The following is a 137,800-nucleotide window of genomic DNA, read 5'->3' as shown; positions in this document are numbered from 1 at the left end:
CATATATAACAGCAGGATGACATTTAGAATTAACAATTATTTTTCTTTAACCAAACTGGTTTCTTTTTCACTCTCAGAAATTTCTGAGTGCTGTTTTCACTGTAGAGGAAGATTCGTCAGATTTGCTAAGGGTTTATCAATCTTGTTTATCCTTTCAAAGAACCAACTCTTTGTTTCATTAATTCTTTGGATTTTTTTTTTTTTTTTTTTTGGTTTCTATTTCATTAATTTCTGCCCTAATCTTTATTATTTCTTCCTGCCTACTGATTTTTGGTTTGCCTTGTTCTTCTTTTTCCAAGGCTTTAAGGTGAAGCATTAGGTCGTTTACTTGCAAGCTTTCTAATTTCATAATATAGGCACTTAGGCTATAAATTTACCTCTTAGAACTGCCTTCACTGTGTCTCAGAGATTTTGATATGTTGTGTTCTCATTATCGTTTGAGTCTATAAATTTTCTGATTTCCTTCTTGATTTCTTCATTGATCCATTCATCATTTAGTAGTATATTGTTTAGTTTCCATGATTTTGTGTATGCTCTATAGCCTTTCTTGCTACTGATTTGTAGTTTAATTCCATTGTGGTCAGATAGAATGCAAGGAATTATTTCAATTTTCCTGAATTTTTTAAGACTTGCTTTGTGTCCTAATATATGGTCTATTTTAGAGAATGTTCCATGTGCTGCTGAAAAGAATGTATATTCTGCAGCCTTTGGATGAAATGTCCTGTATATATCTGTTAGGTCCATTCCTTCTATGACCTCATTTAGTCCAGATGCCTCTCTGTGTATTCTTTCCCGGGATGACCTGTCAATTAATGAGAGTGGGGTGTTAAAGTCACCAACCACCACTGTGTTTGGTGTTATCTGTGACCTTAGTTCTAATAGTGTGTGTTTGATGAATTTGGGAGCCCTCATGTTAGATGCATATATGTTTAGGATTGTAAAGTCCTCCTGTTGGAGTGTGCCCTTAATCAATATAAAGTGACCTTCCTCATCTTTCTTGACTAACGTTGGACTAAAGTCTACCTTGTCAGATATTAGGATAGCAACCCCTGCTTGTTTTCTAGGCCCATTTGCTTGAAACACCGTCTTCCAAACTTTCACCTTAAGATAATGTCTATCCTTTGTAGAAAGGTGAGTTTCTTGGAGACAACAAATTGTAGGATCCTGCTTTTTAACCCAGTCTGCAAACCTATGTCTTTTCGTTGGGGCATTGAGGCCGTTGATATTAAGAGATATTATTGAAAGGTGTGTATTTATGTTTGCCATTTTTTGTGTGTGTGGTTCCAGTTCTACCTGTGCTCTCTTGCATTAACTAGTATTTGAGGATTGCTTGTTTTTTCTAGGTTCCTTATATGTGTGCTTTTCCTTTTCTTCAGCATGGAGGATTCTATCAAGTATTTTCTGTAGAGCTGGTTTTGTCTTCAAATACTCCTTTAACCTGCCTTTGTCATGGAATGTCCTTATTTCTCCATCTATTTGAATGGATAACTTTGCAGGATGAAGTAACCTTGGTTGACAGTTGTTATCTTTCAGAACTTGGAATATATCACTCCAAGCCCTTCTGGCTTTAAAAGTTTGTGTTGAATAATCTGCTGTATTCCTGATGGGCTTGCTTTTGTAGATAACTTGATTTTTCTCTCTAACTGCTTTCAGTATTTTTTCCTTGGTTTGTGGGTTTGGTAGCTTGATTATAATATGGCAAGGAGAGGTTCTTTCCAGGTTTTGTCTGGCTGGGGTTCTAAAGGCTTCCTGTATCTGCATTGGCACCTCTTTCCCAATTTGGGGGAAATTTTCTTCTATGATTTTGTTGAAGACACCTACTATGCCTTTGGTGTGGAATTCTTCTCCTTCTACTATGCCCTGAATTCTTATATTTGATCTTTTCATAGTGTCCCGAATATCTTGTAATTCCCACTCATACTTTTCTATAAGTTTGTCTTTCTCTTTGTTGCGCTGTATTAGATGTGCCACCTGGTCTTCTAGCTTAGATATTCTGTGCTCTCCTTCATCCATCCTACTGGTGAGATTTTCTACAGAGTTTTTAATTTCATTAACTGTGTTCTTCATTGCTAGTAATTCTGACTGGTTTTTCTTTATTATTTCTATTTCCTTATTTATGTCTTTATTGCCTTCTTTATTTCATGAAATTGGTGTTCTGCATCTTCTTTGATTCCTTTGATTTCCTCTTTAAGTTCTTCTTTGACTCCTTTGGTTTGTTCTCTGACTTCTTTGAACATATTTATAATCATTCTTTTGAACTCTTTCTCAGGCATTTCCTCTAACTTGTTCTCACTGGAGGACATTTCTGATGCATTAATACTTTTAGGTGTATTTATATCGTCTTGCTTTTTAGTGTTTCTTGTGTTATAATATATATATTTTTGCATCTTGGATTAAGTTAATGCTTGGATTTTCTAGCTAGCTGGGTATTCTTAGCTATATCAGTTGATTTGATGTTATATATTTTCAGGGTAGGAGCTTAAGGTGTTAGGTGTGGCTCTTAATGCTCACAGAGTATCTACAAACGTGCTCCTAGGGGTTTAGTTTCCTTGCTATGGGAGTATTCAAGTAGGCTGAGTGGAATAAAGTAGAGGTAGATTCTAAAAGTTAACTAAACACTGTACACATTCAATCAAAAACAGCCCCAAGTATATATGCCAGAGTAGTTATTATTATAACCAGATCCTCTATCAACATAGAGGTTAAGATTTCTGGTCTGTTGAGGGATCCAAGTCAGCTTGTGACCAAGTGAGACCCTTCCCTGGTGCAATCCCAGTTACCTTGGATGATTTTGGTTTCAGTCAAGTTGCTGCCTGATCATCGGGCTGCTGTTCTGATTTCTGGAGCTGGGCACTGGCTTTTCCTGTGGGGCAAACCGAGCCTGGCAACTGTGGCCCTGCAGATCAGCACTCCCGCTGCTGGAACTGCTGCTGCTAATGCTGCCTCTGATGGGTCTGTCAGCAGCTGAAGCTGCTGCTGCTGGGCCCACCGCTGCTGCTGACTCTGTTGCTGCTGCTGCTGTAGCTGCCACTTCTGGAGCCACTGCTGCTGCTGAAGCTGCTGTTGCTGCGTCTGCTGCTGGGTCTGCCGCTGTTGCCGCTCCTGGGTCTGCTGCTGCTGGGGTCTCTGTTACTGGTGCCGAAGCTGCTGGGTCCTGCTGTTGGCCCAAGTTGGTGTGGCTGGGTCCTGGGACTGCTGCTCTGATCGCTGGTGCTGGGCTCAGGTGGTGGGGGAGGGGAGGGAGCCACAGCTGCTCTGGAGCTCTTGCTGTTCCACGTGTTCTTCTACCTCGTGGTCTGCTCCTCCGTTGCTCACTGCCGCTCTCCCTTCACGTTTTCTGATTTGCGGAGAGGGCTGGTGTGAGTGGAAAATCCCCGCACCTGGCTTTTCCTGTGGCTGGAGCCGAGTTTGGCGGCTTTCTGGTGCGCTGCCTCTGCTGTTGGCAGAGTGCTGGGGCCGCTTTTGCCCACCTGTGCGGGCTCTGGATGCTCTGGATCTCTTCTACTTCTCCGCTGCTGCTTCAATTTCCTATACATCTTACTTTTTAGTAAAAGTGTGTATTTTGCTGTTTTTTTTTTTTTTTTGGTCTTTTTTCCCCCCAGGCTGCTTTGGTGTGGTACCTAAGCCGCCATCTTAACTGGAAGTCCTCAAGTAAAATATTTTTAACAATACAAGATATATTAGGAGAGTGATGGGCCAGTAAAAGGGAGGGATGAGTCTGGGCCTGGTGGCACATAGTTATAACCCCAGCACTTTGGAGACTGAGTTAGGAGGATCATGAGTTTGAAGCCAGGCTGGGATTCATAGCGAAGCACTGCCATCTCAAAATATAAAACAAAGTAATACATAGGAGGCATTTTCATGTCTTTCCTGGGAATAAACAGAGAATTTTCTGGAAATTCAGGAGACACTTGGTTTTGTTCTTTCTGTAGTTGCTTCTGGTTTGTCATGGCAGCATTTTGCCAACTGCCACAATCCTATGCATACAGATGGGTACTTAGAAGTTGTTTCATCCCTCTGACAGCCATTTTAGATTCAATCATAGGGTCAGCCCACCTAAGAGTAACTTCTGATCGTCAGGTATCCTGTCTTCAAAGATAAGGTTAGGTTGTGATAAAAACCCAGTGAGGTCATGTAGGTGGTACTCTGGGCAGCTCTAGTGTTTGTGAAACCCTCTACAGTAGCTCCTACCCACCATCCACAGGAGATAGATCTTAAGACTTGCACTGTATACCTTAAATCTTAGCCAGTACCAAACCCTTCATATGCCATGTTCTTTTTTTTGCCTGTATTTACTTATCTATGATGATTTTAGTGGATAAATTAGATACAACAATAACTAACAATAATCACTAATAAAAAAGAACATTCATGGAAACACATTGTAATAAAAGTTACAGGAGTATGGTTGTAGTGGTTTGAATCACGTGTCCCCCATGAACTTAGGTGTTCTGAATGCTAGGTTCCCAGATAATGAAGATTTGGGAATTAATGCCTCCAAGAAGGAGTGTATTGTTGGGGGCCGGCTTATAGGTGTTATATATGATGTGCTATGTCATATCATATATATATGATGTTATATATGATGGAGCATGGAGTTTCAAAGGGGAAAGTTGGGGGAGGGAGGGTATTACTATGGGATATTTTTTATAATCATGGAAGTTGTTAATAAAAATTTGGAAAAAAATTAAAAAAAATAAAACCCAACAATAAAAAATAAATAAAGGCAGGTTTGCACAGGGCAGTCAACTGCTGCAATGTTGCACACAGCCCTGGGATTTCTGCCCACATCTTGCTCTCATCACCAGGGTTAATATTTGATGGTACAATCTGCTCATGCACATTGGATAGGTGATATGTCTGCCTTTGAGTCACATGCTCCGGTAAGCAAGCCCTCACACTGCTCTGTTAAGTAACCCCCAAAGCCTCATTGGCTCATTAAAACTGGTTTTGGTGTAATCATACTTTGGTCTGTTGTCTGTGCCCCATTCAGAGGGAACTAGTCAGGATTGGGCCCAAAAGAGGGACAGAAAAAGGGAACACCATGATTACCTGTTTCAGCAGAGCCAGGGTTTGGCATCTGACTGAACTATCTATCAGCCTATCCAATCAGTTCTCTCCCCCCTACTCTACAGACAGCCCCTAGCCCAGACCAATCAGCTCTGCCTCAGACTCAAGGGCTTCAGTAGTCCTGCCGTTCCAGCACTCCCACCTGTAGCACCTGTAGTCTCTCTCTAAAGGAAACTCCTTCCCATGCTTGCAGATTTCTTTGGCAGATGTCCCATGGTTTTGGCATCTCCAACATCTTGGGCTCTCCACTGCAATTTAGTGTCCATAGTCATAGCCTCAGAGCCTCCTTGCAAGTCCTTTTACATTGCCATACATTCCTCAGTAGCTCTCTGGAACTGTGGTGCCCCACTGCTCAGTACCAGATTTCTGTATTTGTTATAGAGCTACCCTGCACAGGTGGATTATACTGCTCCTTATTTGGGCTCATCAAAGAAAAAATACAGTATGGGACACCTTCCTGTGTTGGTGAGAAAGCCTCAGAGACCCCCAAAACAATATAGATCATTGCCATGACTTGTGGCTGCTCACCAGAATGAAAAGGCTCTACTGCATAAGGCACCATAACTATTGGTTGCAGGATGCAGAGAAATCAATTTGGAGTTGAAACAGGAGCTTCCTTCCAGCTGATTTTCATTGCACTGGAAGATGTTATGCAGGCTGTCGGCAGAGACTATGTCACCTGACAGCAAATCCTGCTTCTACGACAAAACAGGGGAAGGGCTTGAGAAGCTTTACCCAATGAGCTAATAAAAGAGGGAGGCTGGAGGGATGGCTTCAAGGTTAAGGCACCTGCCTGCGAAGCCTTAGGATGCAGGCACCCCAGGACACACATAAGCCAAATGCACAAGGTGGCACATTCATCTGAAGTTCATTTGCAGTGACTAGAGACCCTGGTGTGCCCATTCTCTCTGTTTCTGCATGCTTCTCTCTCTCTCCTAAATAAATAAATATTTTTAAAACGATATAAGGAATAACAGTGGGACTGAGGGGGTTAGAGAGGGTATTGCAGGGCACATATGCTAAAAATTCAATGTATATGAGCATTTAATAAATAATTTAAAAAGTGGATGCTAGCCTCAGTTCTTCCTGAAAAAATGTCCTGTTGATAGTGAATATGTAAATGAAAGAAAAGAGAATGTGGGGAAAGGAAAAGAGCACTTGGGTAGGTAGATATTAGAACATGTTGCTATTAGTAAGTGAATAAGGAGGCGCAGGGACAAGACAGGGCAAAAACTAGCATGCATTAGATTTGTTAGTCTATTGTGATGGTTTATCAGCTTGTCAGTGTGATTGGACTGGGATGCCTAAATCAGTATGCATACCTCTGTCTCTATGAGGGTATTTCCAAAGATGGTAAGGTTATAAGAGCTCCAACTTAAACCACAGTTGGATTATTTGATGTGTTGTGTGGGGTACAGAGAGCCTAGTATGCAGGAGTATTTACCAGACCAGACTTGATATAAACACTTTAATAAATAATATACACTAGGGCTGGAGATGGCTCAGCAGTTAGAGGAGCTTTCTTACAAAGCCTGGCAGCCTAGGTTTGATTCTCTAGTACCCATATAAAGTCAGATACACAAAGTGGTGCCAGTGGGCTGGGGAGAGGGTTCAGTGGCAAAGGCACTTGCCTGCAAAACCTAAGATCTAGGTTCAATTCCCCAGTGCCCATGTAAATCCAGATGCACAAAGTGGCACATGTCTGGAGTTGTTTGCAGCAGCCGCAGGCTGTGGCCCACCCATTCTCTTTGCATGTCTCTCTAACTGCTTTCAATATTTTTTCTTTGGTTTGTGTGTTTGGAAGTTTGATTATAATATGGCGAGGAGAGGTTCTTTCTGGGTTTTGTCTGGCTGGGGTTCTAAAGGCTTCCTGTATCTGTATTGGCACCTCTTTCCCAATTTGGGGGAAATTTTCCTCTATGATTTTGTTGAAGATGCCTACTATGCCTCTGGAGTGGAGTTCTTCTCCTTCTACTATGCCCTGAATTCTTATATTGGATCTTTTCATAGTGTCCCGAATATCTTGAAATTCCCACTCATACTTTTCTATAAGTTTGTCTTTCTCTTTGTTGGACTGTATTAGATCTGCCACCTGGTCTTCTAGCTTAGATATTCTGTCCTCTCCCTCATCCATCCTACTGGTGAGATTTTCTACAGAGTTTTTTATTTCATTAACTGTGTTCTTCATTGCTAGTAATTCTGACTGGTTTTTCTTTATTATTTCTATTTCCCTATTTATGTCTTTATTGTCTTCTTTTTCTCATTAAATTGGTGTCCTGCCTCTTCTTTGATTCCTTTGATTTCCTCTTTGATTGTTTTCAGGTGTTCTTTGACCTCTTTGAACATATTTATAATTATTCTTTTGAACTCTTTCTCAGGCATTTCCTCTAACTCTTTCTCACTGGAGGACATTTCTGATGCATTAATACTTTTAGGTGGATTTATATCGTGTTGCTTTTTAGTGTTTCTTGTGTTATAATGTATATATTTTTGCATCTTGGATGAAGTTAATGCTTGGATTTTCTAGCTAGCTGTGTATTCTTAGCTGTATCAATTGATTTGATGTAATATATTTTCAGGGTAGGACCTTAAGGTATTAGGTGTGGCTCTTAAGACTCTCAGAGTATCTACAAAGATGTTCTTAGGGGTTGAGTTTCCCTGATATAGGAGTATTCAAGCAGGCTGAGTGGAATAAAATACAGGTAGATTCTAAAATTTAACTAAACACTGTACACATTCAATCAAAAACAGCCCCGAGTATGTATGCAAGAGTAGTTATTATAATGACCAGATCCTCTATCAACAAAGAGGTTTAGATTTCTGGTCTGTTGAGGGATCCAAGTCAGCTTGTGACCAAGTGAGACCCTTCCCTGGTGCAATCCCAGTTACCTTGGGTGATTTTGGTCTCAGTCAAGTTGCTGCCTGGGTCGTCGGGCTGCTGTTCTGATTTCTGGAGCTGGGCACTTGCTTTTCCTACGGGGCAAACCGAGCCTCTGCTGCTGCCTCTGCTGCTGCCGTAGCTGCCACCACCGGAGCCACCACCGCTGCTGAAGCTGCCGCTGCTGTGTCCACCGCCGCTGCTCCCCCCGAAGCCGCTGCTGCGGGATCTGCCACCGCTGCCGCTCCTGGGTCGGCTGCTGCTGGGGCCGCTGGTACCGGTGCTGGAGCTGCTGAAGTTGCTGCCTAACTCTGCTCCTGCTTGGGTCCCGCTGTCAGCCCAAGTTGGCAAGGCCCGGTCCCGGGCCGCTGCTGTGTTCGCTGGAGCTGGGTTCAGGCGGTGGGGGAGGGGAGGGAGCCGCGGCTGCTCTGGTTGTCTCGCTGCTCCACGTGTTCTTCTACCTCGCGGTCTTCTCCTCCGCTGCTCGCTGCCGCTGTCCCCTCACATTTCCCGAGTTGCGGAGAGCGCGGTGTGAGGGGAAGTGCCCGCACCTGGCTTTTCCTGCGGCTCGAGCCAAGAGTCTGGTGGCTTTCTGCTGCGCTGCGGCCGAGCTGCCAGAGCCGCTTTTCCCGCCTGTGCAGGCTCTGGATGCTCTATAACTCTTCTACTTCTCCGCTGCCGCCTCAATTTCCTATACACCTCACTTTTTAGTAAAAGTGTGTATTTTGCTGAGTTTTTTTGGTCTTTTTCCCCCCTAGGCTGCTTTGGCGTGGTACCTACGCCGCCATCTTAACCGGAAGTCCATGTCTCTCTTCTCCATATCCCTCTTTCTGTTTGCAAATAAGTAAATAAGCCATGGCATGCCCACAGCAACTCTGTGTGTCTCCTTGTCTCTTTCTCTCTGTTCCTTGCTCTTACAGAAACAAAAACATTTTAAAAAGAATATACACTGGGATTCAGAGAACTGGCAGTAAAGTGCTTGTCTCATAAGCGACTGTTTGATCCCCATAACCTGTGTAAAAATGCTGGGTGCAATAGCACATGCTTAGAATCACAACACTGGGAAGGTGAAGCAAGATGATTCCTGGGGTTCACTGGCCAGTAATCTAGCCTAAGTGGTGAACTCCAGAACAATGAGAATCCATCTCAAATTAGGTGGACAGAATCTGAAGGAATGAGACTTGAGTTTGAGGGAGAAGTGAGAACTATATTATTAACTAGGGACAGCTGGGGCTGTTCAACCAGAAACAGAATTTCTAATTAAAAAAAGCTATAGTCAGCTTCAGCTTGCTTCAGTTGTGGTTGGCTGCTTCTGTGTTGGCTTGCTTCATTCCTTCCCCAACACAGTAGTTTTGGTTGCTTCTGAGAAACTCCCAACTAGACAATCAATCTGCCTGTGACACCCTCCCCTGCAGACAGAATCAGTCTCAACATCCTTATGCTTCAGAACTTGCTCTTCAGAGGAGCCCCAGCTCTCCAGGGCTCCCTCCCATCCTTAAGGGAGCTTTCCTGCTTATAATAAACTCTGCTGTTTCTGCTTTCAGTATACTTCTGACTTCTTTCTCTTCCTTCCTTCTTTCTTTCCTCTTCTTTTTCTTTCAGGGAGGGGCAGATAGACACAGAGAGAGAATGAGTGCACCAGGGCTTCCTGCAACTGAACTCCAGATGCATGAGCCATTTTGTGCATCTGGCTTTACATGGGTACTGGGGAATTGTTGCGCCCCTCCCGCCAGCAGGAAGAACAACAACAACAGGATTCTTCTCAAGCACACTTTATTGGGAGCTCCAGACTGAAAGAGAGAAGGACCCTGACCCTACAGAGCCCCAAGCTTATATACTAGTGGTCAGATGATTGTGCAGTGTCGTCTGATTGGCTTAGGTCTCATCAGTTGACTATGCATCACCCAATCGGGATAGGTGAGCAGCCATGTTAGGATAACATCATGTGCTCATGCACAGACAATTAGGATACAAAAGCAGTAAACAAGCTGACACAGCAAAGCCTGATAAAGCCAGCAAGGCTTCCCACAGTAGCTGACACAGCAAAGCCTGATAAAGCCAGCATGGCTTCCCACAGTTCCCCCTTTTAAAATTGTTTTGAACCTCAGGATACCCGATCCAGGACCGGCCCTCATGATGGCCAGTCCGATCAAGGGTAGAGCCCAAGACCAAAAGCCTGCTTCAGCACCTTCCCGAGTGCAATGGAAAAATTCCTTCAGGGTGCAAAGGCTGCTCATGCAGGAATGTAAGCCTTCCAAGGTGCAATGACAACAAGGTCACTTGGTGTGCAAAGGCCTTACAGTAAGCAGGGTGGAACTAACCATTTTGCAGGCTTGCCAGCCACACTTGTGGAGATGCTCCTTGATCCAAGGCTATAAGTGCCTGAACAATCTTTATGTTATCCTGGTGACGTTGTCGTCTGATTCGACAGATAAGCCAGAGACAGAACACCATACCACACAAAAGGGCTGCTCCGAACATAGCCACCCCCACCCATTCCTTAAAGAAAGAAAATGCAGAAGATAACCAAGAAGTAAAATCTCCCAAAGAGATTGGCTCCAAATGAGTTCCATTCAGCTGTACAATCTGGAACAGTAACTTCCGAGATAGCTGCTCTCCTTCACGCGTCCAGTTTCCTGCCAAAAATTCAGCTAGCTTGCGACTCTGATTAAAAGAAGCAGTAAAATTAAATTGCAAAGGAGTAATACACAAATGTTGATACTGAGACACACATCCAAGTTGTATTATTTTATATAATTCCTCTACTTGATTCTGCACCAAATCTACTCTTTGATTGACTAGATGAATACCAGCAAGAAGGTGTGTATTAATTGCTTCTTGTGTTTCTAATGCTGTAGAAGTCTTTTCTACTATATTATTAACAACTTCCACAGTTTGGGCCTGAGATGTCATGGCAATAGCAGCAGTAGTTGCTGCTGCAGCTGAAATGACGATGGCGGAAATGATTGCTGCAGTAATACCAAAATCTCTTTTATGACGAATAAGTCCTACTAAAGGAAAGGTATTTGGATCCGCCTCTACTGGAATGGGGACAAAAGTAGGTAATTTTACTATTAAAGCTAGATTAACTCTAGCATTCCAGCACTCTGCAAGCCAACATGTGATATTTCTACAATCTATCAAAGAGATGTTAGTGCTAACATTTGTTGTCAGAAAAAAGAATGGAGCTTGTACACAAATTGAGGCTGGATTAAAGCTACTATTAATCCATTGGTGATTTTTATTTATGTCTTTAATATAAATTTTATCATTTATATTAACTCTAACTGCTGAAACATTCCATAATGCATGTTTAGTTCCCAATAATCCTGCTAAAGCTGACACATCTGCCATTGCACCGGCCTCATTGGACAGAAGCCATTTATACCAGGGCCAACCAGCACTATTACTAAGAGTATCATCTCCTTTACTTTTAAATTGGTAACGCCTTAATGGAGGGGTCATTTGAAATCCCTGTAAGATCTGTTTCTGGATTTTATCTGAACTCTGACATGGAGTAAAAATCGGAGGAAATGCATAATTAGGTTCACACCAGGGAGCACCTTTTACATTACTAGCATATATCTTAAGATTGGGCTGTCTAGAAGGGACAGTCACTTCACTCTGTATCAATAATGTGGTAATATTAACATTTGTAACATTACCTCCCTCTCCTGACCCATTTTGTTTTTTCTTAGTAATCTGAGTTAAAGTTGCAAGTATTATACTCATATCAACTTTAGACTTTTCTAATGGGTCCTGCCAAGCACTAAGATTTTGTTTTTGTAATACAATACATGGGGGAGCTAGGTTCTTATTACCCTGGAAAAAACACAAAGTGCCATTCAGATGAAAAGAAGTTTGATTATAAATTGTTGGTGTTTGCATAGGATCCCTGATGCAAGGCATTTCCCCTTGGCAAGATGTGGAAAATAGAGTAGGTAAGACACTAGAATATGAATGAACTGGCATAGGGACAGGCCATGTTCTGGCCACAGCCCAAAACTGCATCTTAATTCCCTTTATCATCATCGGCAGGAACAGGCTCAGGATCATCAGTAGTAATGCGGAGGTTGTCATTCCTTGTTGTCTCATGACGCACGATTCGAGTCAACCGCTCTGGCACCCAGATAGGATCAGCTTGGCCCTGTGGAAAAACACAAACAGCTCCCCTGGATCTGGCTATAACTGGATCCGGGCCTTTCCAGACATTTTCAAGTACATCCTTATATCCTATAGCTTCATGATATCTATTATTGGTATTAGGATCCTCAAAGACTGGATAAGCACTAGCCAGCTTTTTCCAAGTATCTGGTTTTATCAGACTACATCCGGACGAAGGACGTGCCCCAAACGGAAGTTGGCCATCTTGTTGTTTACACTTTTTACTCATAGAAGCATAAGCTGGAGGAGAAGCAAAGACGCCATCTTGTCTGGGTCTAGAACACTCCCGACCACATTCAGTCTCTACTTCCTCAAAATCCTGTTCTTCCTCTGGAGTTAATTCTTCTCCCTCAGATTCACTAGAACTTTCTATATATAAATTTGCAAGTTCCATTAAATCTGGATATAACTTAGGACCTGAATTTGGCCCTTCCTTTTGTGATTCATTTTTATTCTGTGCACTTTTATTCTGTTCTATTTGAAACCTAGGCTCTCCTTTTATTTTAACCTTTTTTTGTTTTCCCCTTTTACTTTCTTCAGACTCTGACATACTATCTTGATGATGTGCTAATATGCGTTGACCTTCCCTGATCACTTTTTCACAATGTTTGTCCTCCAAACAGGATCGCACCAAACGCCATAAGGGCTGTGTACCTGCGCGCAACTTTCGCGTTTCTGACTCACGGTCAATGTCTCTGTCTAATTTATCCCAGCAGGTCAAATTTAAACCTCCAGTCAGTTCAAACCAAGGCGCTATCATAGCCACTTCTTCCAAAAACCCTTTAAGAGTTTTATCTGAAATCTTAAGTCTACGTTGTGTTAGTACTTCCTGAAGTGGCTCCAAAAAGGTGGAGTGGTGTTGTCCCATTTTGCAACCTTATGTATGTTACTTAGAGATCAGTTACAGGCCAAAACTTATCATATAGCACCAGGGGAACTTACCGGTACCGCCGCTCCGTGTGTTGAGTTCTGAATCCTCCCTCGGAAGTATCCTCAGGGGTCCTCTCAATTGGCCGTTTGTTGACAAGTTCCCGGGTTTTCGGCACCACTTGTTGCGCCCCTCCCGCCAGCAGGAAGAACAACAACAACAGGATTCTTCTCAAGCACACTTTATTGGGAGCTCCAGACTGAAAGAGAGAAGGACCCTGACCCTACAGAGCCCCAAGCTTATATACTAGTGGTCAGATGATTGTGCAGTGTCGTCTGATTGGCTTAGGTCTCATCAGTTGACTATGCATCACCCAATCGGGATAGGTGAGCAGCCATGTTAGGATAACATCATGTGCTCATGCACAGACAATTAGGATACAAAAGCAGTAAACAAGCTGACACAGCAAAGCCTGATAAAGCCAGCAAGGCTTCCCACAGTAGCTGACACAGCAAAGCCTGATAAAGCCAGCATGGCTTCCCACAGGGAATCAAATCCAGACCATCAGGCTTTGCAAGCAAGCACCTTCACCTGCTGAATCAGCTCTCCAGCCCCTGAGTCCTGTTTCAATCAAGCTTGCTATGTTCCTCTCTCACCATACCTGTGAATTGTCTCATGGTCGGGGTGGTAATTCACTACCACTCCCAAAAGAGCACCACCCAGTGGAGCTTACAGCTCTCCAGCTTCAAGTTGTCCCCTGCCCTCCACACATGTGCACACATGTACACCCAAATACACATCTACACATGCGAGCATGGACACACACACACCCCCCTTGAGAAAAAGAATTCAGGGGTTAGAAAGATGACTCAGCTGTAAAAGGCACTTTCCTTTTTTTTTCTTTTTATTTGTTATTAGAGACACAGAGAGAGAAAGAATGGGGGTGCACCAGGGCCTCCTGCCACTGCAAACCAACTCCAGATGCATGCGCCACCATGTGCATCTGGTTTACGTGGAATCTGGAGAATCGAACCTGGGTCCTTAGGTTTCATAGGCATGTGCCTTAACCGCTAAACCATCTCTCCAATCCAAAGGCACTTTCTTGCAAAGCCTGCAGATCTGGGTTTGATTTCCCAGGACCTATGTAAAGCCAGATATGTCTGGAGTGCATTTGCAGAGGTTTTGGTGTGTTCATTCTGTCTCCTCTCTCTCTTTCCTTGCAAATAAATAAATATATATTTTAAATTTATGGGCCTGGAAGATGACTCAGTGGGTATGTGAGGAATTAAATGAGTCACTGAGAGTAATAAGGCAAAAATCCACTTCAGAGAGAGGGAGAGAGCTGTTATTCACACACATACCTCTGCTGGCTATGCCAGAATGACAGAGGCCCTGGACTCAGATTGTGCTGGACTTACATACCTTTTATGATCTTTTGTCTGAATCTGCCTGCACTTAGAGAGGGGAGAGATTTACAACCATGAGTGTAGGTTCTGTCAAATAAGATTAAGTACAGGCAGCTGTCTCTTGAGATAAGGTAATTATATATTGTCCAAAGGGGTCAGGCTCAGAGTTTCTGAATTTTTGTTAGCTACCATCAGAGGAATCTCCCTCGCTGCAGTTTCAGAGGGAAGTGCAATGTCTATTGCTTCACTGAAAGTCCAAAAAGCATATTTACATTTCTTTTTTTAATTTTAAATTTAAAAATACTTAAAATATATTTTTATTTATTTGCTATAAAGAGAGAGAGACAAAGAGAGAGGGAGAGAGAGAGAAAGAATGGGCACACCAGAGCATCCAGCCACTGCAAATGAACTTCAGATTCATGTGCTACCTGTGCATCTGGCTTACGTTGGTCCTGAGGGGAACCGGACCTAGGTCCTTTGGCTTTGCAGGCAAGTGCCTTAACCGCTAAGCCATCCTTCCAGCCCATATTTACATATCTTATAGATACACTGATTATATTCCATCTAAACTAATATAAGCTAGAAATATTAGATCTACATTTCTTCAATAGTTTATTTTTTATTTTCTTTTAAACTCCATTTTTGTTTATTTATTTGAGAGACAGAAAGAGGCAGAGAGAGAGGATGGGCACACCAGGGCCTCTAGCCACTGCAAACGAACTCCAGATGCATGCGCCCTCTTGAGCATCTGGCTTATGTGGGTCCTGGGGAATAGAACCTAGGTCTTTTGGCTTTGCAGGCAAACACCTTAACCACTAAGGCATCTCCCCAACCCCTCTCCAAGAGTTTAAGGTGCTTGCTTGTAAAGCCTGCCAGCCGGAGTTTGAATTCCCAATATCGATGGTAAAGGTAGATGCACAAAGTGCATGTGCCTGGAGTTCATTTGCAGTGTCAAGAGGTTCTGGCATGCCCATTCTCTCTTCCTCTCTCTCTCTCATTCACTCAAATAAATAAAAATATTTTTAAAATTTTACAAAAATAAGGATACATATCATGGACAGAAACATGGTGGGCAAATTCTCAGAGAGAATCACCCTGCTGGGGGAAATGAGGTCTTTTTACAGTGTATCTGGGATGTTTGTGTGGTAAGAGGATGGCATCCACCAGAACAAGAGGGAAAGATCCTATTACTGAAAACACTGAATACTTTGATCACTGAGATATCAAGCTGAACTGAGCTAGAAGCAACTTTCCTACTACCTGGCTGCTATAATGCTGAAAAATACTGGTCTTGACCTTTACCCCTTCCAGTTATCTCTACTTCCTGCCTGCCCCAAAGTAAGCTTTCCTCACCACTAGGCAGCAGTGATAGCCTGACTCCTCACAAGCCCAGAAATAAAGTGAGTGTGACAGGGCCTTAAGGAATTAAAATTTCTTCTGGCCTGGTGTTGCAGGTCTTTAATCTCAGCTACTCAGGACACTGTGGCAAGAGGCTCACAAGTCCAGGGTCAGCCTGAGCAACTTACAGAGACCCTATCCCAGCATTTAGAGAAAGTAAAAAGACAGAGAGGAATATAAGCTCGGTGGCAGAGCTTTTCCCAGCATGCATGGGGATGCATCTTTCCTGGCTTTTGTTTAACCATTTCCACGAATTTCAACATTGCTGCAAGACAAAGTACCAGAAAACTGAGATTCTCTATACTAATCTATGTTTCCAGTGTTTTGGGATATCAGCAATTCACCTCTGTTCAGGTAAAACCAGCCACCCTTGTACTGAAACCCTTGAAACCATGAGCAACACCAAGATTCCCTCCTTTTCAGAGGCTTGTTCAGGTATTTTGTCATAGCAATGAAAAACTGACTAACATATTTATGAAATCCAAAAGGAACAAGTTTACTATGTATAACAAATTATATAAACTCAGAGAATAAGTTTATCCATGAGTTAAAAGGAATAAACAAGCATATTTTTAGTTAAAAATATTAAAAGATCCAGGAAAGACACTGATGTTTACAAAACTATGGTGGAAGTTTGGTGGGGCATCTCCTGCGCATAGGATGAATGTTCTGGGGCAGAACATGTGGCGTGGACAGGACCTCCTGGATCTTGTCCAGGCAAGTTTTGTTTGCTGCTATCCCAGCTTCCAACTCTCGGCGTCTCTCCTCTTTCTCTGCTTCCCGGGCCTGCTGCTGATGGGCTATTTGCATCTGTAGTTGCTTCCTGTACTCCTGGACCAAGTCACAGCGCCTAAAATTTGCATAAAGTATTGAAGTACGTTAGAGGGGTTGGAGAGATGCCTTAGTGGTTAAGGTGCTTGACTGCAAAGCCAAAGGACCCCACGTTCGATTCCCCAGGACCCATGTAAGCCAGATGCACAAGGGGGTGCTCTCATGTAGAGTTCGTTTTCAGTGGCTGGAGGCCCTGGCGTGCCCATTCCCTCTCTTATTCTCTTTCTACCTGCCTATTTCTGTATCTCTCTCTCTCAAATAAATAAATAAAAATAATTTTAAAAAAAAAAAGTACGTTAGAGCCCAGGAGTAGGACTGCGGGATTATGTGGTTGCTCTGTCTTTAATATATCTTACTATTATTTATTTGAAAGACTGAGAGATGTGTGTGTGTGTGTGTGTGTGTGTGTGTAAGAGAAAGAGAATGGTTGTGTCTTGACCTCTAGCCTCTAGCCACTGCAAACAAACTCCAGACATATGTGCCACCTTGTGCATCTGGCTCATGTGTGTCCTATAAAACTAAATTTGGGTCCTTTGGCTTTGCAGGTAAGTGCCTTAACTGCCAAGCCATCTCTTTGGCCCTTAATACATTTTTAAAAGACATTCCAAACAGGTTTCCATAGTAGATGTACCCTTTCATAATTTGTAACTCATACTATTTTTTATTTATGAATTTACTTATTCTGTTTTGCTTTCTGAGACAGGGTATCATGTTGTGCAGGCTGGCCTTGAACTCAGTATATAGCCAAGAGAGAGAAGGGAAGACCTCTAGAGAGACAGTAGCAGGAAATCAGCAGGGTAGGGCAGAAATTACTTAAAAAAACGTGTGTATGTGTGTAAGTATGCATGGATGTGATCTGTCTATTTGTGTGTGCATGCCAGGGCCTCTTTACTTTATAGAAAAGAAAAAAACTTATTTGTATGTAGCAAGGGTTAGTGAGTCAGAGGAAAGGCCCCAGAAAGACAGAAGGTGACTAAATTACAGGAACAGAGCCCTCTTCCTCCACTACTCCTTAATTCCCATGGGAAGGCAGTGCTATGGTGTGAGGAATGCTGAAGACAGCCGCCTGTTTTCTCTACCTGAGCCATAATGGTGGATCAGAAGGAAACTATCCCAGCACTTAGAGAATGTTAGCATTATATCCCGGGGACATTTATCTGGTAATCTGTCCCTATAAGCCATTCCTGCTACTCTAGTTAATTAGGCCTCTCTGCATTTTAGAATTAATTTCATGGGGGAAGAATATTGTTATTATTTTTATTAAGATTTAGGCCTGGTGCCTGCTATGGTTAAATGTCTCCCAAAGGCCCCTGTGCTAAAGACTTCTTGGTCTTAGCTTGTAGTACTGTGGGGAGGTGGTAGAACCTTTAAGAAATGGAGCCTACTGGGATGTCTTCTGATTACTGGGATAGTATCCTTCAAGGGGATATGGGTCTCAGTCTCTTCTTCCTCTTTTGTGTCTCAGTCATGAGGTGAGATTTTTTTCCCTGACCTGTCACAGACCCAAAAGCAACAGGGCTAACTGATCATGGACTGAAATATCTACAACTGTAAGGAAAAATAATCTTTTACTTGATAGGTGAATGACCACATAAGACACAGGTAGACAACCACCTACAAGGTCTAGAGAGAAGCCTTAGGAGATATCAACTCTGCCAATATCAGGATCTCATTAGTGTCCAGAGCTATGAGGCAATAAAGAACTTAAAAAGAAAGAAAATTGTTTGTTCTAAGTTACACACTTCAGGTATTTATTACAGTAATAGTAAGCAGATTAACACAGTGCCTATCAAAAAAAAAAAAACTGTTTCAAACTTATATTCTTATTTAAGATGTCCTTCCAGTTTAATAAATATATATAGTCACAGTACCAACAAGTACAATGGAATTTACCTTTACCAAGACACTTGGTATTTACTTTTATATAAAATTTTATGAATTACTTTGAGCTCCTAGAAGGATAAACACAACAGTAATATAAGATAATGTCAACAATGCATGAATTAGTCGTACATTATCCTCTATGTTAAAATCTATTTTGGGCATAATAAATGATAATAAAGCAAACAAAATCATACCTTGAAAAATTCTCCTTCTCATCATAGTTAAGTTCCTTCAGACCTTCTTTTATACGTTCCTGTTCCATAGTACGTTCTTCCTGTTCTCTGGCTTTTCGTTGCACTAAGAAAGGCAAGAGAAATAATTTTTTTAAACAAGATTTGCTGGCATCTTTATGGGTTCCAAAGCCATACTGTTTTTTAGAATCATTAAGACTGAATTGAGAAAGCAGAAGTATAAGGCAGTCATGGGGGGGGGGGGTCACATCAATAGTCCCAGTAATTTAGGAGGCTAAGGTAGGCAGATCACTTGAGTCCAGTTTAAGGCCAGACAACATCATGAGACTCTGTCTCAAAAAAAGATGAGAAAAACAGTTCTCTCCAAGGCATAGAGGTTAATACATGTTATGTCTACACAGATTTCCACTGTTTTCATTGAAAAATCTATAAGCAGCCTTTTTCATACTAGATTAACAACGTTAAACATAATTTCGCCAGGCATGTTGGCACCCATCTGTAATCCCAGTAATCAGGAGGACTGTCATGAGTTCAAGACAGCCTGGGACTACAGAGTGAGTTCCAGGTCATCTTGGGCTACAGTGATATCCTGCCTTGAGGAAAAACAAACAAACAAAAACAAAACAAAACAAAACAAAGAAACAGAAGAAAAAGAAATGTTCCATAGGCAGTAGGTGTGGTGGCAGCACCCTGTAATCCCACCCAGCACTCAAGAGGCAGAGGTAGGAGGTAGTCTGGGCTATATTCAAGAACATTTCTCAAAAAACCAAGGGCTGGGCTGTGAAGATGACCAGGGTTAAAGGTGCTTGCTTGTACTCTCCTCTGTATCTATTTGAAGAAGAAAAAGTGGTACGTATGTTTGTGACCCAAGGCAGAGCCATGAGAATCTGAAGCTCATGGCTCAGCTGCTCTGGTATTTGTTTGCCGCAGCAAGAGACCCTGTGTCAAAGAAAGTGGAAGGCCACAGACACTCAAGGTTGAACTCTGACCTCCACATGTGTGCCAGGGAGTGTGCATGCCCATATACACACAAACACACACATGCATATAAGTAATTAAAAAAAACCTGGAAACAGAGGTTAGAGAGATGGCTTAGTAGTTAAGGCTCTTGCCTACAAAGCCTAATGACTCAGGTTTGATTCCCCAGTACCCACATAAAGCCAGATGTACAAAGTGGCACATGTGTCTGGAGTTTGTTTGCAGTGGCCAGAGGCCCTGGTATACCCATTTTGTTTCTCTTCTATCTTGCTCTGCTTGCAAATAAATAAAAAACAGAAAACTCAGCCGGGTGTGGTGGAATATGCTGTGAGTTTGAGGCCACCCTGAGACTCTATAGTGAATTACAGGTCAGCCTGGGCTACAGTAAGACTGTACCTCAAAAAACAAACAAAATAAAACAAAAAACAAAAACAAACAAACAAACAAACAGAAAGCTCACAAGGGCTAGGGGTCTAAGTTGTAGAATGGGTGCTTAGCATGCTCTCTGGGTATGAGGGCTTTAACCCCTCCTGCCTTTTCATGGGTAGGAGCCCTTCAAACCGTCTTCTCTTTCTTTCTCTTAAACTAATAAAGTTTCTCTAAATTTACAAAAAAAATTAATAGCTGAGCATGGTGGCCTTTAATCTCAGCACTCCAAGGCAGAGGTAGGAGTCTCTGCGAGTTTGAAGCCACCCTGAGACTCCATAGCGAATTCCAGGTGAGCCTGGGCTAGGGCAAGGCCCTACCTCAAAAACCAAACAGCAAAACATTAAAAATAAATAAATAAATAAATAAATAAACATCCTCTAGGTATGATTTTTTTTTCTCATTTACTGGAAATTCTACTTAATATTGGTAAACAATTTTGTGTGTGTACTCACATGTGCAGGTACATTTATGTGTTTGTGTGTGTGCTCACATGTGCATGCGTGTGTTTGGATGTTGTTCCTCAAGTACTGCCCATCTTTTTTGAGAAAGGGTCTCTGATTGGCCTAGAGCTCACCAAGTAGGCTAGACTGGTTGCCAGTGAGCACCGAGGATCCAGCTGCCCAGTGCTGGGTTCACTAGTGTAGGCTAGCACACCAGGATCAGGTACTCAGGCCTGCAAAGCTGAGCTGTCTCTTCAATCCTGGGCTAACAACTTTCGACCACTGTTATAGTTCCTGGAGTAACATTAATCAGTGGAACCACAAAAGCTTTCTCTTGCAAAGACCACCTGTGTGGAATCTAATGGTACACCCTAGGAGTACATCTGTTCATAATATGCCTAGGTTCTCAAACTGTGGATTGGAACCCCATATAGGGTTGCATAAGTCAGTGTGGGGTGGTGAAAAATTGGCAACAGTAAAATGTTTCTGAATATCCAACAGCCAAAAATTAATTAAAAATCAAGTATGTAAAGAACCTGAGGTGTTTCTGGCTGTGCTCAGCTGAGTTTCATCTCACAACGTCACTGCAGCCTGGGTTCTGACATACAACAACACTGTGCACTCTATCATGCCACACAGTACCAATGGGTGCTACCAGAAACACCTTAACACAGATTTGAGACCATCATATGTTGTGAATTGCAGTGTTTTTACTGTATATGCAGTATTTTCTGTTCTTATAGAAATGCACTGTTTAATTATAGAAAAAAGATTAAAAAATATTTTCTTACAGTCATTCCTCAGAATGAAAGTATTAAATTAGCTTATCTTTGAATTCTGTTAGAATGTTTGTTTTTTCCATGTGTGGGTGCATGCCATCCATGGCACACACGTGGAGGTCAGGGGACAGATAAGCTTGAGAGTTGGTCCTCACTTTATACCCTGTATTGAAGCAGGGTTTCTGGTTGCTCACTGCTGCTGTTCTCCAGGCTAGCTGGCTTTCCACCCTCAATTTTCTTGTAGGTGTGCTGGGTTTACAGACACCCTTGCTACCTTGCCCAGCTTTATGTGGGTTCTAAGGATCTAAACTCAAGTCCTCATGCTGACATGGCAAGTACTTCATCTACTGAGCCGTCTCCTCTGTCGCGAGTATTTGAGTTTTTAAAATTACTGTTTGAGTTGGTGACTTCAGTCTCATAAAATGAATTTTGACTTTGGATTAAGGACAGAATTTCCAAAAATTTCTGAAATGGCCTTAAGCGCACATTTGTCATTTTGTGTTATTTATTCATGTGAAATGGCATTCTCAGTATTGACAATTATAAAATAAAACATCAATCCTTTCTGAAAAATGATGAAGACACTCTAAGTCCTGCAGTATGAAATATTGAGCCAATATTTAATTCTTGATATAAAAGACAAGTATATCCATCTTATTAGTATGACAATTTCCTGTCATGTTTGAGAGAGGATTAAATTGTATGTATACAAAATAATTGTTTAAAAATATAGTTCTTGCCAGGCATGGTGGTGCATGCCATTAAACCCAGCACTTGGGAGGCAGAGGTAGGAGATTGCCATGAGTTCAAGGACACATTGAGACTACATAGTGAATTCCAGGTCAGCCTGGGCTAGAGTGATAGCCTATCTTGGAAAACAAAACAAAAATAATAATAATAAATTTTTTGAACTGGAGAGATAGCTTAGTGATTAAAAGCACTTGCTCACAAAGCTTGTACACCTATTCTCATTCTCTGCTTGCAAATAAATAAAAACATTAAAAATAATTTTAATATTTTTATATGTATGTGTTTTTAAAAATATGTTATTCATTTATTTATTTGAGAGAAAAAGAAGCAGATATACAGAGGAATGGATGCACCAAGGCCTATAGCCACTGCAAATGAACTTCAGACGCATGCGCCACTTTGTGCATCTGGCTTGCATAGGTACTGGGGAATCAAACCTGGGTCCTTAGGCTTTGTAAGCAAGCATCTTAACTGCTAAGCCATCTCCCTGGCCCTGTATGTGTTTTTGCATCCCTGTTTTTTTGAGGTATAGGGTCTTACTGTAGCCCAGGTGGACCTGGAACTCATTCTGTAGCACCGGGCTGGCTTTGAACTCATGGTGATTCTCCCACCTTGGCTTCTCTGAGTGCTGGGACTAAAGCCACCACCACACCAGGTTCTTATATACCTGTTTTATAAAACTATTAAAAAAAAAAAAAGCTATATAGCCAGGGCTGTGTAAAAAATTCTTGTTCACAAAAGGATTATGAGTAGAAAACATTTAAGAAGCTCTGGAGTAGTGCACTCTAAGAGACATACTGCAGCTATAAGATCAATGGTACCATAGGCCCACTTGAACATCTCACAGAATGGACATTGTCACTTAGTAGTAGGGGGCCACTTGGTCCAGAGATTTCCATGAGTCAAGGCCACTTCAGCAAGGATGTAACTTCCAGAAACCTTAGAACCATTTCTTTTTATGTTACTCAAAATTAATTTTAAAAAAGTAAAAGCAAAGATAAAATAACTGCAATTCAGTTCCTTACACTTTTCTTGAACCTGGAGTTTTCTTGTACACATGACCTCATTCATGAGTTGTTTCCTGGCCTCCTTTTCAAGTCTCAGCTCTTTCTCCTTCTCAGCCAACTTCTTCCCCTTCTCTTCCTCTAGTAATCTATCCAGCTCTCTCTCCTTAGCCTTTTCTTCCTTTTGTCGCTGTATCAAATACTCATTATATATCTTCTGTTCTCTTGCCAAGTCTTCCTACATAACATAAAAGCCAATTCATTATGTTAGAATACTGAGGTGTGATGATAAGGACAACTTTAAAAGAAACCTTTTAAAGGTATGATTCTCATCTTGTAGAATTTCAAAATGAAACATATATTGACTATATTACCACCAATTTACTTGAAAAGACACAGGAGTCATGTGAGTGAGTACAGATAAAACAAGAAGGGACATTAATGGTTGCTAAAACTGGATAATGGACTCAAGAAGGGTCATATTATTCTTTGTCTGTTTTTTTTCTTTCAACTGATTGTGAACTTTACTGTAAGAACATATTACATATTGGTCATATTCCCATTGGGTTTTATTCTGTATGTTCCTTCTCCCCCACCCCATTCCTCTGATGTCCCTCCTAAGTGGAGTTGTTGGTGTTCACGGTGAGGCCATGAATGCACCAGTCAGTATCTATGTGTGGGTGCAATGCCTCAGGACACTGCTTCCCACCCTGTGGCTCTTACAAACTAACCCCTCTTCAAGAATGTTCCCTGAAACTGCCCAGTAAGCACTTCTCTTAATATTTATACCTTTATATTAACACTACTCTCACTTTGGGTAGAGAATCTTCTCTTTTCAGATGGCAGTGATTTTGGGATGACTCAGAAGGTATCATAGTGCTGTAAAGAAATGACTGGAGTACTGAGTAACATGTCGATCACACCTTCCAAGGCTCAGGGTCTAATGTGGGAGAGGTGGCGGAAAAAATGTAAGAGCCAAAGGAAGGGTAGGACTCCGTACAACGTGCTCCCTCCAGATATAAAATGGCCTGGATATCCATGACCTCATAGTGCCTGACACTACCTACACAAGACCATCAAAGAGGAGGAGAAGACCATGACATCAAAATAAAAGAGAGACTGATTGAGATGGGGAGGGGATATAATGGAGAATGGAATTTCAAAGGGGAAAGTGTGTGTGTGGGGGAGGGTATCACCATGGGATACTTTTTATAATCGTGGAAAATGTTAATAAAATTTGAGAAAAAAATAAATAAATAGATGTGCTTTTAAACAAAGACAGATGACCCAGACCAAAATGTTAAGAAAACACATAAAACACGTAAGTTCAAAGACAAAAAAAAAAAAGAATGTTCCCTGAGCCTTGGTGGCCATATTATAAGTCTCCTTTAGTGTTGAGCTCACTGCATCCTCTGATTTTATACTTTTATAAATTAAAAAAATATTTATTTTATTGATTTGAGAGAAGAAGAATATGAGCATGGAGAAAATGTAGCATTTTCATAAAATGATGCTGGAGAAACTGGATAAATACATGTGGAAGAATGAATCTGGACCCTCTTCTTCACCTTGTACACAAATCAACTGCAAACAGAGCAAAGACCTCAATATAAGCCCTTAAACCATGAAATGCCTAGAGGAAAATGGAAGGAGAACATTCCAAGATATACTTGTAGGGAAATACCTAAGACTCTAGTAGCCCAGGGAATAAGATAAATACTCAACCTATGGGATCCTATGAAACTAGAAAGCTATTATATAGCTAAACAAAACATCAGCAGAATGGGAGAAAATCTTTGACAGCTATACATCTGAATATAGTATCTAGAATATACAAAGATCTAGAAAAAAAAACAAACTAAGCAACAAAACAAACCACTCAACCCAGTTATACAATGTGACAGGAAGTTGAACAGAGTTCTCAAAAAAAGAAATAAAAATGGACAATAAATGTCTAAAACAATGTTCAACATCTTTAGAAATGAAAAAAAAAAAGCAAATTAATACTACTTTGAGATTCTATCTCATGCCTGTCAGAAAGGCTATCATCAAAGTATACTGGCAAGGATGTGGGGAAAGTAACCTTTATTTACTGTTAGTTGGAGTGTAAACTTATACAGTCTTCATGGAAATCAGTATGGATATGGAAGTTTTTCCAACTAGATCTACCATTTGATCCAGCTATACCACTGCTGGGCATACACCCTGAAGACTGCTCATTACTACAGAGACACTTGCTCAACTATTTTTGTTGCTGCTATATTCACAATAGTTAGGATTTGGAATCATCTCAGATGCATCAACAAATGAATAATGATGATGTGGTTCATATACACAACTGAGTTCTATTCAGTGACTGCGGTGAATACTGGGAAGACCTAACACTGATCTAAATGACAAGAAGAGAAAGCCAGTTGCCTAGTATGAGATGAGTCATCTCTATCACACCCACCAAGGCCCAGGAAACATTAGAGAGGAAGTAACAGATTAAAAGTGAATGCCATTCCCATAGCTAGCCAGAGAATCTTCTCCACAGATACAGTGGTAGATACTGAGGAGACTAAAAACTCATGTAAGAAGAAAATCAGAGGCTGCTGGGAACTCAACATTAAAGGAGACTACTACCATGCCAATGCTCAGGAAGCATTATGAAAGAGGGGGCAGAAAGAATGTAAGAGCCATGGAGGGTTGGGGGAGGTGTATTGAGAAGCACTTCTCTCTTCACAGGAACTGACTGGTGCATTTATGACCCCACTGAGACTACCAATACACCAATGAAGGAGGCCCTCAGGGGAACTGGGCTGGGGGACAGGGGACATAAGAGGATAACCTGATGGGAGGATGACCAATCTGTAATATGATCATATACTAAAGTTTTCAATAAAAAAGGGGGGCTGAAGGTGGAGCTTATGGTAGAGAGTATTTTAGCATACTCAAACCCCTGGGTATGATCTCCAAGACCCCAAAAAGCAAGTGAAGCTAACAAAGGCAAAATGATACACAAAAAAAGTACCTTATAAGAAAAGCACAAAATTTTGTAGCTAATAAATATAGAATGATTTTCCCTAGTCTCTGTGACACTACATCATCACATATCCTTTAAGGTTAAGCTCATATGGCATGTTTTTACTGATGTCTTTCCCAAATTCCAACTCACAAGTTTCAGTGAGCATTGCTATCACCCAGGGAGCCTGATGAAACATGATTCTTGTCTCTGCCAAGATTCTGGTCAGAGATTCGGATCTGGAACCTGTGGATTTCTGTGTCTAACCTTGCTCAGATGCTGCAGCTGGCCCGTGGGCCGCCATGCTGCAAGGAGAAACAAAACTCAACAGAAGTCCTGCCCAGCACTTAGTAGGCACTAAGTATCTTACTCTTTTTTGCTTCTTGTTATCTGCCTCTTCCTGTAAATTTTTACGGGCATTTTGCACAAGTTTCATGTTCAAATCCTGTTCTTCTCTGTACTCCTGCTGGATATTTTCTATTTTCTTCTGTAAGGCTTCGTGCAAAATGTTCCTCATTGCTTCTTTTGACTTCTGTTTCTTTAGCTTCTCTTGCTCATTCTCGAATTTCACCTGTGCAATCTCCTGTTCCTAAGATAGAATAATGAAAGATGTGTCAGTGTAATAAGACAAAGCAAATAAGTAAACATATTGGCTGTAAGAAATAAGGCTAAGGGATTGCTTACAATAAGCACACACGCTTAGCTGGATTTAGAAGGGTGTACATAGAAACAAACTCACTTTTCTCATAGTTGAGTCAGCAGTAAAGCTGTGGAGGCATCTCTTACTCATTCCCCCACCCCTGTGTGTATGAAGAAAAAGTGCCTCTTATCCCAGGGCCCATCGTCCACCACTACGCTCAATGTGTTAGCCAGCTACCTTCTAGCCTTTATGTTTGGATACATATATGTACATACAGACTTGGCTACATTATGAAGAAGCCATAAGAGTTCAAAAATGGGAGCTGGGTGTGGTGGCGCACGTTTTTAATCCCAGCACTTGGAGGATCGCTGTGAGTTTGAGGCCACCCTGAGACGATATAGTGAATTCCAGGTCAGTCTGGGCTACAGTGAGAAGCTACCTCAAAAAAAAAAAAAAAAAAAAAGGAATATGTCTTGTGAACCAACACAGGCCCTCGTGCAAACTGTGCTACACCCCCTGGATTCCAATTATAGGATTTGAAAAGGCCCACCATGAGGCGTGCCTCCTCTTCCTTGAGCAGACGTGCAGCCTGCTTTTGAGCTATGATGCTGGTGACTTGGGCATTCAGTCCTAGGCGTGTGTTCTCCACCAGCTCTTTCTGTCTCCTCTTGTCTTGGGCGTCTCGCTCTTCCTTCGCTAATCTGTCTTCCTCCCAAAGCCTTGCGAACATCTGCTCTTCCACTAGCTTTTGCCTCTTGAGCTCCTCGTTGAATGCTATCTGGGCTTTCCGCTCTTCATGCACCTTCTTCTCATGGTTGCTAATCAATTTAACACGGAGCTCCTCACAGCGTTCCCTGGAAGGGAAATCAGAGGCAAACCCCAGTTTTTCATGAGGCACTGCCTTCTTTAAGCATGTATCTATACAGCCATCCACAGGAGTAAGAAAAGCCAAGGGCTTAGATATAAACCATCTGGGCAGATGAGGAAGCGGTAGGGAGGCAGGTTCCAGGAAGCCAGTGCTAAGAGACAGGCACTGGAGTCCGGCAGGGCAGGCTTTGAATCCTGGGCTCTGCCATTTCCTGTGTGACCTAAACTGTGTGATCAAAACTTAACTTATAACTTACCTTATCAGTAAGGTAACTGCTTTTCAAGATATGGGGAGGATGAGAAATAGTGGATCTACACCTGGTAGATCAAAGGTGTCTGATTTTGAACTCATCACCCTCTTAACAATGCATGAGTTTCTACTTCCCAGAAGTGGTTCAGGATACCTGTCTAAGTTGCAAAACAATGTATGAATTATTCTCTCCCTGAAATGGTCCAGACCACCTGTCTAATTGCTATTTCCCTGAAGTGGCCCAGGTCCTGAAGCAGAACACCCTGTGATGGAATAATTCTAATGACCCCACTGCCCCTGTAAGAACTCCCTAGTCTGTGACAAAACTGCTCTTGATCTGTATGCCCAGGGCCCTCCTCAGGCTTTCCCCAAAAAACCTTGACTCTGCTGTTAAACAGTCTTTTCTTTCGTTTCATGCTTTGCTCATTCCTGGCTTTATCCTAACACTAGTAACTATTCTACTGTGGAGGAGACAGAGGAGTGATGGGCACTGTAGTACTGTAAGTGCATGAAGAACTGTTTGGAAGAGGCCTTGCATGTGCTTCCAAAGAAAGTTCCAAGGGCGAAGCATCTCTGTTCCCACATTCTGCAACCATATACCCACAGAAGACCATATGCTGTCATTCTTCACAAGATACTTACTGCCCTTTCACACCCAAGCTGATGCCACCATTTATGAAGAAAGCATTCAGACCTTAGTTTTTCTTTCATATGGCTTCAAAAGCTTTTCACTGGAGCTGGTGAGGTGGTCCAGTGGTTAAAGGTGCTTACTCGCAGCTGGGCATGGTGGCTCACACCTTTAATCCCAACACTTGGGAGGCAGAGGTAGGAAGATTGCTGTGAGTTTAAGGCCACCCTGAGACTAATAGTGAATTCCAGGTCAGCCTAAGCTAAAGCAAGACCCTAACTTAAAACACCAAAAATAAAAAAATTAAAGAGTGCTTGTTTGCAAAGCCTGCCATCCCAGGTTCCATTCCTCAGTACCCACACAAAGTGGAGCATGTGTCTGGAGTTCACATGCAGTTGCAAGAGGTCCTGGTGTTCCCAGACTCTTTCATTCTCATTCATCCCCCCACCCCTCTCTCTCTCTCTCTCTCCAGTAAATAAGAATATTTCTTTAAAAAAGCTCTTTACTGAGCCTGCTATGGTTGGTATATGCATTATTATCCCACAAAGGTTCACATGTTGGTAGTATGGACCCTGGACCCTGCTGTGGTGAGCTGGGAGGTGATGCAAACTTTTAAGAGGTGGGGTCTACTGGAAGAAATTAGAGACCATGGGGGCCATTTTCATGAGTAGATAAATGTTGTCCTCTAGTCATTACAGAAGAATGAGCCTGCTCCTCCCCAATCTCCTGCTTCCTATTTGTACATGCTCTCCTTCTCTACAAAGCTGGTTCTATTTCCACTTCTCACCATGTTGTGAGGTCGCCTGCTAGAAGGTCTTTTCTAGGATGCTGGCACCTTACTGTTTGGACTTTCAATTCACCTAAACTGTAAGCCAAACAAACCCCTTTGTTTTATAAATTATCATGCCTCAGATATTTTGTTATAGTAACACAAACTAGACTAAGACAGAGTCCATTTTTACAGCACAGCTGTGCTCAGTACTGTCTGTATACTTTACAATTACTTGAGTGTATTTTCAAAATCCCAATCCCTTTCTCCTGTTCTCTCCTTATCCCAGTCAGGAGGTTCTGACATACAACTGAGTCTGAAAAGCTCTGAGTAAAGGCAATGCTGATAAATATTAGGTTATCTTAAAGTGTGGAAGATCAAATGTAGCACTGGGAAGCCTGGAATGATGGTATAGGCTAGTAACCTTGGTTACTCAGGAGGCTGAGGTAAGAGGTTTACAAGTGCAAGGCCTGCCAGAGGAAGTTGAAGGCTAGCCTGGACAACCTAGTGAGGCCATGTCTCAAAAAATAAAGAAAATGAAACAAAGGAAAAGTAAAAAGAGGGCTGGGAATATAGCTCAGTGGTAGAGTACTTGGCTAGCCTATAGGAGGGCCTAGGTTCAATCCCCAGTACTACCAAAAAAAAAAAAAAAAAAAATTCCAAAGAACAAAACACCATAATGTTGTCCCAGGAAGCTGCAGTTTGGGGAACAAATATATTGTACAACTTTTGAGATATTTCAGCTGCTAAGTCTAAAGGAAACAGTAAGCCCCAAACTCATGAGGGGACAAGAGCACACACATCAAATACTGATGAGTATTGTTCACCACTGAATGAGAACCAGGTGCCTTGTTTTTTCCTTTTTCTCAGCTAGAATCACTTTAACTGGGGAAAACACAGCTCTTTCTGTCTCTGTTTTCTGGTCTCTCCCCACATTGTTCTCTCTCTCCCCTCTCTTCTTCTCTCCCTTCTTTCTTTTCCTATTCTCCCCTCCTTCTTTCCTTTTTAAAATCAAATCTTGCCAGGTGACCTAGAACTTGTGATTCTCCTGCCTCTGTCTACCATGTGATTCTAGGTGTGCACCACCATGGTCAGACAGGAATATACTTCTTTAGTATGTCTTTCGCTATATACTTAGTGCCAAATAAATAATCGTTAGTGTGGCTAATGCATAATCATGTTCTTGACCACACAAATGATAACCAGCAGTTATCCATGTTCTACCAGAAGCTCAATAAAAACTGAAATTGCTAGGTTCCAAATCAAACAAGCAAACAGAAAAACTAGACAAACTTTCATACTAATGTCTCAAATTTATCAGTGAAGTTTTATCAGAATCAGCAGACCTATTAAAGCCTTTCCCAATCCTATGATCTATACCCTAGCAAAGTTATCTAATTAATGAAAATCCAGGGTCTAAGAAAAATATGTATGAGTTGTATTATCATTTCTACCTAAAAATATATATGTTAGTTGCAGAAAAACTGGAAAAGACAGATTTAAAGGCACTAAAAAAATACTTTAATCTCACTACCGAAGGATAACTATTAGTATCTTAGTATATTTCTTTCCTGTCATATGTCTGTATATTTCTACTAGAACTGGGATCTTCTCTATGTGTGTTTATATGTATGTATCCTTGTATCTTTAAATTTTTTCATGTATTGATACAGGATTGATACATTATATTGGGAACAGCAATTTTTTTTTCAAGGCAAGGTCTCACCCTAGCCCAGGCTTACCTGGCATTCACTCTGTAGACCCAGGCTTGCCAGGAATGCCAGTCAGCCTAGACTAGTGCACTTCAAAAATCAAACCAGGCCATTCATGACCTCACTACCTATACAGGACCCTCATAATAAGAGGAAAAGATGACGACATCAAAATAAAAGGCAGACTAATTGAGAGAGGGAAGGGATATGATAGAGAGTGGATTTGTGAAGGGGAAAGTGGGGGAGGAGGGATAATTAGCATGGTTTATTGTTTATAATTATGGAAGTTATCGATAAAAAAGTTAAGGGCTGGAGAGATGGATTAGTGGGTGTGAAGCCCAAGAACTCATGTTCAAATCTCCAGGTCTCATGCAGCCAGACACACAGTGACACAAGCACGCAAAGTCACACATGCGTCTGGAGTTCATTCACAGTGGCTTAAAAGTCCTGCCCATTCTCCCTGCCCCCATCTCTCCTCTCTCTCAAAATAATTTTTTTTTAAATTTTTAAATTTTTATTAGCATTTTCCATGATTATAAAAAAAATCCCATGTTAATTCCCTCCCCCCACACTTTCTCCTTTGAAATTCCATTCTCCATCATATTACCTCCCCATCACACACAATCATTGTACTTACATATATACAATATCAACCTATTAAGTACCCTCCTCCCTTCCTTTCTCTTCCCTTTATGCCTCCTTTTTAACTTACTGGCCTCTGCTACTAAGTATTTTCATTCTCACGCAGAAAAAAAAAACCCAAAAGTAAAAAAATTCCATAAAATTTTATTATAGTTTAATAAGCTGCATAATAAAGGGTATAGCATATAAATACCCTACAGTTTATTTTTTAAATTATCTTTTTATTTTTTATTTATTTGGTAAAGGAAAACAGATCTATTCACCACTTGCCCAAATGGGAGGGGTGTGGTCACTTCATTCACAGCAGGCTTGTGGCCATCTTAGAATTTATGGAAGCTATATGACCATGGCTAAAACAGATGTGAATTAGCTGTGAGCCAGGTTAACAGGTGCTTTCCTGGTGGGAAGGAGACCAAGGACACAGCTTGCATCCATTGTTTCTTTTCAGGTTCAGAGATGGTTTTTTGGGTTTGTTTGGGGGCTGCGGAGAGATTGCTCAGTGGTTAGAGGTGCCTGTTCGTTTGTTTGTAGGTTTTGTTTGTTACTTTTGGAGACAGAGTATCTCTTTGCAGCCCAGGACAGCCGGAACTCCCTATGTTGAGTTGTCCTCAAACTTGTAACAATCCTTCTCCCAAGTGCTGACATTACAAACATTAGCCAGTATGCCTGACTCTAGAGACCTTTTTTTATTCATGTCCATGACACAGCATTAAAACTTTATTTTTGCCAGGTATGGTGGCATACACCTTTAATCCCAGGATTTAGGAGGCAGAGGTAGGAGGATTGCTATGAGTTCAAGGCCAGTCTGGAATTACAGAGTGAATTTAAGGTCAGCCTGGGCTAGAGTGAGATCCTACCTCGAAAAAAAAAAATTATTTCTTGCAATACAAGGAATTTGGCCTAGAACCTCGTACATGCTAGACAAGCACTCTGCCACTGAACTGTAGCTTTAGCCCAAAGTCTCAGGAGAGTTGTGGGATGTAATATTCCCCTCACATTCCAGCCCTGGCAGAGTTCCTGTTCAAGGTCAATTCCTTTGATATAGGATGGAAGTCTTTTGTATCTTTTCCTTGGAGGTCAGCTTTAAGCCCCAACTACTGTATGCCTGTTGACACATAATTTTGCCAATGAAAAAATGTTACAGTTGGATAGCCAAAGGGAGGGACACAAATGCCTCTCTTTAGATATTTCCTGTCAGAATGAGATAATTGTGGTACAGGGCAGGAGAAACAAATAGAGGCACTTTTGCATTCTATATTATGAGCATACATTTGTATTCCATATTGTACAAAGGAATCTGCATGGTGTGCGTGCGCACACTCACACACACATATACACTGCAAATAAATCATTCAAGAAAGAGCAAACTGTTAATGACTGTTGAGGCTGACCCCTTGACCAGATGAATCCTACAGGAATTCAGGATTGATACTAGCAGACAATAACCAAACTCACTGTCCTCAGGTAAGTGTGTAAGTAAGTGTGTCTAAACCTAGCCTTTCTGAGAAGACAATGAGGAAGGACACACCCACATCATGAATGTCAAATAAGACTGGCCACTTGAACAGAGGAGCAAGACTGAGTTCTACAATAAATACCTGCCTTTATTTCCCCCTTTCCCACCCCCAATATAACCTGCTGGCTAGAGCTGAGATGTAAGGCAGTTTTCTAGTGTGTAAACCTGTTGCCTTCTCAGATCTCTAGCTTTCTAAATAAGGCATGCTTAAAGATTCAATTCCTAGCTGGGCATGGTGGCACACACCTTCAGTTATAGTACTGAAAGGCCCAAGAATTCAGATGCCCAGAAATACTATCACGCTCCAAAGGGAGCTTAAGCGGGCCCCTGCATACTCAAACTCCAGGCTAAAATTTACTCTCTGTTGGAACCAAGTAAAGAATCCCTCTTCTCATTATATCAGAGCCCACTCCTAATATAAAACTAGGTAAAAAGGGCATGAGATGGCCCTCAAGGATGGGAAATGAGTAATGAAGTGAACCACTTATTTGGTTTCTGTAAATAGCCTGCACCATAAGCCTTAATAGCCCACATCATAAGCCTTAGTAGCCCGCACCATAAGCCGTAGCAGCCTGCCTCAGACCACCAAGGTCATAGGAGACTGATACCACACTCTGCTACCCCCACCCAAGGACCTGCGCAAATGCTGACCACCAAGGTCATAGTAGACTGATTGGTCCATGAGGGGCTTGAACAAATTAAGCTAATTGGCTTAGAAACTATGGAGTGGCACAAACTGACTGGCTCGCACCCCACGGGCTCCTGATGTTAAAAAAATGATTGGTCTAATGCACAGGCTTTGTTAGAAACCCTATAAAAACTGTCCCGTTCCTGCATTCGGGGCTCTGCAGTCCTCTACCCCTGTGCGGTGTACGACTGTGGGCCCCAGCGCGCTTGGAATAAAATCCTCTTGCAGTTTGCATCAAGACCGCTTCTCATGAGTGATTTGGGGTGTCGCCATATCCGGGCAGAGCGTGGGGTTCCCATTTTGGGGTTCCTTCAGTACTCAGGAGACTGAGAAAGGATTACTGTGTGTTTGAGGCCAGCCTGGAGCTACAGAGTTCCAGAACAGACTGTGCTAGAATGAGACCCCACCTCAAAAAAAAAAAAAAAAAAATTGGGGGCTGGAGAGATGGCTTAGCGGCTAAGTGCTTGCCTATGAAGCCTAAGGACCCTGGTTTGAGGCTCAATTCCCCAGGACCCACATTAGCCAGACGCACAAGGGGGCGCACGCATCTGGAGGTCCTGGTGCACCCATTCTCTCTCTCCCTCTGTCTGTTGCTCTCAAATAAATAAATAAAATTAAACAAAATAAAAAAAAAAAGAAGTCCTCTTAAGGAGCTTATTTTAAAAAAAAATTGGGGCTGGAGGGATGGCTTGGTGGTTAAGGCGTTTGCCTGCAAAGCCAAAGGACCCAGGTTCGATTCCCCAGGATTCACGTAAGATAGATGCACAAGGGGGCACATGCATCTGGAGTTCCTTTGCAGTGGCTGGAGGCCTTGGCATGCCCATTCTCTCTCTCTACCTCTTTCTCTCTCAAATAAATAAATAAATAAATAAATAAATAAATAAATAAATAAATAAATAAATAAATAAATTGTCAGGCACTGCCAGGCACAGGCTGGAGCCTTCAGTAGACAGGCCTGAGCTGCAGGCAAGGTTAAGGACCCCCGAGGTATAGGAGGACACTTCCTCTCCAAGCCCAGTATACCTGAACTTTGGCTTTGCCTTGTAACCTTTGGCCAGTTGCCTAGGAAACTCCCTATACGGTATCAGTCAGCAACCTTTACACAGCCCATCTCCCTGTACCCTATACCTTCTCCCTGTCATTGCTGACATGCTGGAATGAATGTCCCCATATGCTGATTAGGCATAAGCAAGCAACCTTGTACATCCAATTCCCTTAGGATCCTTGACTGCTTATAAACCCATCTCTCTATTGATTAAACCAAGCTGTTCACAGAGACTGTCGCCCAAAAGTGATTCTTTCATCATCATGCTCACCACAGTTGCCTAGACAACTTCAGAGGAACTGCGGCCAGCCCCGAGGATCCAGGACCCACACAGATTCAATTCCTGTCTGTGTTCATTGGCATTTGTGCTGAACTCCAGTATTCCAGTTATAGTTACGATGCCATTATGTATGGAGATCAATATCTATTTATTTATTATTTTTTGGCTTTTTGAGGTAGAGTCTTGCTCTAGCCCAGGCCAACCTGGAATTCACTATGTAGTCTCATGGTGGCCTCATACTCACATCAATCTTCCTACCTGGTAGGCAGGTAAACACCATCTGTCAGCATCACCCAGTGATACAGAGTCTATGGGGAGTTTAGAAATGTCACTGACCCCAAACCTGTGTTTGCATTTAGCCAAGTGCTGGAATTAAAGCCACGTGCCACTATGCATGCTTATATTTAACTTTAATATCACTAGATTGGTGCTGAATATTAATGCCCTAAAGCAGAGTAATGGATGAATCAAATTCAGAGGGCCAAGCTGTCAGTGGCAGTGGGGTGTGGGCTGGAGACACAAATCCACATTGCAGTCTGGGGGGGTTCTCTCAAGGCCTCTACTGAGATGAAGATAGGATCCTTGAATAGGCCATGGAAAAATATTTTAGGATAAGCCCATGTGACACAGTGGTGGAGTATTAGGATGAGATTTGAATGTAGATTTGAGCACAGAAGTGCAGAAAGAGGGGTAGTTCAGATCAGTCTGTGCTGTGCTCCAAGTTATTCAATACTGTATAAAACAGTGGAGTTTTAGGCTATGACTTGCCCTGAGAGACTCCATTTCAAAAACGGTGTTTTTTATTCCATTTTAAGTACATAGACAGAATGCTCTGTACCTTGGTAGGCAGGTAAACACCATCTGTCAGCATCACCCAGTGATATAGGGTCTGTGGGGAGTTCAGAAATGTCACTCCAAACCTGTGTTTGCATTTAGCCAAAGAATTGTACAAACCAAACTGAGAAAGTATAATTATTAAATAATTATATTTGGGCTGGAGTAATGGCTTAGCCTATAAGGCATTTGTCTGGGAAGCCTAAGGTAGCAGCTTTGATTCTCATGTAAGCTAGATGCACAAGGTGGCACGTGTGTGGATTTTGTTTGTAGTGTTTGGAGGCCCTGGCATGCCCATTCTCTCTCCTCTCCCTCACTCCCTCTCTCTTTCTCTCTTAAATATATAAATTAAGTATTTTTTAAAAATAAAAATAAAAATAAACCTCATAGTGCCTAACAATACCTATACATGACCATCACAATAGGAGGAAAAGACCATAGCATCAAAATCAAAGAGAGACTTGGAGAGGAAGGGGATATGATGGAGAGTGGAGTTTCAAGGGGAAAGAGGGGTGAGGGAGGGAATTACCATGGGTTATCGTTTACAATTATGGAAGTTGTCAATGAAAATTAAATAAAAATAAAAAAATAAAAATAAAAATAAATTATTTATTTAGGTAAGTACAAAACCATGTGGTCTGAGAGCCAACGTAGTAGGCCTGGAAGAAACATGAAGAGAAGACTTCCGGTTAAGATGGCGGCGTAGGTACCATGCCAAAGCAGCCTAGGGGGGGAAAAGACCAAAAAAACTCAGCAAAATACACACTCTTACTAAAAAGTGAGGTGTATAGGAAATTGAAGTGGCAGCAGAGAAGTAGAAGAGATCCAGAGCATCCAGAGGCCGCACAAGCCGGCAAAAAAGGCCCCAGCAGCTCCGCCAACCACGGTGGGGGCGGCGGCACACCAGAAAGCCACCAGGCTCAGCTCCAGCTGCAGGAAAAGCCAGGTGCGGGAGCTTCCACTCACACAAGCGCTCTCCACAACTCAGGAAACGTGAAGGGAGAGCGGCAGTGAGCAACGGAGGAGCAGACCACGAGGAAGAACACGTGGAGCAGTGAGAGAACCAGAGCAGCTGCGGCTCCCTCCCCTCCCACACCGTCTGAGCCCAGCTTCAGTGAACAGAGCAGCGGTCCTGGGACCTGGCCACACCAACATCAGCCAACAGCGGGACCCAAGCAGGAGCAGAGTTTGGCAGCAACATCAGCGGCTCCGGCATCGGTAACAGCGGCCACAGCAGCAGCAGACCCAGGAGTGGCAGCAGCGGCAGATCCCGCAGCAGCAGCTTCAGTGGCAGCAGCAGCAGTGGACACAGCAGCAGCAACTTCAGCAGCAGTGGTGGCTCCAGCAGTGGGAGCTACAAGAGCAGCAGAGGCAGCAGCAGCTTCAGCAGCAGCAGCTACAGACCCAGCAGCGGCAGCTTTAGCACCAGCAGTTCCAGCAGCAGGGGTACTGATCTACAGGACCACACTTGCCAGGCTCGGTCTGCCCCACAGGAAAAGCCAGTGCCCAGATCCAGAAATAAGAACAGCAGCCCGACGACCCAGGCAGCAACTTGACTGAGACCAAAATCATCCAACGTAACTGGGATTGCACCAGGGAAGGGTCTCACTTGGTCGCAAGCTGACTTGGATCCCTCAACAGACCAGAAATCTTAACCTCTTTGTTGATAGAGGATCTGGTCATTACAATAACTACTCTTACATACATCTTGGGGCTGATTTGATTGAATGTGTATAGTGTTTACTTAAATTTTAGAATATACCTGTATTTTATTCCACTCAGCCTGCGTGAATACTCCCATAGCAGGGAAACTCAACCCCTAGGAACACCATTGTAGATACTCTGAGAGTCTTAAGAGCCACACCTAACACCTTAAGCCCCTACACTGAAAATATATAACATCAAATCAATTGATACAGCTAAGAATACCCAGATAGCTAGAAAATCCAAGCATTAACTTAATCAAAGATGCAAAAATATATACATTATAACACAAGAAACACTAAAAAGCAAGATGATATAAATCCACCTAAAAGTATTAATGCATCAGAAATGTCCTCCAGTGAGAATGAGTTAGAAGAAATGCCTGAGAAAGAGTTCAAAAGAATGATTATAAATATGTTCAAAGAGGTCAAAGAATAAATCAAAAGAATCAAAGAGGAAATCAAAGGAATCAAAGAAGACGCAGGACACCAATTTAATGAAATAAAGAAGCCAATACAAGACATAAATATGAAAAATAGAAATAATAAAGAAAAACCAGTCAGAATTACTAGCAATGAAGAACACAGTTAATGAAATAAAAAAAACTGTAGAATATCTCACCAGTAGAATGGATGAGGGAGAGGACAGAATATCTAAGCTAGAAGACCAGGTGGCAGATATAATACAGTCCAACAAAGAGAAAGACAAACTTATAGAAAAGTATGAGTGGGAATTTCAAGATATTCGGGACACTATGAAAAGATCCAATATAAGAATTCAGGGCATAGTAGAAGGAGAACAATTCCACTCCAAAGGCATAGTAGGCGTCTTCAACAAAATCATAGAAGAAAATTTCCCCCAAATTAGGAAAGAGGTGCCAATGCAGATACAGGAAGCCTTTAGAACCCCAGCCAGACAAAACCTGGAAAGAACCTCTCCTCACCATATTATAATCAAACTTCCAAACACACACACCAAGGAAAAAATACTGAAAGCAGTTAGAGAGAAAAATCAAGTTACCTACAAAAGCATGCCCATCAGGATTACAGCAGATTATTCAACACAAACTTTTAAAGCCAGAAGGGCTTGGAGTGATATATTCCAAGTTCTGAAAGATAACAACTGTCAACCAAGGTTACTTCCTCCTGCAAAGTTATCCATTCAAATAGATGGAGAAATAAGGACATTCCATGAAAAAAGCAGGTTAAAGGAGTATTTGAAGACAAAACCAGTTCTACAGAAAATACTTGATAGAATCCTCCATGCTGAAGAAAAGGAAAAGCACACATATAAGGAACCTAGAAAAAACAAGCAATACTCAAATACTAGTTAACAGAAGAGAGCACAGGTAGAACCGGAACCACACACACAAAAAATGGCAAACATAAATACACACCTTTCAATAATATCTCTTAATATCAACGGCCTCAATGCCCCAACGAAAAGACATAGGTTTGCAGACTGGGTTAAAAAGCAGGATCCTACAATTTGTTGTCTACAAGAAACTCACCTTTCTACAAAGGATAGACATTATCTTAAGGTGAAAGGTTGGAAAACGGTGTATCATGCAAATGGGCCTAGAAAACAAGCAGGGGTTGCTATCCTAATATCGGACAAGGTAGACTTTAGTCCAACGTTAGTCAAGAAAGATAAGGAAGGTCACTTTATATTGATTAAGGGCACACTCCAACAGGAGTACATTACAATCCTAAACATATATGCACCTAACATGGGGGCTCCCAAAGTCATCAAACAAACACTATTAGAACTAAGGTCACAGATAACACCAAACACAGTGGTGGTTGGTGACTTTAACACCCCACACTCATCAATTGACAGGTCATCTCGGGAAAAAATAAACAGAGAGGCATCTGGACTAAATGAGGTCATAGAAGGAATGGACTTAACAGATATATATAGGACATTTCATCCAAAGGCTGCAGAATATACATTCTTTTCAGCAGAACATGGAACATTCTCTAAAATAGACCATATATTAGGACACAAAGCAAATCTTAAAAAATTCAGGAAAACTGAAATAATTCCTTGCATTCTATCTGACCACAATGGAATTAAACTACAAATCAGTAGCAAGAAAGGCTATAGAGCATACACAAAATCATGGAAACTAAACAATACACTGCTAAATGATGAGTGGGTCAATGATGAAATCAAGAAGGAAATCAAAAAATTCATAGAGTCAAACAATAATGAGAACACAACATACCAAAATCTCTTGGACACAATGCAGGCAGTTCTAAGAGGTAAATTTATAGCCTTAAGTGCCTATATTAAGAAATTATATTAATAGGTTGATATTGTATATATGAAATTACAATGATTGTAATGGGGAGGTAATATGATGGAGAATGGAATTTCAAATGGGAAAGTGTGGGGGTGGGGAGGGAGGGAATTACCATGGGATATATTTTATAATCATGGAAAATGTTAATAAAAATTTAAAAAAAAAAAAAAAGAAATTTAAAGGTCACAAGTAAACGACCTAATGCTTCACCTTAAAGCCTTGGAAAAAGAAGAACAAGACAAACCAAAAATCAGTAGGCGGGAAGAAATAATAAAGATTAGGGCTGAAATTAATGAAATAGGAAAAAAAAAACAATCCAAAGAATTAATGAAACAAAGAGTTGGTTCTTTGAAAGGATAAACAAGATTGATAAACCCTTAGCAAATCTGACCAAAAGAATGAGAGAAGAGACACAAATTAATAAAATCACAGATGAACAAGTTAACATCACAACAGATTCCAGAGAAATTCAAAAAATCATAGGGACATACTATAAAAGCATATACTCCACAAAGTATGAAAATCTGAAAGAAATGGTTGCTTTCCTTGATTTATATGACCTACCTAAATTAAATCAAAATGAGATTAATCACTTAAATAGACTTATAACAAACATGGAGATCCGAACAGTTATCAATAATCTCCCAACTAAAAAAAGCCCAGGCCCTGATGGATTCACTGCTGAATTTTACCAGACCTTTAAGGAAGAGCTAACACCATTGATTTTTAAGCTTTTCCAGGAAATAGAAAACGAAGGAATTTCTACCATACTTCTTCTATGAGGCCAGCATCACCCTGATACCAATACCAGGCAATGATAGAATAGAAAAAGAAAATTACAGACCAATCTCCCTCATGAACATAGATGCAAAAATTCTCAACAAAATATTGGCAAACAGAATACAAGAGTATATCAAAAAGATTATTCACCCTGACCAAGTAGGCTTTATCCCAGAGGTGCAGGGATGGTTCAACATACGCAAATCTATAAATGTAATACATTACATAAACGGGTTGAAGGACAAAAATCACATGATCATCTCCTTAGACGCAGAGAAAGCATTTGACACAATCCAACATCCCTTCATGATAAAAGTCCTACAGAGACTGGGAATAGAAGGAACATATCTCAATATAATAAAGGCTATTATTGACAAGTCTACAGCCAACATATTACTAAATCGGGAAAATCTGGAAGCTTTTCCACTAAAATCAGGAACAAGACAAGGGTGTCCACTGTCCCCACTTTTATTTAATATAGTTTTGGGAGTGTTAGCCATAGCAATAAGGCAAGAGACACACATAAAAGGAACACAAATTGGAAAGGAAGAGATCAAGTTATCATTATCTGCAGATGACAGGATTCTATACATAAAGGACCCTAAAGACTCTACTAGCAAACTGTTAGAGCTGATAAAACCTACAGCCACATAGCAGGATACAAAATAGATACACAGACATCAGTAGCCTTCATATATGCTAACAACAAACACACAGAAGATGAAATCAGAGAATCACTCCCATTCACAATTGCATCAAAAAAAAATAAAGTACCTTGGAATAAACCTAACCAAGGAAGTAAAGAATCTCTACAAAACACGCATGCGAGAAATTGCAGAGGACACTAGAAAGTGGAGAAACATCCCTTGTTCCTGGATTGGAAGAATCAATATTGTGAAAATGGCAATCTTACCAAAAGCAATCTACACATTTAATGCAATCCACATCAAAATTCCAATGGCATTCTTCATGGAAATAGGAAAAACAATCCAAAAATTCATTTGGAATCACAAAAAATCTCTCATATCTAAAAATATACTGAGCAACAAAAATAAGGCTGGTGGTATCACCATACCTGATTTCAACCTATACTACAGAGCCATAGTAACAAAAACAGCATGGTACTGGCACAAAAACAGACATGTAGATCAGTGGAACAGAATAGAGGACCCAGATGTAAGCCCAAGTAGCTATAGCCACCTGATATTCAATAAAAATGCCAAAAAATACTCATTGGAGAAGAGACAGCCTCTTCAGCAAATGGTGTTTTGAAAACTGGATATATATCTGCAGAAGGATGAAAATAGATTCTTCTCTCTCGCCATGCACAAGGATTAAGTCCACATGGATTAAAGACCTTAACATCAGACCTGAAACTCTGAAACTGCTAGAGAAAAAAGTAGGGGAAACCCTTCAACATATTGGTCTTGGCAAAGACTTTCTGAATACAACCCCAATTGCTCAGGCAATAAAACCAGATTAATCACTGGGACCTCATGAAATTACAAAGATTTTGCACTGCAAAGGACACAGTGAAAAAAGCAAAGAGGCAACCTACAGAATGGGAAAATATCTTCGCCAGCTATATATCTGATAGAGGATTAAATCTAGGATATACAAAGAACTGAAAAAGTTAAATAATAAGGAATCAAACGAGCCAATCAAAAAATGGGCTATGGAGCTAAGTAGGGCATTCTCAAAGGAAGAAATACGAATGGCATATAAGCATCTAAAAAAATGTTCTACGTCACTAGTCATCAGGGAAATGCAGATTAAAACTACATTTAGATTCCATTTCACTCCTGTCCAATTGGCCACCATCATGAAAACAAATGATCATAAATGTTGGCGGGGATGTGGAAAAAGAGGAACCCTTTTACACTGCTGGTGGGAATGGAATCTGGTACAGCCATTGTGGAAAACAGTGTGGAGGTTCCTAAAACAGCTAAAGATTGATCTTCCATATGACCCAGCTATAGCACTCCTAGGCATATATCCTAAGGACTCATCTTATTTACTTAGAAGTGCGTGCTCTACCATGTTTATTGCTGCTCAATTTATAATAGCTGGGAAATGGAACCAGCCTAGATGTCCCTCAACTGATGAGTGGATAATGAAGACGTGGCACATTTATACAATGGAGTTTTACTCAGCGGTAAAGAAAAATGAAGTTAAGAAATTTGCAGAAAAATGGATGGACCTGGAAAGGATTATACTAAGTGAGGTACCCAGGCCCAGAAAGCCAAGCGCCACATGTTCTCTCTCATATGTGGATCCTAGCTACAGATGATTGGGCTTCTGCGTGAGAAGGAAAATACTTGGTAGCAGAGGTCAGTAAGTTAAAAAGGAGACATAAAGGGAAGAGAAAGGAAGGGAGGAGGGTACTTAATAGGTTGATATTGTATATATGTAACTATAATGATTGTAATGGGGAGGTAATATGATGGAGAATGTAATTTCAAAGGGGAAAGAGAAATGGCTCAGTAGTTAATGGGGCTTGCTAGCAAAGCCTGATGTCCCAAGTTCAATTTTCCAATACCCCCATAAAGCCAGAGGCACTTAGTGATACATGTATCTGGAGTTTGTTTGCAGTGGCAAGAGGCCCTAGCATGCCCATTCTCTCCACTTGCAAATAAATAAAAAAAATTCAAAAATGAAAAAGAAATTTCACAGTTTACCAAAAGAATTACTCCTAAAAGCAATACTGATAAATTAGAAATTATTCATATCTTAAAAACTGGCTCTATGAAAAAGCTGTAAAAACCTTTTCTTATGAGACTGAGATAGACAGACAGACAGAGAGAGAGAGAGAGAGAGAGAGAACTGAGTGGGCATTCCAGGGTCTCTTGATGTTGCCCCCCCCAAAAAAAACTCTAGACTTATGTGCCATGTTGTGCATTTTGCTTTATATGAGTTCTATGCCTTTAGTGGCTAAGCCATCTCCCTAGCTTGAAATAAGCTTTAAAGAGAATAAAAATACAAGCTATATATCCATGTGTGGAGAGGAGAGGTGCAAATGTGTATGCATGTGTATGGAGGTCAGAGGTAAACCTTGGGTCTTATTCCTCAGGAATGTATGCACTATCCACATTTTTTGGAGACAAGGTCTCTAATGGGCCTGGAGCTCACCAACTAGGTTAGACTGGCTGACCAGTGAGGCCAGGAGATCCCCTAGTCTCTGTCTTCTCAGCAATGTGGAATTGCAAGCGTGCATTACCATGTCAACATTTTTACATGGGTCTGGTAACCAAATTCAAGCCTCATGCTTGCAAGGCAAGAACTTTACTGATTAAATTATGTCCTCAGCTCCAGAAAACATTTTTTTAAAACCCACATGTCTGATAAAGAACTCACATCTAGAATGTATGAAGAACTTCCACACATAACAGCAAACATATAATCTAATTAAAAAATGGGTAAAAGAGTGCTGGAGAGATGGCTTAGCAGTGCTTATCTGTGAAGCCTAAAGAGCCAGGTTCCATTCTCCAGTACCCCTGTAAGCACATGGTGGTGCATTCATCCGAAGTTTGTTTGTACTGGGTAGAGGCCCTGGTGTGCCCATTATCTGTCTGTGTCTGTTGCTTTTTCTCTCAAATAAATAAACAAATAAAATATTTTTATAAATGGTTAAGTTGGGCATGGGGGCACATACCTTTAATCCCAGCACTCAGAGGCAGAGGTAGGAAGATCACTGTGAGTTTGAGGCCACCCTGAGACTACATAGTGAATTCCAAGTCAGCCTGGGCTAGTGTGAAACCTTACCTTGAAACACCAAAACATACATACATATATAAATAAGTAATGGTTTAAAGATGCAAACAAGCATGTGAAAAATTATTCAATATCACTAAAAATAGGCAAATTCAAAGTAAGTTTAAAATGAGATATGACTATATTAGATCAACTAAAAAATTTTAAATACTAAGATCTAGGACTGGGGATGTGGCTCAGTGGTAGTGTTTTACAGAGATAAAAAGTTAAGTTTATACAAAAACCTGCACACAAGCTGGGCATGGTGGTATACGCTTTTAATCCCAGCATGCAGAGGTAGAGGTAGGAGGATTGCCATGAGTTCAAGGCCACTTGAGACTACATAGTGAATTCCAGGTCAGCCTGGGCCAGAGCAAAACCTGACCTTGAAAAACAAAACATAACAACAACAACAAAACCCTGCACACAAATGCTTCCAATGAATTTATTTACAATTGCTCCTAACTAGAAATAATAAATGTTCATTGATAATCAAGTGGTTAAAATAAACCAACATCCCTCCCCGTAATCATATAATATACATAGAAATAAAACAGAAAACTATTGGCTGGAGAGATGGCTTAGCAGTTAAGGTGCTTGCCTACAAAGCCAAAGGATGCAGGTTCAATTCCCCAGAACCCATGTAAGCCAGATGCACAAGGTGGTGAATGCATCTGTAGTTCATTTGCAGCAGCTGGTGTGCCCATTTGCTCTTTTTCAAATAAATAAATAAAAATAAAATATTGATAAAAACTTCTTTTAAAAAGGAAACTAGTGACATATGCAATAACTTGTTTGCACCTCAAAGACTTTACTACCCTGGGTTGAAAATGCTAATCTCAAAAGATGATATGTTAGGTGATTCCAATTATATAGCATCCTTCAAATGATGAACTTATAGAAATGGAAGAGATTAGTGGTTGACAGGGGTTAGGAATGGTGAAGATGAGACAGTGCATACGACTACATAAGGATAATATCAGAGAGAATTTTGTGACAATGGTTTGTTGTGTATCTGAGTGGTGGTGATAACAGAGGTGTGTGTCTGTACACCTGAGCAGCTGTCAATTTCCTAACTACTACACATACATAGGATGTAACAATTGGAGGAAAATGGTAAATGGTACATGTGATTTCTATACCATTTTTGCATTTTTTAAAAATTAAAAGCTGAGACCTAGGAAGACGACTCAGCAAGTAGAATTGCTGGCTTGCAAAGCCTGCCAAGGCCAGTTCTATCCTCTCCAAATTGCTTGTAAAGCTGGAAGCAAAGTGTGTGTCTGCAATCCCAAGGTGCCACAACAATGGGAGGTAAAGCTGGAAGAATCTGAAGCTTGCAGGCCAGCTAGTCTGGAGTTCATGTAGCAAGCAGCAAGAGAGCCTGAGTTAAAGCAGGTGGAAGAGGACCAGACAGCTCACAGTTATCCTCTGATCGCCACATGTGCACTGTGGCCCATGCACATTCATACACACACATACATACTTATACATAAAAATAAAGACACAAAATTTACAACTAAAAGCTTGGCACTTGGGAGGCTGAGGCAAGAAGGTTTCCACAAATACAAGGGCAGCCTAGGATAAATAGTGACTCTGTCTAAAACAAAAATAACAACAAAACAGGAAAAGGCTCAAGGAAAAGACTGGAGAAATAACTTAGCACTTGAGGCACTGGCCTATGAAGCCTAAGGACCCAGGTTTGATTCCCCAGGACCCATAAAAGCCAGATGCACAAGGGGGTACATGAGTATGGAGTTCCTTTGCAGTGGCTAGAGGCCCTGGTGTACCCATTATCTATCTGCCTCTTTCTCTCTTAAATACAAAATATTTTTTAAACAATCTTAAGGAAAAAGAAATCACGAAGCTGGGCGTGGTGGCACGTGCCTTTAATCCCAGCACTGGGGAGGCAGAAGTAGGTGGATTGCCGTGAGTTTGAGGCCACCATGAGAATATAGAGTGAATTCCAGGTCAGCCTGGGCTAGAGAGCAAGACCCTACTTCAGTCCCCTGCCCCCCTTAAAAAAAGAGCATGGCTATTTTGCTTACCATTTTTATTTCTGTTTTTACTGAAAATAATCTCCAGTGTAGTTGTCTAAGATCACTGAAAATGATCCACATTAATTATCCAATATTCTAGGAATGTCACCAAATATACCCAAAGAAATGAACACATATGCCCACCAAAAGATAATATTTGTAGTAGCTTTCTCAAAGAGGAAGCAACAAAAATGCCTACGTTCCAGAAAGCAAAGTGTGCTGCATTCATACAATGAAATACAAAACATGAGTAGGAAAAGAATGAGAAAAATTTCACTTTGTTTCATGCATGTATTAAAAGCTTAAATTATTTTTTTTTAATTTTTATTTAGTTATTTGAGAGCTACAGACAGAGAAAAAGGCAGATAGAGAAAAAGGGCGCACCAGGGCCTCCAGCCACTGCAAATGAACTCTAGATGTGTACACCCCTTTGTGCATCTGCCTAATGTGAGTCCTGGGGAATCGAGCCTTGAACCAGGGTCCTCAGGCTTCACAGGCAAGCACTTAACTGCTAAGCCATCTCTCCAGTCCTTAAATTATTTTTCATTATGGAACCTAATGCAACATACTTATTGAGAAAACATGTTTGTTTGCTGCTTACTATTTTCAGAATTGGCCATAATGTATTAAAAACAGAAAGTGGGTTGAGGTTGGCATATAGCTCAGTGGTACAACCGTTGGTTAGATATGTAAGGCCCTTCAGTACTTCAAAATAAATAAATAAATAAATACTAAAAGCAACCTGCTCTCAGATAAATTATATCATTGCAGGATGACTGAGTAAGATAGTTTATGTCTGAGGCTGAGGTAAGAGGGTTGCCACAAAACCAAACTGAGTTTCAGAGTGAGACTGTCTCAAAAAACAAACAAAAAAAATTATTATAGGATGGATATATATTTTTTGCTCTACAGTCTGGGCATCAAGCCAAACCCATATACATACAAAGCAAATACTCCATCACTGAGCTGTATCCCAGCCCTGTACTTGTTTTGTTAAAAATCTTAACAATTGGGCTGGAAAGATGGCTTAGCGGTTAAGCATGCTTGCCTGTGAAGCCTAAGGACCCTGGCTCAAGGTTCGATTCCCCAGGACCCACATTAGCCAGATGCACAAGGGGGCACACGCATCTGGAGTTCGTTTACAGAGGCTGGAAGCTCTGGCATGCCCATTCTCTCTCTCTTGCTCTGCCTCCTTATCCTTCTCTCTGTCACTCTCAAATAAATAAATAAACAAAAATAAATAAATAAAAATCTTAGCAATTCATCTAACAAGCAAAGATTCAGTTATATAAGTTCAATCTATAGAATGTTGTCAAAATTCACAAATACTCAAGAACACAAATCACCTACAATAGTTCCTTTTTTTTCTTACTGATGAGTGTTTACCAGGGATATAACACACCTGAATGGATACTGAGCTACTTTGTGAGTGGCCCCCTTTGCCCCTACAGCAAGTGGAGAGTACTGCAAATCCCACTAAGGACAGGGTATGAGGATACACCTCACACAGGCTGGGAGATCTATCTAAGTCTACCCCTGTTTTAGCCACAACTAGCTTGAGTCAGACAGGCTCTGACCTGTGAAATTGCACCCCATGTGCAGGATGAGTTGAGTGGCAAGGGCCCAGGCTCTGTGCATTACTACTCTGGTTTTCTTCATGGCTTTCCTTCCACACTCCCCTGTTCTCTCCAGGTTCTACAGCCTGAATACACTCTGACCAGCTGCATATGCACCCTGTACCCACCCTCACTGCAGCAGCCTATGCTTCCTGCTGGCTTCTAGTAGGTGGGATCAGGGTAATATATATTGTTAATGGCAACTTTATGGAGCAACAATCAGTAATAGAAGATAATTCATGGTTCTCTGAGCTATGTCTTGTTCTGGTTTTGCTGCTTTAAAAAAAATTTTTTTTTTGTTTATTTTTATTTATTTGAAAGCGACGGACAGAGAGAGAGAGAGAAAGATATATAGAGAGAGACAGAATGGGCACGCCAGGGCCTCTGGCCACTGCAAACGAACTCCAGATGCATGCGTCCCTTTGTACAACTGGCTAACGTGGGTCCTGGAGAATCAAGCCTCAAACTGGGATCCTTAGGCTTTATAGGCAAGCGCTTAACTGCTAAGCCATCTCTCCAGCCCTTGCTGCTTTCTTATACCTGCTGATCTTTGAATTTCTGCCCTTAAATTTAAGCACTGTAAAACAAAGACTCATGTATTTTACTAGATGTTAGGTCTGTACTTACAATTACTTTATTTTTTTTTAAACACAGAGAGACAAAGACAGACAATGGGCACGCCAGGACCTCAGCAACTGCTATCGACCTCCAGACACTTAGGCCACACCTAGTGGGCATATGTAACCTTGTGCTTGCCTCACGTTTGTGCGTCCGGCTTACATGAGATCTGGAGAGTCAAACATAAGTCCTTAGGCTTCACAGGCAATCGCCTTAACTGCTAAGCCATCTCTCCAGCCCTACGTTTACTTTTGGGCCATTTATTCTGAAGCCTAGATTAACATGATACACACTTGAACTCTGACTTGATAACCTAAGAAACACTCATTTTGCTAAGCCAATCAATCCATTATTCTATCAAAGAGCCTGGCATAAAGCAGGAACTCAAAAATGTTTGAGTCCAGGTGTGATGGAGCACACCTGCAGTCCCAGCACTTGGGAGGTTGAGGCAGAAAGACTGTAAACTCCAGGCCATATTAGACTACACAGTGAAATCCTATTTAAGAAATATGTATTTAGGGACTGGGGAGATGGCTCAGCAGTTAAAGGCATTTGCTTCTGACAGCTCCGGGTTCAATTTCCCAGGCACCTACATAAGCCAGATGCAAAAAGCAGTGTTGTGTCTGGAGTTTGTTTGCAAACAGCAAAAGGCCCAACACATCCACACTATCTCTCTCTCTCTCCACCCCACCCAAATAAATAAAAAGCCAGGCACACCTTTAATACCAGATCATATTTTACATACTTCCAGGTAACAGTTGGACTTTAAAAATCTCTTTTGAAGATTGAAATATTATCATTTACTTTCAAATTAAAAGACATGAAACCAATGATTACATCATGTGATCATCACTACATTGAAATTATCACATCATGTGATCATCACATTAAAATCCATGAATGGAAAAAGGGGGCAAAATGAATCAACAAGCTTGAGAAATATAAGAACAATTATTTTTAATATGTTTTATTTATTTTCTTATTTGACAGAGAGAAAGAGGCAGACTGAGAGACAAAGAGTGAGCATGCCAGGGTCTCTAGCCACTACCAATGAGCTCTAGACACATGCATCACCTTGTGTATCCAGCTTTACATGGGGACAGGGGAATCAATCCTGGGTCCTCTGGCTTTGCCAGCACGTGTCTTAACCATTAAGGCATCTTTCCAGCCCAGAATACCAATTCTTTATTAAAACTTTTAAAATTTATTTATGAGAGAGACAGACTTGGCATGCCAGGGCCTCCAGCCACTGCAATCAAGCTGCAGACACACTTGTGTCACCTTGTGCATCTGGCTTATGTGGGACCTGCAGAGTTGAACATTGGTCCTTAGGCTTTGCAGGCAAGCACCTTAACTGCTAAGCCATCTCTCCAGATATAGTAATCCTTTGGTTTTTTTGTTTTTTTTAGTTTTTCAAGGTAGACTCTCACTCTAGCCCAGGCTGACCTGGAATTCACTATGGAGTCTCAGGATGTCCTCGAACTCATGCTGATCCTCCCACCTCTGCCTCCTGAGTGCTGGGATTAAAGGCATGTGCCACCATGCTCGGCTTAGTAATTCTTAATGTTCATCTTCTTTGAAATATAAGAAGCAGTGAAAATATGACTGAGGAATTATAAATTACAAATTATAACTATGTTCTTACTCTAAGAACTGCAGCGGAAAAAATATAACTTACTGAGACTTTTTAGAAAATCTTGGCTTTAGGGCTGGGAATATAGCTCAACTGTAGAGTGCTTACCTAGAATGTACAGGGCCCTAGTTTGATTCCTAGCACTGGCAAAAAGAAAAGTGAAGAAAAAGATGTCGCTGCTTTAGAATTGAGGGACCTATGAAGTATATGCATGCATGAGGCTGAGATCAGAGCACACAGTTAGGATGTACTTGGATGGATGGGTAAGATGAGAAGGATGTGGAGGCAACCAGAGGATCAGATGGAGCATAGCAATCTCAAAATTAAGGGTCACTGTGGTCTGAGTCAGAAAGTAGATCAAAAGCCCAGGTGACCAGACCAGGCAAGGCATGGGACAATGTAGAACAGGGGCACTGGAACATAGTCAGCAGAGGTGATAACTACAACCTCTCCAAAGATTTCCAGAGATAGGCTCTAGAACTTGCTGTCAATAGCAAGGCCGAAATTAGCCAAAATTTGGTACAAAAACCTCACTAGGTACTTCCATTCTAACAGAGGTAAGCATGCAACGATAGACTTAATCAGTATTTGTATTTTCAGTGATGTTATGACATGATTACTAAGATTTAAAAAAACACCTACTATATATACTCTCCTCTGACCATAAGTTACCATAAGTTAGCATTCCTAAATTCTTCTGAATACACTACATTCATATTGTTTGTATATTTTTCCAATTTCATTACCTGAATTGCTGGTCTAACTTTTCAGCCACAAAATCCTGCCTCTCTTTTTCTTTCTTCTCTCTTAATAATTTGGTTTTTTCTCTCATTCTATCTTTTTTCTCTTCAATAGTTTCTTCCTTCGCTAGCATTTCAGTAAAATACTCATTTTCTTCTGATGCTAAAAATTCCCGTAGCCTGAAACAAAAGGACCAAAAAAAAAAAAATTACACTGTCATGTAATGTACCACATTTTATCAACTGACTTTTGGCATACTCAACTGCAGAATTAATGTCTAGTTATAAATTTTGTAGTATGTAAAAGATGACTGTAGTTTTCAATAAGACATTATTTGTGCCATATTTTATCATGACAGATAAAACAGGGAATGCATAACTTTAGATAAAATGGACAGATTTAAAAATATTTTTATTTATTTATTAGAGAGTGAGAAAGACAGAAAGGAGAGTGTGGGTATGCTAGGACCTCCTGCCACTGCAAATGAACTCCAGACACATGTGTCACTTTCTGTATCTGGCCCTATGTGGGTACAGGGAGATTGAACACAGGCCATCAGGCTTTACAAGCAAGTGCCTTTAACCACTTAGCCATCTCTCCAGTCCTAAAATAGACAGAAATTAATTAATTAAAGAAACAAAATATAAACAACATATTCTTTTATTTTACATCAAAAGGTAGTAACAGAAGTTAGCATATTAGCAAGCAATGCTTACTAAATTGACTAATAATTCAGCTGTGATTTTTACTTGAGTTTTTGATGGTCCAATATTAAAACCTGTGGTTTGAGGGCTGGAGGGATGGCTTAGCAGTTAAGGCATTTGCCTGCAAAGCCAAAAGACCCAGGTTCAGTTCCCTAGGACCCACGTTAGCCAGATGCACAAGAGGGCACACGTGTCTGGAGTTCATTTGCAGTGGCTGGAGGCCCTCAAGTGCCCATTCTCTCTCTCTCTCTCTCCCTCTTTCTCTGTAAAATAAATAAAAATAAAATACTTTTTAAAAAGTTACAGAGTATTTTCAGAATGGAAAAATTAAATAAAGGCAGCTTTCTGGGAAGACTAAAAAAAACAACTGACGGGCTGAGGACATAGCCCAGTGGTCGAGAATAAACCTCGCATGTGAAAGGGGCCCTATATTTGGCCTCCAGAACTGAAAAGGAAAATATGGTTTTAAAAACATCTCAGGCCAGGCGTGGTGGCACACACCTTTAATCCCAGCACTTGGGAGGCAGAGATAGGAGGATTGCTATGAGTTCGAGGCCATCCTGAGACTACATAGTAAATTCCAGGTCAGTTTTGGCTAGCATGAGACCCTACCTTGAAAATCCAAAAAAAAAAAAAAAAATCAGGGCAGGAGAGATGGCTTAGTGGTTAAAGCCCTTGCCTGCAAAGCCCAAAGACTCAGGTTTGATTTCCCAGGACCCATGTAAACCAAATGCATAAAGTAGCACGCGTGTCTGGAGTTCCATTTATAGAGGCTAAAGGTCTTGGCACACCCATTTTCTCTATTTGCCTCTCTCTCAAATAAAATAAATAAATAGGTTTTAAACAACAACAACAACATTTCATTGTCTGGGTGAGCCTTACTTATTCCGTCTTTTCTCAGTGCTGATGATGAACCCTTGCATGGCATCTTTGACTCTTGCTTGCACAAGGCTGTCCATATACTTGCGGTCATTGTGCTTGGCCCAGTCCACTCTCAGGCGCTCCTGCTCAATTGACTTAATAGAGGCCAAAGTAGTATGATATTTCTGGAGGCTTTGTTGGATTCTTTTTAGTTGTTGCTCAGCACCTTGGACTTTGGGAGGCTTGGCTCTCTGGAAACAAGAAATGGTTACCACTTTTAATGTCAAAATTCATTAGCCTATTTTTAATTAATCCTGACCTTTGCCAATACTTACACTAAATAAATTAGAAAAAAAAATTAACATCCAGTTACATCTGAAAGCAATTTAAGTACATAAGGAGAAACTTGTTTCTCTGACCTTTAATCTTTACCACATCAGTCCAATAACCCCATTATAAGCTGAAGATAAAGTTAATCAAAAACTGTATTTAGGGCTGGAGAGATGGCTTAGCGGTTAAGCGTTTGCCTGTGAAGCCTAAGGACCCCGGTTCGAGGCTCGGTTCCCCAGGTCCCACGTTAGCCAGATGCACAAGGGGGCGCACGCGTCTGGAGTTCGTTTGCAGAGGCTGGAAGCCCTGGCGTGCCCATTCTCTCTCTCTTCCTCTATCTGTCTTTCTCTCTGTGTCTGTCACTCTCAAATAAATAAATAAAAATTAAAAAAAAAAACTGTATTTAAGGGCTCGAGAGATGGCTTAGCAGTTAAGTACTTGCATTCAAAGCTAAATGACCTAGGCTCAATTTTCCTGGACCCACATAACCCAGATGTACAAGGTGGCACGTATGTCTGGAGTTTGTTTGCAGGGCTAGAGGCCCTGTCATGCTCATTCTCTATTTGCCTCTTTCTCTCTCTCTCAAATAAATAAATTAAATTAAATATGAAAACACAAAAGAAAAAATGTATTTAGGGCTGGGGAGTTGGCTCAGCAGTTAAAGCCACTTGCTCGTAAAACCTGATGACCCAGGCTTGATTTCCTAGCACCTACGCAAAGCCAGATGCACAAAGTGGTGCATGTGCCTGGAGTGTTTGCAGCAGCAAGAGGCCCTGGCATGCCATTTATTCTCTCTCTGCTCACAAATCAACAAATATATATAAAAATGCATTTAATGTACCTAACCTACCAAACATAACAGGCCTCATGATACTGGGCCTTCCTGGGAGCTCAATGGCTCAATGATCTCCGAGCACCTTAAGAATTCCCTAATATATACTGGTAGTCTAGGAGAAGATCCATACTCAAAATTCAATGTACAAGTTACTGAATTCCCATCACTTTTTCAATAATCTAAAGCAAAAAAAGAAATCGTAAGTCAATCATTAGCTGCGGATCATCTGTAATTCTAAGTCTTTTAAGTAAATGTAGATGCAACTATCAAAATTAAAATTTGAGGGGCTGGAGATGGCTTAGCCATTAAGACACTTGCCTGCAAAACCTAAGGACCCATGTTCAGCTCTCCAGGTCCACGTAAACGAGGCACACAAGGTGACACAAGCATGCCAGGTCGCACATGCACACAAGATGGTGCACATGTCTGGAGTTTGACTGCAGTGGCTGGAGGCCCTGGCACACCAATTTTCTCTTTTCTCTCACTCTCTTGAATTAAAAAAAAAAAAAAAGGCCACTCTGTTGGGCTTGCCTCAAAAAAAGTTAAAACACTAAAATAAAATAAACCAAATAAAATTTTAAAAAATCTCCATCAAAATAGTTTCAATGAGAAAGTGCTACAAAGTATATAGGGAGTAGCAATGCAAAGCAAAGTAAGGAAGAAACAAAAAAAGAAAGGTAGGAAAAGGAAAAGGAAAATGATGGTGTGTATGGGTTAGTGGGGGAAGCTGGTGGTAAAACTTTGTTTCCAAAAGCTTGAATGCAAAATTGACATTTTGAGGTTGTTTGAATTTCTGTAAACATATTATTTTATACAAGTGTCCACTAAAAGTTTGGAAGCACATGCACATCTTGAATATATACTGATATACTAGATGACATCATGCAGCTTCTGATTTCTTTATTCCTATCATTAGCAATCCAGGTAGCACCTTCTCATTATAAGGTAGGTTAGTCTCAGTCACAGGTCCTAAAGCAGAGATAAACATCATCTGCCCGGAAATGGACATGACTCAACAGGATATAGGCTGACCACCGACTGGCCTTTACCCATTGTTCTCCCCATTTCCTGTGCCTACAACATCCTTAGAAATTTGGCAGGCTGCCCACTTCCTGACTTTTTTGGATTATTGAAGGGCTCCCCTTAAGCCTATGAAATTTCATCTTACCTCTTCAACAATCACAGATCCCAGGGGTGTGTTCATGTTGACCTACTGCAAATCACCACTTGGACATGTTCTGAACCTACAAAAGCTGCTGCAGTCCCTAGTGCCCATGACAACTCTTCAGGTCCTCTCCTACTCTCTATGGGGAGGTTTCTTCTACTCTTTCCAGTAAATCTTGCTTTCACACCCTTCTTTGCATGTCTTCCTTCTGTCCTTGTTTTACTATCTATGCAACCAGGAGACAATGAACTCAAGAACCGCTGGTTTGGGAAGTGTCAGTGACCCTTTGAGTATCTTGTGCTCTAACACCCATGTTACGCTCACCCAAAACCAAGTTGCTCTCAAAACCTGAAACACTAGCATTGAGCATAATTCCTAACACAGTTAGGTTCTCAATGCAAATGAAGAATGAACGAATGAACCAATCAATCAGTCAGTGTTTCTGGGTGGACTCAATACAGTATTTATATCTCCTGGAACTACCATATAATTAAGTCTCTTAAAAAAATTTAGGGGGCTGGATAGATGGCTTAGTGGTTAAGGTGCTTGCCTGCAAAACCTAATGATCTGGGTTTGATTCTTCAGTACCCAAGTAAAGCCAGATGCACAAGGGGGCACGTGCATCTGGAGTTCATTTGCAGTGGCTGGAGGCTCTGGAGCACCTGTTCTCTCCCTCTCTTGCTTTTCTCTATGCATGCAAATAAATAAAGTGTTACAAAATCTTTATTTTTTTCAGCTGTGAATGGTGGCACATGTCTTTATTCACAGCACTTGGCAGGCTGAGGTACAAGGACTACCGTGTGTTCAAGGCCAACCTACAGCTAGAGTCCTAGATCAGCCTGGGCTATAGTGAGACCCTGACTTGAAAAAGGAAAAAAGTATTTGTTTATTGGAAGGGGGAGTGTCAGTGTCTCTTGCAATTGCAAATGAACATTAGACACTTGTGCCACTTTTTGCATCCAGCTTACATGGGTGGCTTAGGAATAAATCCAGCCTGGCATGGTTTGCAAGTAAATGCCTTTAAATGCTAAACCATCTTCCCATCCCTGATTAATGTATTTTCTTGAGCTTTGTATTTTCAGTAGCACTTTTATCCAGTCATCCTCAGGTGAGTTGTGACACTCAGGGAGCTGACTCAAAGTAACAAAACTTTTAACTTAAAAGAGGATCATTCAGGTAAATTACATTTAGAATAGTATTTGAATCACCAGAATACTAGGGTCTGGTATTGGCAGCAAGTTTTCACGGGGGAAAAAACTCCAACATTTAAAGATAAGCTGATGAAAAGTTTCTGGGCTTGATGTACACAAAATGTGGTGGAAGAAATTTGACACACTGGGCTGGAGAGATGGCTTAGCAGTTAAGTGCTTGCCTGTGAAGCCTAAGGACCCTGGTTTGAGGCTCAATTCCCCAGGACCCATGTTAGCCAGATGCACAAGGGACGCATGCATCTGGAGTTCATTTTCAGTGGCTGGAGGCCCTGGTGTGCCCATTCTCTCTCTCTCTCTCTCTGCCTCTTTCTCTCTCTGTCACTCTCAAATAAACAAATAAAAATAAACAAAAAATTTAAAATTTTTTTAAAAATTTAAAAAAATTCGACACAGATGATACGCTAAAACAATTTCATTACAGAAGCCTTTACCAGGGAGATAGCCACCTGAGTCTATTCCCTATCTGGGTAGCTGCACCCTGCTTGTGTTATCTGGCTATTTCAGCCATAGGCAAACTCCCTTGAACTTCTGGAATTTTCCATTATAATCCCCAGTCAGAAAGCCCAGACCTTTAACCTACCAGAGTGTAAATAATTCAAGTCCATGTCAAGCTGCCAGCCATATAAAAACCCTGGGATAATAGAACTAGATACTCAGGTTTTGGAAGTTATTCTCCCGAGTCCATGTCAACATGAATAAATATGATTCTCTATCTATGATGCTCGCTGTGTGACTCAGTTTCCCCTAAGACAGGCACCTATTGCAGTCAGGTTTGCATTGCTGGCAGAAATCACTTGACCAAGAGCAGCTTGTAGGGGAAAAAAAAAGTTTATTTTGGCTTATAGGGTTGAAGGGAAGCTCCATGATGGCAGGGGAAAATGATGGCATGAGCAGAGGGTGGGCATCACCTCCTCAATAACATAAGGTGAACAATAGCAACAAAAGAGTGTACCAAACACTGGCAGGGGGAAAGTGGCTATAATACCCACAAGCCCGGCCCCAGCAATATACTGCCCCCAGAAGGCTTTAATTCCCAAATTGCCTTCAGCCTGGGGACCTCACACCCAGAATACCTAAGTTTACAGGGGACACCTCAATCAAACCACCACAGCACCTATATACAACTAAACAGGATGAGAAAGGGATGCCTGACATCCTGGGTTAGATTCTTCAGTACCCATGTAAAGCAGCACATGTATCTGTAATCTGTAGTTAATTTGCAGGAGCACAAAGCCCTGGTGTGCCCATCCTCTCTGTCTCCAATAAATAACTTGCCAGGTATATATGAAGCTGAGGATGGGGCCTGAACTCTTTTTGTTTGTTTGGTTTTTCAAGGTAGGATCTCACTCTAGCCCAGGCTGAAGTGGAATTCAATATGGAGTCTCAGGGTAGCCTCGAACTTGCAGCAATCCTTCTACCTCTGCCCCCAAGTGCTGGGATAAACACATGCACCACCACACCCTGCAGGCCTGAATTCTTGATCCTCTTGCTTCTATCTCCTAAATGCTGTGATTTCAGGTGTGCATCACCATGATGGCCATGATGGCTGAGGAACCAGTCTCTGGATCAAGAAGGTATGACCTAAAATTGTCTAAAAATGTGATGTTAATCTTGGAATTGACCAAAATCCACATTAATAGCAATGTAATGCAAAACAGACATGTAATTTTAATTTTTCTTAGAAAAGTGAGAATAAAATTAATTTTGATATTTTGTATATCCAATATATCTAGATTATCTTTTCAGTGTAATTCTAGGCATTTTATACACATTTCAAGAAGTCATAAGCAGGCTGGCGTGGTGGCACACTCCTTTAATCCCAGCACTTGGGATCCTCTGTAGGAGGAATGCAATGAGTTCAAGACCACCCTGAGACTCCATAGTGAATTCCAGGTCAGCCTGGGCTACAGTAATACCCTACCTCGAAAAACAAAAAACAAACAAACAAAAAAAAAAAGAAGTCAAAAGGTTGGAGAGATGGTTTAGTCGTTAAGGTGCTTGCCAGCAAAACCAAAGAAACCAGGTTCCATTCCCCAGTACCCACATAAAGCCAGATGCACAAAGTGGTGCATATGTCTAGAGTTCATTTGCAGTTCATTCTCTGACTCTTTCCCAAGTTAAAAATTATTTGAGAGAGAGAGGCAGAGAAATAGATTGGGGAGGGGGTGGAGGAGAGAATGTGAATGGGAGTGCCAGACCTTCCAGACACTGCAAACGAACTCCAGATGCATGCACCCCTTGTGCATCTGGCTTAATGTGGGTCCTGGAGAATTGAGTTGGGATCCTTTGGCTTTGAGGCAAATTCCTTAATCGCTAAGCTGTCTCCAGCCCAAGTAAAATATATTTTTTTAAAAGTGGGCTGGAGAGATGGCTTAGTGGTTAAGGCACTCGCCTGCAAAGCCTAAGGACCCAGGTTCAATTCCTTAGTACCTATGTAAGCCAGATGCACAAGGTGGCAGATGCATCCGGAGTTCACTTGCAGGGGCTAGAGGCCCTGGTGCATCCTTTCTCATTCTCTTTCCAATTAATTAAAAAAAGAAGTCAGAAGCTTCAAGTAGTTAGTGGCTATTCTACTGGACACTGATATTCTGAACCATGCTAATGGCAGGGTAACACAGGATTTACTAAAAGCCCTACATTTTGAATTTCACTGAGTGATTTTATTACTGTAATATCTCAGATTAATATCTTAAAGAACAAGGACTTCATCCTAGGTTTGAATCTAGCTTCTATTCACTACTAACTTTGTTGAGCAAATTATTTAGAGTCTGACTTTCAATTTTCTCATCTGTCAAATGAAAAAATTAACTGTCCTCTTGGTGGACACTCACTTTTTTTTTTTTTGATGTAGCATCTTACTCTAGCCCATGCTGACCTGACACTCACTCTGTAGTCCCAGATTGGCCTTGAACTCACAGTGATCCAGCCAGAGTGCTGGGATTAAAGGTATGTACCACCATGCCCAATGCACATAACCTTTTTCATTGTTTTCTCCTAGAAAAATTCTTCGGGTACAAGTTTCATCACCTGTTTCTTCCACAGTCTGCATTTATCACACTTAAGACATCTTAGCAGATGCATCTATTCTGACCTTATCTTTTTCCTCCTATTTTTTCTTTAAGTACAAAGTGTTCAGTAGGCCACCTTGTATGTCTTAGCAGTAGTTTTTTCCTGTTCCTTATTGGTTTTGAACATAATTAAGTGGCCAACAAATGACCTAGCCTCTTGAGTGCTACCTTTAGATACCAGGACCCACAAGTATATCAGTTTCTGTCCCTCATGAAATGTCTAGGATTATCACCTTGAATCTTACAGTCCTTATAAACTTCCAGTGTCATTGACTTCTATGTCCTGATTCTATAATCCTTGGGTCTAGAGAAGGTCTGTAAATGGCTGCAGTCTGCTATGTGTACTGTGGAAAATAGTACAACTGTTTCTTGCTTTATCTCTTTCTTCCACAAACTGCTACCACAGAGAAAATAACCCTTTATTTACTTTCAATGGTTCATTTATGAGCAAGTTGTTTCAGCAACCAGGCCAGGTGTTAGATTTCTTAGGGGGAAACTTCCCAGGGTCACTGGATTTGTCCCTGTACATTATTCAGTGCCATGCACACAGCAGGAGCTCAAGCAGTAACTCATTACACAGGGAGAATTTTCTGATCTGCAGAAACTAGTTTATAGGAATAAAGAATCCAGATGCATAGGTAAGTAGTCCTAGGGTTCTCTGCAAGAGGCATCAAATAACTCTCATGGCCTACTATGCCTATCCCAGCCTTTAGGGCAATCACCTGACTTGTTTACAGGTCTGTAGGGGCATTTCTACCCAGTTACTCCTTGAGCTAGCACAAAAAGGGACATTCCATTGCCAGCCATAATGCCTCATAGCCCACTTCCCTCCACTGACAGTGTTCTTAGGGTAACAACACCGGTCCTAGGTTGTAGTGCAGTACCAGAGCTAGTCCAGATCACACATCTGCCTCCAAGGCCTTTCCATGACACCCCATTCCACCACACATTGCAAAAGGATATTGAAGGGGTAATGACTTTCCTTAAAACTAGAGGGAACTGAAGGGTTAATGACCATCCTTGAAACCTGGAGGTCTGGGAAACATTTGAGATAGTCCCAGGCAAGCTTGACAACTCCTGATTGATGAACTTCCCTTAACTCAGGCCTTGAAGGAACAGAAAACATCTGGGCCTCCTGCCATTGACAAGCTCGCAGAAACTTACTCTTTCCGAGCAAGGACACAAATAGCTAGTTCCTTATCAACTTCCCCTAGCAAAGGGCACCTGGTACTGTCTTTTTACCTCAAGGTCCTTCTTATAAGCCGGAACCCTAGCCTAGTTCAGAGCTTCAGCTTCCCAAGGGAAGATTACAACTCCCCACTGTGCTTCAATCAACAGTCTCTGAGATCAAGTCCCGTGTTTTTCTTTCTCATTTCCTTACAAACTAACCTCCTTCGGGACTCAGACCAGAGAAACCCCATGTATCACTACTGGAGGGTGAGGTGAAGAGGGGTAGGATTAGAGGGCAGGTAGATGAGCACCTACCTCAAAACACGCCGCATCTGAAACTTGATCCCAGAGAAAGAACCCCCATGGGGTCTTGGTGGGGGAGGGGGAAGAGATGGGAGGAAAGCTACAGCATTCCCAAGCCGCTTACCACGATTACCACCTTGGGAGTGGGGCCCTTAACCTCCCGCTGGACTGTGCCAAACCTCTGGCTGTACATTTTCCAGTCTCTTCGGTGGCAACCTGGAACCACCGCGTCCAGCGGAGTCTGCTTCCCAGACGCAGCGATCGCGTTGCCATGGTGTGCCTCCTCGCGCGCAAGCGGCTGGGGAGGCGGAGGTGGGCGGGGCAAGCGGAAGTCGTCCGAAGGCCTGTGTCTCAGGATTTGTTTTTGCAGCCAGGAGCCTGGTTGCGTGGCTTGCCCAGGCCTTACTCCTCCCATGGGATACTCCACCCCCACCCCTAGCTTTCTTTCTCCAAGGCTCAGCAGAATGACAAATAAATAAATAAAAACCCTACCAAAAAAAAGCACTTTAGCTGGAGGGAACTCAAGAAGCAAAATACAATTCAAATAGACTTTGCTATTTAGTCTGCAATTGGTCTACTAGCATGAGAGGTTAGTGGGCATTGGCGGGGGGGGGGGGGGGATTTTTACCATCTCTAAAGTTTTTCAAGACGACAATAAAATCACAAGACCACCTTATTTATACTTGTGTAGTTCTTTACAATTTGTAAAGCATTTTCAGACACAACCTTTGAGGCTAACAACTATCTTACAGGTTTGGAGGAACTAAACATATCACTGGCCCTATTTTAGTGAAGTCGATTAAGGTTCAGACTAGAAGTGCTTCATCAAGACAACCAACCAGTAACATCCCATAAAATCTTCCTACTGCACTGGGCAGAAACCTGGGTTTCAATTTCCAGCTACCCTAGGGAGGAGACAGATTAAGTAGGCTGGTGGGGCAGCAGCATGGCCTGGCTGGATAACAAAGACCCAGTCTGAAAGGTAGGTCACAGTGAACCAGAGCCAGTCTGCGAATCAGAAATCCAGATAATGGGTTCTGCAGGATCAGAGTCTCATAAAGAACAGGGAACTACCTGGGTCCTCAGCACAGGTGAGAACCATAGTTGTACTTTCTGTCAGTAGGAAGATAGTAGTTACACTTAAAAAGTCAATTAAGAATGTACTTTGGTAGCCCTGTACCCCCTGGGGATTAACATCAGAAGAAAAAAACAAACAGTAACTAGTTCAGTCACTGATATGTACCTATAAGCCAAGTGCAACTCTGAACATCCCCTTAAAGTTGCAATTTACTGCAAATTAATACTCATATTTGTAACCCACCCACTTCAGATTTTCTATGTGGTACGTTTCTAGAAGTTTCTAGATTTGGATTCCATTTCCTGAACTGTTGGTTCAGCTTTTCAGGCACAAAATAATGTCTTTCTTCTCATTAAGCAATCTCTTAATAATTGTTTCTCTCTCCTACAATGTTTCTTCTTTCAACTGCAGTTCGGTAAAACATTCATTTTCATTTACTGCTAAGAGTTTACATAGCCTGAAATAAAAAAGAAAAAAATTAGGAGATCGTCTGGGTTCTTAGGACAGTGTCCTAAAGGGTGACTCCTTCATTTGTTGTTCCTGGGCACCAGTCTGTGCAGAACCACCCACAGCCCACACCCCCTCCAAGGCAAAGGGAGGCAATGGTAATACTGTCCTCCCCACAACAGGGTTTGCAAAAGGCAAACCTTTTTTTTTGGGGGGACGTAGGCCTTGTATCCTTGAAGTTGTGCAGCCACGAGGGTTCTGCCAATTTTCCAAAGGCCTAGAGAAGTCAAGCCCTTTCCTGACCCAACCCACACAGGCAGCCCGTGGTTGCCATACTCTCAGATATCCTGGAACCAGCCTGAGCTCTCACCCTGGGCAAACCCACTAAGTGAACTCTTAATTTTGCCTGTTTCACCTCTGGGAAGAGGGGAGTTAGTTTCCCTTAGGCCCAAACCCTGGGATAAAGCATATGTATTGGGCTGAGGCCCCTGACCTACAGTGACTGGGCTAGCAAGACTTTGGGAACCAGCCCTCTCTCCCGTAACCACTGGTCCCTCCCCCCAAGTCTGGCAGGCCCTAATAGACACTGGAAGGCTGGATAGGCCCAAAGAGCCCCCAACAAGCCTTGAGTGGCAGATCTGACCTTGATCTTGCCACCATTATCCATTTCTCTGATGCAGTCAACATTATTAGCAACAAGACATTCCAAAAACAAGCACTAACCATATAAACCAGTAAATGGGACAAGAAAAATTGTTTAAAAATAATTTTAAAATAGAACAGCTTTTAAAAGTGATTTCCAATTCCTACAGTGCACCAAGGGTCACACAAGGGCTGGCCTCTCCAGATTCCTAGATTCTATATTTTCAGCATCAAAGTCCAGGATAAATTTGAAGATCCACTTATCACTTGTAATATACATTAAAGAATTTAATGAAAATTACATGGATTGTATCTTTTTTTTTTTTTTCTCATTTCTGCATCGCAGTATCATGTACAATACCTACTGTGGGCCAAGTTTTCAATACTTGAATGAATGACACAAAAATAGCTGAAACCAACAAGTTTGTTCTGGGTGGGCTTGACAGGATTTCTGTACTTGCTGAAATGACCATGAAATCCATGGCCTTCAGTTTTGCATTTTTCAGCAACGTAGTTTTATCAAGTTATCCTCAGGTGAGTGGTGAGACCTCTGAATCACTGCGGTGTGTCACCTTGGCGAGACTGTTCTCTGGAACTCCCTTCCCCACATGCTTCTGGTTAGTACAGACACAAGAGACATTTTGCCTGGTAACTGGAGGGTAGAAATGAAGCAGCAGCACACTGTTTTTACACTTGGAAGGCTGGTGCAGGGACACAGGCACCATTGCAGCTCAGAACGCTGTCATTAATCTGCTGGCTCACCTAGTTAGTATGGGGAAGCAGTCAGTCCTATAGCCAGGTCTGCTGCTCCAGTTTCCCTGGGATCATCCTTCAGCTTCTCCATTCTTGGACCACATGCACATTTAACTGTGAAGAAGGGTGCCAGCTTCTTCTGCAGGACACAAACATCATCAAAGCTGGAGGTGGTGAGAGACAGACATGGGTTCCAGGCAATCTTCATGGGTCCCAATTTCTGTTCATGGACTCCAACATGTCCTTGGTCTCCTATATTTTGCATCCATCTTTCCCTTCCCAACTGCCTGCCCTGAAGACTTCAAAGTTCCAGCATTAAATGCAAAGATGACAGCATTAGAGACTGCTGAGCCAACTCCCACAATTACATAATGTCAAATGCCTCTAATACATTCCTTCAAATACACATACTATCATTTTAGTGGCTCTGATTTTCTGATTGTACCCTAATTTACATAGTAATCAGAAGCCTCACTCATGGGACAGAACACCAATCAAAGATACTTTCCTTATAACCTCACTGTCAGTATTACTAGAATATTAATTCCAGTGGTTATATCCTAGGGGAACAAAGCAATCTGTTTATCCAGTGTTGGCCAGGGCAGAACTAGGTAAAACAGGGCAAAGGGAGAAAAAGGTGGCAGAAAACTGTACCTTTTGAGTTGGAAATGGGAAAACACTAATCCCTATCTGAAGTACCCAAAGCTGCAGGCCTGGGGCTAAGTTAATGCAAGGGAAGAATGTAGGATACAAAATCGGAGGCAGCACTCACCTAGTCCTGGTCCTAGAAAGCTGGCTAAGTCATCAATTACACCATCATTTTGGCATTTTATGGCATGGAGGTACAGCTGAGCCAAGACTGACACGTGGGCAGGACCTAATGAAGACATTCATTTAGCCTCCTAGTAGACCTTTGGACTGAAGACAGGAACCAAGTACAATGGTCAAGAGGGGAGGAAATGCTGTCAGAAAAGATAGGTCAGGATGACAGCTTTGGTTCCGAACACAGCTCTGGAGGAGGTGGCAGCATCTGGGCATAAGCAAACGGACAGCAGAGAGGAGGGGTATACTGCAGGGTTGGGGGAATACTATGCAGTATATCCAGGGCTTGCAAGGGAACCTACTTTCTAGATGAACGGGTGCTCTGACAAGGTGACCCCATCCAAATATAGCCTTGGCACTCTTTAAACCATGATAGAGACAAGAGTGTGAAGGATTTATTGTGATGTTTATAGTAATCCACTGTGTTTTCACTAAAAAAAAAACTGTTATTGCAATAGTATACATTATTGCACATAGGATTGCAGCTAACAGTTTAGTGGCATACAGAATAGTCTTCAGAGCCTCAGTATACTTCTAGATCCTACCAGAACTACCTGTTCAATACTGGGAAAGTTTATTGTTTTAGTCTGAGTTTTTCCACCTGCAAAAGTGCACAAAATCATTGTCTTCCTAAAGACTGCCTTGAGAATTAAATAAGTTGGGTCCACAGGAGGAGCTCACCAAACAGCAGTTCCTTTCCTTTCCTCCTCATTCACGTTGCATCCAACTGCCGTCTCCCTGAGAAAATGTTTGGATACTGCCAGGTCCCATTCAGAAGCCACCAACAATCTTTTATGAAGATGCTTGTTTGGGTTGATTGTAGTAACTTCAATTGGATTCCCTTCCCCACCCAAGCTCCCCCACCTATACATCCAATTTCTGATCACACTTGGGCTTCTTCTGGAAGGAGAGATGCTCTAGTTTTCTACTCTTTCTCTTCTTTTCCGGCTTGCTTCCTCTAAGCTCCAGGGACTGAGTAGTCCTGCTTCTCGGGTGTCCTGGTAGGTTTTCCTCCTAGGGTTGATTGACACACAAGCCCTGCAACCAGGATATGGCCCATCCCCTAGTAGATCATAGTTGTCTCTCATAAAGCCGCTCTGCAATTTCACCTTGAGTCCTATAGTCTGTAGAAGCCTCCAGTCTACTGCTTTCTAGCTCCAGGTTTTTAAAGGTCCTTGGACCTAGAGAAGAGGGAGCAGGTAGGTCTGTCTGTTGAATGAGGTTTGCTATGTGCAAAACTAACATCATAAAATCATTTCCTATGATTTTACATCCTCCATCTATTACTCCTGTTATTTTTTTTTTTAATCACTTTTCTTTCCTCTACAGACTATCAATGTAAACAGTATAACACCTTCCCTATTTACACATAATGATTTCATGTTCAGGGAAAGACAAGCTGCCTGCATGCAGGGATCCTGTGTTTTCTGAGGGGCAAGCCTTACAAGCCAGTGTAGTTGCTATGGGTACTCCTCTACACTACTTTGGACCCAATAGCTTCAGTCAGTACCTTTACCATCTCCCAGGCACAGGTGGAGAGGTTTACAGGAGCAAGGGAATCTAGGTGCCAATTACTTCTGTTATGTAGGGCTCTGTATATGGTCAGTAGGCCTTTTGTAGGAGGCAGTATTCCTCTGTCCTCCTCCTGCTGCCCCAGTGCATATAGGCATCTATCCCCACTCCTACTGCCATACCTACAGAGACAGTTCTACATAGTAATCTCAGCAGGAAAGACTGGAGAGATCCAACCCAAAACCCCCACATAAGTAGAGAATATATCAGCTGTATGAGAACCCAGTCCAGAGTCAGCTTAGAGCCCAGTATCCCACTCCATCCCTTAGGCCATCACCTCTGTGACACACATTCTTCCAATCATTAGGGGATAGCCCACCCCATGGTTTCTTGGAAACTCCAAAGGTCTCCAAGACCCCAAATGATGATCTTCTAAATAAATGTGTGTATTAAGTGTGACACTTGTAGTAGTTTCTTATGAAGGCATACACCAGATTCTCATCTTTTTCTTTCAAATCTCATCACAGAACATGAAGTCTTCTCTTCCTTCTCCCACGGAGAACCTGACCTGAAACACTACTTGGTTAGGTCTCAGAAGCAAACCTCTCTGGCTGTGAATAGCATAATGGATATAGGCCTTTATCTTTCTCAATAACCCAATCAAATTTCTGGCTGTATGTTAAAACTCAGGGTACACACCTTGCAGGCACCCACCCCATCCCCACATTTCACTGTGTGGGACACACCTTGGCAACCAGACTGCTGTATCCCGGAGGCGGGTTCCACCCAGGCTGAAAATCTCGGTAATCTAGAAGGAAAAAAATAACATCACAAATCAGCATGGCTGAAAGATTAAAGCAAGGTGAGGAAAGATGAGGCATCTCCCAGGCACTGACCACAGGTGTGCCAGCACCTCCTGTCTCTTCCTCTGGGGCCAATTCAGAAACAAAGTCATCTTTGTTCTCTTCCTTTTCCTCTTCAGGGTCAGGTGGCTCTTGTTTCACAGGTGGCAGGCCTGGGTCTACTGCCTAGAAAAGGGGGAAAGGGCTGCAGTTAGGACAGGACTGGCCTGAGGAAAGTATCAGCCAACCCACCACTATGCCCTTCCATCACTAAGAAATGCCCCCTATCTACCTGTAAACCTTTTTACTTCCTCATTGATCTCCATTTTCCCATTAGCTGGGCAACAAGGCAAATTGCCTATGGAGAGTAAGGCACCTGCTGGACAAGCAGGGTAATTCAGCCCAATGATCATAACCAACAAACTTGCCACTCTATTCAGAGTACCACTGTCATGGCTCAGCATAATGTTGCTTATAGATCACCCCATATTGCACCCATAGAACACTCCTCTCTGTCCCCACCTTGCTAGGGCAGTCAGGCTGTAATGCAGAACGCAGAGTAGCCGTGCCTGCTGTCCACTCTTCTGGGGCATCTGCCTTTTCTTGCTTCACCTGGGGTAAGGCCACAACCCAACTCAGAGCAGAGCACTGGGCCTCCTGTGTAAGGGAGGATGGCAGCATACTTGGTCTCAGCTCCATGGCACAAGGCTGAATGGGGCTGGCAAAGCTAAGATAATATGGGGCCCTTACCTGCAATGGCGCTTCTGTGGAAGTTGCAGCAGGAACCTGCACAGGACTGCTGGCACCCTCCCGTAAAAACACAAGGTCTGTGCCTGGTGGAGGCAGCACAAAGTCACCACTTGCTTTCTGCTTCTTTGGGGCTTGGGTACGGCCTGGCCGGGCTGTACGAACAGCCAAAGGGAGCTTTTTTAGTGTAGGGCATTTCAGACGAGATCGTTGAGCAGAACCCAGGCTCTTTCGACGATGGTGACGTGGAGGCGATCTTGCTCTCTCCTCAGCCTCTGGCTCAGTACTGGGCAGCAGCCGCTTCTGTGAAGAAAGAGGTAGTACTATAGCCAATTGGTACCATCTTATCATACCCACCCTGCCCTACTCAATGTGCCTGCTGACTTCCCATCAGTCCCAGCACAGAATCTGCTTATATGAACCCTCAGCTTATATGAGCCCTCAACACTGAGCCTGCTAGACTCCCATTAACAATGCCAGTGCCAGCTGGACTCATTTACCCCAGCACAATATCTGCTAATCCTCAACCACCCACCCACCTACCGGGCCTGCCCACTACTCCCAGGCACTAGGGTTAGGGCCCAACTTATCCCGTCCACCTAACCCTTCCTGCCCCACCCACCATGGCAAACTGCAGGCACTGGCGCCAACGACACTTCTGGCGCTTCTGGTTGCTGCCCCCGAATTTGGGCTTGTCGCAGCAGAAGTCACAGCGGCCACAGTCCATCCGCCGTAGGCAGGCTGCACAGGCCCCGCACTTGCGGTTCTGCCGGCGGTTCGTGTCGGGCTGCTGGGGTGGGGGGAATGGGGGTGCTGTCACTAGGACTAGGAGAGGCCATCCTCAACACCCATTCCAGTGCTGTCCTGGTGCTCCTCTGATCCTATGGGGAAGCTAGCTGCACACTAACCTCAGCCTGCTAACTCTCCTCAGCATGTTACTTCAAAAATAAGCCGCACTTACTATGCCAGCTGGCCCTTGAAACTATTAGGACTGTGGCTGCTCCATTACAGTATCACCTGCTGCTACCCCACTGGTACCACGACAATGTCTTTGACCCTCACTTCCATCAGCATTCTTCTGACCTACCATTTGTTCTCATCGCTGCCAAGGTGTCAACGCATCTACAGGAACCTGCTTAGCTGTAAGCCCCATTGTGTCTGCTTGTTTTGCATTAGCCACTAATGGCTTATTAGGCACTGACATTAGGCACTGTCACTGCACCTGCTAATTCTGTATTATTTCTTCCCCTATTACTGCTCATTCTATCCTAGTACCCATTACTGTGCTTTGTTAGCCCCTTGTTAGACCCATTTTAGCATCTGCTTCTTTGAGGCTAACCAAGTGTCAGGAGAGTCTGTTTATTCAGGTAGGGTGGGGCCACTCACTAGCTCATCCTCGTCTACACAGTAATAGATGAACTCGGCAGGTGATGAGGATGCCAGGGCGCTGGCGTGCTGCAGAGGCAAATGGGCTGGGGTCAGGGCAGGTACTAGGTAAATTCAGGGTTGTGCCTTCCCCCTTCCCACCAGGGCCTTACCAGCTCTGTGGGCTTTGGGGGCTGCGATTCAGGAAGTCGAGGCAGTGGCTGTGACTGGGAGTGACGTCGGCTAGCCTTCTTGGAGTCAGAACCACCCTTACGACGGTTTTGTTTTTTACCCTGGGAACCAAAAGAGTGGTTAAGGTTTGGTGGCTCCAGGTAGACACAAACCCTCCCTCGCAAGTATACAGAAAGCATGCATGGGACAGTCAGGCAGAGTGTGCAGTAAGGCACTCACAGCAGGGGGAACCACAACCAGGGTAGGGCGCCGCTGACATCCTTGAGGGTGACCATGGAGGTGGTGAGCAAGGTGCTGGCAGAGAAAGGCAAGTAGGCAGAGCAGGGAGGTGAGCATGGGACAGAAGAGAAAAGAAGACATGAGGTAGGCAAAGCCATGTTGGGAGGAAGCAACAGCAGCCGTGGCAGCATCTTTAACAGCAGAATGGGCTCTAGCCCAACCTGGACCCTGCCAGTACTGGTCCCTTCCAGCCTGACTCACCCAAAGGCAGCGCCGCTGCACACACCTCCACCGGCGCCTGAGACCAGGGCGGTGAGGGCGAAGACAGACTTGGCAACGGCCACAGTCCTCTTGGGTCTGACAACCCCGGCACACTCCACACCCTTGACTCTGTGGGCAGGGGAGGGGTGCAAAGGCATGATGTATGGGGTCAGGGCCATGAGGGTCAGGGGCTGAGGTGAGCCTTGGGCCCACCCCATCTGCCAGACTTACCTTCTTCACAATTCGGAGGCAGCGTCTCTGTTCACACTTGCAGAATAGCCCTGAGGCCACATCACGGGGCAGTTGCAGAAGGCAGGTGGAGCAAGCCCCACAGTCTTCTGTTACTAAGCAGGCTGCACACTCTCCACAGCCAACACGCTGCCAGAAATTGGTGGATAAGGTCAAAGGCTCAGGTAAAGAGGTTCCAGGACACTGCCCCACCCATGTCTGCTGACCATATATCAACTCCCTTCACCATGTCTACTCATCTCCCATTAGCCTCATCCCTGTATGTGATAAATTACTGATTCATTATCAGCACTGAGGCCATTATTATGTCTACTGGTCCCCTGCTAAATTTATCCCTGTGTCTACTGACAAGCAGCCTGTAAATTCCCACTAGCATATCTACTAACCAACCAATGATCAGGTCCCCTTAAAAAACTGTCACACTCTGTAGACATGTCACCAATCTTTCAGACCTCCCACCAGACCCATTACACTGCCCCATTTCAGGGTTGTAAGGACCTGATAATTGCTCTTACCTTAAACATTCTCTGCTCCCGGTTAAAGGCAATTCTCTGGGCTGGGGGAAGGAGAGGGATACACACAAGTGGAGAGAGAGTAATAGAACCTCGCTCCAGCTATGGCTTTGACCCTGACCTCCATTATCCAGCCTGTACCTATGCCGACAGCCTGTCTCCTACATATGCCACACAACCTTCAGCTTACCCTGATGTTGCACCAGGCTTGGCACCTGTCTCCTAATGCCCCATCCTCTAGGGTTACTCACCTCGGCAGTCCTTGCACAGTGTTTTGAGCCTCTGCCTTCTGGTACCATCTCCTGAGATGTCAATTCCACAGTTTTCACAGCATCTGGAGTAAGGAAAATACAGGTGAGGTTCAATGAGTGCCCTCAATTACAAGCCTCACCCACCTGGCTCACCTTAAGCCAACACTCACCCAGGTGCAGGGAATGAAACTGGGGCTCTGTTAGTGCCAGCCTTTGTCTCTTGCTGTGGAGTCTCCTTCCTGACCTCACTCTTCTGGGATCCAACCTGATGTTTCCGAGCCTTGGATGGTTTTGGAGGCTTCTTTTGCTTCTTGCTAGGTACAGCCAAGGAATGGGTCTGGACAAGAGGGCAGTAAGAATGTGGGTTAGATATGAGTGTCCATTGGCATACCCACCTCTGCCTGGGCATTCACATTAAGTACCTTGGGGGTTGGATAGCACAAGATGCCTTGTTTGAAGTTGAAGAGGGTGAGGTCACATGCAGGGCCCAGGTATCGGGTCAGCTCAACTTTGCTTCGGATCTTGTCTCCTGTGGGGCTGTGGATGGGCCAGGATAAGTTGGCACCAAGATGGAGCCATTCCACCCATATAATACTCCCACTGAGCTGGTGGGATATAGGAGGCAGTCTGGAATTAGCCTGTGAGCCCCACAACAAGGTCCCACCTCAACTAACCCTGAGTCACAGAAAAACAAAATATGATTATAAATACTAAAAATACACAAACATTAGTAAATAATACAATCATGAACCATATTTTGATCCACAACTGATCATGAGCTGAAGAAGTCTAGTATACAGTGATGTGATAGCCATTACTCAGGTGTTTGTGCTGATGCTGGCATAAAGAAGCCTACTGCACTCACTGCCTGTAGGACAATTATGTGCAGTACATAATACTTGATTAATGACACTGACTTACTAGTTTATGAATTTACATATACTTCTAACCATTATTTTAGGGTATCCTTCTACTTATAGAAAAACAAATCTATACTGTAAAATTGCAGTATGTTAGGTCAGGAGCACCTCATAACTAATGGTCACTGTGTCTCTTCATTTCATAATTTTCACCAGTGATTGATTTAATCTTGTTTTTTGCTTCACATAGGAGAAATAAGCTATAGAATATAATGTATGTCCTGCATAATGATGATGTAACCAACAAACTGCATGATAGTCCCATAAGATTATACTGCTTAGTGATAGCACACCTATCCTAGTTATAGAAATACATTCTATGATTTTTACATAACAAAACTGCATAAGCATGTTTCTCAGAATGTATCACTAGCAGTAAGCAATGCATGATTATACTAATATTTAGCCTAGATATGTAGTGTGTTTTTGTAATGGCATTCAATGTTTGATATTTCTCAGAATGTATACCTGTCAGTGCCTGAGTGAATTTAGATACATAAACATATTTACAACACATACTAGTAGCATGGAAATATGTAAGGAAAAAATCAACACAAAAATACAACCGCGCTAAAAAAACATGTAAATATGAAAGCTTTTTTTTTTTTTTTGAGATGGGATCTCATGTAGCCCACGCTGGCCTCAAACTTACTATGTAGCGAAGGATGACCTTGAACTTCTGATCCTCGTGCCTCCACCTCCCAAGTCCTGGGATTATAGGTGTACACTGCCATTCCTGGTTTATGCAGTACTTGGGATCAAACCCTTGGCTTCATGCATGCTAGGCAACCACTCTACCAACTGAGCTACATCCCCAGTCCATAAATATGTAAATGTTACATACCAAATATATAATCAAGAAAACCTAGCAATGTTTTAAAAACATAAAAATGAAACCAAATGTATGCAATATAAAGTATGAGCATTTGATGCTGAGATAATACTCTATCAGGCCCCTTTACTCCTGCATCAATTTTAAGAGGCAGTCATTGTGTTGAGTAACAGCCCTATTCAAGTATCTAAGAATTACCTAGAGAAAAGATAACATCTCCTTCAAGAGTACAGGGACAGCACACTTAGTGTCCTAATATGACCAAACATTTGATTCTTTTAAGTTGGTAAAGAATTCCTTTCCTGAAACACAACTTAAAACAGGTGCAGTGTGTACGGTAATCCTTAGTCCTCTTCATGTCACCCTACGGGAACCTGGATTCACAAACATGATGGTCTTCTGGGTCTGGCTTCTGCTCTGATAAATTATTTTTCACCTCTGACACAAGAGTCTCATATATCCTACCACCATCCACAAAAATGTAATAAACATCTTATTTACAGATACCTTGTAACCCTTCTTCTGTTTCCTTTGCATGTATATGTGTGTGGCATATGTAACTGTGTTCATGTGTAGGTACATGCATGTGTATGAAGAAGCCAGAGGACAAGCTCAGGTTGTCATTCTCAGGAATACCATCTACCTCTTTTTGAGTCTGGGTCACTTTTTGACCTGGAGCTCACCAATTAGGCTAGACTGGCTGGCCAGCAATAACTCTAAGAATCTGCCTGTTTCTACCTGCCCAGGACTGCGCTTGCAGATGAATGTTACCTGTTGGCATTTACATGGGTACTGAGGATTGAACTGAGGTCCTCATTGTTGTAAGGCAAGCACTTCACTGACTAAGCTACCTCCCTTCCCCAACCCCACTTTATAGTTCTTGAAAATTACTTGTAAATTCTTTCTTTCTTTTTCTCTCTCTTTCTTGGAGGCAGGGCAACACTCTAGCTCTGGCTGATCTCAAACTTACTCTGTAGCCCCAAAGTGGTCTTGAAACCCAGTGATCTTCCTACCTTAACCTTCTGAGTGCTGGGACTAAAGGCATGTGCCACCATGCCTGGCAACTTACAAGTTTTGAAAATTTTACATAATTATATAAATATGTGAAAAAAAAGTTATAATTAAACATAAATGTTTTACAATTTCATTATATTCTTCTAGGAAAATGGCAACTTAGATTACAAAAACAAATAAGAATAATGTAGAAAATTTAGTAACTGTATCACTAATACATTGTAAAACAAATATTTACAGTCAATTCTCATTATTCACAATAACTATGTATTATAAAGTTGCCACAACTATCAATTAGTGAAAAGACAACCATTGCCTCTACAAGGCTTAGGTTTTAGCAAGCCTCTGGTCACATTTTTAACCTCTAAGCAATGCAAAATCTTGTTTAGTATGTGTGGTTTAAAGATATCTTTTTTGTTTTGTTTTTTGAGGTAGGGTCTCGCTTTAGCCTAGGCTGACCTGGAATTCACTATGTAGTCTCAGGGAGGCCTTGAACTCATGGTGATCCTCCTACCTTTACCAGTCAAGAACTGAGATTAAAAGCATGCGCCACCACGCCCAACTGGTTTAAAGATATCTTAATGTGAGTTTCTTACAAAAGACTGCATGGTTCAAAGCTAGGAGCTTTGGAGGATGTTCTGTCATAGAGGTCTGTTCTCAACAAAAGGACCAGTCTCACTGACAATAAAAACCTACTATCCTACACAACCCCTTTCTCTTTATAACCCTTAGCAAATATGTTAAAGATTTTCATTTAGCAGACTCCTAATATATGAGTCCACACTGCAAGTTTAACATTTTTCACATCATATCACTTTCTGAAATGTGTTAGCAAGCAACTACAGCTGAGATGGGCTTATATTTCCTAATAATGGCTAAGGGAGCCTGGCTTTCTCCTAACAGGGCTGTTACTATGTTTCACCCTCCATTATTTCAAGGATGTTCAAATCTAGCTACATTTTCTACATTTCCACAGCTTCATCAAGTACTACAGATGAAAACTTGTTTTTTTCTGGAGCTGCCTCATATACATAGTAGCAAGTTTCCTTTTTCTGGATGTACCATTTAAAAAAAAAAATTATAACACTGTAACTCACAGCTAAAAGCACTGTAATTCACCCTTGAAAGAAGCTTATTTGGGGCTGGAGAGATGGCTTAGTGGTTAAGGCACTTGCCTACAAAGCCAAAGGAACCAAGTTTGATTCCCCAGGACCCACATAAGCCAGATGCCCAAGGTGGTGCATGCATCTGGAGTTTGTTTGCAATGGCTGGAGGCCCTGGTGCACCCATTCTTTCTCTCTCTGCCTCACTCTATCTCAAATAAATAAATAAATATAAAAATCTTATCTGACAATTTTCTCAGAACACGAAACATCATTTCAGCACTATATTGGGGGTCATCTTAAACAATAGCTAACAACAACGCCACCAAAAAACACAAAAATTTGGCACTAACAGACCATGGAAAGGATGCTAAAACAAAAAGTCTCTGATCAACTTTGGGAACACATGAACTGGACAACTCAAATTTTTTGCTACTCTGTGAATAACCACGAATGCACTGTATTGACTTTGGCCAAATTTTATTCAAAGTAGGTGAATGAATATGCAAACACAAGATTTAGAATAATGAACTATGTGCACAATCTTAACTCAATCTATAAATTTAAACACACCTTCTTTCAAATTCAAACCCCTAAGTAGATTCAACTCCAACTGACTGTCCACCAGTACCTCTGATAATAGATGTCTGAGCGTCCACAGGTGACTCCTGACTTGCGAAAGGCCTCACGTCGTTTCCAGCCAGGGCCCAGGGCCGGGCAGTCCAGCCAATCCTCAGCCATGGAGGCTTCAAGAAGGAACAGTAGCCTACAAGGTTGACAAAGAGAAAAGTAGGGGAGAAACTGTGGCTGTGGGACAGAGCAAACTGTGCCCCAGGCCACACAGATCACTTGTAGCCTTTAATACTTGCTTCAAACCTAGGCCCTGCGACAGCTAACCAGCCCACATACAGAAGGGAGCATTCCCCAGTCGCACCCTATTCTTCCCTATCCTGAGTCCTAGAGCTTCTCATTCCTCTTCCCTTCTGACCGATTAGCCTACAATGCTCTTTCCATCGTCAGTGACTTGACTCCCTCTACCTCCCCATCCTCAAACACAATCGTCAGTTCTCCACACCACCAGGCCAAGGGCCTTTTATTTATTCTCTCCCATTCCTTCCTGCCCTTGGTGCAGGAGACACTATATGACTTTGACTCAAGGGTCTCAACCCTCTTCTTTGTCACCTTCAGACAGGGCTAGTGCCCTCTCGACTGAGAAGACTCATTCCTCCCATTCGAGGTTCAAGAGGAACTTTTGGCTGTTGTTCTCAACCCCCCTGCTTCAGTATTCTCCCATCGCCCCCTTCCTTAACCTAGGATTTCCCAATTTAAGTTCTTTCAGTGCTTTAACGGTCCCATCTACTGCCCCTATTTGATGTTCTCCTATCTTGCTTCTTAAGTGCTGTGACTTGGACTTTCTCTGCATCACCTGTGCAAGAGCCCCCAACTCGTCCATATCACTGGCCGGGCAGCCCTTCATTCTTTCTATTCCTTAGCCTGGAAACCTCCCTTATCTCCTCTTCCCCAGGCCAAGAGCTCCCCGAACCTTACTCTCCCTCTTCCTTAGTGTTCTTACCCACAATTCCTCTCCAGTCTGAGTCCTCAGGCCTCTAGCCACTCCACTATAGCCACAAAGTTGCTCACTCTTCCTCTTCAACGTTTTCGTCCTCCATTTCTCTTATCAGCACGTGAACCCCGACTCTTCCTCGGCGCTCGCTCTCTCACCCCGTCCCCAGTACCGTGCTCGAGTCACAGGACCACGCCGTCCGTCCCTGTCAGTCTGCTGACCCTCTGCCTTTTCTTCTTCGCAAGGCCCTGTCCTCCCTCATTACTCCAGCCCCGCTCTTAGCAGCCGGGGAGCCCCCGCTCCTCTCCCCTCCCCGAACGTTCCTCCCGGCCGTCGGCCCGGGATCGCCACGCTCCCGCCCGCGTCCCGGGCCACGTTCCCTCCCGTTCACGGTCCGGTTCCCTCTCCGTACTCTGAGGCCGCCATTCCTCCTCCTGGCCCGAAGGCCCTTCATTTATTTCTCCCTGTCAGCCTTCGGAGCCACAATCCTTCCCCGCCCCCGCCCGCGCGCCATGCACGCCCGCGGCGCTCTCACCAGCTTCAGCCGCTCCAGGACCGTGGGGTCATGATGAGGCTCCCGCCTGCGCCTCGCGCCGGGCCTACTCCTCTTCCTCCTCCTCCTCCTCTTCCACAGCCGCCTCCTGCGAAGCACTAGCGGTAGCCTCCGCCGCCGTTCGTTTCTTCCGGAACCGGAAATGCGCTGGCTGCCTTTGGGGACAGTCCTCAACGTGACACCTGCTCGCCGCTTGGAGGGAGCCTGCCCTTAGTGAGGAGGATCCGGCGCCTGCGTACTGTGGATCCGCGGAGGCGCGCGGGCGACGGAGACCTGCTGCGCCTGCGCGCTAACTCGCAACTCGCGCTCCTCTCCCTGGTGTGAGCGCCCGCGCTCTTCGCTTCCCTAGTTGGCCTGTCTTTCCCACGCTGCCGCTGCGATAGAACGCCTGCGCTGTCCAGTCCACCTAGGGGGGCGGGGATCGCCTGGCTGGCTCCATTGGTTTCCGACTTCACATACATCGGCCAGGGGTTGCATCAGCCCACTTCATTTGCCAGGCAACACTCTGGTCTGTTCCTCAGGACTAATGCCCCGTGTCTCCTACCTGAAATGGCCACGTGCACACTGGCCTGGCTCCTTCCTTGACAACCAGGGAGGGGGCGTGGCAAGTAAGCCGCTGGTATGAAGTTGGCATGCCCACTCTCCCTGATGGCCCAAGGGGAGAGAACTGATTGGTGCTCCTGTCGTAAACAGGTCCCCAAAGTGGGTCTTGTGGGGATAGAGACAGTTTGTGTATGATCAAATGCACCTCTGGCACGGAGGAAGCTGTATCCCCAACAGTGGGGCATCTGCTGTTACCCATGGCATTAATACCTCCTAGATACCACAGCCCCAACACCAGAGCATATAGGTTGTTTAGCAGGCATATATCCTATCCTCACAGCACAAGGGAACACAGAATGGATGCCAACTGTATACACTGCATAGACAGGTACCACAGTCCCACCTGAGTACAGTTGTGCCACCCTCATCCTATCCAGCTGTTAGGTCTGCAGTTGCAACTACAGCAAGTTGGAGACTACCAGGAGTTATCTTCCTTGGTTTTTCAAAACTTTTTTATTAACAAAACCCGGTGGAGGGTGGTTAGGCAAGAGTGAGTAAACAGCCTCACCCAGGCACAGAGGATGGAAAGAGGGAGATACAAAGACCCTTTGGTAAGGGCAGATGGGCAGACAAAAGGTAGATGGGCACAGGGTGAAAACTCAGGGCCAGCGGAAGAAACAGATGGAGGAACGGACAACTGGTGGATTTATGGCCGCTCCCCTAACTGGAATGCAGGAGGGGATCTGGGCTGGTGAAGCTCAGCGGTCAGCACTGGAGCGCAAGTCAGTAGTGAGTGGGTCATGCTGGATCGTCTGATGCAACATCAGGGCCAGTAATCCTGCCCGGTTTGTCATGGCTGTGCGGACATTGCGCTCCTGCTCAAACAGCTCGTCCAGTTTGTACCACTGCCAAGAGAGTGGAAGCAACCGTAAGAAGCATCTCCTTCCTGAAGCCCAGTCTGACCCCAGTCGCATTCAGCGCTCAAACCTACCACCCGGACCCGCTCCAGATCCACTTCTGCGCGCCGCAGCTTCTCCCAGCAGTAATGGCGATTGCACTGGCGCTTGGGCAGGCGGCAGAAGTCACCTGTGAGCTCAAAGACATCTCGTACAAGTGGGCATCCACATACCTCATCAGCTGGCACCTGTAGGGGCACCAAGAGTAAGGCTAGTGAGAGAAGAGGAAGGGAAACAATGGAGAGCTCTGGGGAGAGTCAAAAAGCAGGGAAAAGGGTAGGAACTGGAAGTGAGGAGACAGGTAAGGGAGGAGAACAGAAGTTCTCAGGAAAAAGTGAAAGAAGGGGGGAGAAGGGAAAAGATAGATGTGAGACATGAGGTAAGGAAGAAGCAGCATGAGGGTAATAAATCTTACTTTGGGGTCCCTTGAGTGCTCAGGACACAGCACCTGGAGCCGCTTGCAGTATGTTTTGCTCTGGGGATTGTAGACATCACAGAAGAGTCGCGTAGCCCTGGAGATTTACAGTAGAGAAGGTAACAGGAACATCCATGCTTACTTAACTTTGCTGCTAGTGGCTATTTCCTGCCCCAGTTCCACCTCCATTTCTGTTCCACTCCTAGCCCCTCCTTCTCTAACTCCATGTGGTACCCTCACTCACCCTTCAATGCGTGTGGGGTACATGGACCCAAAGGATGTCTGGCTCTCATACTGGAGGGAGGAACACAAATAGAAGGAACTGTGGATGTGTGCTGCTTGTCTTCTCAAGACACCACCCAAGCAACACTTCTATACTCTATGGGCCCACTGATAGTCCCCTATCATCCATTCCCTCCAGACAACACCCTGACCTTGGCATAGCAGCGCTCCATGTGGCGCAAGGCAACACGTGGATTGATAGGGTGCCCACAAGAGACACAGAAGATCTGCAGATCTGTGTCGTCACTGTCATTCTCATTGTTCTGCATGGGGTGAAAAGAATGATGAGGCCAGGCAGGACCAGGGGTAGGGCTTTACCCTCTCTAGACCTCTGCCTCCTCACCTCCTCATCCTCGCGCACAGCCTGCTGCTTGGCACGCAGAATGATGGCCTCAAGTTCATGGAATCTGCGCTCCATTTCCTGGAGGCGGGTGCGGGCACTCTGCTGCTCACGGCGAATGCGTTCAAGTAGCTTCTTGCCATGTTCTTCAGCAATGCAGGGGCTTTGCTGCCACTGCTGGATGCGCTGGGGGAGGATCTCATAGATGCGGCTGGAGGGAGGTAGTGGGGTGCAGGTGGGAAAGCAATAAAAGCAGTAAGTTGGGTGGATCAAGGGACAGCAAACAGGTGATGAAAAAGTGAAGAAATATGTGAATAGCTGAATGGCAGGAGGATATGCAGATGTAATTAGATGGAGGATGAATGGCAGAGTATATGGATAAGTGAGGGTTTGGTTGACAGAATAGTGTATAGGTGACTGACTGGTAGACACACAGAGAATTCTGGTCATATCCTATACTATGTATTGCCTTATTCCTTTCAATTCCCCAGGAAAGACTTACTTAGCTGCCAACTTCATGCCACAGTCATCTGAGCAATACTTGGAGTTAGGCTGGGCAGCCCGCACACAGCCAGGCCCCAGGCACTGTGGTAGTGATGCAGGGTCTTTGGCATCAGCTCTTTCTGGATGTTTCCATTTGTCCTTATGTTTTTGTTTCTGCCGATGCCGTTTGTATCTCTCCTCCTTCTAAGGAGCAAGAGATGTCAGGTCAGGGTGGAGTGCAAGTCATCCTCAGATCCTGCCTGTCCCTCCAGTCCAGCCTTTTTTGGTTCTTGTTCCATGTAGCCCCTGACCTCTGCATTTCTCTCCCTGCCCTACCTCTACCTTCCAACACCCATTTTGTCCTCTCCATCACCTTCTTCTCAGACTTCTTCTCTCGACGCTTCACATGTTTCACTTTAACTGCCCTCTTCCGCAGTGCGGGGTCCAGGAAGGGAGACTCTTCGGTGTCACTCATCCAGGGCTGCAAAGCAGGGCATGCGCTGACCTACCTGCCCAACTCATGTCACCAACCAAAGCAGGCTTCCATACCTTTTGCCTCTTCTCTCCCCTTCTATAACCCTTCCCCACCACAGGAGGCTCCTGCTGCTCACCAGACCATGGTCATCAAAGGCCCCTGCACAGAAGTCCTGGTACAGGTCAGGGTCCAGTGCTAAGTCTTCATCCGAAAGTGGCTCAGGTGTTGCTGTAGCCTCAGGTGGCTCTTTAACCACCGATGACACCACTGTCCCCTCATCTTCACGGATGCGCCCCAGCTTCTGGGATGGCTGTGACTGCTGTTGAGTGGGTGGTGGCCGGCGGGGCCTTGGCAGGGCCTCTGAGGGTGTCACCGGCGAGAGCTGCGGGGCAGAATCTCAGGACTGGCCCTGACCGCCCTGCCCGCATGCCCTGCCCCGCCCTGGGGGGCTGGACTCACCGAGGAAGGGAAGTACTTGTACGATTCCTGTGCGCAGGAGGAAGGCCTAGGTCAGCCCCAGCAAAATGGGGGGGCGGTGGCCCTGCCCTAGTCCCAAACTACCTATCCTTGCCTTACCTCCCCAGATGCAGCTGCATCTGTCCCTCACCACCAGGACCTGCTCAGTCCTACCTGTTGTGCCATGGCATGTCTGGCCACAAACACATGGCCCTTCCCTTCCCACGGTTGGGGGTTTCTCCTGCCAGCCAATTATATCTGGTCATGTGGCAATGATCTGGGCATGCTAGGTCCCTTCCCACCTGCCAGGATCCATCCAAACCGATCCCCCCAATTCGTAGTATCACACAGCCCTACATGGACCACCCAACTCTGCTCTGCTCCTAACCCTGCCCAGTTACACTGGTGCTCACCCGAGCCCGCAGCTGACACTGGCGCAGTCGGCACTTCTGCCTGATCTTGTTGGGGCCACCAAACTTCTTCATGTCCCGGCAGAAGTCACAGTGGCCACAATCCTCAGTGCGCCGGCATGCCTCGCACTCACCACACATGCGGGCTGACCTTTTGATTTGTTGTTGTTGCTGCTGCTGCTGCTGCTGCTGCTGCTGCTGTTGGTGGTGGTGATGGTGATGCTAGGAAATGATGTCCAGAGTAGAAATCAGGAATACAGACAGGACTCAAGCTAGAACATCATCCATCCCAACCACTGTAGCCACTTACCTGGCTGGGTGTGGCCACCATGGGCTGTGGAGAGGATTTGTGGGGCGAAGCAGAGCCCCGAGCAAGCATGGCCCCAACCCCTGTCCCTGACCCTGCCCGGCGCTGCAGTTCTGGATCTGAGACAGGCCTCTTGCGCCCTCCACCCTCATCCCGGGGCTCACTGCTGTCCCGCTCACTGCCATCCCGCTCCCGGGACTTTTTGTGCCGATAGCGAATCTCCAACTTTGGGTCCTTCTCTGTGGGGCAGAAGATAAAGCCAAGGTGGGCTTGTAGGGGGGGGGGGGGAGCTTGAATAGTCCCAGAATTTCTACTATCTCCTCCCCCTTCCTGCCTCAAGCACTTGTCTGGCATTTGCTTCAAGGCAGAGCTGACCCTTCCAGTGGTTACTCTCCATTACTGCTCACAATGGAGCCATATCCCAACTCACCACAGACCCAACAGTCATTCTGGCCACATAAGATACCACTGCTACCTACAGTCCCTCCCATTATTGGTTCCTCCTCCTACTCAAAGGCCACCTGCCTCCCCTGTCCACCCCCAACCTCACCTCGGCACTCCCGACAGTACCACTCCCGGATGGCCTTGGCCATCTTCTCAGTGATCCGGATACAGTCCCCATGGAACCACTCATTGCAGTTGTCACACCCACTGCGGAGGATGGGACCAGCGGTAGAGATGTGAGAGGTGTGCCTCTTCAGCATCACCATCTTGCCAGTATTCAGCCCACCCGCCTGTCCCTAGCTCACATCATGAAGCAATTGATGTCTGGCTTGCGGCAGATGCAGTAGATGGGTGCATTCTCTCCATTCTCCGACTTGCTGTCCTCTCCAGCATCTGGAGGCTCTGGATCTGAACCATCTCCTTCCTATAGGACACCCACCATGGCTTTTTAATTCCTCCATTACCGCTCCACCATGGACTTTGCCTCACGGCTTCCAGTAACTCTCTCCATCAATTCCCACAGACCCCTAACACTCAGACCTGTTGCCTTACTGCTCTGCTTACATATGCCCATGCCTCTGCTCCCCAACTCCCATCCCTCACCCCCTGACGGACGTCTTATTCCTCTACCCGCACTCCCATAACTGCTCGTCAAACAGCCCCTTGTCACTCACGGCACTGCTTCCCAGCAGGTCTTCCACACGGACAGTTTCTCCCGCAGTTGTCCTACTGCGGTTCCCCACAGGTCCTGACACTACCCCCAGCACGGCTCTCCAGAGCCTGTTCCATACGCTCACGGCCAGCTCCTCAGCCTTCTGACCGAGGTGTCCCACGAGCTACCTGAGTGCGCACTGAACTTCCCCTCAGGACCCGCACAACCGCAACTCTCAAGCCTCCAACCTTCCCGGACCCCGGCCACCGGCCCACAGACTCGGGGTACCGCTCGCCACAACCCCCCGAGCGCCTGCCAACAGACCACCGTCACCAACCCCACCGACTGCTGCCCTGAGCCTCTCTCTGGACTGAGTACTCACCATATCTCCGTTCAACGCGCACCCCCTCTTGACTACAGCCAGCGACCCGCGGACCGACACAAACCTCAGACAGTGTCTGAGGCGGTTGCAAAGGCTCCCACAACTACTTCCGCTACTAGCCGCGCCTCCCGGACACCGTACTCCTATTTCGCATGCCCAGTGCAGCGGCTCAGCAGCAAACAAATAGGTCGCCCACCTAGAGTCTCACAAGTCCCTCAGGCGCCGCCATCTTGACTATCGAGTCCGTATGGTAGCCTAGACCATAAGTTCCGGGAAATATGGCCGCGCCCATAAGGCGCATCTTCCAAGGGAGCAGCCATCTTGTCAGCCGAATCCGTACAGAAGCTGTTTGCAATCCTTCAACACACTGCCTGCAACAAGCAGTGTGGCGGCGCCTACTTCGTGATTTCCACATATCTTTCCATACCTCGTCATGATGGCAGCTGAATCCTTAAGGGAACTAAGTCGGAATGTTCTTGGGCTACAAGGAGGCGTACTAATCACCGCTCTCACTGGGGCCGCGCCATCTTGGCAGTTGATTCCGTACACTGGTTGCTTCCGCCTAGACAGGTTAACCCTTAAGGCAGTCTTGGCCGAATTACCGCCCAGATCAATCCTCATTCATTCCTCCAATCAGTCATTTTCCTCTTCAGGGAGCCTAAATAGGTATGCCTTAGACAGTGTGACCGGCTTCCTCAAAGGAAATCACTGTGTCGTCACCCCCAAGCCACGCCCACTCCCTCCCCTGTTATGTTTATTTTATATTGGCTTCAGCTTTTCCCACTACTTTCTGTTCTTCAGCCAAAGCGGACACAATTCCGCTTTAAAAATATGTATTTTTAAATATTTTAATATTTGAGAGAGAATGGGTGCACCCGGGCCTCTACCCACTGCAAAGGAACTCCAGACGCCTAGGCCCTTGTGCATCTGGGTTATGTGGGTACTGGGGAATCAAAAATGGGTTTTTTTGGCTTTCCAGGCAAGCGCCTTAACCACTAAGCAATCTCTCCAGCTGCACAATTCTGCTTTTATTTTAAAATAATTAACTAGAGCTGGACGTGGTGGCGCATGCATTTAATCCCAGCACTTGGAGGAAGAGGTAGGAAGATCTCTTGAGTTCAAGACCACCTTGAGACTACATGGTGAATTCCGGGTCAGCCTGGGCTACAGCGAGATACTACCTCGAATAAACAAAATTAATTAGAAGTTGTGCATGGTACCTCATGCCTTTTCTCCCAGTGTTATGGGGGTCCAGTGTTGCACAAGTAAAGCCACCGATGCACAGAACGCCTATCAAAGTTTTATGGGATAAAAGACTACACCCTAGAGGTGGGGATCTCTTGAGTGCAGCCCAGAGCTGCTCAGGGGGTCAGCTTTTATTGCAGAGAATCACAAGCTGTTGGTTAAGAAAACAAGGTAGTGTTGTGCCAAGACCCCTGACCAGGAGCCAAGACCCCTGGTCATCCAGGAGTCACCCAGAGAACTGCCACAGAAGCCCAGACACTCAAATGTAAAAGCAGCAGGTTTCTTTATTGCAAGCCAGGTCTGGGCTCCATCCACAGAGTCCAGCACAGTGGTAGTGAGGAAGAGAGCCCGGACCCTCAGAGGGAAGGGGTTTATAAAGGAAAAAGACCACCGCAGTTACGTCATATTGTGACTTTTAAAATGATTGGTTGAAAGAGGGTGTGCTGGGAATTTCAGCCTACTTAGGTCAATAACTTGTTTGCAGAACCTATCTTTTGCAAGAGGCTGGGGCCTCCATAGCTAGGTATCTCTGGAATGTTCTTGGGTGGAGGCTTCCCAGAAATTGATGGGAAGGGGGGGCTATAGCTAGGCAAGCACAGATACAAAAGCAAAAGTAACACATTAGTCAGCTAGTTCCTCATCTGAGTCAAAATGGCTGGTTGATTTAAAATGGCAGCACCAGTGTCCAGCCGCTAAGCAAGGTCACAGAAGCCAGATGCAGCACGTTACTTCTCCTTGGTCTCTCAATAGGAGTTAAGCCATATGTAAGGTGTGGGAGTTGTAAGGTTTGGGAGTGACCAAGGAACACAGAGAGCACTCTGAGGCAAAGATGGAAGTTTTATTCTGGAAAAACACAAGCTGCCAGGACTGACTCTCAAGAGCAGCGCAGTCAGTCTGGGGTTACAGATAGTGGGCTTTATAGGATTTTACAATGGGAGGAAGGTGAGAAAGGGAAAGGAATTTTCTTGTTAGGGCAGTAAATTTCTGTTCTATTACATTAGCCATAAGGAGAGACCTGGTGAGAGAAAGGGGGACAGTAAATCTCTGATCTCAGGGTGAGACCAGAAGCAACCTGGTGAGAGATTAGGAGGGGTGGTAATTCCTGTTCTTGGGGCATCATTCTTGAGGAATGTGGATGATCCATTTCTTTCTTTCTTTTTTCTTTTTTCTTTTTTCTCTTTTCAAGGTAGGGTCTCACTCTAGTCAAGGCTGACTTGAAATTCACTATGTCATCTCAGGGTGGCCTTGAACTCATGACGATCATCCTACCTCTGCCTCCTGAGTGCTGGGATTAAAGGTGTGTGACACCACACCTGGCTTGATGATCCATTTCTTATACCTCCCTGTAGCCATCCTGTTTTCCTTTTGGTGACTCCCTTTTGGAAGTCCATTTCGACCTAACATTTCAGCCTTTTGTTAGTGACAAGGGGCCATGGTCTTTTCTTCTGTAGTGTCTTTATGCTGACCATACGGGGTGATGAGCTCTTATGGGAGAGGCTGGGTGATGCGGTAGATGGGTCGCCTCTCAGGGCAGGTGATGAGGAGGCTCTTTGGTAGCCAGAGGCTGGTAGAAGAGGGACAGGTCAGTGAAAGCTGGTTGAATCTTAGGTGAATGAATTGGTCCACCTGATTTTGGATGGATCTCATAAGGCAGGGGCCAGGGCAAGTAGTAAGAGTAGTCCAGATATAGGCCCTAAGAGTGGCAAAAGCCAGGGCCAAGCTGTACCAAAGATGTTCCATGACTCTGAGGGGACTGGTGTTCCTATCTGAAGCTGGTCAGCCAGGTTTTTAGTTTCTTAATTTCGACCTCTACCTTGCCTGATCGGCTGACATAGTAATAGCATTCCGCATTCAGAAAAAGGCAAGTCCCTCCTTTGTCTGCTGTCAAGAGGTCTAGGGCTTAGCAGTTCTGTAGCACGACTGAGGCCAGAGAAGTAAGTTGCTCTTGTAGCAGTCGCAGGGCCTTAGTGGATCCCTGGACTGAAATGCTTAGTTCTGTAGAAAGCCTTTCATAGGAGATTAGGCTATGGTCCGGGCCTCCTGTAGCTGTCCTGTGGCAGCTATAGAGGCTGCCAGGATTACCTTTACCATCACAGGCAAGTGAATGGCTCTTTTGTACTGATGAGCTCGCTTAGGAAGAAGGACTGCCAGCTCTTTCTCTGTGTACATGGTGTGGCTAGGTACCAAAGTGACTGGGGGTACAAGGGCCTGAGTGTATTCTCGGAGAGATGCAAGTATACAGCATGGAGTCACACCAAAAATAATTTCCCTTAGGTAAAGTGTGGTTTGTAACAATGGAGTTATTCCTGAAAGCACCCGACCAGCATTGAGAGATGTCCTTATGTCAGCAATCAAGGTGGTTTGGAAGAGAGTGAGATAGGGATCTTGGAGAGAGGGCACCAGAGCAGTAAGTGTCTGAAGCAGAGGTGACATTGTACAGGAGGACTGCAGTAATGAGGGGGTGCTTGAGGGAAGCAGGCAGTGTGATTGGCAAGACTGAGTTGATTGAGGAGGGAGAGAGAAGAATTAAGGATAGATATCCAGGAGTTGGTGGAGAAGGTTAGATCACACAGACTTTCCTGGAGCTTTCCATGAGCTTGTTTGGTGCCCATAACTGTCTGGATATGGGCATTTGGGGAAGTTTTAGGGGCATTTTGAATGGATCTAAATATTTTTATTTTGCCCCCACATTGAGATCCCATGGTGTTACCACCCCCACCATCCCATCTGCCCACTTTTGGTTTATTTTTATTTATTTGAGAGTGACAGAGAATGAGGCAGAGAGAGAGAGAGAGAGAAAGAGAGAGAGAGAGAGAGAGAGAGAATGGGCGTGCCAGGGCTTTCCAGCCACTGCAGACGAATTCCAGATGTGTGCGCCCCCTTGTGCATCTGGCTAACATGGGTCCTGGGGAATCGAGCCTCGAACTGGGGTCCTTAGGCTTCACAGGCAAGCGCTTAACCGCTAAGCCATCTCTCCAGCCCCCATCTGCCCACTTTTGGATCTGTGATGAAAAAAGTAGTGAGTACCCCTTGAGATTTGAGCTGTGGTGGTTGGATGCCATGACTTAGTTGGGTGAAGGTAGTGGAACTGACAGAATGGAGAGAATGATAGTGAGCACCCCCCAACAGAGCCAGTGTACCATGCTGGTACAACTTGGTCTTTAGTGAAGCACAGACTACTCTCATACCATTTCTGTATTGAACTGGCTTTAAGGCAGTCATTGGCAATATCTATTATAGAGAAGGTGAGGGAGATGGGCTCAGCATACCCTGTGAGAGGACAGAAGGAAGAATTAAAGAGCTTGTTATTCTTGTCAATGGCTATGACATCAAAATGCTGGGCGCGGGGGGAGGGGGAGATGATCATTCAGAGGCTAGGGATAGAGGGCTAGGGGCAAGAGAGAGAAGGCAGAGGGGCATTAGTGTCAAGAGGAACATTCTGGGATTGGGGAAAGAGTGGGAACACGAGAGAGTTTTAGTTTAAGAGACCCGTTGGGGTGGCAGTGTACTTATTCCTGGATGGAGAAGTGTAGGATGGAGGTGGCTTGACTCTCTTTAGTTGCAATAGGTGGATCTAAGTGGCGATGCCCTGAAGCTTTGTCGCCGTGGGGGTGGTTAGGATCGCCAGATGAGGTCCAGTCCAGAGTGGCTCCAGACCCTGTGGACAAGACTATTTGAGGTAGACTTGGGTAGACTTGATCTCCAGGGTTAAGTGAGAGAGTTGTGGTTCCCTCTAGTGCTTGAAGAAGGAGGCGGTCAGCATGTTCTCATAGAAGATTTTGGATAAAGGTAAAAGTCATGAAGTACCCATGGAGAAGTGTTTCTGGTAGTGGGGGAAGGTTGTTCAACAGGAAGGGGCATCCATACATAAATTCAAAAGGGCTAAGGAAGGAGGGGTCCCAAGGAGTAGCTCTTACTTGGGCTAAGGCAAGTGGGAGGAGCTGGGTCCAGGACAGGTGGAATTCAGAAGTCAGTTTAGACAGGTGAGTTTTCAGAATGGCATTTTCTCTTTCTACTTTGCCTGAGGACTGAGGCCTATATGGAATATGGAGTTTCCAATCTATTCCCAGGGCTCTGGATTCTTCCTGGGTTATGTTGGAAATGAAGGCTGGTCCATTTTCTGATTGAATAGTAAGAGGGAGGCCAAAACGGGGTAGAATAGATTCAAGAATATGAGAGGTGACTGTTTGCAATTTCTCCTGTCACAGAAAAAGCTTCAACCCACCCCGAGAAAGTATCCACCAGAGAGAGAAGGTATTTAGTTTTCTTGTAAGGAGGCATGTATTCTATCTGCCACTTTACCCCGGGTAAATGGATCCCCTGTGTAAGCCCCTGTGTTGGTGGGGTTTGAAAGAGGGAGGGGTATGGGCTCTCCTTTTTGGTCCCCAAAAAGCCTTGGTGCAGCGTGAGAAAGCCTCAATCACAGAGGAGATTAGAAAGGAAAGGCAAGGGTGGAAAAGGAGCAGGGTCAGGAGTCTTTGTAGAGGGTGGGCTCCCACATGAAACAGATTGTGTAGGATGCTAGTATCTTGAAGATCAGGCGAGCAGTAGAGATCCCCCAAGAGGAGCCAGCCTTGTGGTCCTCCGATGGCGCCAAGTTTCATTAGAATTTGGAACTGTTCTGGGGTATATGAAGGAATGAAGGAGGTAGAGACAAGAAAGAAGGCTGAATCTGAGTGCATGCTGTGGAGGCTGGAGTCCCTGGTAGTTCTGTCCGTGAAGGAGTTTCCCTTGGCCACAGGTGACATTGGAGCCTGGTGTCCCCACAATGAATGACAGCCACCTTTGTAGGAAGATAGGAGGCATGTAGCAGTTTGAGGATAAGGGGTCCATTAGTAATGGGGCTCCTCTAGTGGAGAGGAAGCCTCTTTCCTTCCAGATAGCAGCATCATGATGTAAAATATGGAAAGCATATTTAGAGTCAGTATAGATATTAACTGTTTTTGCCTTGTGCCAAGGTTAGGGCTGTAGTGGGAGCTACCAGTTTGGCCTTTGGGGATGTACTCCCCTTAGGGAATGGACCTGTTTCTATTATCTGGTCATCTGAGACAATAGCATATTCCGCTATCTGAGAGCCCTGTGAGTTAATGGAGGAGCAACCGTCTATATACCAGGTGTGATCGGGGTTGTGGAGAGGAGATAGAGAGATTCTAGGATTATGATAGGTGAGCTCCTCTGGGGTTTCTAGACAAGAATGTGTAAGTTGTTTGGATAAAGGCAGGAGGGTAGCAGGGTTATGTGGTAGGGGGGCAAGTGTCAAGTGTAATGTCAGGGTTATCAAGGAAAGTGACATGAAAGAGTTGAATTTTAGATGGGGTCACAGTAGACAGGCAAGAGGTGGAGTGTAGGTCTTTAAGTCTCTGTGTGTGTGGGGGGGGGGAGAACAGTGAGTTGTTGTCCAAAAGTGAATTTTTGTGCCTCTTGGGCCAGAAGAGAAGCTGCAGCAAGAGCAAGCAGGCATGGTTGCCAGCCTCTGACAGAGGTTTCTAGTTGTTTAGAGAGAGAGGCCACAGTAGCAAAGAATGCGCCCTTCATTTGACCTAGAACCTCCACCACCATACCTCCTTTTCCCATAGAATAAAGAAGAAAAGGCTGTTGGAGGTCTAGAGGTGCAAGGGCTGGAGCTTTTAAAAGAGCATCACGCAGGCAGAAGGCAGCATCTGTCTCCGACTTAGGGTCTAAGGGCTCATGAGGGTCTCCCTTCACCCTGTCATAAAGGGGCTTTGCCAGCAGGGCAAAGTTTGGAATCCATATTCTAAGGAACCCAGCAAAGCCAAGAAAGGAGAGAATGTCTTCCTTAGAAATAGGTGGGAAGAGAGAGCGAAGATGTTGTTTGTGGTCTTAGGTGAGTTATCGTGAGGTGGGGTGAGGAGGAAACCCAGGTATTTGGCTTGAGTTAAGGAAAGTTGAGATTTTTGGGGGAAAACTTGATATCCCTTGGATCCAAGAAAGTTAAGAAGTTTGTTGGTATGTAGTTTGGATAGAGAAAGAGAGGAGAGCAGAGCAAAGTACTATCTACATATTGTCAAAGTGTGCTGGGCAACAGGTCCAGGGACAAAAGGTCAATAGAGGGAGCTTGGCCAAATAGGTGGAGGCTGTCTCTAAAACCCTGGGGAAGGAGTCCAGATGAATTGAGAAGCAGTATGAGTGTCAGGGTCCTCCCAGGTGAAAGCAAAGAGATTGTAGGAATCTGGGTGGAGGGGGATGGAGAAGAAGGCATTTTTGAGGTCAAGAACAGAAAAATGAGTAGTGGAAGGGGGAATGTGGGAGAGAAGAGTGTAGGGGTTAGTGTAGGGTTGGATGAATGGGCATCACAGCGCCATTGACTAGGTGCAAGTCGTGGCCTACGGGGTAGGTCCTGTCAGGTCAGGTTTAATGCAGGCAGGATCGGAGTATTGCAAGGGGAGTGAGTGGGGCGAAGGAGTCCAGCTTGGAGCAGATGAGAAATAATAGGTTTGAGATCCTGGCAATGTTTAAGTGATATTGGGTATTGAGGGCAGCAGGGAAAGGATGTGGGGTCTTTGAGTCTGATGAGGACAGGCCTGTGATGAGAGGCTACTACTGGCGAGGAAGTGTCCCACACTTGGGATTAACTTTGGAGGTAGGGAGAGGAAAGTCTGGATTCTTTGTAAGGGAGGAGTTTGGGGTGAGGAGGAAGGCAGAGTGTGGGCGGTAAGTCAGGGAGAGAGAAAGTTTTTGCATAAGATCCTGACCCAGGAGAGGGACAGGACAAGAGGGTATTACGAGAAAGGAATGGGACAGGGGAGTGCCCCAGATTATGAAGGGTAAGGGGCAGTGATGCGTGGGGAGTGGGATAGGCCATCAATACCCGACAAGGAGATCTGCGAGGGAAAAGTCATACCAGAAAACATTGTGGGACTGACCAAGTGGCCCCTATATGGACCAGAAGCAAGATAGGCCATCCTTCCAGCTGGATTGTGACCCCGGGTTCCTCCATTGTGATATGGAGAGTGTTGGTGGGGTCTGAGGTCCCATGGCACCATCAATCATCGGCTGCCAGGCCCAGAAGATCAGCAATTGGCTCTCGTGAGGAATTAGGAGAAGGGGCTGGCCTACCTAGTTGATACAAAGAAGGACAGTCCACCTTCCAGTGTCTGACAAGTCCGCAGTGAGGGCAGGGCCCTGGTGGTGGGAGTGGGTTGCAGCAGGCTTTTTCCCAGTGGCTGGTGTAGCTATAGGGTTGTTCCCCCCCCCAAAGTTTTTACTTATTTTTTTCAGGTTTTTTTTTTTCTTTTCAAAATTGTTTTTAGCAACTTGCATGTTTATGAAAAATATCCCATGGTAATACCCACCATCCCCCCACTTTCCCATTCGAAACTCCATTCTTCATCATATTCCCTCCCCCTCTTAATCAGTATCTCCTTTATTTTGATGTTATCACCTTTTCCTCCTATTATTATAGTCTTATGTAGGTAGTGTCAGGCTCAGTGAGGTCATGGATATCCAGGCCTTTTGTGTCTGGAGGGAGCACATTGTAAGAAGTCCTACCCTTCCTTTGGCTCTTACATTCTTTTCGCCACCTCTTCCGCAATAGACCCTGAGCCTTGGAAGGTGCAAAAGAGATATTACAGTACTGAGCACTCTGGTCACTTCTTTCCAGCACCACGATGCCTTCTGAGTCATCCCAAGGTCACTGCCATCTGAAAAGAGAAGATTCTCTATGAAAAGTGAGAGTAACATTAATATAAGGGTATGAAAATTAAGAGAAGTGCTTACTGGGCAGTTTGATAAGCATAGTATATATATTTAGCCAGACAGTAGCAGACATTACACCCATAGGGCTCATGACTACCCCTGTTTTTAAGTTTTCAATAGCAGGGATGTATTCCCTCGCATGGAGTGGGCCTCCAGTTCAATTAGAGGGCAGTTCGTTTCCACCATGACAGAATGTCACTATTGCACCTGTTGGCTCATGTGGCCTGGCTGGCCAAATATAAGGCTTGCAGTGTCCACTATTCAATATCTTCACTGGTGATTTCTCTTTCTCCCATTGAACTGCATGCAGAATGGCTTCTTCCAGCTTTTTGTCAGCTGGTTTACATGGAGGAGGTTATCAGCTCAGTTCCAGCAGGATTTCTCAGTGGCCTTGCAGCCCAAGTATGTGGAGTCTTCAGCAATAGGGTCTTACCCTCTATTCCTGGTGGGAAACCGGGGATTTGGCAATAGCCTGTAATGTTTTGGGGGCATCAGGGACCTCTCTGGCTAACAGCTCACTGGAAGGTATCCCATCCCTGGCACTGAAAATTTTCTAGCAACAATCTATGGCTCCTGAGTGTTCCATTGTCCAAAAAAGTAGGTTTCCATATGATTTATTTATATCCTCTTAGATTTTGATTAGCCCTCCCTCCACCTTTCCCTTCCTCAATCTCTTCCCCTGACCTCACTTTGGGCCTTTTCATCCCCATTAATCTATACTTCTATTTACATATATACAATACTATCCTATTAAGTACCCCCTCCCTTCCTTTCTCTTCCCTTTATATCTCTTTTCTAGCTTACTGGCCTTTGTTACTAAGTTTTCTTCCTACTCACACAGAAGTCCAATCATTTGTAGCTAGGATGCATATATGAGACAGAACATGTGACGCTTGGCTTTCTGGGCCCGGGTTACCTCACTTAGTATAATCCTTTCCAGATCCATCCATTTTCCTGAAAATTTCATAGCTTCATTTTTCTTTACCGCTGAGTATAACTCCAATATATAAATGTGCCATATCTTCATTATACACTCATCAGTTAAGGGACATCTAGGCTTGTTCCATTTCCCAGCTATTGTGAATTGAGTGGCAATAAACATGGTTGAGCAAGTTTTTCTAAGGTAATGACATGAGTCCTTAGAATATATGCCTAGGAGTGCTATAGCTGGGTCATATGGTAGATCTATTTTTAGTTGTCTTAGGAACCTCCACACCAATTTCCACCTTGACTGGACCAGATTGCATTCCCACCAGCAGGGTAGAAGGGTTCCTCTTTTTCCACATCCTCACCAGCATTTATGGTCATTTGTTTTCATGATGGTAGCCAATCTGACAGGAGTGAGATGGAATCTCAATGTTGTTTTAATCTGCATTTCCCTGATGACTAGGGTTGTAGAACATTTTTTTAGATGCTTATATGCCATCCATATTTCTTCTTTTGAGAACACTTTACTTAGTTCCATAACCCATTTTTTATTGGCTTGTTTGATTTATTATTATTTCATTTTTGAGTTCTTTGTATATCCTAGATATTAATCCTCTATCAGATGTATAGCTAGGAAAGATATTTTTCCCATTCAGTCAGTTGCCACTTTGCTTTATTCACAGGGTCCTTTGCCATGCAAGATCTTTGTAGTTTCATGAGGTCCCAGCGGTTAATCTGTGGTTTTATTTCCTGAGCAATTGGGGTTATATTCAGAACGTCTTTGCCAAAACCAATATGTTGAAGGGATTCCCCTACTTTTTCCTCCAGCAGTTTCAGAGTTTCAGAGTTTCAGGTATGATGTTAAGATCTTTAATCCATTTGGACTTAATTCTTGTGCACGGAGAGAGAGAAGAATTTATTTTCATTCTTCTACAGCTACCTATCCAGTTTTCCAGCACCATTTGCTGAAGAGGCTGTCTTTTCTCCAATAAGTATTTTTGGCATTTTATTGAATATCAGGTGGCTATGGCTACCTGGACTTACATCTGTGTCCTCTATTCTGTTCCATTGATCTACATGTCTGCTTTTGTGCCAGTGCCATGCTGTTTTTGTTACTATGGCTCTGTAGTATAGGTTAAAATCAGGTATGGTGATACCACAAGCCTTATTTTTGTTGCTCAGTATATTTTTAGATATGTGAGATTTTTTTGTGATTCCAAATGAATTTTTGGATTGTTTTTCCTATTTCCGTGAAGAATGCCATTGGAAATTTGATGTGGATTGTATTTAATGTGTAGATTGCTTTTGGTAAGCTTGCCATTTTCACAACATTGATTCTTACAATCCAGGAACAAGGGATGTTTTTCCATTTTCTAGTGTCTTCTGAAAATTCTCTCTTGAGTGTTTTAAGTTTTCATTGTAGAGATCCTTCACTTCCTTGGTTAGGTTTATTTCAAGGTACTTTATTTATTTCTTTTTGATGCAATTGTGAATTGAAGTGAGTCTCTGATTTCATTCTCTGTGTGTTTGTTGTTATCATATAAGAAGGCTACTCATTTCTGTGTGTTTATTTTGTATCGTGCTACATGGATATAGGTGCTTATCAGCTCTGGGAGTTTGTTGGTAGAGTATTTAGAGTGCTTTATGTATAGGATCAAGTCATCTACAAATAATGATAACTTGATCTCTTCCTTTCCAATTTTTATTCCTTTTATGTGCATATCTTGCCTTATTTCTATGGCTAAGACTTCCAGTACTATATTAAATAAAATTGGGGTTAGTGGACACCCTTGTCTTCTTCCTGATTTTAGTGAAAATGCTTCCAGTTTTCCCTCAGTTAGTAATATGTTGGCTGTAGGCTTTTAATAAATGTTATGACAATTATGTTATTATGTTGAGATATGTTTCTTCTATTCTCAGTCTCTGTAGGAATTTATCATGAAGGGATGTTGGATTTTGTCAAATGCTTTTTCTGCATCTAATGAGAAGATCATGTGATTTTTGTCCTTCAGTCCATTTATATATTACATTTAGTGATTTGCGTATGTTGAACCATCCCTGCATCTGTGTGATAAAGCCTACTTGGTGGGGTGAACAAACTTTTGGATATATTCTTGTATTCTGTTTGCCAATATTTTGTTGAGAATTTTTGCATGTATATTTATGAAGGAGATTGGTCAGTAATTTTCTTTTTTTGTTCTATCTTTGCCTGGTTTTGGTATCAGGGTGATGCTGGCTTCATAGAAGGAGTTTGGTAGGATTCCTTCTTTTTCTATTTTATGGAAAAGCTTAAGAAGCAATGGTGTTAGTTATTCCCTGGAGGTCTGGTAAAATTCACCATGAATCCACCTAGCCCTGGACTGTTTTTAGTTGGGAGATTTTTGATAACTGCTTGGATCTCCATACTTGTTGTAGGTCTATTTAAGTGATTAATCTCACCTTGATTTAATATAGGTAGGCCATATAAATCAAGGAAATCATCCATTTCTTTCAGATTTTCATACTTAGTGGAGTGTATGTTTTTATGCTATGTCCCTATGAATTTTTTGAATTTTTCTGGTATTTATTGTGATGTTGCCTTTTTCATCTCTAATTTTATTAATTTATGTCTCTTCTCTCTTTCTTTTGGTCAGATTTGCTAAGGGTTTATCAATCTTGTTTATCCTTTCAAAGAACCAACTCTTTTTTTAATGTTTTCTTCTTTTTAAATTTTTTTTTTGTTTATTTTTATTTATTTATTTGAGAGTGACAGGCAGAAAGAAGAAGAGAGTGGGGTTGGGGAAGAATGGGTGCACCAGGGCCTCCAGGCACTGCAAATGAACTCCAGACACATGCGCTCCCTTGTGTATCTGGCTAATGTGGGTCCTGGGGAATCAAACCTTGAACCGGGTCCTTAGGCTTCACAGGCCAGCACTTAACCACTAAGTCATCTCTCCAGCCCAGAACCAACTCTTTGTTTCATTGATTCTTTGGATTATTTTTTGGTTTCTATTTCATTAATTTCTGCCCTAATCTTTATTATTTCTTCCCATCTATTGATTTTCAGTTTGCCTTGTTCTTCTTTCCCAAGGCTTTAAAGTGAAGCATTAGGTTGTTTACTTGAGACCTTTCTAATTTCTTTTTTTTAAAAAAATATTTTTGTTCATTTTTATTTATTTATTTGAGAGCGACAGAGAGAGAGAAAGAGGCAGAGAGCGAGAGAGAGAATGGGCATGCCAGGGCTTCCAGCCACTGCAAACGAACTCCAGACACGTGCGCCCCCTTGTGCATCTGGCTAACGTGGGTCCTGGAGAATTGAGCCTTGAAACAGGGTTCTTAGGCTTCACAGGCAAGTGCTTAACTGCTAAGCCAACTCTCCAGCCCCTTTCTAATTTCTTAGTACAGGCACTTAAAGCTATATATTTACCTCTTAGGACTGCCTTCATTGTGTCCCCAAAGGTTTTGGTATGTTGTGTTCTCATTATCATTTGACTCTATGAATTATTTGATTTCCTTCTTGATTTCTTCATTTACCCATTCATCATTTAGTAGTGTATTGTTTAGTTTCCATGATTTTGTATATGCTCTATAGCTTTTCTCACTATGATTTGTAGTTTGATTCTATTGTGGTCAGATAGAATGCAAGGAATTATTTCAATTTTCCTAAATTTGTTAAGATTTGCTTTGTGTCCTAATATATGGTCTATTTTAGAGAATGTTCCCTGTGCTGCTGAAAAGAATGTATATTCTGCAGCACTTGGATGAAATGTCCTGTATATATCTGTTAGGTCCATTGCTTCTATGACCTCATTTAATCCAGATGCCTCTCTGTTTATTTTTTCCCGGGATGACCTGTCAATTGATGAGAGTGGGGTGTTGAAGTCACCCACTACCACTGTGTTTGGTGTTATCTGTGACCTTAGTTCTAATAGCGTTTGTTTGATGAAGTTGGGAGCCCCCATGTTAGGTGCATTATGTTTAGGATTGTAGTGTCCTCCTATTGGAGTGTGCCTTTAATCAATACCTTCCTTATCTGTCCTAACTAATGTTGGACTGAGGTCTACCTTGTCAGATATTATGATAGCAACCCCTGCTTGTTTTCTAGGCCCATTTGCTTGAAGCACCATTTTCCCACCTTTCACCCTAAGATGGTCTCTGTCCTTTGTAGAAAGGTGAGTTTCTTGCAGGCATCAAACTGAAGGATCCTGCTGTGTAACCCAGTATGCAAACCTATGTCTTTTGGTTGGAGCATTGGGACCATTGACATTAAGAGATATTATTGAAAGGTATGTATTTATTTTTGCCATTTGTTTTTTGTAGTTCTTCAGGTTTTACCTTTGTTCTCTTGTGTTAACTAGTATTTGAGTATTGTTTGTTTTTTCCAGGTTCCTTATATGTGTGCTTTCCTGTCTCTTTTCATAGACAATTCTTTGTAGTATTTTTTTAGAGCTGGTTTTGTCTTCAAATACTACTTTAGTCTGCTTTTGTTGTGGAATATATTTATTTCTCTGTCTATTTGAATAGATAGCTTTGCAGGATAAAGTAACCTTGGTTGGCAGTTGTGGAGAGCTGCGATGTGCCGCGCCCTAAAGATGGCGTCAGCTTCCACCTTCCACTAGCCCAATAGTGAGCGCTCTCTGGGATAAACAAGTCCTTATTTGGCTGAGGCTGCTTAACTAATTCTGCTTCCTTAATCATGGACCTATATGCATGGGCCATGTGGCTCACTAGGGTTGGCTAGTGCAGGACTACTTAGCTTGTGGGTCGGCTCTCCCCGGGGTCAGAAGATTGTTCAAGGTTCCTGAATAAACTGCTTAAAGAAGAGCTCTTGGGTTGCATCATTCTTGCTGGTCGAGGTGGTCGCGACAGGCAGTTGTTATCTTTCAGAACTTGGAATACATCACTCCAAGCCCTTCTGGCCTTGAAAGTTTGTGTTGAGCAATTTGCTGTGATCCTGATGGGCGTGTCTTTGTAGGTAACTTGATTTTTCTCTCTAACTACTTTTAATATATATATTTGGTTTGTATGTCTATAGTTTAATTATAATGTGGTGATGAGAGGTTCTTTCCAGGTTTTGTCTGGTTTGTGTTGCAAGGGATTCCTGTATCTCCATTGGCTCCTCTTTCTAAATTTGGGGGAAATTTTCTTTTGTAATTTTGTTGAAAATGCCTCCTATGCCTTTGGAGTGAAATTATTTTCCTGCTACTATACCCTGAATTCTTATGTTTGATCTTTTCATTGTGTCCTGAATATCTTGAAATTCCCATTCATACTTTCCTATTACTTAGTCTTTCTCTTTGTTGGACTGTGTTAGATTTGACACCTGGTCTTCTAGTTTAGATATTCTGTTTTCTCCTTCATCCATTCTACTGATAAGATTTTCTACAGAGTTTTTTTATTTTATTAACTGTGTTCTTCATTGCTAGTAATTCTGACTGTTTTTTCTTTATAATTTCTATTTCCTTATTTATGTCTAGTATTGACCTCTTTATTTCATTAAATTTGTATCCCGTGTCTCCTTTGATTCCTTTGATGTCTTTGAGCATATTTATAATCATTCTTTTGAAATCTTTCTGAGGCATTTCCTCTGACTCATTCTCTCTGGAGGTCATTTCTGATTCATTAATACTTTTTGGTGGATTTATATTGTCTTGATTTTTGGTGTTTCTTGTGTTATAATGTATATATTTTTGCATCTTGGATTAATTTGATGCTTGGATTTTCTAGATAGCTGCAGTATTATTAGATGTATCAATCAATCTAATGTTATATATCTTCAGGGTAGGAGCTTAAGGTGCTAAGTATGGCTCTCAAGACTCTCAGAGTATCTACAAAAGTGACCCTAGGTGTTGGGTTTGTCTGCTATGAGAGTATTCAAGTAGGCTGAGTGGAAAAAATACAGGCATATTCTAAAATTTAACTAATAATAATCTAAATTTATAATAATAAATAATATAATAATAATATAATATATATAATATAATATAATAATATAATCATAATCTAAAATTTAAACAATGTGCACTTTCAATGAACAACAGTACAGAGTATTTATATAGGAGTAGGTATTATGACAACCAGATCCTCTAACAAAATCACTATCCCTTAGGGTGTGTGGTACCCCATACCCTTAATCCTGCAAACAAGGAGGTTAAGATTTCTGGTCTGTTGAGGGTTCCAAGTCAGCTTGTGACCAAGTGAGACCCTTCCCTAATGTACAGCAGAAAAGGAAACAAAGCCACTGTAAATCAAGAAGCAACAAATAACAAGCCCAAAATATAGCTTATTTCAGCATAGCAAATCTGACCATCCGTCAGAATTAACATATAATTTATCCTCATATGGAAGGTACAATTAACACTTCTGGTTCAGGCCTATATACCAGGCTTATTTGGCAGATGCTAAACTGGTGTAATCCCAGTTACCTTTTGGAATGATTTTAGTCTCAGTTATGCTGTGCTCCTGCTTGGGTCCCTCTTTGGTGCACTGTGGGTTCAAGTAGGCTGGCTGGGTCATTGGATTGCTGCTCTGGTCACCAGTTCTGGGTTCTATGATCTCCCTTCCCCTGGTCTCTGGTGCTTGCTGGTGCTGGCAGTGGGGGACGGAAGGCTGTGGATGGTGGCTCTAGTTCTCCCTCTGGTCCATGTGATCCTCTATCTCGTGATCTGTACTGTTGTTTGCTGTGGTTCCCCGTGTTTCTTGAGTTTGTGAAGAGCTCTCATGTGACTAGAAAATCCCCTCACCTGGCTTTTACTGTGTCTCAAGTCAAGCCTGGCAGCTGTGGCCTGGCAGACCTGGTGCCACCACTGCTGGAGCTGCTTCTGCCTGCCTATGTGGGCTCTGGATACTCTGAGTCTCTCCTACTTCTCTGCTGCTGTTGGTAATTTCTTATACACCTCACTTTTTAGTAGAAGAGTGTATCTTGCTATTCTTTTATTTATTTATTTTTGGCCTTTTCTCTCCTAGGCTGCTTTGGCATGGTTCCTATGCTGCCATCTTACCTGGAAGGCCCTGTGTAGCTATACTTGAAGCAGGGTGTTGGTGGTGAGCATTGTGGCCCCATTGTCTTCTTTAGTGGAGGCTTCAGGGCTTCAGTCAGGAGCTGGAATTGCTGCCTGTCTCTGGCCATTTGGTCAGTCCATTCCTGATCCTCTTCTTTTGTTAAAAACTTTAAATGCCAGGTCAAGCAGATCTACCTGAGGGGTTTGAGGGCCCTTTTCTAAGGGTTTAAGTTCCTTTCTAATGTCAGTGGCAGATTGGGACAGGAAATGGTTATTGAGAACTATCATGCCCTCTTGGGAAGTAGGGTTGAGGCAAGTGTATTGGGTGAGTACTTCAGGCGTCCCAGAAACTCAGCTTGATTTTTATCAGATTTTTGGGTAAGTGTCCGGATTTTGTCAAAATTGACAAACTTATGGGATACCCTTTGGAGGCCAGCCAAGAGGCAGAGAACCATCCTATCACAGGTCACCCTTCCTGGGGAGTTAGCAGGAGCATGGTATTCCCAATCAGGGTCCTCTCTGGGACAGCAACTCTCCCCACTGGGAAAGTGTTATCAGTTAAACGAGCCTCATCAGGGTGAGTCTGAGTGGCCACCTAGACATGTTGTCATTCATCAGGAGTGAGAGTGGAGGAAATAACTACAAAGAGATCATGTCAGGTGAGTTCATAGGCTTGGGTGAGGTAGCAAAATTCTTTAGTGTAGCAAGTCAGATCAGTGGAGAAAGACCCTAGGCACTGTGATAAATCATCTGTGATAAATCAGACATGGAAAAAGAACGTGAATGTGAATGATTCCTTCAGCACCTGCGACCTCACACAAAGGGTATAGGCCAACCCTGTGAGAATGAGTACAGTGCATGGGAGAGGATAGAGGAGGAGAGGATATGGGAGATGATGGTGGTGGAGGGCATTGAGAGGGAGTAAGAGGTGGATGAAGGGAGGGAAGGAGGGTGTGGACATCAGGCAGAGGATCAGGAGGGGCTGAGGGAGTTGGAGTTGCCAGAGGAGCTGTTGGAGACAGATCATCTATGACGTCTGGGTCAAAAGCAGAGGGTGAGGATGAGTATGGGGGAGGGGTTAATTAGAGTATGTTTCTGAGATTTTGGCCCAAAGGACCTGGTGAGAAGAACAGTCAGAAAAGAGAGAAGGTTGTGCATGCAGAGTTAAAAATGCTTGGTTATAGGGTATTTCTAGAGGTTTTAAGTTCTTAAGAGGACGGGGTAGTAGGAAGTGGTTTGGAGGTTTTGTTCCCCATGGAGCTGTGAGAGTATAATGAAAGGGCTAGTGAAATGAGACAGAGAAAGAACAAGACAAACCTGATGAGAGAGACCAGCGCTTAAGCTGGGTTTACATAGGATACCAATATGAACCCCTGGCCCATTAGGGCAAACGGGGCCTGCAGCTCCCATATGGGCAGATGCTGTACAGGTCACAACTGTCAGCTTTTTAGCCCATTTAGTGGGCAAAGAGGGCACCTGTGCTCCTGATGGAGAAAGCTGCTGGCAGTGAAAGAGGAGATTTCAGGAGTGAGAGGAAGGAGGGTGAGGGAAAGGAGGGAGGGGGAGAGAGAGAGAGAGAGCATCCCAGGATAGTGCAACCGAACCAAAAGGTGCCCCTTAGGGTGCAGTAGACCAGAGAACAATAGACCTGAGGTTTTGAGACTGTGTCTTTCTCAAAACCTGGGGTGGGGGCTTGCAGCCAAGGGGTATAGCCTGGCATGCCAGCACAGCTTTCATGAGGAGGGGTGAAACCTGAGACAGACTAATGCGAGAGAATGGGACACTTATTGAGAAGAGAGGAGATGGAGTGAACAGTGAGGCAGAGTGGGACACTTACTGAGGCTGGATCATGGTGGGTGTGAGAGCCTGTGTCAGGCAGAGATAGTCTGAAGCCTTCAGAGGGTCAGATGGCAGCTTGGTAGTCCTGTCAGAGGAAAAGGAGGTCTGGTGACCCAAGAGGACAGCCAGAGGCCTTTCTATATGAGTCAGGCACCAGATGTAAGGTTCAGGAGTGACCAAGGACCACGGAGAGCACTCTGAGGCAAAAGTGGAAGTTTTATTCTGGTAAAACATGAGCTGCCAGACCTGGCTCTCAAGAGTAGAGCAGTCAGTTTGGGGTTACAGATAGTGGGCTTTATAGGTTTTTACAATTGGGGGAAGGTGAGAAAGGGGAAGTAATTTTCTTGTTAGGGCAGTAAATGTCTGTTCTTTTACATTAGCCATATGGAGAGACCAGGAGTGACCTGGTGAGAGATAAGGAGGGGCAGTAAATCCTGTTCTTGGGGCATTGTTCTTGAGGAATGTGGGTGATCCATTTCTTATATCTCCCTGTAGCCATCCTGTTTTTCTTTTGGTGACTCCCTTTTTAGGAAGCCCATTTCAACCTAACATTTCAGCCTTTTGTTCAAAGCCACCTTGAGACCACATAATGAATTCCAGGTCAGCCTAGGACCAGAGAGGGACACTACCTCAAGTAAACAAAATTAATTAGAAGTTGTGCATGGTACCTCATGCCTTTTTTCCCAGTGTTATGGGGGTCCGATGTTGCACAAGTTAAGACCACCAACTTACAGAATAAGGATCAATGTTTTATTGTGTAAAAGACTACACCCTACAGGTTGGGATCTCTGAGTGCAGCCCAGAGCTGCTTAGGAGTCACCTTTTATTGCAGAGAACCACAAGATGTCAGTTAAGAAAACAAGATAGGAATTAAACCCTATGTAAAGTGTGGGAGTGACCAAGATGACACAAACCACTCTGAGGCAAAGATGAAAGCTTTTATTTGGGAAAAGCAGGAGCCACCAGGGCTGACTCACAGGAGAGGATCATAGCCAACCTGAGTTTTCAGGTAGTGGGCTTTATAGGCCTTTTTCCATTGGGGAAAGGTGAGGCAGGAAATAGAACTAGTTTGTTAAGTTGAATAGAGAAGTTCCTTTAGGGGAGATCATTACATTAACCATTTAAAATAGCTAGGGTGTGACACCAGAACAGTGACCAGGTGACGTATGAGATAAGGGGGCAGGAAACCATGACCTGGGGCATTGTTAGGCAAGGAAGGGATAATGATAATGACCAGGTGGCTTCTTGAAGGATGTGGATAATCCACAACACCATTCTGCTGTCCTTGGTAACTCCATCTCGGGACCCTGTCCTGACTTAACATCATAAAGTTACACAAAGTTAATTTTAAACAGGGTGGTCATTCCAAAAAAAATCACAAGATAAAAACGTCACAAAGTATATGTTAATGAGTCATGTTTAAACAGAACTGAACTGAGACAAAGGACATTCCATACTATTCATCATGTTGAGAGGATCAATTTTGCTCCAATTTACAGCTAGGCCTAAGTTTCAGTTTCCCAGAGAGACAGGCAAGTCTTCTGGAAAACAACACAAACAAAGGGCTGTTATTCAACAGCGACCCTGACATGTGGCTGGGGAAGATAGCCACCCAGGTGCCTGAGTTAGTTCCTGCAATACACCTGGACTATGACCAAAAAAGGACTTGCCTGAGATAGTGGGCTTCAGGGCTGAGTCAGTTCCTGCAAAGTCTCTAAAACATGTCTAAACATGTCCAAGGATGGTAAAATCTGGGCCACAGCCAATCAAGGTGTACAAATGTAAGTGATGCTTTCTTAGCCAATCACATTAGAAGATGATCTAACCTTCTTAGAATTCCCCTAGCTGTGCTTAAAAGGGGCCTGCATGCTCCTCTCAGGGTCGCCATTGTGTATGAATGATTGACCCCCACATGCTGGCTGATTCTGCAGAATAAATGCTCTTTGCTTTTACACATTATTTGAGTCCAGATTTTTCTTCAGTGATTCTCAGACCCTTACAATGTAAACAGAACAAAGGCAAGATTACTTTAAACAGAGGGGTCATGGTAGATTGCATTAGGGACATTCCTTATGGTGCAGATAACAGAAAGCACCTGCATTTCACAATAAAGCCTGGGTTAATGGTTCGTGAAACTTTTCCTTTTATCTGTCTAGAAGCTCTGCCTGGGTAGTGACCTATGACCTCCATTATATGTGTCCTAGAGGCAAGGGCTGCACAAAAGAATGTTCTAAACTGTCTACTGTATCCCTACACAACAGCACTCCAGAGGCAGAGGTTGGAGGGTTGCGGTGAGTTTGAGGCTGAAAGGCCCAAGAATTCAGAAGCCCAGAAATACTATCATGCTCCAAAGGGAGCTTAAGCGCACCCCTGCATACCTCAAACTCCAGGCTTTACTCTCTGTTGGAAGCAAGTAAAGAATCCCTCTTCTCATTATATCAGAGCCCGCTCCTAATATAAAACTAGGTAAAAAGGGCATGAGATAGCCCTCAAGGATGAAAAATGAGTAATGAAGTGAACCACTTATTTGGTTTCTGTAAATAGCCTGCACCATAAGCCTTAATAGCCCACACCGTAAGCCTTAGTAGCCCACACCATAAGCCGTAGCAGCCTGCCTCAGTCCACCAAGGTCATATAGGAGACTGATACCAAACTCTGCTACCCCCACCCAAGGACCTGCGCAAATGCTGACCACCAAGGTCATAGGAGACTGATACCACACTCTGCTACTCCCACCCAAGGACCTGCGCAAATGCTGACCACCAAGGTCATAGGAGACTGATTGGTCCACGAGGGGCTTGAACAAATTAAACTAATTGGCTTAGAAACTATGGAGTAGCACAAACTGACTGGCTCGCACCCCACGGGCTCCTGATGTTAAAAAAATGATTGGTCTAATGCACAGGCTTTGTTAGAAACCCTATAAAAACTGTCCCGTTCCTGCATTCGGGGCTCTGCAGTCCTCTACCCCTGTGTGGTGTATGACTGTGGCCCTAGCACACTTGGAATAAAATCCTCTTGCAGTTTGCATCAAGACCGCTTCTTGTGAGTGATTTGGGGTGTTGCCATATCTGGGCAGAATGTGGGGTCCCCATTTTGGGGTTCCTTCAAGGCTAGCCTGGAACTAGGTGTAAGGAAAGTGAGAAAGAAAAGGGCAAGAAAAGCAACGGATTTAATCTCAGAGACTATTTATTGAAGCACAGCGAGGAGCTGTAGCCTTCTAGGAGGATGGAGGCTGAAGCCCTGAACTAGGCTAGGCTAAGGAGGACTTTGCGGAAAACAGGACTGGCTGAAGTTTTCTAGGGGAAGTTGGTCTTTGAAGAGCCAAATGAAGGGTGAGGGGAAGGAATTCATTCTGGTAGAGCTGGAAAGACATAAAAGTACCATGTCACCAAAGATCTCAGTGGCCTTGAGCAGCTAGTCAAAGTGTGGATGGGCATGGCATTAGCCATATGACCTATAACAGGTCAGTCAGGAAAAGGTGAAACTGGTGAAGGGTCAAAGTTATTTGGTGGATCATCTGGAAAAGGAAGCATAAGATTAATGGTGGTCTCACTTGTCTCTTTGGGAAGCAATGGGATACAGGAGATTCTGAAATTAGTGGGATTTAGCAGGGCAGAGGAGTAGGAGGGGGTGCCTTTTTGCAGCATGAGAGGTGAAACCACAGAACAAGATTTTGGATCTTAGCAGCCATGGGGCTGAGAAAGATAACCTTATGAGGTCCTTGCCATTTAGATTGCAGGGAAGAGTGGGTGTTAGAAGAGATACAGAATTGATCACCAAGTTTGAGAGAGGGGAGGGGCATTAGGGATAGGTGTAGGGAAGTTTGAATCATCAGTCTTCCAAATTTCAGCCCTGAGAAAGGAGAGAAAATCCTGAAAAAGTGTAGGGGGCATATAGGAATCTGGGGAGAAGCCCGGACGGTGGGTGATGGGGCTGGTTTATATTAGTTCAAATGAGCTGATGTTGGTTTTCAGGGGAGGGTATGGAGGCAGAGGAGAGCCAGGGGGAAGAGCTTGATCCAGTCTATTTTGTTTTTGAGAAAATATCCTTTATTCAGTAATATTGGGTACAATGTGTAGTTAATGTCTTAAAGCCTTCTAAAACTTCTGGCAGTTGAATCCAGTCTAATTTTAACTCTGGGGTTAGTTTAGTCAGAATTCCTTTGAGAGAGCCATTTGTCCTTTCAAAGTTCCCAGATGATTGGCAGTGGTAGGGAATATGAAACTTCCGGGGTATATGGAGAGCTGTGCTACATGTGGAGTGATAACAGAAATAAATTCTGATCCATTATCAGATTGCAGAGAAGAAGACAAGACAAATCAGGCATCAGTTCAGTGAGAAGTCTAGTGACTGTGAAGGCCCTTTTGTTGGTTGTGAGGAAGTCCTTTATCCATCCTGAAAAGTTATCAATAAATAATAAAAGAGGGCTAGAGGGGTGGCTTAGCAGTTGGTTAAGGCACTTGACTACAAAGCCAAAGGACCCAGGTTCAATTCCCCAGGACCCACATAAGCCAGATGCACAAGGTGGCACATGCATCTGGAGTTTGTTTGCAGTCTCTGGAGGCCCTGGCATGCTAATTTTCTCTACATCTGCTTATTTTTCTTTCTCTCTCAAGTAAGTAAATAATAATAATGAAAGAACTTTTTAAAAAGAGTAAAAGATATCAGAAGTGTTTGACAGATGGCATATGAGTAAAGTTTGTTTGCCAATACATGGCAGGAAAGGCTTTTCTCACTTGGTGGGTTGAGAATTAAGGAGGACGTATGTTGGAGTTAGGATTAATTTTTTGGCAGACAGGATAGGGATCAGTCAGGTTTTGGAGAAAAATCTTGTCTTCAGGAATGAGGCTGAATGAGTCCTGAAGGAAGGAGGACAAAGTGTTGTCAGCCGATGGAACAGAGAGTGGAGGTATGAAAGCGGCTCTTATGTGGGTGGGTTAGAAGTGCTGTGAACTCAAAGAAAATATATTAAAAAAAAAAAAAGGGCTGGAGAGATGGCTTAGCGGTTAAGCGCTCACCTATGAAGCCTATGGACCCTGGTTCGAGGCTCGGTTCCTCAGGTCCCATGTTAGCCAGATGCACAAGGGGGCGCACATGTCTGGAGTTCGTTTGCAGAGGCTGGAAGCCCTGGCGCGCACATTCTCTCTCTCCCTCTATCTGTCTTTCTCTCTGTGTCTGTTGCTCTCAAATAAATAAATAAAAAATGAACAAAAAAAATTTTTTTTTAAAAAAAAGAAGTGCTGTGAACTGTGTTTTGGGGTAGGAGTAAAGCTGTATTAGCTACAGAAGTAGGAGAAGGGTATCTGCTAATTCCAATAAGTGTTGTGGGTAAGCAAGAGCCATTTTGTGGGCAAGAGTATCTGCTTGGTTACTGAGAAGAAAAGTTCTGTTTGTTTCGTTGGTGGCCTTTGCAGTGTATAGTAGCTGCTTGGGTGGGAAATAGGGCTGAGTCTAAGAGTTTCTGGATAAGGGATGAGTTGATGATGGGGGTCCCTTTTGTGTGGGGAAGCCCCTTTCTCTGCAGATTAGAATGTTTGAATGTATGATGTTATAGGCATATTTAGAATCAGTATAGATGTTAACATGATGAGTGGTTACTCCAGTAAGTACGTGGGTTAAAGCAATGAGTTCAGCCTGTTGTGAGGTGGTATGTGGAGGCAGAGACCTTGCTTCTATTAGTTGTGGGTGGTGTGGGTTCTGAGGGTCACCCTGGAGGATGGTGTAGCCTCCCATAAAGGGCTCTTGTTTAAGAACACTGCCATTAATGAACCATGCTGGGACATCAGGTAAGGGGGCGTCGTGGGTTTGTGTGAACAGGTTCAGAGAGAAATCAAGGATCTCTGTGCAGGTCTGAATAGGATTATCAGAGGGTGAGGGAGAACGTGTGGCCAGTAGGAGAGTAGCAGGGTTTAGAAGGAGGACTGTTCAGAGTGAGATTGGGATCAAGGGATGAGAGTGGAGAATATGGATAGAGGATAGAGAATGTGGACAGGGCTGTGAAGGGATATCTTGTTGGCTTCAGGGTCAAGGAGGGCCACTGCTGCAAGGATTCATAGGCAACAGGCCACTCCCCTGTTACCATGTCCAACTGTTTGGAGAGGTAGGCTAAGGGGCAAAAAGTGTCACCTCCTTTTTAAAAATAATTTTATTTTTTTGTATTTATTTGAGAGAGATAAATAGGCAGGGAGAAAGAGAGAGAGTAAGAGCAAAAGAGAGAAGAGGGGGGATGGGCATAACAGGGCCTCCAGCCACTGCAAACGAACTCCAGATGTATGCACCCCCTTGTGCATCTGGCTTACATGGGTTCTGGGGAATCAAACCTGTGTCCTTTGGCTTTATAGGCAAGTGCCTTAAACACTAAGCCATTTCTCCAGCTCCAGTGTCACCTCCTTTTTGGCAGAGGAAGGCCAAATCCTGTCCGTGGTTGACATGTGAATAAAAGGAAAAGGGGGCTGGGCGTGGTGGCGCACACCTTTAATGCCAGCACTCGGGAGGCAGAGGTAGGAGCATTGCCATGAGTTCAAGGTCACCCTGAGACTACATAGTTAATTCCAGGTCAGCCTGGACCAGAGTGAGACCCTACCTTGAAAAACCAAAAAAAAAAAAAAAAAAAAAAAAAAAGGGAAAGGGGCTTGTTTGTATCAGGTAAGGAGAGGGTAGTGACCATGGATAAAGATCATTTGAGGAGTCAATGGGTGCTTGGAGAGATGTGGTGGACAGAAGTGGTTCATCAAGGGATCTTAGTGGCATCATATAGGATTATAACAGGGAAATTTGGGATCTAGATGCAGAAGAATTTGAAAAGGCAGAGTAATACAAGCAGTTTGCATTTAGTATGGGGTGAGGGATAATTGATGAGATCTTTAATTCTGGAGGTAGTGATGGACTTGCCTTCTTGTGAAAGTGACAGGCCGAGGTAGAGAACAGAGGTGTTACAGATTTGCGCCTTATCTTTATAAGCTGCATATCCCCAAGATGCTAATGAGTTTAGAAGTATGGTAATATATGTTAAGTTGAAGTCCCTCGAGTGGCTGCAAATTAGGAGATCATCTACATATTGGAGTAGAAAACTAGGCATGAGGTGCAAAGTAGTCTGGTCTCGTTGTAAGACCTGGCCTAAAAAGTGAGGGCCGTCCCTGAAACCCTGGGGCAGGGCAGTCCAGGTTAACTGTTGGGCCTGTACGGTATCAGGGTCTTCCCAAGTGAAGGCAAAGAGTGGTCTCAACTTAGTGTATAAGGGGATTGTGAAGAATGCATTCTTGACACCAAAGAGAAATATTTTTTTTTTTAATTTTTATTAACATTTTCCATGATTATAAAATATATCCCATGGTAATTCCCTCCCTCCCCACCCCCACACTTTCCCGTTTGAAATTCCATTCTCAATCATATTACCTCCCCATTACAATCATTGTAATTACATATATACAATATCAACCTATTAAGTATCCTCCTCCCTTCCTTTCTCCACCCTTTATGTCTCCTTTTCAACTTACTGGCCTCTGCTACTAAGTATTTTCATTCTCACGCAGAAGCCCAGTCATCTGTAGCTAGGATCCACATATGAGAGAGAACATGTGGCGCTTGGCTTTCTGGGCCTGGGTTACCTGACTTAGTATAATACTTTCCAGGTCCATCTATTTTTCTGCAAATTTCATAACTTCATTTTTCTTTACCGCTGAGTAGAACTCCATTGTATAAATGTACCACATCTTCATTATCCACTCATCTGTTGAGGGACATCTAGGCTGGTTCCATTTCCCAGCTATTATAAATTGAGCAGCAATAAACATGGTTGAGCATGTACTTCTAAGGAAATGAGATGAGTCCTTTGGATATATGCCTAGGAGTGCTATAGCTGGGTCATATGGTAGATCAATCTCTAGCTGCTTTAGGAACCTCCACACTGTTTTCCACAATGGCTGGACCAGATTGCATTCCCACCAGCAGTGCAGAAGGGTTCCTTTTTTTCCACATCCCCGCCAACATTTATGATCATTTGTTTTCATGATGGTGGCCAATCTGACAGGAGTGAGATGGAATCTCAATGTAGTTTTAATCTGCATTTCCCTGATGACTAGTGACGTAGAACATTTTTTTAGGTGCTTATATGCCATTCGTATTTCTTCCTTTGAGAACTCTCTATTTAGCTCCTTAGCCCATTTTTTGATTGGCCTGTTTGATTCCTTATTGGTTAACTTTTTGAGGTATTTGTATATCCTAGATATTAATCCTCTATCAGATATATAGCTGGCGAAGATTTTTTCCCATTCTGTAGGTTGCCTCAAAGAGAAATATTTTGAAGAGGGTGGGTAGAAAGGATCATGTAGGGGTTGGCAACAACAACAACAAAAAATGGGCATGATAGCAGTTATTTTTCAAAGGTCCTGGACTAAATGATTGGATACATTGGGTTTTTATTTTATTTTTTAGTAGAGAGAGAGAATTGCTGTCCTAGGGTCTCAGCCACTGAAATCGGACTCCAGATGCTTGCACCACCTAGTGGACATTTTTGACCTTACACTGTGTCACCTTTGTGTGTCTGGCTTACAAGGGATCTGGAGAGTTTAACATGGGTCCTTAGGCTTCACAAGCAAGCGCCTTAACTGCTAAGCCATCTCTCCATCCCTCCATTAGTCTTTTTTATACCCAGGATGGGGGTCTTATGGGGTGAATGAATAGGGATGAGCAAAGATGCCAAAAGTGAGCACTGAATAATAGGTTTTGGTACTTGGTGAGTGGCAGGATACAGAGGATATTGTTCCTGAGAGATGAAGGTAGAGTGTCCTTAAGGTTTATGAGGATGGGAGGGTGATGAGAGGCAAAGGCAGGGTTGGAGGTGTTGTCCCATATCGAAGAGTTGACAGAGTGTAAGCAGAGAGGGGGCGGTAGTGGTTTGGGAGCAGACTTGTGGTGACCTTGGATCCATATGTAGGAAGAAAATACTGGTTGCTTTTAAGGGGGGGGGGAATGTTAAGGTAAACTCTGAGTTTGGAGAGGAGGTCTCTACCAAAGAGAGGGAGGGGATATTGAGGCATAACAATAAACTGGTGTGTTAGAGTTAGGTCCCGGAGCTGGCAAAGTACAGGTAAGGTGAAGCAGGAGTTATGGGGAGTTTCCGGAGACCCCAGTAATAAGGATCATAGTGGGGAGCATTTGTCTTCACCAAGAAGTAAGTAGGGAATAAGAGGCCCCCGCCCAGTATTCAAGATGAAAGAGAGCTCTTCAGCCACTGTCTTCTACCCTGAGTTTCAACAAACCGGTTGTTAACATGGCTTGGGGCCAGGAAGTTGTACCCCATCATTGGAACAAGGCATGTGATGGTACATTGGCATGATTGACAAAGGAGCCTCCTGAGTGGCTAGTTGGATAATCCATTTTCCAGTGTCCCCATTGTCCACAGATTAGACAAGCCTTTGTAGTAGGTCCAAGGATTAGAACAGTTCTTTGCCCTGTGCCCAGGTTGGTACAATGGAAACAAGGACCAGGGGGCTGACCCACTTCCTAGAGACAGAGGGTGAAGGCATTGACTGGGACCTTTGTAGGGTAGCAGCCAAGAACTAGAAGTCAGTCTGGTACTCTTTCCTACTTCATTTCCAGTCTCTTTCTCTCTTCTTTCTGGTCTCTTCCTCTCTACCATTAAAGACTTTGAAAGCCAGATCAAGTAATTTACTTTGGGCAGTCAGAGTTCCTTTTTCAAGCCATTGGAGTTTGTTCCTGATGTCAGGGGATGACTGTCCTAGAAAATGAACATGAAGAAGCAAGGTGCTTTCATGGGAATGTACATCTACATTAGTGAGTTTTGTAATGGCCTCTGATAGGTGATTGAGAAAAAGCTGGGTTTTTGGTGGGGCCCTGGGTAACTTCTTTCAACTGGTCAAAATTAACTCTACCATGGGCCTTATAATGCCTTCCTTTAGCAAGGCAGGTCATCATAAGCTGCAGGCGATCTGATCCTGAGCCTGTCATTTGGTAATTCCAGTTTAGTTCTGTTAAGGGAACTATCTCAGCTCCAGGGAGAGATTGGGGATTTTCTTGACTTAGTCTATTGGCATGAGTCCTGGCCACCCTCCCAAATGTGTTCTCTTTCATCAGGGTCTTACTCTAGCCCAGGCTGACCTGACACTCACTCTACTCACTCTGTAATCCCAGCCTGGCCTTGAACTCTCAGCAATCCTCCTACCTGTGTTTCCCAAGTTCTGCCCAGTTCTTTCCTTCTCTTAAACAGTATAATCTGTATAATAAAATATTTCCAAAAGTTACCCTGTATGGCCTGTGGGTTTCACTATTTAAATTCATAATAATCTTGAGGCCACTGGCTCAGTGAAAGTTTTGTGTGCCTGTGACAGTCAGGGACCCTAACTCCTGGGTTAAAGCTCAATCAAAAGCTGAGAATGGCTCCATAACTCAAAGATGCCCCAAATTTCCATATCTCTATTTTTCTATTCTATTTCTATACATTCTTGCATGAAATTCTGGATTTTAGTTCAACAGAACATTTCAAAATAATATTCTAAATAAAGTTGCAATGAATATTAACATAGATATCCATGCCTATATTTGAATAAATGTTCTCCTTATTGATTGTGAAAATAAGAGGAAAAAATTATTGATGACAGGGAAAACCTGAGCATACCCTTAGATTCATTTGCTATTAGTTACTTCCTTTTACTGCCAATTTTTATATGTCATATAGCTAAACAGTATAGTCCTGCTAGTTTTGGTATAGGCAATCTCTCTGATGTATGGGTGATCATGATAATGGCTGCCCCAGTTCTTTTTGAGGAACATGCAGACCACATTGTCTATCCTAAACTATCACCACTGGCTATTTACTTGGGCTTGCACAAATGTCACAGTGGGTATCCTTTTGATGCCAAAGGAACAAAATCTCCACTTCCTAGGATGCTAGCATGACCACACATCCTGAGAGCCAGGAACTCTGATTACAAGGATTAGGTAATTCCCCCTTACTTTCAGGGTATTTGTACTGACATAATACTTGAAAACTTCTTTATTTTCAAATTAAAGGAATCAAGGAATAGTTTAATGTAGAATTCAGTTTTAGGTGCTAATACTGGAATTAATTTTTCTTTAGTTTTTAATTTACTGTCTTTACAAATTTTTACCTACTTAGTGTGTGTATGGAGTGTATGGTTGCTCCAGGGTTTCTTGGCACTGCAATTGAACTCAAGATGCATGTGCAACGTTTTGCATCCAGCTTTATGTGCGTGCTGGGGAATTGAAATCTGGGCTATGAAGCTTTGCAAGCAAGCACATTTAATCAATGAGTGATCTTCCCAGCCACCAATGTTTCTTTCTTTTATTTTTAAAAAATATTTTATTTTTATTTATTTATTTGATATATATATAGAGAGAGAAGAGGCAGAGAGAAAGAATGAGAGATTGGGACTTACAGGTAAGATGGCTGCATAGGAGTTATACCAATCTAGCCTAGGGAGGGATTTGAGCAAAACCACAGCAAAATACAATTTTAATCTGAAAAATGAAAGTGTATAGGTTTCTTTAGCCATAGCAGAGAAGAAGGAGTCATTAAGATCTATCAGAAAGGAGGAAATTGGCCAGAATTCTACCAAGCAGCTTGTGAACTCAGATGCATCTGTGCAGATCCACATGGATCCATGCACCTGCCTGGTGCTCAGCTGCAGGAGCAGAGACCAAACAAGGGGATTTTCTAATCTCTTCAGCCTCCTTGCAAAGTCAAGAAATCTGAAGGGGAGACAGTGGAACACATGCAGGACCAGCTGAGCAGTTCCAGTACAACTCCAGGCTTCCTACACCCTCCCGTCCTCCCAACCAACAGAACCACAACGCCCTGGTGAACACATTCAGCTCCCAATGGCTGGGCATCGAGCACAGCTGATCAGAGAACCATATTCACAGCACAACACAAAGGGATAGAGGTGAGCACTCAGCACTGGTGAGATTGGAAGCCACCCCAAAAGGTAACAAGGCTGACTGACAAAAAAGCAGGTACACAGGCCTGCACTTGAAGTTCTAATCTCTCTATGTCAGGGCAGGTTATAGGTTACATATTCTTGGCTGGCTTTACCATTCTCAGTTAAGATGTACTTGGGCATTGACTATTGTTGTTTTTAGTGGTTTCAGATTCATAGGGCCTTTGTATTTTTCTTCTGTCATTATTGGGGGCAGGATCTGATTCAGACCCAGGCTGACCTGGAACCCATTTCAGAACAGAAATTTCAACCTCCCAGCTGATGGGATAAAGGGTGTACAGAAACACATATACTTAGGGATAGTGGCTTTATAAGGTTATCTGTTTTTTCCAATCCCCACACTTGCATACTCTGTGCTGGTTTTTATTGACTATATATATTGCTCAATTGAATTTTAGAATTTTCCAGTAAGTTGTTCCACCCAGCCCACTAAAATACTTGAATGGCAGGCAATCTCAATATTTAAGGATTACTTCTGAGGTTGGATTGGAATACAAGAACTACACTTTGCACCTTAAACTTCTACTCTGAAGGTACATAAAATTGGATTTCTAAACATAAAAGCATTGCAGGTTATTAGAGAACCCAAGCATCAAATCAACTCAGGATGCAAAAATTATAATATTATAAAACAAGAAACACAAAGAACCAAGACAATACAATCCCACCAAAAATTATAAATCCATCAGAAATGACCCCCAATGAGACTGTTTTAGATGAAATGCCAAAGACTTTCTTAAAAAAATGATTTTATCTATACTCAAAGAAATCAAAGGAATCAAGGAAGAAAACAAAGGAATTAAAGAAGAAAACAAACTCCTGAAGGAATTCCAAGAGAACACAGGAAACCAGCTTAATGAAATAAGGAGGTCATTACAAGCCACGAGTCAGGAAATAGAAATACTGAAGAAAAACAAGGCAGAAATTCTAGCACTGAAAAACAGTCAGTCAAATAAAAAAACTGTGGAAAGTCTTGCCAGTAGAATGGATGAAGGAGAGACGAAATATCTAAACTAGAAGACCAGGTGGCAGATCTAATACAGTCCAACAAAGAGAAAGACAAGCTAATAGAAAGGTATGAATGGGAATTTCAAGATATCCAGGACACTATGAAAAAAATCAAACATAAGAATTTAGGATATAGTAGAAGGAGAAGAATTTCAGTCCAGAGGCTTAGTAGGCAATTTCAACAAAATCATAGAAGAAAAATTTCCCCAAATTGGGAAAGAGATGCAAATGTAGATGCAAGAAGATTTTAGTATACCAAACAGACAAAACCTGGAAAGAACCTCTCCTTGCCATGTTATAATTAAACTACTAAACACGCAAACCAAAGAAAATATACTGAAAGCAGTTAGAGAGAAAAAGCAAGTCACTTTTAAGGGCAAGTCCATCAGGATCACAGCACATTACTCAGCACAAACTTTGAAAGCCAGAAGGGCTTGTATTCCAAGTTCTGAAAGATAACAACTGTCAACAAAGATTCCTTTATTTTATTTTATTTTATTTATTTATTTATTTATTTATTTTGGTTTTTCGAGGTAGGGTCTCACTCTGGCTCAGGCTGACCTGGAATTCACTATGAAGTCTCAGGGTGGCCTCGAACTCTCGGCAATTCTCCTACTTCTGCCTCCCAAGTGCTGGGATTAAAGGCATGCGCCACCACGCCCGGCCAACAAAGATTCCTTTATCCTGCAAAGCTATCTATCCAAATTGAAGGTGAAATAAGGACAGTCCACTACAAAAATAGGCTAAAGGAATTAGTCTCACTCATCTACAACACCTAACCTGAATCTACCCAAGATACCTTACATACCCAGCAAGCACCTCATGGACTAGACACTAGGATGGATGGGGAGGGAGAGGACGGCATCGAAGGGGTGGGAAACACTAATCTGGACCCAAATGGCAATGGTACCATAAAATTCTACTTCCTAAAAGGCAGACCAAATGGCTGAACCTTCACTAGACCCTTACAGGAAACACCTGAACCACAAGACACTAGAGAGGGTAGGATCAAGACTAACCTAAATCTTCTACATATTCCCTCCCTCCCTCTCCCCCTCTCCCTTCTCTCTCTCTACTCTCTAACTCTTGTATATTAGTTATGTTTTTCCTCATTTTCTTAGTGGGCACTGACCTGTAACCCCCACTACCAGCTTGGGGCTATCATCCACAATGAGCTTTTAATCAGAGAAACCTACAAGGTTTCCCAAAACAATGACAGACTTCTGTCAGAGTACTTGATGACCCACCAAAGGTCAGTGGTAAGACCCTATTGCTGAAGACTCCATACGCAGCTGACATGTAAAATGGAATGGCATGGCTGGAAGCCAGGAGAGAGTCAGTCCCCAGACAGTCAGCATGTCTAGTGGCAGAAGGTGCTACATGGGCGACTGGGGTAAATGACCAATATCTGCCCAAGCAACTCATGGTCTAACCTAATTAGCAACAAATAACCGGAAGTGATGCCCACACAAGTGCAATAGTGGCACACAGCCATGGTGGGGAACCAACTGCTCTTGATTTGGCTAACTGATCCCCTCAGTGGTACGAGACCCATAGCTGGAGCTGGGAAACAAGTCAGAACCATACCCAAACATAAGCCCACTCTCCAACATCAAGCTACCATCAATCATGGGCTACAAGAGGGTCTACACCTATTAAATTCTCTATAAAAAATTAAGGATTATCTCATTTGTACTGGTGCTAACTTGCTCTCCGTTGGAGAATCTGCTTCTCTTTTTCAGATACATGCAGATCCTAAGGAGATTGCTGCCCCAACATACCTCAAAAGGGTCCTGACTGAAACTAAGGAAAAGTGGCGAAACAAGCAAGGGTGCTGTTTTCCTGATGAACCGGATACCAGCACAAGGGGGAAGGAGACCAACACAGAAAAAAATCAACTCCTACCAAATCAGAGAGCCAGAGCCTCAGAGGCCCCCAACACCTCATCACTGAAGCAGACCAATGAACCCAACGTGGCTCAGGGAAATTTTGCAGAAGAGGGGGCGGAAAGAATGTCAGAGCCACATGTTGGGTCATGATTTGCAGAGACATTTATCATACCAATAACTGTGGGCTAACTCCACAATGCACGACCCATTTACATCAACAAGGAGGGTCCACTGGGAGGGGGTAGATCATGGATGAGCCTAAACAATGGTACCAAACTGCCTGTATTTGCTGAAAAAGAAAACTAATAAATTAAATTAAAACAAAACAAAACAAATCAAAACAAAAACAAGAGAGTAAAGGGAAATAGGAAGCACTACAAACAAGAAGAATGGCAAGAATAAACACATATATTTCAATAATAACCTTTAATATCAGTGGCCTCAATGCCCCAACCAAAAGACACAGCCTTACAGACTGGATTAAAAGTCAGGTTCCTGCTGTTTGCTGCCTCCAGGAAACTCATCTCTAATTAAAAGAAAGACACTGCCTTAGAGTGAAAGGATAGAAAATGGTATTTCAAGCAAACAGGCCTAGAAAACAAGTAGGCATTGCTATCCTAATATCTGACAGGATAGACTTCAAACCAACATTAGTGAGGGAAGATTAAAAAGGTCACTTTATACTGATTAAAGGAACACTCCAACAGGAGGACATTACAATCCTAAATATATATGGACTTAACATAGGGGCTCCCAATTTCTGCAAACAAACACTATTAGACTTAAGGTCACAGATAACACCAAGCACAATTGTAGTGGGAGACCTCAATGCCACACTCTTATCAATTGACAGGTAATCCCAGCAAAAAATAAACAGAGAGACATCTCCATTAAATGATGTCATGGAGCAAATGTACCAAACAGATATCTACAGAACATTCCATCCAAATGCTATAGAATATACATTTTTCTAAGTAGCACATGGAATATTCTCCAAAATAGATCATATATTAGGATAAAAAGCAAATCTTAACAAATACAGGAAAATTGAAATAATCTATCTGACCACAATGGGATTAAACTACAAATCATCAACAAGAAAAACTACAGAACATACAAAAATTCATGGAGACTAATCAGTACACTATTGAATGATGAATGGGTCATTGAAGAAATTTTTAAAAATCAATAAGTTCATAGAATCAAATGATGAGAATACAACATACCAAAACCTTTGGGACACATAGAAAGGCAGTCCTAAGAGGGAAATTTATAGCTCTAAGTGCCTATATTAAGAAATTAGTGGCCGGAATGGAATTTCAAAGGGGAAAGTGTCAGGGGGGAGGGAGGGAATTACCATGGGATATTTTTTTATAATCTTGGGAAATGTTAATAAAAATTTAAAAATTAAAAAAAAAAAGAAAGAAATTAGTGGCCGGGAGTGATAGCACATGCCTTTAATCCCAGCACTTGGGAGGCAGAGATAGGAAGATTGCCATGAGTTCAAGGCCACCATGAGACTACATAGTAAATTCCAGGTCGGCCTGGGCCAGAGTGAAACCCTACCTCAAAAAATAAAAAACAAACAAACATAAATAAATTAGTTCACAAGTAAACAATTTACTGCTTCACTTAGGGCCTAGAAAAAAGAAGAACAAGGAAAACCAAAAATCAGTATATGGGAAGAAATAATGAAGATTAGGGCAGAAATTGATGAAATAGAAACACACACAAATCCAAAGAATCAATGAAACACAGTTGGTTCTTTGGAAGTATAAATAAGATTGATAAACCCTTAGCATATCTGAACAGAAGAAAGAGGAGACAAAAATTAATAAAATTAAAGATGAAAAAGGCACCATTACAACAGATACCAAAGAAATTCAGAAAATCATAAGGACATATGTTAAGAATATATATGCCAGCTGGGCGTGGTGGCGCACTCCTTTAATCCCAGCACTTGGGAGGCAGAGGTAGGAGGATCACCGTGAGTTCGAGGCCACCCTGAGACTACATAGTGAATTCCAGGTCAGCCTGGACTAGAGTGAGACCCTACCTCAAAAAAACAAAACAACAACAACAACAACAAAAAAAACAAAAAGAAGAATATATATGCCTCTAAATTTGAAAATCTGAAAGAAATGGATGATTACCTTGATTCGTATGACCTACCAAAATTAAATCAAGATGAGATAAACCATTTAAATAGACCCATAACATGTATGGAGATCCAAGCAGTTATAAAAAGTCTCCCAACTAAAAAAAGTCCAAGCCCACATAGATTCACTGGTGAATTTTACTAGACCTTCATCAAAGAACTAACACCACTGCTTCTCAAACTTTTCCATAAAATAAAAAAGGAAGGAATTCTACCAAACTCCTTCTGTGAAGCCAACATCATCCTCATACCAAAACCAGACAAAGACAGAACAAAAAAAAAGAAAAAAGAAAAAGAAAATAACAAAGCAAGTTCCCTCATGAACATAGATGCAAAAGTTCTCAACAAAATATTGGCAAACAGAATAAAAGAAAGTATCAGAAAGATTATTCACCCTGGCCAAGTAGGCTTTATCCCAGAGATGTGAGGATGTGTCAACATATGTAAATAAATAAGTGTAATACATTATATAAATGGACTGAAGGACAAAAATCACATGATCATCTCAATAAATGCAGAAAACACATTTGACAAAATCCAACATCTCTTCATGGTAAAAGTCCTACAGAAACTGGGAATAGAAGAAACATATCTCAACATAATAAAAGCTATTTATGACAAATCTACAGCCAACATAATACAAAATGGGGAAAAACTGGAAGCTTTTCCATTAAATTCAGGAACAAGACAAGGGTATCCACTGACCCCACTTTTATTTACTATAGTACTGGAAATCCTAGCTATAGCAATAAGGCAAGAGACACTCATAAAAGGAATACAAATTGGAAAGGAAGAGATAAAGTTATTATTATCTGCAGATGATATGATTCTATACATAAAATACCCTAAAGACTTACCAGCAAACTGTTAGAGCTGATAAACACTTCTAGCAACATAACAGGAGACAAAACAAACACAGGAATCAATAGCTTTCCTATATACCAACAACAAACATGTGGAGGAGGAAATCAGGGCATCTCTCCCATTAACAATTGCCTCAAAAAAAAAAACAAAAGTACCTTGTAATAAACCTAACCAATGAAGTGAAGGAACTCTTTAATGAGAACTTTAAAACACTAAAGCAAAGAATTGCAGATATCACTAGGAAATGGAAAGACATCCCATGTTCTTGGATTGGAAGAATCAATATTGTGAAGATCTTAATCTTATCAAAAGCAATCTACACATTTAATGCAATCCCCATTAAAATTCCAAGGGCTTTATCAGAGAAATAGAAAAAACAATACCAAAATTCATTTGGAAGCACAAAAGTCTTGAATATTCAAAACAACTTGAACAACAAAAATAAGGCTGATGGTGTCACTATACCTGATTATAAGCTATATTACAAAGCCATAACAAAAACAGCATGGTACTGCACAAGACAGACACATAGATCAATGGAACAGAATTGAGAACCTAGATGTTAATCCAGGCGGCTATAGCCATCTGATTTGGACAAAAATGACAAAAATATTCATTGGAAAAAAGACAGCCTCTTCAACAAGTGGTGCTGGAAAAATTGGATATCTATATGTAGAAGAATGAAAATAGATTCTTGTCTTTTTCCATGCACAAGAATCAAGTCCAGACAAATCAGGGACCTTAATATCAGACCTGAAACTCTGAAACTGCTAAAAGAAAAGGTAGGGGAAACCCTTCAACATATTGGCATACAAAATGGGTTTCTGAATATAACCTTACTTGCTCAGGAAATAAAACCACTAATCAACCAATGGGATCTCATAAAATAACAAAGATTTTGTACATCAAAAGACACTGTGAATACAGCAAAGAGACAAACTACAGAATGGGAGAAAATCTTTGCCAGCTATACATCTATATATCCAGAATATACAAAGAACTCAAAGAGAAAGAAAGAAAGAAAGAAAGAAAGAAAGAAAGGAGGGAGGGAGGGAGGGAGGGAGGGAGGGAGGGAGGGAGGGAGGGAGGGAGGGAAGGAAGGAAGGAAGGAAGGAAGGAAGGAAGGAAGGAAGGAAGGAAGGAAGGAAGGAAGAAATCAAACAACCCAATTAAAAAATGGGCTATGGAACTAAATAAAGAGTTCTCAACAGATTAAATACAGATGTCATATAAACATCTAAAAATCATATTCTACATCCTTAGCCCTCAGGGAAATGCAAATTAAAACTACTTTGAGATACTAGCTCACTCCTGTCAGAATGGCTACCAATAAGAAAACAAATAATAATAAATGTTGGGGAGGATGCCGGAAAAGGGGAACCCTTCTACACTGGCGATGGTAATGTAGTCTGGTACAACCATTGTAGAAATCAGCATGGTTTTTGACCCAGCTAAAAATAGATTTACCATATGATCCAGCAGTAGCACTCCTAGGTATATATCCCAAGGGCTCTTCTTGCTGCCTTAGAGACACTTGCACAACCATATTTATTGCTTCTCCATTTACAATAGCTAGGAAATGGAACCAGCCTAGATGCCCCTCAACAGGTAACGGATAATAAAGATGTGGTACATTTACACAATGGAGTTCTATTCAGCAGTTAAAGAAAAATGAAATTATGAAATTTGCAGGGGAATGAATGGACCTGGAAAGGATTATACTAAGTGAGGTAACCCAGCCCAGAAAGCCAAACATTGCATACTCTGTCTCATAGTGGAACCTAGCTACAAATGTTTAGACTTGTGTGTAAGCTACAAAAAGGCTATAAGGGAGGGAAGAGAGGGAAGGACTTTAGGGGATAGCATTTTATATATGTAAGTAGAAGAACAGATTACAGGGAGTGGAATGGCCTAAGTGAGGCCAGGGGAAGAGATCGAGTAAGAGAAGGGTGGGCGGGGAGGGTCAATCAAAATTCAAGAGATTCTAAACAAGACATATGAAAGCCTGCTTTTTTTTCCCCCACTAATGGCATATCCAGAAGCCATAGGTTTCTACCACAAAATTTTCAGTGTCAGGGATGGGAAACCTTCCAGTGAGTTGTTGGTCAGGGAGGTCCCTGCTGCTTCCAAAACACTACAGGCTATTGCCAAGGCCTTTGGGTTCCCATGAGTAACAGACAGTAAGACCCTATTGCTGAAGACTTCACATACCTGGGCAGCAAGGTCACTGGGAAATCATGCTGGTATTGAGCAGAAAACCCTCTTCCTGTAGAGCAGCCAACTGAAAGCTGGGCAAAGCTGCACTGCATGCAGCCTTATGGGAGATAGAAATCATCAATTGTGAAAACAGTGGACTCTGAAAGCTTCAAGTTTGGCCAGAGAGGCCAAATGACTGAATGGGTGCAACAGTGGCATGTCTGCTCTGGGGAAACCCAACTGATCTCTAATTGGACTGGAGGTCCCTTCTATGGGAGGGAATAGATGCCTAGTATTGAAAACCTAATCAAAAGCCTATGGCAGGGAAGGTCATGAGCCTTAAGGGTTTGAAGCCTGCTTTTGTCTGGCTAAATGCATATATTATGCTCACCAAAATTCCCTGTAAACACTACACTTAATGTTAATATTCATATATTAATGCTACTTTCACTTTTGGTTACAGAAAAATCTCTTTTCAGATGGCAGTGTCTGCTGGAATGACCCAAAAGGCAACATAGTCCTTAGAAGTGACAGAGGAGTGTCCATCATTGAAACATCTTTATCACACCCTCCAAGGCTCAGGGTCCATTGAGGAAGAAGTAGCAGAAAGAATGTAAAAGCTAAAGGAAGGGTACCACTTCTTACAGTGCAACTGTCCAGACAGAAATTGGCCTCGATATCCACAACCTCTCAGTGCCTAGCAATACCTTCACAAGATCTTCATAATAGGAGAAAAAAGATGATGACATCAAAATAAAAAAGAGGCTAACAGTGAGAGGGAGGGGGTATGGTGGGGAGTGGAGTTGTGAAGGGGAAAGTGGGGGAGGGGAGGGGACTATCATGGTTCAATAAATCATGGTCAATAATTTTTTTTTTAAAAAACACTGTGATATGGGATAGGTATTATAAGTGAAAATTCCTATCCCTAGTTGTCTTAAAAATAATATTTGGGCTGGGTGTGGAGACACACACCTTTAATCTCAGCACTTGGGAGGCTGAGGTAGGAGGATCACTGCAAATTCAAGGCTAACATAAGACTACATAGTGAATTCCAGGTCAGCCTGAGCTAGAGTGAGACCCTACTTTGTAAAACCAACTTGTGTGTGTGTGTGTGTGTGTGTGTGTGTGTGTGTGAGATGTATGTATGTATGTATGTATGTATGTATGTATGTATTTTGGAGTACATTGACCAAAATTCATCAGTCATAGTTGTAAATCCATTCCTTGGAGGTATTTACTCATTTATTTTATTACAGCAGCTTACAGCAGGCCAAACAAAAATATGATGCGTCTTCTTGATTTTATAACCATGTATGTTCCATGAAGATATTTGCCTTGGGCACTTTTAATACATGTGTTTTGGTTGACTTCTCACTGAAGGGGTTGAGTATATAAATGAGATCAAGTTGCCAAAAAAAAAAAAAAAAAAAAAAGAATGGGAGCTCTAGGGCCTCCAGCCCCTGCAAACGAATTTCAGATGCATGCAACACCTTGTGCATCTGGCTTATGTGGTTCCTGTAGAATCAAATCTGGGTCCTTTGGCTTTGTAGGCAAATGTTTTAACTACTTTATCTGCTAAATCATCTCTCCAACCCCTTAATGTTTCTTCATTGTTCTGGGAATATTAAATCTCCACTTGTGGTTTGTGGGTTTAGGCTATTAAATTATACTACAAGGGCTTACGAGTACTCATTTAAATATTTTGTTTTCAAGTAGGCTTGTTAGAGATAAAAGAAGTAAGATAATTAAAAAGAAAAGGATAGAGGCTATTTGGAAAATAATAATAATACAGTGGTTCTTGATAGGTTGGCCTCTAATTCACATATGTGTAAAGATATCTGCAACTAAAATTCAATTTAGTCATCCGCTAAACCCATGAACTATAAGGCCTCATCATTTTGTGCTATAAAGGAAAGAAATAATAGCTAAAATTAGAATTGAGAACATGATGGCTACCAAAGAATTTTTGCCACTTTGTTTTTTTCTATTTAGTCAAGGTCTTTGGTGCCAAATGAATTTTAGTAATAAATCAGCACACTTTGCTTTCATTTCCCCCTGTCTTCCTTGAAATATGCAGTTATCCAAACCATACTTCCTGAATTCCAATTCCTTAAGAACTCAAATAAAACTGCTTAGTCAGGCTGGAGGGATGGCTGAGTGGTTAAGGCATTTGCCTGCAAAGCCAAAGAACCCAGGTTCAATTCGCCAGGACCCACATTAGCCAGATGCACAAGGGGTTACACACATCTGGAATTCTTTTTCAGTAACTGGAGGCCCTGGCACACCCATTCTCTCTCTCCCTCTTTCTCTGTCAAATAAAAAATAAAATATTTTTTAAAACCTCTTAGTTTTTCAGTTTTGAAACTTGATTTACATGGTGTCCATCATAGGATGAGAAGTGCCTCAATTTCCTCCATTGCTTCCTAGGACATCAGGAAGGGCATCAACAGGAAGCCTTTGAAACTGTCTCTGCCTTGACGACACTGGCTTATGGGGAAATCCTCTTGTTGCTATTGGTTGGGTCCTTCTTCTGGTATAGGATAGAAAGCAGATACTGATGAGCTCTGAAGTGAAGGAAAAACAAGTTTATTACAGAAGTATAGCAGGGAGGCAGTATGGGAAGAAGTAGTGTTAACTACCCGGACAGACAGTGTCATCACAAAGAAATACATTTGATTTCAGAATTTGAATATGTATGCATTTCCTGGGACAACTTTGAATATCTATGCTTTTTTTTTTTTTTTTTAAGGCAGGGTCTCAGCTCTGTCCAGGCTGACCTGGAATTCACTATGTAGTCCCAAGTTGCCTCAGACTCACAGCAGTCCTACCTCAGCCTCCAGAGTGCTGGGATTAAAAACAGCTGCACCATGTCCAGCTTTAAAAAAATATTTTATTTATCTCTTTATTTATTTGCAAGCAGAGAGAGATAGAAGACAGACAAAGAGAATGGGCATGCTAGGGCCTCTGGCCACTACAAATGAACCTCAGATGCACACACCACTTTGTGAATCTGGCTTTACATGGGTACTGGGGAATCAAACTCAGGTCATTAGGCTTTGCAAGCCAGAGCCTGAACCACTGAGCCATCTCTCCAGCCCACTATTTATGCTTTTGAAGGGAGAGATTTTAGTGTGCATGTACCCCATTACACACAGTTCCAAAATGTGTGAATACTTGTATTACAGTTCTTCTCTGTGTGAAGATCTTTCATTGCTAAAGTATTACAGTAAAGGTATATGAACGTCAAGGACAGTCCTTATTCAGATCTATGGCTTTCTTGGAGGAAACTGGTCTTACTGCTTTGCTTTTCTATCCCTACTTTTTTATCCACTTATCACAAGAAGTGCAGTTGCTTGCCTGATATCACATGGAGTCCAGCAGCTAAAGCCTTATTGTCTTCATCACTCTCAGTCTATGGGTCTCTTGCCCTTGGGTTAAGTGTCCAAACCTTTATTTGAGTGTCATGTGTTACCAGCTGTGAAGGAGGGAGATTCTCCCTCATCTCATTGTATCTTAGGTGAAAGGAAACACTCACCTGTGGGAAATTTTTTCTCTAAAGATACAGGTGGTGAGCAACCACCATGTAGAACTTATGCTTTCAGGGATCCTAATGTCCTGGGTTCAATTCTCCAGTACCCATGTAAGTCAGATATGCAATGTGGTATATGCATCTGGAGTGCATTTGTAGTGGCTAGAGGCCCTGGTATGCCCATATTCGCTGTACCTATCTGTCTCTCTTGCTCTGTCTCTGTATATCTTTGCTTGCAAATAAATATATATTTAAAATATTTTATTTATTTGTGAGGGAGAGAGAGAGAGAATGGGCACACCAGGGCCTCTAGCCACTGTAAACTCCAGATGCATGCATCTTGTGCAACTGGCTTATGTGGGTACTGGGAAATCGAATCTGGGTCCTTAGACTTTTTGCAGGAAAGCACCTTAATCACTAAGCCATCTCTATAGCCCCAAATAAAATATTTTTAAAAAAATTTCTGCTTCCATGTTGGCTCTTTTCTTGTATATTTCTATCATGATGAGCTAAAATTATTCATTGGGACTTGAAACTTTGTTGCTCTAACATGGGCTTTTGATATTTCAAAATTAGTTCATTTACAAGTGCAACTAGGAAAAGGTTATAAAACTAAGCAAATTGAATTGGAATGTTCTAGTTACCTTCTTGTTGCTAGGACAAGGCAGCTGGCCAAAGGCAGCTGATGGGAGGAAGGTATTTATTTTGGCTCACACTCTTAAGGGGAAGCTTCCTGATGGCAGAGACAAGATAGCAGAGCAGAGGCTGGACATCACCTCTGTCACAGCAGGTAGAAACAGCAGCAAGAAAGTTATCCAAGCTCTAGCAAAGGGGAGCTGTCTATAACACCCCTAAGCCAGTCCCCAACAACACACCTCCTTTTGCAAGGCTCTCCTTCCCAAATTGCCATCAGCAGGGGCCAAACATTCAAAACACATGGGTTTATGGAAGACATTAAGTCAAATCATCACAGAAGTAGTTTTTATTTTCAATTAAACATAAGAATGAATCTGCTCATGCTCCCCCCCCCATGTATATGTATATGTATGTGGTATGCATGTGTATATGGATGTTTGGGTGAATGTGGGCATGAGATTACATGTGGAGGTTAGAGGGTGATGTTTCTCCACTTTGTTTTTTGAGACTGAATCTCTCCCATAACCTGGAGCTCACTGATTTGGCTAGAGAAGTTAGCCAGTAAGCCCTAAGAATCATTCTATCTCTGCCTCCCAGTGATGGGATTACACATGTGAGCCATCACACCCAGCATTTTACATGGGTGCTCAGGATCCAAATTCAGGTCCTCATACTCACACAGCAAGCATTTTACCCATTGAGCATCTCCCAAGGCCCTACTCTTACTTCCTTTTATTTTATATCCCGAGGTAGGGTCTCACTCTGGCTCAGGCTGACCTGGAATTCACTATGTAGTCTCAGGGAGGCCGCAACCTCTTGGCAATCCTACTACTTCTGCCTCCCAAGTGCTGGGATTAAAGGAGTGCGCCACCATGCCTGGCTACTCTCTTACTTCTGTTAGGGCGACAAATTTGAAATTATCTTAAAGACTTTTCATGTTGGAAGGAGATGAGAATGGCTCAGCAATTTAGGAGACAGTATTTTAGGAGCCAAAGAAGGAGCTCAAGAAAAGTCCAGGGAAGGGCCAATATTCAGGCCAATCAGGTTTTTTTCCCTATATCTCTGCCCAGTTCTCTCTCCTTCTACACCTATTCTGTCCTTAAGAATCAATGTCATTTTAGCAAGCCAGCTCAACCTTGCCTTAATTTATATTATTATTATTATTTTTTTTTTAAGGTAGGGTCTTACTCTAGCTCAGGCTGACCTGGAATTCACTATGGAGTCTCGTGCTAGCCTTGAATTCACAGTGATCGTCCTACCTCAGCCTCTCAAGTGCTGGGATTAAAGGCATGCGTCACCATGCCCGACTTTATATTACTATTCTTATTTCTTTTCTTCCTTCTTTCTCTTCCTCTTCATCCTCCTTTTTTTGTTGCTATTTTACAAGACAGGGCTTCACTCTATCCCAAGCTGACCTAGAACTTACTCTGTCACCCCAGGCTGGCCTTAAATTCCTGGTGACCCTCCTACTTCAGCCTCCTTTGTGCTGGGCCTAAAGGTGTTCTGAACAGTTGTTTTGTTTTCTCCTTTCTCTTTCCCTTTACGTGTTTCTCTTCCAAAGATCATAGTGTGGTCTGGTTTGCAGAGTCTCTGAGCCTCAGCCTCCTGAGAGATGGGACTATTCCACATTTTCTGATAACATATCTTGACCTCTCACTCTCTTCATCTACCTTCATGCAAAATTTCCTCACCCTCCCCTCTGTTCTTTTTGCTTTGCTCCCACAGCTCTCCCTTCTACTTATATCCTCCTTCTCTACTTTCTCTGTATTCTCCAAATATTAATCACTTGTCTTATTCTTTTCTTTCCTCTCATATCAATAATAATTAATATATTAGTACATGCAATAATATCAATATCTCTTTATTACTTAAGGGGGAAAGGAAATAGAGGAGAATACATAACATTTTCCTTTGCGCTCCACATGCATGCCCAGGAGGTACACACTCTACATGTACATGCACACGAGCGTGCATACATACACACACACACACACACACACACACACACACACAGATTTTGGGGCTGGAAAGATGTCTCAGGGGCTAAAGGCACTTGCTTGCAAAATCTGATGGCCCAGGTTTGAGTCCCCAGTATGCACACAAAGCCAGCTGCCTAAGGTGGTGCATGAATTTGGAGTTCATTTGCAACAGCAGGAGGCCCTGGCATGCCCATTCTCCCCCACCCTCTCTCTCTTTCACTCTCTCTCTCTCCCAACCCAATAAATTAATTAATTAAATTAGAAAAAAAGAATTTTCATTTTGGAAAAACCTCCGGCATTGCCAAGAGCTTTCTTTCTTTCTTTTTTGTTTTTTGAGGTAGGGTTTCACTCTATCTCAGACTCTCCTGGAATTCACTATGTAGTCTCAGGGTGGCCTCAAACTCACAGTGATCCTCCTACTTCTGCCTTCCAAGTGCTGGGATTAAAGGCATGCGCCACCATGCCTGGCGAGCTTTCTTTTTCTAACAGTTTTTGTTCTCATTCTTTTGACTGCCTGCTTTCCACTCATTATTGTTAACTAGGGCTCCTTTTTGAAATCCTGAGATACAGCCCCCTCAATAGCTTAGTTCTGAAAACCACCTGTGTTAGTTAGCTGTGTGTCACCATACAAATACCTGGGAGCAACAATTTCAAAGAGAATAAACCTAGTTTGGCTCATTGTTTCAGTCCATGCTTAACTGGCTCCATGAATTCTGAGCCCAAGTGTAGTGAGGCATAGCATCATGGCAGGGAGCATGTGGCCAAGCACAGTGACTCAGATCATGGCAGACCTGAAAGGAGGGGGGCACAAAGCGTATTCTTTAAAAGCATGTCCACTGAGATGAATCCCCACCTCCTAACATCTCACCACCTCTCAGTAATGCCTCCACATTGAAAATCCATCGACATTAATCTGCCTGTGAAGTTGGAACACTTGTGATCTAATCTTCCCCAAATTTCTGCCTCTGAACACTGCTGCATTGGGAACTGAAACAACAACACATGAGCCTTTTGGGGGTGACACCCCATATCCATGTTGAGATAGTATAATGGATAAGAAAATAAGGGAATGGGATGGATAAGAAAATGTCATAAAGAAACATTACCTTTGTTATACAGGATATGGTGCCCTGCAAATGTTACCTTTGGTATGCAGGATGTGGTGCCTTACAAATGTTACCTTTGGTATGCAAAATGATGATACCAGGCCATCTGCTTGAATGAGATAAGCACTGTTTTTTTTTTTTTTTTTTTTTCTTTTCTTTTCTCTGCTTTGGGAACTAGGCTAGACTTTCACATACTTGTTTAGCAATGTGATGTAAACTTTGTCTTTATAAACCCTGACCACAGGGAACTCAGGGATGCGCTCTTAAATTCATGGCTCAAAATGTAGTCCTGGCCGGAAATAAATGCCTCTACTTATTAATATCATATTTGTGTCAGAGTGGTGAATCTCTGACTGACCCCAGAGAGCCATTATATTTGGAGGCTTGCCCGGGATCTGCCAGGGACACTCAGCCTGATTCATTCCTGCATTTTTTCTGACTGGTCTTAAGACCTGGGAAATGCCCAGTGAAATACTGGATACTGAACCCCATGGGCAGCTGACAAAGTGATTTTCACTTCAGCCAGAGTAGGAAATGCCCAGTGAAATACTGGATACTGAACCCCATGGGCAGCTGACAAAGTGATTTTCACTTCAGCCAGAGTAGGATGTCAGTAAGACCTGGCACTGGCAAAGTTCCAAAGATCTTAATGCCTAGACATCTTCTGTGACTAAAGAAGACAAAGAGGCTTCAGAACCTCCATCCCCTTTTGAGAGAGTGACAGAGATGCTCTCCAGAAGTAAGTTTTGTTTCTGTTTGCATGCATTTTTGACACTCACCAAATCTGGCCTCACAGAGTCTTGATTTCTTGGGACTGTACTCTGACTGTGGGTTGGAGACCCTGGGAGTGGCCACTGAGAGATGTTCTTCAGCCTCAGGAACATTCTCCCGACCCTGGCAGGAAGGAGTGGTAGTCAGGAAATATCAACATCATGAGTGGAAAGTCACCTGGTCTGGAAAGCCTCCAGGTAAGGGGGATTCAGTGGAAGGCTGGATGCAGCACTACTTTCCTAAGCCTGGGCAGTGGTGAGATGTCCCCCAAACCCTGATCTATTTAAGTTCTGTGTAGACACGTGTCTGTCTTTCTGATTAGTGTTTATTTTGTCTTTTGTGCTTAACATTTTGGATTCTCCTAAGAAACCAGCTGCAGAATCTGAAAACTCCACCATGGGCCAGAGCATATGTAGCCCATTGCAATGTGTCGTTACTAACTTTTCATTCCTCCAACAGTGGGCATCTGACTTAGATGCCACATGTGATGCCTTCTCCTTGAGCAAGTTCCACGAATTAGATTGGCTGTTCTTTGATATGGGATTGTTATGGAGCCTGGTGTTGCACACATAAAACCATTGACTCACAGGACGTGAAGCAAAGTTTTATTGGGTAAAAAAGAAAAGAGAAGGTCTAGTATATCAGGTCTGCTCCCAGAGGGAATTTCAGTGGGGTGGCCATGAACTGTTCACAGTGTCAGCTTTTATTGGAAATAACAGATCTGTTGGTCAGTTACAGGTAGTGCCACCTGGGGGGGGGTGGGGTGCAAGGTAGGCCTGTGACCAGGAGTCCTGCTTATCTTAAGGAGTTTGCTCAACAATTCAGGTCTCAGGAAATGCTATTCATCCCTGCAGAGCCTCTTGTTTACCTTCTGTTAGCAGAGCCTCCTGTTTACCTGCCATCAACAGAGCCTCCTGACTTCTATATTTCTCTAGGCTAGGTATAAAGAAATATAGAGAAATATAATATTTTGCTGTCATTTCCCCCTCTGACATGGCACTAAGCTAAATCTTTGACTCATAAGGGATAATGTCTAGGGTTTGTTCAGTTTCACATGGGGGCCCATATTGTGTCTGTAATACCATAAGTTTAACAGAACTAATTCTAGTCTTTATATCTAATTAGAGTATTAATAATGCAGGGCCCTATGGTAAGGCATAAGATTAGTAGTATCAGGGGGCCAGCAATAGAAGAGATAAAGGAAGTTCATCATGGAGACCAACTAAACATAGACTGAAACCAATTATTATTTTATCTAAAGCCATACCAGGGCCCCTTGTTTTATAAAAAGTAAGTCTAATCCTCTTTTATTTTGTCCCCTTCAATTTCACAGCTGTTGGAGTGGAATAAGCCAAGTAACTAAAGGTTTACAAAATAAATTGGTGGGGTCCTCAGGCTTATAGCAGTCAAGCAGCTCCTTGTTTGAATTTTAACATTTTAACAACATTTGATTCATTAACTAAAACAACATTCTTGTCCCAAGACCACGTATATCCCCCCAAGTTCAGCAATAATGAGGTCTAAGGCTAGATGGTTTTGAAGTACCACACCCACCAGAGAGTTCAATTGTCTCAGGAGAGATTTGAGGCTGTTGGTCACTCAAGGCACCCAGAGACAGTGTCACAATGAGGCCCACCAGCAGAGGGCTGAAAATCTCTCCATTGGCACAAATGGAGCTTGTAGGCCACTTTTTGTTCTCATAGAGATACACCTGTGACAAAATCAAGACGGGGCAACAAAAAGTGGGAGAGGAAATATTTATGTATGGGGTGGTTACTCCCTTTTCACCAAAGGAGAGCAGGTGTTTTGACACAAGTGGTCGTGGTTATGGAAATATTGAGCAGGCATTCAGCTCTGGTTGGCTTAGAGCTGGACAGGCAGAGAGGCATTATAGTTGCTTCTCTTTATTATAGAATTAGAACTATGTGGGCAAATGTCTTAAGGTCTTATTTGTTTCCCCTCTTGGAAAGCTCTTGTTGTATTACTTAATAGGCCATTCATATATTTAAGATATTTTTATCTTTGGTTATATATTTCTCTCTGAGTGTTTAAAACTAAGCAGCCAAAATTTAATCAAGGATTAATTTTGGAGGTCATTAATGGCTCTCCAAAGAGATGTTAGGGACCCAGGAGCAGCCCTATAGCTTACTGGTGTTTTCTGTCTGTTAGAATGAGTCAGGGCCATGCTGTCCAAGTAGTTTTGCCTTTTTTGGGTAGTCAGAAGGACTGACTGCTTCTCAATCATGACTCTCCTGTTTCAGACTGTACACAAGTTTTTTTTTTGGGGGGGGTATTCATATCCTCCCTGCTCAAGAAGACAGGTGACTTACCAGGGGGGCAGGATGTTATGCCCATCATCTCCAGTGGCCTCATGACCTGGGAGCATGGGCCAATATATTGACGCTTTTTGTTCCAGTGATTCCAATTGGCCTTGGCTTCTCCATAGGTGATTAACACACTTAGAAAGGAAGTTATACCAGCCTGGATGTATGTACATATAGAGCACATTTGATTACTGAAATAGATTTAGTTAAAGAATGGCACAAGAACTTCTAAAATCATTATGTCAAATCTTTTAAAATTTTGTTATACTGTGGCAGCATAAGCCATATCTGAAGCATAGAAAGTAGGCACATCTTACATTTTAGCTATCTAACAGCTATAAATATAGGCAGAATCTGTTATCAGTCTTGAAAACAATACCAATTAATTTACAAACTAATTAATTTATCCTAGAAAGTGTCAGAAAAGGACAAGTAAGATAGTATAAAGTCTTAGCACCTGTGTTTGAAAACCTCTTTGATTAGTTCAGATACCTGTGTAGGTACTGTGGTGGTTTGAGTCAGGTGTCCCTCATAAACTTAGGTGTTCTGAATGCTAGGTTCCAAGCTAATGAATATTTGGGAATTAACACCTCCTGGAGGGAGTGTATTGTTGGGGGTGGGCTTATGGGTATTATAACCAGTTTCCCCATGCCAGTGTTTGGCACACTCTCCTGTCACTGTTGTTTACCTTATGTTGGCCAGGGGGTGATTTCCAACCTGTTCTCATGCCATCGTTTTCCTCTGCCATCGTGGAGCTTCCCTTTTGAGCCTATAAGCCAAAATGCACCTCTTTTTTTCCCAGAAGCTGCTCTTGGTTGGGTGATTTCTACCAGCAATGTGAACCGGACTGCAACAGTAAAGTGGTACTGAGGAGTGGGATTGCTGCTAGACACCTGACTGTGTGGCTTTGACCTTTTGGAGCTGATTTTAGATCTCTGATGTTCTTTCTACATACACAAATCTTTAGCCACATACTTTAACATTCTGATCTAAGTTCCACTCAAAAAGCATTTTTTTTGTTGTTGTTGTTTTGTTTTTGAGGTAGGGTCTCACTCTAGCCCAGGATGACTGGGATTCACTATGGAGTCTCAGGGTAGTCTCAAACTCATGGTGATTCAAAAAGCATTTTTTAAGCACTTAATGTCCAGCATTGAAAAATACCTTCCCAGTTCCTTTAGTCATCTCATCTTAACCCATAATTAACCATCTTTCTTATAAGGCTGTTAAGAAAAACTAGTTCTGACCACTTGGGAACTTTCAGCTGTGGGTGAGTTTTTCCCTCAGCTGGGCTGGCTGGGCCCAGGCCCAGCAGAAAGGGCCCCTGGGCATTACACTCCACATGAGTTATTTTGCTTTATTTTATTTATTTATTTGAGAGCTACAGACAGAAAGAGAAAGCACACCAGGACCTCCAGCCACTGAAAATGAACTCTAGATACATGTGCCATCTTATGCATCTGGCTTATGTGGATCCTGGGGAATAGAACCTCAAACAGGGGTCCTTAGGCTTCACAGGCAAGTGCCTAACCACTAAGCCATCTCTCCAATCCCTGCATGGGTTCTTTATCCTCTCTAGCTCCCAACATGGCAGGAGCTCCTTGAACTTTCTTTTCTCTCTTCTCTTTCCGCAATTTTTCTAGGCCCTCCATGTGGGATCTCTAGCCACATGGGTGCCTTTCCTTGGCTCTGTACTTACCTCAATAGATATAATAATGTGGCCTGAAGAGATGGCTTAGTGGTTAAGGCACTTGCCTGTGAAGTCTAAGGACCCAGGTTTGATTCTCTAGGTCCCATGTAAGCCAGATGCACAATGGTGGCACATACATCTGAAGTTCATTTGCAGTGGCTAGAGGCCCTGGCATACCCATTCTCTCTCTCCATCTCTCTGTCTGTAATAAAGAAGGAAAGAAAGAACATAAAATCTTTAAGGGACAGAGGGAATTACCATGGGGTATTGTTTACAATTATGGAAGTTGTCAATAAAAAATTATTAAAAAATAAATATAATTTAATAACTAAAAAATAAAAGAAAAACTTCATCAAATTTATTAATCTTATTACCCACTGACAAAGAAGCAAGTAGTCTGGCTTCAAAGAGTTAACCATCTTATTATTGGATTGGAAATTTGTAGAGAAAAAGCCTTCCTTAGTATTTAGGTCATCAAAAAAAATCTCTACCTGACAACTAGGCTTATTTTATAATACCAGTGTCTATACTTTCAGATTTTATATAACCCATTGATTTGAAATAGTTTCTATTAATAAACTCCATGAAATACATTTTCTATGAATACAAGGCAAAACATGACAACCATTTTGGGGATAATCTTTTATCATTACCTTTCACACATTTGGAAATGCTTTTTTTTTGGTTTTTCGAGGTAGGGTCTCACTCTGGTCCAGGATGACCTGGAAAGAACTCTGTCATCTCAGGGTGGCCTTGAACTCATGGCAATCCTCCTACCTCTGCCTCCTGAGTGCTGGGATAAAAGGCGTGCACCACCACGCCCAGCTGGAAATGCTTTTATTAGGAGTAACTAAAGCAAAATTTTGTTTCTATTTTGAGGCAGGCTTGTCTAGAACTCAGGCCAGTTGCCTCCTCCTTTTTAGTAACAGGACATTATAATCTTTTAAAATACCTGGCAAATTATGAATCACTACCTCAGAGACAACTTTTTCTAATAATCCTCTATATAAGTTGAAGTTGACCTAGAACATAAACTCAGTAATTATATTTATGATATAATGTGACAAAGAATGGTACTGTTTATGTAAAGTTTCATCTCACCATAGGTTTTAGTTAAATCTGATTTTAAAAGACAAAAACAAAAAAACTTGAAATAAATCAAATGTCAGCAAAAACTTTAAGAGATACCTGTTGGACTATTTGGATTAATAAAGAAACCAAAAGGTGTCTATAAACAATGTCTTATTTATTTAAAATCCAAACAAAACAGGAAATATCAGGCATGGTTTAAATTGAAATTATGTACTTATTTTTATCAATTTAAATGTCACATGGTTTAAAATGTCACATGGTGGAGTCAGGCTATCACATTGGAACCTCCTGTCTCAGCTTCCCAAATAACTAGGATAATAGGCCTAGCTCATTTTATTGTTTATCTATTTTATTTTTTTTTAAGATCTTTAAAGTGCTTTTTAAGCAGTTTTAAAGGAGAGTTTTCAACAGAATGATTTTGACCCATATCTTCAAAGACAAGGACAAAACAAACAAATGCAACACCAAACAAACATGTTAGCAATAACAGCTCTCCTGACATTGCCACGTGGCTGCCAAATCCAAACTGAACCAGAAACAGGTATGCTGTTAAACCAAAACTAAACCAGAAACAGATCTCTGTTTGAAATCTCTGAACAGAGCCAGACAGTCAAGAGTGGCCCCTTGATCCTGTAAGGTTAAAAAAAAAAAATGCTAACCTGCCTTCTTAGCTTTTGTAACGTTGCTTGCTTGCCTCAAATTGACTAAAGCTAGTTCCCGAACCCTGTCTCTGTTTCCTGGAACCCAGGAAGCCACCACCCTGCCTGTGGTCACTTTTGGCCTAGCCAAGCAATGCCAGGTGGACTCCACCAATCAGAATCCACTCTATATGGAAAAGTCCCTTGAGCAAGACCACCTCCCTAGCTCTGTGGTTTTCAGCTCTGTGGTTTTTCCCTATATAAACCCTGTAAAGTTGCTATTCGGGGCTCTTCACCCCTCCTGCATGAGGACTCTATGTTGAGCCCCGGTGCACCGGTACTTCAATAAACACCTCTTGCTGCATTGCATCGAGAAGTGTCAGTGTCAGTCTTTGGGGTTTCGCTCGATTCCCGAGACTTGGAGTCCTTCTGTGAGGAGGGGTCCCAACATTTGGGGGCTTGTCCAGGATCTGAGCAGACCCCAGACTCACATTCACGGTCTCGGAGGTAAGAAGGCACCCTTGTCCATTAGTCTGTGTATTTGTCTGGCTGTTTTTCTGTTTGTCTGTTCTTCCCTGAATTCTGGAAAGACACTTTAGCTTCGCAGGTGTGTCATGGTACCGTGAGGGCCATACACAATGGACAGCAGATGTGCATTTATATGCCACAACCTGCAGCCCTGGGGGACGCCTCAGGAAGTCAGGAAGGCCAGGGACGCTTGGTGGCTTCCTATCTGGTGGACTCTGACCGGGTCCACATCTGTGTGAAAGTGTTGTCTGGCTCCAGACCTGGGCCATCAGAATCATTTTCGTTTTTGTGGCAGACAAAATTTGGTCGCTTCTTCCTGACCCTGGTCTGTTTATTGTTCATTGTTTCTTTACTCTTCTATCATTTTTCTACACATAACACAATGGGACAAACTGTTTCCAGTCCCTTAGACCTGACTTTGACTCACTGGACTGATGTTAAGGAGAAGGCACATAGTTTATCAGTTGAGGTAAAAAAAGGAAATGACAAACCTTTTATGCTGCAGAATGGCCTACATTTAATGTAGGGTGGCCACCGGAGGGCACTTTTGACTTGACAGTTATTCAGACAGTCAGACATCTTGTTTTGCAGGAACGCGGAGGACACCCGGACCAGATTCCCTACATTTTCACCTGGCAGGACTTAATCCAAGACCCCCCAGCCTAAATCAAGCCCTGGATTCCCCCACAACTCCCTAATAAGGACCCCCATGGGCCCTCTAAGGTTCTTTTTGCAGAATTGGAGAAAAAGACGACATCACGGATCTACCCAGAGACCCAGCCCGATCTCCTCCTCCTGGACCCACCTCCACCCTATCCACCTGTTCAGCCGCCTACTGCACCCCCAGCCCTCCCTGAGTTGGGCCATCAAGGGGGCCCCACTGTGAGAACCAGAAGTAGGAGGGCTCTTTCCCCAGACACTGCCACTGCCCTCCCACTCAGAGCTCTGGGACACCCCCATTCCAGGGTCAGGAGAAGACCCTACACATGTACCCCTACAGCCCCTTCAGTACTGGCCTTTCTCCTCAGCAGACTTATATAACTGGAAGGCCAATCACTCCCCTTTCTCTGAGGATCCCTCCAAATTAACCGCTCTGATGGAATCCCTAGTTTTCTCTCATCAGCCGACTTGGGATGACTGCCAACAGTTGCTGCAGACTCTTCACGACCGAGGAAAGGGAACACATTCTCCTCGAGGATAGGAAAAATGTCCCTGGAGATGATGGACGTCCTACACAACTCTAGAATGTTATAGATGATGGGTTCCCCCTGACCAGACCCGGATGGGACTTCAATACCCCTGACGGTAGGGAGCATCTCCGTGTCTATCACCAGGCTCTGGTGGCTGGTCTCCGAGGGGCTGCAAGATGCCCCACCAATTTGGCCAAGGTAAGAGAGGTTCTACAGGGACCCAATGAGCTCCCCTCAATGTTCCTCAAACGCCTCATGGAGGCATATCGTAGATATACACCATTCAACCCAATGGCAGAGGAACAAAGGGCATCAATATTAATGAGTTTTGTGGATCAATCTGCATCAGACATCAGGAGAAAGTTACAAAGGTTAGATGGCCTAGGGAAGTATACTCTGTCAGACATAATAAAAGAGGCGAAAAAAATATACAATAAAAGATAAACTGAGGAAGAGAAAGAGCAGAGAAAAGCAAAAGAACAAGAGGAAAGAGAAACTAGAAGGGATAAGAGACATGAAGAAAATATGACTAAGATTCTGGCCACCCTAGTTAAACATGATAAGGAAGTCATTAGACAGAAGACAACTAGACAAGGACCATTCCCGGGCAACAAGGCACCTCTAGAAAAGGACCAATGCACCTATTGTAAGGAATAAGGGCATTGGGCCAAAGATTGCCCCAAAAGAAAGCCCAAAAGAATATTCAATTTGGAGAACGA

General features: G+C 43.0%; 3 protein-coding genes across 28 annotated transcripts; all 3 read right to left on the bottom strand.

Annotated features, from left to right (window-relative positions):
• Positions 1 to 16,255: 16,255 nt before the first annotated feature.
• On the bottom strand, positions 16,256 to 61,245 carry Cfap53 (cilia and flagella associated protein 53). 2 transcript variants are annotated; one of them, XM_004656791.2, is made up of 8 exons: positions 60,900 to 61,245; positions 52,715 to 52,944; positions 51,134 to 51,307; positions 27,265 to 27,568; positions 26,445 to 26,663; positions 23,092 to 23,308; positions 18,694 to 18,796; positions 16,256 to 16,634 (listed from the first exon to the last, which is right to left on the bottom strand). In XM_004656791.2, exons 1-8 carry the CDS (start codon positions 61,188 to 61,190, stop codon positions 16,406 to 16,408), a joined length of 1,767 nt encoding a protein of 588 aa, XP_004656848.2. In that variant the 5' UTR covers positions 61,191 to 61,245; the 3' UTR covers positions 16,256 to 16,405. The 2 variants fall into 2 exon arrangements, with proteins under 2 accessions (XP_004656848.2, XP_045000133.1); XM_045144198.1 differs by lacking the exon at positions 51,134 to 51,307.
• A 206-nt stretch (positions 61,246 to 61,451) lies between these two features.
• Mbd1 (methyl-CpG binding domain protein 1) lies at positions 61,452 to 76,848 on the bottom strand. 25 transcript variants are annotated; one of them, XM_045144179.1, is made up of 17 exons: positions 76,636 to 76,847; positions 75,168 to 75,302; positions 71,090 to 71,204; positions 70,838 to 71,004; positions 70,668 to 70,750; positions 70,420 to 70,460; positions 69,887 to 70,033; positions 69,656 to 69,784; positions 69,395 to 69,469; positions 69,157 to 69,276; positions 69,005 to 69,073; positions 68,241 to 68,408; positions 67,622 to 67,921; positions 67,394 to 67,528; positions 66,926 to 67,057; positions 66,776 to 66,837; positions 61,452 to 62,310 (listed from the first exon to the last, which is right to left on the bottom strand). In XM_045144179.1, exons 2-17 carry the CDS (start codon positions 75,275 to 75,277, stop codon positions 62,238 to 62,240), a joined length of 1,926 nt encoding a protein of 641 aa, XP_045000114.1. In that variant the 5' UTR covers positions 75,278 to 75,302; positions 76,636 to 76,847; the 3' UTR covers positions 61,452 to 62,237. The 25 variants fall into 25 exon arrangements, with proteins under 25 accessions (XP_045000114.1, XP_045000118.1, XP_045000120.1 ...); XM_045144183.1 differs by having other exon boundaries at positions 66,943 to 67,057; XM_045144180.1 differs by lacking the exon at positions 61,452 to 62,310 and adding an exon at positions 63,054 to 65,698 and having other exon boundaries at positions 66,943 to 67,057; positions 76,636 to 76,846.
• An 833-nt stretch (positions 76,849 to 77,681) lies between these two features.
• Positions 77,682 to 83,069, bottom strand: Cxxc1 (CXXC finger protein 1). The gene is made up of 15 exons (XM_045144342.1): positions 82,799 to 83,069; positions 82,070 to 82,188; positions 81,871 to 81,971; positions 81,324 to 81,559; positions 81,017 to 81,235; positions 80,607 to 80,633; positions 80,284 to 80,529; positions 80,046 to 80,153; positions 79,692 to 79,876; positions 79,193 to 79,400; positions 79,002 to 79,112; positions 78,812 to 78,861; positions 78,568 to 78,664; positions 78,188 to 78,340; positions 77,682 to 78,101 (listed from the first exon to the last, which is right to left on the bottom strand). The coding sequence occupies exons 1-15, from the start codon at positions 82,799 to 82,801 to the stop codon at positions 77,955 to 77,957; spliced, it is 2,010 nt and encodes a 669-aa protein (XP_045000277.1). The 5' UTR covers positions 82,802 to 83,069; the 3' UTR covers positions 77,682 to 77,954.
• Between the last annotated feature and the right edge of the window lie 54,731 nt (positions 83,070 to 137,800).

Source organism: Jaculus jaculus, chromosome 2, assembly GCF_020740685.1.
Source record: "Jaculus jaculus isolate mJacJac1 chromosome 2, mJacJac1.mat.Y.cur, whole genome shotgun sequence".
NCBI classification, from domain to species: Eukaryota; Metazoa; Chordata; class Mammalia; order Rodentia; family Dipodidae; genus Jaculus; species Jaculus jaculus.
This window is presented reverse-complemented; position numbering and strand designations above follow the sequence as displayed.

Excerpts from the sequence above, each read along its gene's own strand:
- Mbd1 (XM_045144179.1), bottom strand. The coding sequence starts at position 75,277 with ATGGCTGAGGATTGGCTGGACTGCCCGGCCCTGGGCCCTGGCTGGAAA. Across the intron at positions 70,034-70,419 it reads GGGAGCAGAGAATGTTTAAG|CGTGTTGGCTGTGGAGAGTG; the intron begins GTAAGAGCAATT and ends AATTTCTGGCAG. Across the intron at positions 69,470-69,655 it reads TGCAGCGGCGCTGCCTTTGG|CACCTTGCTCACCACCTCCA; the intron begins GTGAGTCAGGCT and ends TTTCTCTGCCAG.
- Cxxc1 (XM_045144342.1), bottom strand. Across the intron at positions 81,560-81,870 it reads GTACTGTCGGGAGTGCCGAG|AGAAGGACCCAAAGTTGGAG; the intron begins GTGAGGTTGGGG and ends TCTGCCCCACAG. Across the intron at positions 79,877-80,045 it reads AGAAGAAGTCTGAGAAGAAG|AAGGAGGAGAGATACAAACG; the intron begins GTGATGGAGAGG and ends CTTGCTCCTTAG.
- Cfap53 (XM_004656791.2), bottom strand. The coding sequence starts at position 61,190 with ATGGGAGGAGTAAGGCCTGGGCAAGCCACGCAACCAGGCTCCTGGCTG. Across the intron at positions 51,308-52,714 it reads ACTGAGAAAAGACGGAATAA|GCTACGGGAATTTTTAGCAT; the intron begins GTAAGGCTCACC and ends CTTTTGTTTCAG. Across the intron at positions 27,569-51,133 it reads AAGTTAGACCAGCAATTCAG|GGAACGCTGTGAGGAGCTCC; the intron begins GTAATGAAATTG and ends TTTCCCTTCCAG.